Source organism: Phymastichus coffea, unplaced genomic scaffold, assembly GCF_024137745.1.
Source record: "Phymastichus coffea isolate CEN01 unplaced genomic scaffold, Cenicafe_Pcof_1.1 PCOF00003, whole genome shotgun sequence".
In the NCBI taxonomy this organism is placed as follows: Eukaryota; Metazoa; Arthropoda; class Insecta; order Hymenoptera; family Eulophidae; genus Phymastichus; species Phymastichus coffea.
In genome coordinates, this window is record NW_026706814.1 from 13,307,513 (window position 1) to 13,421,750 (window position 114,238).

At 32.5% G+C, this 114,238-nt stretch overlaps 8 protein-coding genes across 19 annotated transcripts; 4 read left to right on the plus strand and 4 right to left on the minus strand.

Moving 5' to 3' along the window:
- Window positions 1–2,190: 2,190 nt before the first annotated feature.
- Window positions 2,191–16,647, plus strand: LOC131664479 (solute carrier family 26 member 10-like). 3 transcript variants are annotated; one of them, XR_009301938.1, is made up of 18 exons: window positions 2,191–2,296; window positions 2,739–2,852; window positions 3,431–3,592; window positions 3,714–3,824; window positions 3,913–4,106; window positions 4,309–4,473; window positions 6,108–6,212; window positions 6,300–6,433; window positions 6,516–6,678; window positions 6,758–6,934; window positions 7,059–7,331; window positions 7,409–7,585; window positions 7,939–8,025; window positions 8,815–8,941; window positions 10,359–10,539; window positions 12,413–12,578; window positions 15,124–15,183; window positions 15,258–15,336. XR_009301938.1 is itself a non-coding variant. In XM_058935617.1 (18 exons), exons 1-18 carry the CDS (start codon window positions 2,257–2,259, stop codon window positions 15,444–15,446), a joined length of 2,508 nt encoding a protein of 835 aa, XP_058791600.1. In that variant the 5' UTR covers window positions 2,191–2,256; the 3' UTR covers window positions 15,447–16,647. The 3 variants fall into 3 exon arrangements, 2 of the variants coding, with proteins under 2 accessions (XP_058791600.1, XP_058791606.1); XM_058935617.1 differs by lacking the exon at window positions 12,413–12,578 and adding an exon at window positions 14,797–14,926 and having other exon boundaries at window positions 10,359–10,458; window positions 15,258–16,647; XM_058935623.1 differs by lacking the exons at window positions 15,124–15,183; window positions 15,258–15,336 and having other exon boundaries at window positions 12,413–13,726.
- A 3,569-nt stretch (window positions 16,648–20,216) lies between these two features.
- LOC131665465 (uncharacterized histidine-rich protein DDB_G0274557-like) lies at window positions 20,217–22,014 on the plus strand. Its single transcript, XM_058937355.1, has 3 exons — window positions 20,217–20,277; window positions 20,974–21,035; window positions 21,751–22,014. Exons 1-3 carry the CDS (start codon window positions 20,257–20,259, stop codon window positions 21,983–21,985), a joined length of 318 nt encoding a protein of 105 aa, XP_058793338.1. The 5' UTR covers window positions 20,217–20,256; the 3' UTR covers window positions 21,986–22,014.
- A 701-nt stretch (window positions 22,015–22,715) lies between these two features.
- LOC131665459 (potassium/sodium hyperpolarization-activated cyclic nucleotide-gated channel 1-like) lies at window positions 22,716–24,957 on the minus strand. Of its 2 annotated transcripts, XM_058937340.1 has the most exons (8): window positions 24,725–24,957; window positions 24,449–24,670; window positions 24,202–24,388; window positions 24,001–24,135; window positions 23,718–23,910; window positions 23,462–23,653; window positions 23,164–23,387; window positions 22,716–23,018 (listed from the first exon to the last, which is right to left on the minus strand). In XM_058937340.1, exons 1-8 carry the CDS (start codon window positions 24,955–24,957, stop codon window positions 22,734–22,736), a joined length of 1,671 nt encoding a protein of 556 aa, XP_058793323.1. In that variant the 3' UTR covers window positions 22,716–22,733. The 2 variants fall into 2 exon arrangements, 1 of the variants encoding a protein (XP_058793323.1); XR_009302031.1 differs by lacking the exons at window positions 23,164–23,387; window positions 23,462–23,653; window positions 23,718–23,910; ... (1 more) ...; window positions 24,202–24,388; window positions 24,449–24,670 and having other exon boundaries at window positions 22,879–23,018; window positions 24,725–24,834.
- Window positions 24,802–29,329, plus strand: LOC131663873 (E3 ubiquitin-protein ligase COP1-like). Of its 4 annotated transcripts, XM_058934612.1 has the most exons (3): window positions 24,882–24,942; window positions 25,453–25,531; window positions 25,823–29,329. In XM_058934612.1, exon 3 carries the CDS (start codon window positions 25,859–25,861, stop codon window positions 27,866–27,868), a length of 2,010 nt encoding a protein of 669 aa, XP_058790595.1. In that variant the 5' UTR covers window positions 24,882–24,942; window positions 25,453–25,531; window positions 25,823–25,858; the 3' UTR covers window positions 27,869–29,329. The 4 variants fall into 4 exon arrangements, with proteins under 4 accessions (XP_058790604.1, XP_058790595.1, XP_058790586.1 ...); XM_058934621.1 differs by lacking the exon at window positions 25,453–25,531 and having other exon boundaries at window positions 24,802–24,942; XM_058934603.1 differs by lacking the exon at window positions 24,882–24,942 and having other exon boundaries at window positions 25,004–25,531.
- A 5,608-nt stretch (window positions 29,330–34,937) lies between these two features.
- LOC131664530 (loricrin-like) lies at window positions 34,938–49,991 on the minus strand. 3 transcript variants are annotated; one of them, XM_058935732.1, is made up of 5 exons: window positions 49,907–49,991; window positions 40,909–40,970; window positions 37,408–37,559; window positions 36,227–36,824; window positions 34,938–35,831 (listed from the first exon to the last, which is right to left on the minus strand). In XM_058935732.1, exons 3-5 carry the CDS (start codon window positions 37,519–37,521, stop codon window positions 35,347–35,349), a joined length of 1,197 nt encoding a protein of 398 aa, XP_058791715.1. In that variant the 5' UTR covers window positions 37,522–37,559; window positions 40,909–40,970; window positions 49,907–49,991; the 3' UTR covers window positions 34,938–35,346. The 3 variants fall into 3 exon arrangements, with proteins under 3 accessions (XP_058791715.1, XP_058791707.1, XP_058791701.1); XM_058935724.1 differs by lacking the exon at window positions 49,907–49,991 and adding an exon at window positions 41,301–41,402 and having other exon boundaries at window positions 36,227–36,821; XM_058935718.1 differs by lacking the exon at window positions 49,907–49,991 and adding an exon at window positions 41,301–41,402.
- Window positions 49,992–51,864: 1,873 nt separating this feature from the next.
- On the minus strand, window positions 51,865–60,538 carry LOC131666037 (uncharacterized). The gene is made up of 4 exons (XM_058938373.1): window positions 60,498–60,538; window positions 54,130–54,465; window positions 52,554–53,077; window positions 51,865–52,085 (listed from the first exon to the last, which is right to left on the minus strand). Exons 1-4 carry the CDS (start codon window positions 60,536–60,538, stop codon window positions 51,865–51,867), a joined length of 1,122 nt encoding a protein of 373 aa, XP_058794356.1.
- A 2,995-nt stretch (window positions 60,539–63,533) lies between these two features.
- LOC131665259 (histidine-rich glycoprotein-like) lies at window positions 63,534–69,145 on the plus strand. Of its 2 annotated transcripts, XM_058937045.1 has the most exons (4): window positions 63,534–63,582; window positions 63,741–63,799; window positions 63,867–64,015; window positions 69,050–69,145. In XM_058937045.1, exons 1-4 carry the CDS (start codon window positions 63,565–63,567, stop codon window positions 69,130–69,132), a joined length of 309 nt encoding a protein of 102 aa, XP_058793028.1. In that variant the 5' UTR covers window positions 63,534–63,564; the 3' UTR covers window positions 69,133–69,145. The 2 variants fall into 2 exon arrangements, with proteins under 2 accessions (XP_058793028.1, XP_058793019.1); XM_058937036.1 differs by lacking the exon at window positions 69,050–69,145 and having other exon boundaries at window positions 63,867–64,391.
- Window positions 69,146–76,782: 7,637 nt separating this feature from the next.
- Window positions 76,783–81,930, minus strand: LOC131664908 (uncharacterized). Of its 3 annotated transcripts, XM_058936387.1 has the most exons (6): window positions 81,734–81,930; window positions 81,596–81,642; window positions 81,095–81,147; window positions 79,878–80,378; window positions 78,571–78,817; window positions 76,783–78,118 (listed from the first exon to the last, which is right to left on the minus strand). In XM_058936387.1, exons 2-6 carry the CDS (start codon window positions 81,617–81,619, stop codon window positions 77,135–77,137), a joined length of 1,809 nt encoding a protein of 602 aa, XP_058792370.1. In that variant the 5' UTR covers window positions 81,620–81,642; window positions 81,734–81,930; the 3' UTR covers window positions 76,783–77,134. The 3 variants fall into 3 exon arrangements, with proteins under 3 accessions (XP_058792370.1, XP_058792363.1, XP_058792352.1); XM_058936380.1 differs by having other exon boundaries at window positions 78,598–78,817; window positions 81,596–81,930; XM_058936369.1 differs by having other exon boundaries at window positions 81,596–81,930.
- Window positions 81,931–114,238: the final 32,308 nt, after the last annotated feature.

Sequence of the window (114,238 nt, forward strand, 5' to 3'; positions counted from 1 at the left end):
GTTTTAAAAAATCAATTAATAACATGAAACACGTATAACGTATTTCGATATTTTCTTATTTGATTTTCTAGGTCTAATTTTTATTTCTAAAAAATTGAGTTCAATCTACCATTTTTTAAACTATTATGATAGTAATTGGAAAATTGTTTACGTTATATTATTATTGTTAGGGTTTTTTATAAAGTACATATTAGTATTATTTTAATTTATAATACGTTAGTTTGTTCGGCAAAATTTTAACTTGGGCATACATTACAAATATATGTATATATGCTCATTGTGCGCTAATCAACTTTTAAGTAATACTAACTTACGAAAAAATTTATAATTTGTTTGCAGTAATAATATTTAAATTTAACTGAAAATTGAATGTCTCTAGTTTCATTAAAATAACAATTACAGGCTGACTTCATACAACGAATTCTATGTATTAAAAAACGTGCTAAAAATATGAATAAATTTCCTAATATAAACAATAATTAATACTTATGCAATTTTATTACATACGTTTAACATTTCTAAAGAAACTTTTCTATGAAAATTATCAACTGAAGGATTACAACTTTATACAATGTAATTCCACGTTTTCAGTTTTTCAATAGATTTAAATAGACGTACAATAGATAGATAAAGTGTTCCATCTTCGTTCTTACGTAGTAGGTAAAAATAATATATTTATATTTTAGATTATAAAGTTAGACATTGATTAACTTTCAAGATTATTAATTAAAAACTTGCATCTTGATAATAGTTTTCATATTCGATATTAAAATTATTAAAATTGAATAATTATTTAAAACCAAATACGTTTAGATAAATAAATAACATTATGTTATAAACTGAAGTACGCCGTCATGTCTTAGGCGGCATCAATGCCTAAAATTTTATTTTTAATATTTTTGATTTGATCTGCCTGCTAAATTAAAATAAATTAAAGGAATGAAGGATTGGAAAAAAATTAAGGAACATGCAATAATCAAACAAAAATAATCAAACAATAATCAAATGATAAAGAAATGCTACACTACCTCACCAGTACCAGAAAGTAAATTCTTGTCTCGTGTAAGGTTTACGCCCGAGTGAAACGATGGTTGGAAGCATACGAGTAAAGCGCCAATTTCGACAAGCGTGCGGCAAAGTCGTGGTTTCTGCACGACGCATCGAAAAATATTTTGCCCGAAAAATAACTTTAATTATAATAAAAAATCTAAAGGGAGTCGTGCAATACGTTTGTTTTACATCTGTTGCATGCCGGAGGCTCAAGCGGTACTGGTACGGTCACACGAATGACAAGCAACAAGTCGCATCCAGCAAGTGCTGCCAACGCATGTCACCGCTCAACCGTCATACACTCATACATACGCATATGCATACAAAGTGTTACGACGGAACGCATTGTTCTCCTTTACGATTTATCTCATTTAAAATTATCGAATTACATTAATCTTAGAACTTATAAATTAAGTATCTCTCGTGATAACAAACAGCACATAATCATGAGTCTCACTTTTCCCAAAGGATAATTACCATTTATCAACACAAATCACTTAGGAAGCACAAAAGACGATGTTAAATAATAATCATTCAATTGTATAGCAATAATTCGAATAGTAATACTGTATAATCGTAGTATAATAGTAATAATGTCGGCAAAAACAATGCTCAATTATACCGGATCTAGTGCCAGTGCAGAGTACGAAATGTATTTCCTCAATGACAATCATTGTGTGCAGACAATAATTAATGATTTTAGCTTGTTGCGCCACGGTACGGTCACGAGATTTACGCGCTTCGTCTATTTAGAACTAATAATGACATACACACACAAACAGCGTTAAGTGTACCGGCTGAGTATCTCAAAGAGTCACGTGAGAATAAGCGATGCAATCGGCACGAGCAATAAATATAAATAACGAGTAGCTAAGTAAAAGGCCGTCGGCACTCTTGAGTGTGCATTGACGTGTGCATCTTATCGAATTAGTTTTTCGCGACTTAAATAAAACCCCGCTATCGTACACACAATGAGACAAGCTGGTGCTTATATAATTGACACACACACATATATATATATATATATATATATATATATATATATATATATATATATAATATATCAAGGCGTCAAACCACGTATAGCAAAGCAGCAGACATTTCTAATGTCCGATTGAGTATTGTTGACTCAGTCATTACCGATTATCGTGAGTGCGCGCTGCTGCTGCTGCTCTGCGTCGCGCATTTCTTTTTTCGTTACCCCTGATGGGAGAGACGAGCGTCGCTGTCGCAAGCATGGCAACAGGTGCTACTCTAAACTTCAGTATTTTTTTATTTTTCTTTCCTTGCTTTGTGCCTGTGGTAGTTTCGCGTGCTTTTGTAAGTGTTCACGCGGTCGACATTAAAAATAAGTGGTCTTTAAAAGCATTCTAGTGATCGCTACAAGTGCGCAAATAAATTCGGTTCCACCGTCATAATGAAAGCAGAGAAACAAATCTTCAATTCATTAATGTCAATACAGATGTATTGATGAATATTAGTTGAAAGATAGTGATATGATAAACAAATCATTTAAACGCTTTCATTTCTTAGAAATATAAAAATTTGTCAGCTCCATTTCTATGTTGCTATCAGAACGCTGCATGAGTTATGGGTCTCATTTTACAAAACTTTCCATCATTTGCACTAATCATCGTGTGATTCAGAAACATTTCTATAAGCTTTTTCAATGAAATTCATTAATGTAGAGGAAGCGTGTGACGAAACGTCGGCTATCATGCCAGAATTTGTGGTGAGACGACCAGTATACCAGCAAGATGATTTACATCGATTGAGTCAGTATTCGAACCCACAAAAACCACGTGAGTGTTTGTCGTGATAACACGTGCTTGTATTCATATAGAAATTTACGATAAGTCTATCTAAGCCCACAAGTCATGCGATGATCGTCAGCGACTGATGATATTGTCTGGTTTATTCAACCTTTTCTGATTTCAACTTTTAAAAACTGGCAATGATATCGGTCAATTGAATTAAAATTGATTTTCAATAATTTTCGAGATTAAACACTGTTTTCCAACCAATTACGGTTTCACGATCTGTAATAGAATTTGTTACATTAAAAGTAACTTTAAAAAATAAGCAATTACTTTTTCGTCGTTGTTATTGCTATGATGCTTAAAATAGCATATTTGGCAACGAGCTATTATTGACTTTATAAATAACGTACGAACGAGCTGCTAGTAGTTATACACATTTAGTAATTTGCAAAGTGTTTTTTGACCAATAATTAATTTTTTTTTCATAAAAAATTGAAAAAATCCATCAATTCGACTTCCATTGTAAGTTTTAATAAAAGTCAAATTAAAAGCGATCATCCTTGGCTGACTTTTATAAGACTCATAATAACAGCAAATATTTGGTTTTATCGGAACGGTAGTTAGTAAGACTATTTCAAACACAATAAAAAAGATAAAGCCGGAGTCGTGTATGAAAAGTATAATTCCTATACTGAACTGGCTACCGCGATATCGTTGGAAAAATGATATCTTCGGAGATATTGTGGCTGGGATTACAGTTGCAGTTATGCACATACCTCAAGGTGAAAGATGTATATTCATTTCAAAATGTCATAAAAATTATTTGTAGTATACCTTTGTTCTATCTTTAATCAATCATGGTGACATCTTAGAAAAATATTTTATGGATGTTTATGATTTTAGGTATGGCATACGCCATACTAGGAAATGTCAAACCTATTGTTGGAATTTATATGGCTATTTTCCCCGTGCTTATTTATTTAATATTTGGTACATCGAGGCATAATTCTATGGGTTAGTACGTTGTATAATATTTAGCAACCAATAATTGGGAATATAGAATTAAAATCACTGTTCATTTTTTTTAACTCTAATTTCAAAGGAACCTTTGCTGTTATTTGTATGATGACTGGAAAAATTGTCTTAGCACATACTTCACCCACAATAGAAGGAGTAAGTAATTCAACGATTTCTCCTTCCACCCCTAGCGTTCATGTAGATCCTAATATACCACAACCGCACTTTACACCGGAGGAAGTTGCCACAGCGGTCGCTTTTATGGTTGCTATAATGCAAGTATGTATAAGTGTTACGTTAATTTAAATATTATATATTTTTATATCAAGTTCAAATCGATGATATTTTAAAATAAAACATGTATGATTTTAGCTTCTTAAAATTACAATTGAAAAATCCTTTTATAGCAAGTTTTTAGTGAATTATAAGTCTTTATATTTATAAAAGTACCAAATAAACAATTATTTTCTCATGTCGTCAGCTAGCTATGTATTTTCTTCGACTGGGTATCATATCATCACTATTGTCAGAGACTTTAGTCAGTGGATTTACAACTGCAGCAGCAGTTCATGTACTTACTTCTCAAATCAAAGATTTGTTTGGCTTAAAACTAGCTAAGCGGAAAGGAATCTTTAAAGTTTTGTTGGTAAGTTTATATTACTTTTATGCGTTTTGAACTTCATCACCTTCTTGTTTATTACTTTTTCCTTATGTAAAATATTTTATAAAATGTAGATTATTCGATCCTAAACAACGTTTGCCTCACTTATCTTATAAAAAATATATAAAAACGTAAAACAAGATAAATAATTATTTATTAATTATAGCTCTTATCATTGTGAAGTATGGAAATGAACTCCATAATATTTTTTAAGATCTAGAATTGTCTTTATAAATTTCAATAATATCAACATCAACCTCAGAGAAACTGAAATAGAAATAAAAAATGACTTCTATAATATTAAATCCAGATAAAACAGTCAATTTTAGGTATAATTTTTGATAATGAATTGACAATCAAAATGCAGATCAATAAAGTGATAAGCAAATGTAACTGAACTCTCAATATTGTCAAATACTTTCGAAGAATCTGGTCAGGTGTAAACACACTAACTAAATTAAACTTATCATTTTCTACAAAAGTTATGTTTAAGTAATCATAAATTACTGTTGCTATATTTACTTCTCCGTAAGACAAGAACTAGTCACACAACTTGAGCAAATACAAAGTACAGAAATAAGATTAGCATATGAATATAAGAAATTTACTCATATCCGTATACTTTTAGCCGAATTAAAGCTTCCAATTATTAAAATAAAAGCGTCCGTTTTCTGTTGGATGTACATCTAGAAAAAAATTACTAAAAATGAAAGTTTTTTAATACGTCAAAAATTCTATTTCTATTATTGATGAATGCCATATGAATGTAAAAAAATTAAAAAAAACTTTCCGAAACCTGCATAAACATACTTAAAATAATTCTCCTTCTTTCTACGAGTCAAATGCTTATTTTATTTACTCCCACACCTGTAAAAAGTTCACTACAAGTATAACATTTATTAAAAGTGCTAGGCTTGAAATTAAAAGAGCAAGTAATTCAAAAGAAAATTTTTTGAAATTTTTTAATGATAAGAAAGGTAACAATCTTATTCTTTGTATATTCGTATCAAAATACTTTTGTCTTATGCTTACGTTATGCTTTGTAATTAAAGGACTGATTCACTTTACTGACTAGTCGCTACGATTGTCTTATTCTTGACTTGAAAGACAATGATACTTACAGACTTATTAAACAATGAATTACGGTACTTATTAAATAATATACAATAAATATTATTCTGGCACTCTAACATCATAAGAAATCTTAAATCCTTTAATGACGATAAGCAATTTTCTTGTTCGATGTTTTATATTATTTGCAATCATCTAATTGATCTTTATGCCAACGTCATAAAAATCTTTTCAAATATTGTTGATAGCGTAGTAAATAAGAGTTTATTTTTTACCATTAAAGAACACTAATAACCTTTTAGTTAAAAAAACGTATGAAAAAATTGAAAATATAAGAATGTTAAATAAAATTGTTATTATCAATTGCTTTGGCAAACTCAATTTAACGATTTTTCCATGTACATCTTCAGTAAATTTGGTTGTTAAAAATAAGTCGATTGAATGCATGCTGAAGGAGAAATACGTTTAACACATCGTTGATAATTTTTGTAATAATTTGGACATTGACTAAAGATATATTGAATGCATTCAATTGTTCTTCTTTTTAGACTTACTACGACATATTCAAGAATATAGACAGTGTAAATACGACTGCTATGGTAATTTCAGCGATAACAGTAATTCTGATCTTATTCAATAATGAAATCTTAAAGGTATTTATTATTTTAGACAAACTAGTTTTTTTTCAAAGTAATCAAAAAGATAAATAATGAATCTATACGTAACATATTTAATTTCAGCCACGATTGGCTAAGCGCTGCGCGTTTCCTGTTCCGATAGAAATGATTGTAGTCGTTCTAGGTACACTCGTGTCAATGTATGCACATCTAGAGACTGGTTACAATGTCAGCACTGTAGGACACATCGATGTCGGGTATGATTATTTTATTTGATTTTATGTATCTAACAGCGCGTATGTATTGAATGATAGTAACGCAAAACATTTTTTCTCGCAGGTTTCCCGAGCCAAAACTTCCTCCCATGGAGTTAATGCCAAATATTATTCTAGATAGTTTTGTGATAACAATGGTCACGTACACGATTTCTATGTCTATGGCATTTATATTCGCGCAGAAATTAAACTACAAAGTTGATCCCAACCAAGAACTGTTTGCACAGGTAGGTGCGACTTACTCACAAATAATTAACGCTGGATGGAATGACGCGGAAGATATAACCAGCAGTTTTCTCAAAACAGGGCCTCGGAAATCTGACCGGTTCGTTCTTTTCGTGCATGCCATTTTGCGCTTCGCTTTCCAGATCGTTGATCCAGCAAACTGTGGGCGGCCGAACGCAACTGGCCAGTCTCATTTCCAGCGGGCTTTTGCTTCTCGTTCTTTTATACATTGGCCCATTTTTCGAGCCTCTTCCGAGAGTAAGTCAATTTTTCTTCAATTTCATCCGCTTGATAATCTTTGTAAAACATCTAAGGTTTATGTATTTTCCGCGTTGATGCACTTTACATCATTTTTAAAATGGGTTGGTGAACTTTTTTTCAGTGCGTGCTTGCTAGTATTATAATCGTTGCGTTGAAGGGGATGTTGATGCAAGTGAAAGACTTTATTCGATTTCTAAGACTGTCAAACGTCGACGCGATGATTTGGATGACGAGCTTCCTGACTGTCACCATTTTCGACATCGAATACGGACTGTTGATCGGAGCCCTCTTGTGCTTGGCAAATTTGCTGACCCTCTCGATGCGCCCTTACGTATGCAGATTGGCTCTTGTACCCGGCACTGAACTGTATTTAGATACTAAACGATTCAAAGGAGTACGTTTTTACCAAGTCTGTTAGTGTTTCACATTTGATTTGTACTACTTAACAGATTTGACTGTGCGTTCTTGTAGACAGTAGAAATACCAAGTCTCAAAATCATCCACTATTGCGGTGGGTTAAACTTCGCATCGAGGCATAGTTTCAAAAAGGATGTGATTAAACTTGTCAATATTGACTTGAAGAAAGAATTGATGGAACGGAAATGTAATGTCCATATTAAAGATTATTCGGTCCAAGGAATGACGAAGGTAGGTGTTGGGTTTTCTCGTTATTTTGTCACGGTAATTGGTTGGCATACGTGTTGCTTGTTCGATCAATTGGAACGATTCAGAATAGAAAGCAAGAAAAGACGTACAACTGCTTTCGAATCATTACACATACTTGATTTATGACAATATTTCATGCATCAATATTTTATGTTGAGTTTTTCAGGAAAAACAAATGTCAAATGAGCATGTATATTCATCAGCACATCAATAATCACTGTATTTGACATATTCAAAAATTCTTGTTACTCAAACTTTACGTCAAGCGCGAAACTTGATAAATTATATTATCAAGCTTTAGAAACTTCTTAAATGGTTTGACGCTCTACTTTCAGGAAGGATATGAAAATGCAGCTTTCGAAAAAGACAGCATGCAAGTTCCTGCTTCTGATAGTATTAATCAGTCGATAAGAGAACAAAAAGTAAACTATATACAGTTCTTAAATTTTTATAATAAACCGTGAGCCCCAAATCCAAGTACATAAATTTACATTTTTTATATTTCAAGTTTAATTATATTTTGTAATTGAAACTGCATCATTGTAAACGTTTGAAATTACTTGGATTTGCGGTAATCATCTCTTAAAAATTTAAGATTTAAATCATTTATAAACTGAAATTATTTTTGTTGTTTAAGACAAATATTATCTACCAAATAAATAGCTTCGGTAGATAATGTGGTTATCCTTTATGCAAGAGTAGATAAAATGATATAATTTTAATCTGGCTAATATGGTTTTGGGAAGGGTGCTTTAGTGCTTCATTTTTTATTTGAATACATAAATGTATTATGCAGCTGTATTTGACTCAAATTATGTTTGCTTTCGGTTGACTGGCAAATGGATTATTTGTTGTAAACAAACTGGTTTTGGTTCTATAAACCACATTATTTAATAAGTACTTATTATATTCCGTAAATTTTTTTTATGTCATGTTCAAACGGAAGTTAATCATAAAATTAATACGAGCATTTAGTTTAATACTGTATGTTAATTTGATTTGACATACCTATTTTACATTATAAAGCATTAATTATCGTACTTATACAAATTTATAATATTTAAAAAACCTAATATGCAATTATTAATTTAATGTGTTATAACGTCTAACATAATCATATATTGATCTATTGAAAATTATATTATATTACAATAATTCTCATTGTTGAAATATTAATACTAACTATATAATTTTATTTACTTGGTTTTTAGTTGAAAGTAATAATTTTGGACTTTTCTGCTTTGGTGCATATCGATGCAGCTGGAGTGGCCACTGTTCGATGTATCGTCGATGACTTTGCGAAAATCGATGTCACGGTCTACATAACTGGATGTTCTGGTGAGAAGAAATTTATACTTGCGATTAATGGAATTAGTATAAGTAAATTATAAGTGACCTATATTATATATCATAAATAATTCATAATCTTAATTGTTATTTTACAAAAAAAAACGTCAAATATCTTATATAAAAATGCTCCTAGAGTGAAAGTTTGAAGCAAAAAAATATTAGCGGAAACGTAACAATTGCGTTGAACACGGAAAAAATGAAATTACAATATTAGCGGTAAACAGTGTAACAAATAATTGAATTCGATTGCGTAAAGTGTTATGTTTGGAGTCTCTCCAAACATAATTTCTATTAATTGTTAAAGTATTTAAAATATGAAATTAATCCTCAAAGACAATTATTTTATAATAATCAGTAGGAGAAAGCGTGGATGTGTATTTGATTGTCCACTCCCTAACTAACTTCGTCCTATCGACTACCTATTCTTTTACCTCCTAACTTTCCTATATTACCACTCAGGCAACTATGTACACATTTTCGTAACACTAATTAATCGAAAGTAGCGGGAATACGGTTGCTCGCAAAGTCGCGTATAACATCGAGAATAGTGCAACAGTCCGAATACTCTAATACTCCCATGTGCGCGTTTGTTTGTTATGTGGATAAATTTCAGTTAGTCGGACGCGTAACTCGCGATGGAATTTTATTAGATTCGCAGGAATGAGTTTTTACTCCTCTAACTTCGTAGAAGCCTGACGCTTATTTTTTTTTTAGTGCTAGATATCAAACGTCGAGAAGCTTGTATATAGTATAGTAACATTTTACTTATAATCTGGGTGTTCTCGCTCCAAAGCCCGGAAGAGTTTCGTTGCGTTTCAATTTCGAAACCCACGTTGACACGATAATGCTACGAAGTTGAACCGGTTTCTTTTTCATTCAATAAGAAAAATGTGATTGTCCGTTCTTTCCTTTCTCTCTCTCTCTCTCTCTCTCTCTCTCTCTCCCTCTCTCTCTCTCTCTCTCTCTTTCACTCTCTCACTCTTTCTCACTCTCCCTCTCTCAGAAGCTCGAGCTGAATATAAGATTACACAATCGCAACTGTTTCGACGAGGGTTCCATTCAATTAATCTGGCATGCTCGACACTACTTTTCGAAAGTCCCAATTAAACTTTATTTACGGCATAATTGTCGTTGAGTATTTTATTTCATAGCACGAGATCGTAATAAGCACATAATTTTCACGTATATGTAATAGCATTAAGTCAAACAGATCCGTGAAGGAGGTTTCCGTTATATATATTAGGGGCGTAAAAGCGAATGAAATAATTTATTGTTGGAAACGCAATTTTTTTTTCAAACAGAACGCTGATCACAGAATCAAAGATATTCGCTGCAATGTCAATTGCAATAGACGATCAAAATAACCGAATGCGATGTATATAACACGAGCGATTTGACGTTTTAGGCCCGGTGTACGAGACAATGCGAAAGTGTAACGCAGCCGAGAGCAAAGAGGGCTACTTCACCATGTTCCCGACGGTGAATGACGCCGTGAATTTTGCCCGGCATAAGAACCGCATTCCGCCTCTTCCCGTTTGGACGGCCACACAATCTCTACAGCCCAACGAGAATTGCATTAGCCGCTTGTAAATATCTCCGTTAGCCTCGATGAATCAGCTCTATGTCGCCCTACCGCTACAGCTGCTGCTTCGCTTTTAAAGGGCTGTATACTCTGCTTTGCAGTCACTTATATCATTATAATGCCCAAATGACTGTATGTAAATATGATTCTCTATAGGATATATTTCTATATATATATAACACATATACATCGTACTGCACGAAATATGCTTGGCTAGTTATGCTCTAGCGCTCATTCAATTCATTACTTTATATAGACAGAAATTTTATTTAATTATTCTTTTTTAAACTTCGTACGTGCTTTTTTTGAATCCAATGATATTTTAAAGAAAACATGAAATAGAAGAAAAAACGATTGTATTCAGAAGCTCCATCTACACCCGCTCTGTGAGCACTATATTATATTATACTACATATATACTTATATACGCAATATATAGTTATTTATCAATTTGTATATTAATTAGATTTTAGAATAGTTTTCTAAATGACAATGCAAGCTCAATTAGAATATGATATGATAGAGCTTTGTCTATAAATTAAGTTGGTTATCAATAACATTGACGATGACTATTATGAATGACATCTATTAATAAACGATCTGAATAATTTGCATAAAAAATTGATGCATAATATAAGGTACTGTTTTAATTCAAATACTAAGTGATATTTAAAGATTATTAGGATGAAAAATACTGATATACTTTGTTACTTTTATGAATAAGTTTATTATTTAAACTAATGATAATAAAATATTAAATTAAAGTAGCAACGTGAATATTTAATTATACGTAATGATAGTTATTTGTATGATTTCAAAGTGTGTCAGAAGCTTTATTGTCACAATAAACCTTGACTATATCATATTCGATACAATAAACGAAATAAATTTTCTTTATTCACTTTCTCTATGATAATTTTGAATGCGAAAGGCAAACAAACTATCAAAGCACTGCAGAGTCTCGACGGATGAGAATTATTTCTATACAATAAAATATCAAAATTTGAGGATTCCTATTAATGGTTCGAATGATTTTCCATCAGAAATACTAAATTTTAATCTTTGGTACTTTATCTAATTGCCGAATCAACCTACAAACAACGCGAGTACATAAAGCAACCCAAATGCATGTCGCGACGAGCTCGTTGGCACGGAATCTTCCACTTTATAATCATGTAACGTTTCCCATATGCAATCTCATTGAAATTACTCAGTCGCTCCGTCCAGTGGCGTGTCTATGATCTATAAGCCACGACTAGTGATGCAACAAGCTATACAGGAAGTATGTCTGCGATACGAAAATGCGACTTCCCCGATAAAAGTGAACCGCTTGCTCTTTTCACTGTAGGAGCAATTCCGCACATTAAAAAGGAACCGAGAAAAATCACTGTTCTTATATGTACTGATTACGTACCATATATATATATATGCCTGTCTCGTTGAATACACACCGTCGTGAAGATGTGATGCTATCGTTTGTGCAATTTCACTTTTACTACAATTGGATAGCATTCGAATCTGATACTCCTATTTTTTTTTGCGATAGCAAATCATTAATCTGTGTCACCGACATACATATATTGCATGACTTTTCATCGAGTGCTTCAATTTATATCATGAGCTCTAAAGATTTTGAATAATATAAAACACATACAAAAACAGTGTGTCAAAATAAAATATGAATTTTGCATGATAATTCTAGCGCAGGGTTTAGCCTGTAATATTGCGAGCATTTATTTTACTAAATAACTAAAACAATGTAGATGTAAACGAAATGTAAATCATACATGTAATAATGGCTATACTACAAATAAAAATATTACAACGAACAACGAAGAGAAATAACGTGAAGCTGTAAAAAATAAATCTCTGTTTAGCTCTATAGATAACGGTGTCACGAGCTCAAGGCCCAGTCGAACTAAGACAAGGAATAAGGAAAGCGATGCTGAACAGAATTTAAAAAATACACTTAATGCGGAATACGGAACTTTTTCTAAACAACGACATCGCGAATGAATGTGAAAGGATTTCCTTTTGAAAATCGTAAGGCTTTTATTTTACGATTCATTTTTTATGATACAATTTTTATAGTTGAATTTGATCACCATAATTTTTATCTAATTGCCGAATTCATCGTGTTGAATCCCAGATAACATCGACGATCGCAGTTACGTAGTAGCAATTGTATTGTTTTCTAGAACTTTGATACTAAATGGCTTACGACCAGGAATCGTCCTGAATACGTACCGGTATGAGTGATAATGTCCAGTAAAGTAGTAAAAATATCATTGCCGGCACGTTCCGCTGTAATGGCCTAGAAGGTTGCCGGTACGTTGCCGCATTTGAACTTCGAAAATGTGCCAGATACGTAGCTGGAACGATCTAATTACATATTAAAATGTAGTTAATAAATAAACTTTTTTTTCTCAATAAACCCGCGTATACAGACAATTGTTAACGTTTAACTTCTTCGTATTTCTTTCTGTAATACATAGATTAATCATACATCTTATAATACAAGATATTTTTATTATTTGAGTGGATAATGTCGTTTTTTCCGATGCGTACCCGGGGCGATTCCCAACCGTATTCCCTTTGGTACTAAAGTTCCAGAAAACAAGTTGCCGATACCTAGTTGTTACGGTAGATATTATCTGAGGTACGACAATGAAACGTTATTTTTATATAAACAATAAAAAAATAATAATTTTGTATAGTTTTTTAAATTAATTTATACATACACATTTTTTATTTTAACTTGTTTGTTTGACATTTGTATTAGTTTGTTGTAATAGAAAATTCGCTTATCTACTAATCATTAAAATTTATAAATTTCAGAATTTTAATAAAATTTAAAATTTTTTAAATGTAGAGATCGACTTATTTCAATAGATATCCCTTCTGATAATTCTAGACCTTTGTAATCTTACAAATTAAAGTTTATTATCATTTGATACCTACATGGAAACGATTATGATACATTTAAAAGTAGGGTAAAGTATCACTAATAATCGACCATTTATTTTACCTTATATAAATAAGAAGTAAGACCACGAATCATAAAACTAAAATTATTCTATGAATTCTTAGTACCCAAGCTTTCGAGAGACATATGATATAAAAAGAAAATATAAATCGATATGGATTATTGTAATAAAAGCAGTGTAAATCAATTCCAACTTGATTGTGTAGTGCAATAGTTTCAGGAAATAAAAATGTTGAAAATGATTCATTTTTATATTTTTATTTGCCATCATGATCGTAGGGAACGAAGACTAATGCGTACGGGTAGTGTTCCACATAAACAGAGTTATTGAAGTTACAATAACAATAATAATCTTCTAACAACAACATTTCGAAGTTAAGATGGTTATAAGTAATTGAAAACAGAAATTCACTTTTGTTGGAGGATCATTTTTTAATTTTTTTAAAAGCTGCTAGCTGCAACAAATATAAGCCAGGATTGATTCAAAGTTTTATTAAAATAATCTATCGATGCAGAAAAGTCTAGCCATGTTTGCATTAGTTTGTATATCGATGGGAGTGTACAGAGTGCCCTCAATTAATAAAATATCTAATTTTCATTAATATTATAAAAATATCCGATTTAAAACTTTATTATAAATTTTGACTTTCATAAAAAATTATGTTTTAGTTTAAATTATACTTGGTCGATTAGTAGTGTAAACTCCAGTCGACTATAGCAATATATATATATATATATTTTTCAAACATTAATTAATTTTTCCTATGCCGTATAGACGAATTAAAAATAAATAAATGTTATCTATAAGATAAAATATATTATTATGAGTTTCTATATTCCTTTTTTTAAATGAATTATGACATACTTTACATTTGTTTAAATAGGAAATGAATTTTATGAAACCGACTACATAAATCCTTTACCCTATAGCAATAGATATAGTAACAATTATCATTTAATTTTCCATGATCGGTTATCTAAAGAATCTCAAAATCGAATATATCTATATATTTATTTATTTTTAAATAAAAATAGTATCTGTTATCACTATATTTTTAATAATCTTCTATTATCATCAATAATTAAACAAAATAGCCTTGGTAATAATAGTTGCAGAAGCACAAAAATTTAAGCAAGTACGCCGCGTGCTTATAACCCAATCATAGCACGGCCAGCACACACAGTGTTGTTCTATGAATGTATGTACATACATTGTGCATATATACAACATACAATTCATTAATACAAACATTATACACATACATCAATTGGTAGTAATCGTACTATCGCAGTATTCACAGTGCCCAACCGACGCAGTCCACGTCTTAAGATTTTACAATCTAGCAAAGAAATACTAATAATGGGATCAATAATAGAATATTTCGAGAACATTCCTTTACATATGGTTTGTAAAAAGTATACATTTTTTATGCGATTGTGATTAAATATTTTTGAGTTTAAACGTTCACAATTTTTTAAGGTTATGTCTTATCATATGTCAACAAACTTTGATGAAAATTTGTTTTAAATTATATGATACAATGCACAAGTGTTTCAAAATATTCTCTTATAGATGAACTAATTACAATTATTTATTTATAGGATTATAATGGTCAAGCCAGAGCAGAAAGGCTATCAAGAATTATCATCACACTGTTTGGAGTAAGTACAAAACAAACATATTTTTTGTTTGCACGGCACACAGGTAAACTTATTAATTTCTTTAATTTACATAGGTTGTTGGATTTGTTTGGGGCTACATAATTCAACAATTTTCACAAACTATGTACATTCTTGGTGCTGGTTTTGTATTGGCAGCTATCATCACTGTTCCTCCATGGCCCATGTACAGACGTAATCCATTGGACTGGCAGAAACCACAGACAGAAGCGAATCAAAATACTAAAACCAAAAAAAAGAAATAATTTAACATCAATCTTGAACTATTTCAATAAAGAGAATGTGTATTATAAGGGTGGAGTGTTTACGCGAGTGTGGAGTTGTCGTACAGTTTTCCAATTGAATGATATTTCCAGAGAGAAACTTGCATTTATCTTTTATATATTCAATAGAGAGAAAAAATTTGACAAATATTGTTATTAGCAGTATAATTTGTTATTGTCACTATTAAGTACATCTATTGTTAGTAAAGTTTCATTAATGCACAAATTAATTTTGTATTTTTCATCAAAAGATAAAATGCATAAAGAATGATCGATGTTCGATAGCAAATAAACGTACATTTAAATTTTCCAATTCAGTAGATATTTCATACAATAAAACAAAATTTTACATTATTACTAGTAACTTGGTTTTAAATTGATGACATAGTAGTGTTTATGGAAAGGTAAAACGACATTAGATACAATTGTAATGAATGTGAATTATCAGTAATCAGATTGTTTTTATTAACTGTTTAGCAATTATTGGACATAGTACAACAGCATTTACATGCTCGCTTTCTTTCATTGCGCACGTTGTTCATTTTAATTATTTTCTTACAGAAAGTATGTGGATCCGTCTCGCAAACATTGTATATGGCTGTACTTTCACAGCGCCTTTCCCCACGTATGTAATTTTTTTCCTCCTTTCAATCTCGGAAGGTCATTGCGCAATGCGAACGTATGTCTCGTTGAAGACGCTCTTCTTATTTTTTTCCGCATGTAATCGTGAATACATAACAGGTTTATGAGGATTAAATAATGTTTCGGGTACCCAAACATCCGAAATTTGAACTGACTTCGTTCCTTGGAAGAAATTACAATATATTATAATGATTTCTTTTAAAGACACTTTTTACTTTTATGTAACTAAAGAATATTTGGGGTAGAAAATTGTAATTATGGCCAATAAAAATTGTGATTGAACAAATCGATCGAATGCGTATTTTTCAATTTTGTTTTTATTAACAATCTATTGTTATAAATATTCAAAATCTAGCTATAAAAGGGATTAATAGTTCACTGCAACATGTAGCACTGTTTTACCACATTGCCTGCCGTAAATTGTTAATTATATTCACATATTTGGAAAACTGATTTAAATGAATTTTAAATTTACTCTTTTGTATAATTAAGAGCCGAACGAATTGAAAATTAAAGTAAATTAGTTAAAAATAAAAAATACATCGAAGTCTTTATATGGTTTTGACTTAATATTTGAAAATATTTGCACAGGAACATACGTTAGAAAATCGATTATATTAAACAGATTCGACAGTAAAGCTATATATAATTAAAATTTCATAAGCCTCTTCTAACAAAATCATTTAAATGACAGCAATATATGTCATATAATAGACATTCAAGAATGAATTTGTAAAACTAGCAGGTATATTGGAAGCGAGCTTTAGCATTCTTTCTTTAATAGACCATGCTCTTTTTTAATTGAAAGGGGGCGTCGCGTAACCGGTTAACTTTCTGACACAATAATAAAACGGGAATTGTCGGTTACACCTCGCAGTGACAAAGTTGATGAGGTCCATAATTATCTAGGTCAAGTTACCAAATTTTGACGTTGTTCCGTACATGACCCAGCGGTAAATAATTCGAATGTAAAGAAAGTTTTTGTATACGTATATAGGATAGGAAGCGAGGATACGAATGCACGCTCGGTTTCCTCTTTGCAAAACACACGCCCGCGCGTTACGAAACACTTTCTCCCTTTATGATCGATTTACATTTGCGGCGCGGCAAGGATCGGCCGTTAGCCTTATCCTCCGTCTCTGTTTTTGTCTATAAAGGATCGATAACGTGCGGCAAAGCAAGCGCGAGACTATGCAAGTGCAGCGCAATGTAAACGATATTCCGCAGCCAAGTCCATGGCCGCGATTGGCTTACGTAGGAGAGTAGCGCTTTGCGACAACCTGTAACCGACTATTTTAGCGTCGCCGCGGCGCTGTTTTGCCTTTGCCACGTGGAAATTCATTCCCCAACCTGTTATTTTCCGATCGAGCGAAGCGTATCCTACTCCATTTGATATCCTTTCACAGTCAGTTAGTGTGCGGCTAATGTTAAATTCAATTCGATATGAAATTTACTTCCTATAATACTCACAGCTAAAAGCAAATTGATGTAAGACTCGATCTGTCATTTCATTTAATAAGCATATACTTTACATTTGTCGGAATAAATTCCGTTAGAATAGCTGTTTTTATTTACTTATTAATGATGGTTGCTACTCAGAGTCGAAATCAAGCACAATGATTATTCATCAAAAATTATAAACGACTACGACAAACAAATCGAAAATGACATTAAAGACATTTCGCAAAAGTTAATTTTATAATATGATATAATTAGAGCTACGTTGTGAAACTTCGCAATTATAAAATTTTTATAATTTAGGGTAGTTTGCACCACTATCGCAGGTTTTTGGCCACAGATAATGAAAGTTGCCTCATATTATGCAATAATTATATGTGAAACTTATAATGACGCGAAATATAAAAATACAGTACGCGTGCATCCGCTCGAGTGATATTCTGTTGTAATGTAGGATTTTCCACGCAGCTAGTTAAAGTATATCACGTACGCTACTTCGATTTTGACATATGGCATAATTTGGCTATTCAGAGAGAAATCTCTTAACTATAAAACAGTAATTATATACACTGCAAATATTTTAAATAGCAAAGTTAGAGTTAGCTTCTCTTTACGTATACCCATGTCTATCACGGCAAGTACCTTCCGGTATGCTTTTACATTGCAGACTAGAAGGATTTGCTCGAAGCAGCACTTAATTAATCTCTGACTAAACGAAACGACTTTTTGATCTAGCAATTATAAGGATTTTCCGAAAAAGGAAGGCAATTTCACGCTTACGAAATGCCTAATTAATTCCAATGAAAGAAAAAAAACAAATGCATTATTATGCTCTAGTTTTCACCGTGCGGACGCGCGGATCGTTTTGGTATATTTTATATCGTTCAAATAAGTAGTCTTGAGTTCCGGTGAAACGATAATCTCGTGGCGGAAGATATCGCAGCAGCGGCAGTGTCGCGAGCGAGGCAGTGAAATTTTGTAACGTGAGAGAGAGAGAGAGAGAGAAAGAGAGAATTGAAACCGCACGTAACGCAGCTGCAAAAATATAGTCCATGTTGCCGAACTATGTTTTCTAAAAAACGCTCGTTTTGAATATAGATATCTTTGCGAAATAAAATAACATTTCCACTTAATGTAGCTTCTTATCATTTGAGTCTGTTTTCAACTCTACAACTTTGCGATCGCTCTAACACATTTCAGTAGTTCGTTTTTATCACGTCGATCGCGGGAAATTTCACTTCCTTGTGCTAAACTGCCGATCATATTAATTCACTTTGAGTTTCAACATCTGAATTATACGTGTGGCGCTCAGATAATAAAAACCGTTACATTTCTCGTTGCTTATCCTTTCCGAATATAGAGCTATAAGAATAAAAGGATGCTTCGTAAATGTGCACAGTAAATTACAGTTTTTCAATCATTTTTTCATTTTTCTTGTTGTATTATGCAAAGATAACAGTGTAGAAACTTTTACAAAGTAACTAAAACTAATATTACAAATAAAATTCAAATAGGTTTACGAATGAGGATGTTAAAGTTTATGTTCGAATAAATGAATGCTATAAATGCAACATTTTGTATTAATGTATGTAAATTTGTAAACATTTTAAACAAAGCAAGTGCTTGTCAGTATATACAAATAAGTGACAATAAGAAATTTCATTCAATATTATTTCCTTATACAGATTTCATGTGAATATAGATGTTATATAACATTGATTGTAATAGTTGACGAGTTAATAAGCAAAATACGTAAATACACCTATCTGCGAAAAAATACATTTACACGAGAAAAGTTGGAATCGGTAAGAGAGTAAAAGAAAGAAAGAGAGAAAGAGAAAGAGAGAATTGGAAATGTTAATACGAGTTCTCAACGAATATAACAGAATAAAGCTGGCAAAACCTGTACCTGACATTATACATTTTAAAATGCTTATAGAGCATCTATTTAATAAGAACAAATTTATATCAGTCCCACGTATAATTGGGTTAAAGACGACTGTAAAAAACCGCTAATGAGTAGAAGACGACCGCATAAATATGTCTATTACTACTAATTAATTGAGCCATGAAAGCTATTTTGTACGGGGTACACGAGATTAACGAACCGTAAATATGACAAACATCTGGAAGCAAAAGACTGGACAGCGTCTGCATGAAGCTAAGAGCGCTTTTACTTTGAAGCTTCTAGTGAATTCGCTGTCCGGAAATTATGGACACTCTCGAGTCACACCTGACTGTGTTTATTCGAGCAAATTTAAATTCACCGCTACGCTGTCTAACGTCAGTTCCATCGTTGCAATACTATTTCACACAAATTACAATTATTGCAACTACGTTATTTTCAACCAAAAGACTTGTGATAAAAGTGCTTGCGATACTTTCAAATAATTTATAGTACGACTACCGGCCCAGCACTAATAGTTTTACGTAAGTAACAGCCCCTCTCCGCGTAAGAGAGAAGCAGAGACAAAATGCGTTTCCCCACTTTCGTCCGTAAGAGAGACAGGCACACTGGGCCCCATGCTGCAACGAGTCCCTCGGCGTGCGCCGCCGCCCCCTGTACGCGTAATACCCCACACTCTGTTCGCTGCGCCTTTATAAAGCTTAAAGCTCCAGTCAGCGTCAAGTCAGAATCGCCTCGGCATTTGCTAGTAACGTTTGTAACGCAACCAAGCGCTTTTTCGTTAACATGTACTCTTACACCCTAGCTGTGAGTACTACTTTCTATTTCACTTTTTTTTCAATTTTTTATTTTGTGCTTGATAAAGTGAAAGTGCAGTGAACTTTTCTTCAATTTTTGCAATCGAGCATGGCTGATCGTATAACGTGTTTCTATGAAAGTTTAATACGGATTCGTGATGATTGAAATCAATTTTCATTTAAGAAAAAAAAACAGCATTTTTTTATATTTTCGTTTGAAACATCTCGCACAATCTGCACGAATATCTGTCACGCTTAAAGAGAAATTAAACCAAAAAGTTGATAACTACATTTCTATTTCTAGTGCGGCCGACGGTACATTATTTACATGCGTTTTTCTTCAGTAGACATAATACATTTTATTTTGGAGTAAATTCTTCAAGTTCGCGCTTTCCGTATCATAAGAATAACAAGAATAATTTTTTACAATGGCTGCTGAATTAAAAAACCCAATTTTTTTAATGAGTCCTAAAATCATTCATTTCAGATAGTTTTATTATTATGAGGAATAAAAAAAGGTATCAAAAAGTGACTCTCTTAAATAATAATAAATATGCATACCTACTGATCTAGCGTACCTCAACAGCGTTCAAAATGAATGTTGTTCTTGAAACAACAATAATAATAAGCATATAAATAAATTTGACAATAAAAAACTATTATCAGTATACGATGTAAATTAAGTTAATCATACGTTTGGTTGTAGCTTCTTGTATTTGGAATTTTGACAGCAGTGATGGCCGCACCAACACCAGGCGGACATCATCAGTGAGTTATTTGTATTTTTAATACAATAGCAATATGAGTTCGATATTCAAACAAATGGGATGATCAATATTTATATTATAATATTTCAATAATGATTTTTTTTTTATTTTTAAATATTCATTTCAACGTTTATTGAACAATTATGCCAAAACATTCACATTAGAATTATAAATAAGGGATGGCTAAAGTAAACTTCATGAACTAACATTTATGTGAAATCTTAACGTTTTAAAAAAATTAATTTTTTATTTTCGAAGGTTACAAAAAAAAACTCTAAATATATCAATGTACAAATTCAAATAGGTACTATTTTTTATGACTATGCATATTATTTATTTAATGCTTTCTTTTTCATTTAAAAAACCTTGTCTAATTCTAATTAGAAATTCAAGTTTTTTTCTTTCCGTATTTTTTCAAGTAAGCAGAGCATTAACATTTACGTAATATATTACTAAACGAAGCTGACAAACGGGAATCTTTAACTTCTTTGCATGCACTCAGAAACCGTGTAAACTAGTTTCATAAAAGAAAGTAACAATTCACAATTCTGAAATACGTTCTGTATTACTTTATGTAAACGGCGAAAAAATTACATAACTTTCTTGTTAACTTTCATTGAATCCTCGTGAAATCCTCATAAAAATGAGTTAAAATATATCACATACCACCGGCAAATTGTTCTAGATTTTATAACTGGAAATGATTGATCTTTCAGTGAGCATCACGTCTTCCACGTGCCCTACCACGTGCACACGGTGCATCACACTCACGTTAAGAAGGTAGAGGTGCCAGTACACCACATAGAAAAAGTTGAAGTACCAGTGCACCACTACGAGAAGGTTCACGTGCCCGTCCCATACCCAGTCCACGTCCCTGTTCATGTTCCCGTTCATCATGAGAAACATCATCACGAACATCGTCACGAAGAAGAGTGGTTCGCATGGAATTAATAATGAGACTGAGAATACCTTACTTTGTTGGTATGTGTTGTAAAAAGAAAAAAAAACTTAGTTTACAATACTGTTGTCAAATAATTATTTTAATTACAGAGTTTGCTTAATTACTATCGTTTGAACCCTCAGAAAGATGTTTAAATTCATAGATTTCTTTTTTTGATATATTGTCACAGACAAATGCAACGCACAAGCCAAATTTAGTACATAATAAATGACCGTCATATTTTACGAGTATAAAAAAATAAGCTAAAAGAGTGATCAAAATACGTAGATTCTGAAAACATCAGTGAAACTGCGCAATGTATATCATTTTGTACATATGATCTTTTATATACTTTTAGGCGAAGTTTACGTTTTATATTTTAATAAAAACTTTTTTATTTACACTGGCTTTTCAACTTATTTTCATATCCTTTTGATTTCTTAAATAATTCGTTTTATCTGTAATAACTTTTTTTTGCATAATTTTTTTTTCGAATAACATTTATTGAATAGAAAAAAAATTTGTTGCTTTAATGAATATTTCATTTAATTGTTGGAATTATAATTGTAATATGTAAAGTAGATAAACATGACCCTCGAACAAAACAGGCACATCAAGAAACTATCCATACAATATAATACAATTTCATGCCAGTCGGTTATCAAAACATCCAAACATGACTAATAAGCATAACAATTAATTTAAGTTAGGAATAATTCATATATTATTTTGAGCATTCTATTAGACATGACTACTTCCCTAATTTTTTTTAATTTGCGGAAGAGCAATGGTAGCTCTTCTGGCAAGCATATTGAAACGCTTGTGTTGTTCTTCAATCATTACGGTACGCTGCATTCTCTCGGTGGCAATTTGCTCGATTTTCGCGTATAAATCGCTATAAACTGTAATAAACTTGCGAAAGTCTTTCCGGTCGAGACGATAAACTTCACAAACTTCAACAGCAACTATGCTGGCTACTCGACGCTGATCCTGCACCAGTAGCGCCACTTCACCAAAGTGTGCACCGTCTTCCAAATGACATACCTATATACATTTAAAAAAAAATCATTGTATGGATCTTATATTGAAATATTCAATTACAAAATATCGAAGAAAATTCGAAGAAAATTCAACATCGATAAGTGAAATCGAATACAAAAAGTGGAATATCTACGAGTTTTGAATTTACTTCTTTTCCAGTAGGTGTGAGAACCACAACTGTTCCACTAGATAGGAAAAACATACAATCTCCTTGAGTTCCCGCTCTTATAATCATGTCTCTTTCTAAATACAACTCTGGCTTCAAATTAGTAACGATTTGGGTTAAAACGTTTTTCGGCAGCTCTTGGAAAATTTCGACGTTCTCGACGAGACGCCGACAAGCGTGTAAAGTAACTTCTTCTTTCAACGCATCTTGGTTTCAATTTTCATGCCTCGTTACAATGAGTGTAGCAAACGAAAGCGTAATATAATAATTTCGTACGAACCTGATAAATTGATCAAAATTTTTTTCTCGCGAAAATAACTATTTCGGAAGCGATAGTGGTAATAAGCCCAAAGTCTTTGCTTCATGTACGCAGGAAGCTGCTTTTGCCGAGCGTAAGCTGATAGCTGATTGACAATTTGCTCGTACTTGGACTCGGAAGATTTCCTGTCGGCTACAATCTGCATCAACATTACTACCAAAAGAAACGCATCACAGTAATGTTGAATTGAATCACAACTCAACACAATTCATCTTACTTGTGATATAACTTTCGAACAATCTTCCAAGAATCATTAAGATTGTGCAAATTGTAATGTGGCCCTCGCTTCGCGGTTCTATTCCGCCATAGCCACTTGCTGTGAAATTTTCAAGCACGATAAAAAGAGCTTGCCGGTATCTTTGAGCAATTCCTTTAATTTCGTCTGTAGCCAACCAACTATCTTCGCTTTGCTAAGTGGGGTGTAGTTGAAAATATCAGTACACAATATTTCGTTAGAGTGTAGCTTTTTTATCGTTCACAAATTTAGGAACATCACCCACATCAACGCTTTCGTGCTGAGCGTACATCATGATTAAAGGAGTAACGTTGCAAAAACATGCAAACCAGTGAACTATGTACACGTATAACAACAACGTTAAGAGCATTTGACAAGAAACATTCTCGTTACCTACATGCTGCAGAAGCAATAGAAATTTATTACGTTCAATAAAGTGACTACCAGTAAAAAATTTGCCAATTACCAAAAATATTTGTCGAAGATAAGATTTAAATGTAAAATAGCGAGTTAGTTTCAGCAGTGGTAAAAGATTGATGAGTGTAGCTATAAGAGAATTTTCAGGTCCTGGAACTTTTCGCCACGATAATGTTAGGCGATCGTAAGGTAGAGACGAAAGTACATCTATTACCATGAAGGTCTTCAAATATCTCCTAAGAAGGTGGTGCTCATTATTGTGGAAATGTTTGTAAATATTTGTATGAAATAATTACTTTAATATTGCTCCTTGATCTAAACTAATACGGTCTTTGCTCTTATTATAAAAACCAGTGACACAGTTGAGTATAATATCAATCCAGCATAAGAAGTATATAAATAAATTCAAATTATCCAAATCGATTGTTTTGTAATCCAATACAACGAAGCAGATTTGAAAAGGTATTGTTAAGAATGCAATGAAATATACAATTGTCATTATCAATTCCCAGTAGAGTCTGTAAATTGAATAAAATTAATATCTAGGCAATGTTTCTAAAACTTGCGCATACCTGATTTTGCTAAATGGGTGAATGGTCCACCAATGTTTTACTGATGCATGCCGTGTCTTTTCCTTATTTACAGCAGCTAGACTGACGAGGTATTGCCGGCATTTCGGATGGGTTTGGTTTATAGTAATCCAGGGTCGAATTAAGTCATACAAACAACAAAAACACTTCGGCTGTGACTCAAACACTTCAAAGGCAGAAGTCTTAGTCAACTCGCAACGGTGAGTAATTGGCATATTTTTCAACAGTTAAATTACTCCATAATATCATAAAAGTCTTTGTAAAAGTTGTATTGGTAAACTATACGTAAATTAACAAGAGCTATATTCACGCTAATTGACAAATCATAAAAAAAAAGAAAAAATGTAGACGTACTATAAATGATGCACATACGTCACCATTATTATAAAATATACGTTATGACATGAAACTGATAAGAGCAAATGCATTTTTTGATAAAAATAGTAGATTGTATTTTACTTTTACATTTTAATTTAGTCATCAAATGGTCAAAAATAAAAATCATAGGAATAGGATGATGGGCGTGTGTGTAATGATCAAGGCACTTCAATGACGTCAATCATAACCTATAACTATGTCTATCTGATTAGCTGTTGTTGTGAACGCGTGGTATGAATGTGTACTTGTCTGTCTTATTATTATCGTATATCATTTATAATACGTATTATGTACTTATAAGTGGATTTAATTCTATCATTAACAATACTCAGCTTCGACCAATACAAATACTACATGTATATTCATGAAAATGCTATGAGAAATCCACGGCCGACATTCAATGTTTCAAATGTAAGCAGGAATCTGTAATTAAAACATTAGCCATTATTATAATATTTAATTGAAGTATTTTAGTTTGAGTTAATTTTTTAGAAGTCGCTGCTTATGTTCACATCAATGTTATAGTTTAAGTGTTTCAATATCAATAGTATCAGATGATGGTGTAATAAGATATCAGGTTACTTTGTACAATTTAAGATGAAATTTTCTTTAAATTAATAATAATGAGCTAATAGAAAAATTACAAAAATTAGTAAGATATATTAAGAATAAAAAACTTATGCTCTACTCGTTGATTTTCAGTATCTTAAATCTTGAATATCAAATCAATTTTCAACAATGTCAACGGATGGTGGTGAGGCAGGTACAAGTACAGGATTGCAACATCAGCGAGTTAGCAAGACAGGACCACAAATAATAACATTCATGCAAGGAATAAATAGTACAATGGAAGACAAAAATAGCGATTATTTGTGCCCTATTTGCTTCGAAACTATTGAAGAAGCACATGTAACAAGGTGTGGACACACATTTTGCTACAGATGTATAACTAGATCATTAGAAACAGTTGGGCGCTGTCCAAAATGCAATATTAATTTAACCCAGCAAGATATTTTTCCCAACTTTTTATTAAATGAACTAATTGCAAAGTACAAAACTCGTGCCAAAAATATAGCCACATTAGATCATAGCTTTGCATCAGATGGTAAAGGCAAAGGATTTCTTTCAACTGATACTTCCATTGACATTTCTGAAAACTTACGAAGTTTTCTGTCATCAGAAAATCCAAATCTCAGCTTATCTGATATTGATTCTCTCTTGGAATTACTTTCTCAGAGAAAACAATTACTTGAGGCAGAAACTTGTGCTGCACAAAATAAACTTCTGTATGAGTTTTTAAGACACCTTTTAACACAAAAAGAAGAACAAAACAATCAATTGCAAAAAGAAGTTGTTGTGATAAAAAGGGATATCCAAGAAGTAGAGAACATTTTAAAAGATTTACAAAAAAAGTGTCCAAAAGTTGAAGATCTTAACAAGTCATCTGATTGTGACTCAGATAATATGCAAGCTATAAGAAAAGAAATGATAAATTTAATCAATGTTATTGGTTCGAGTACAATGAAATCCAGTGAGGAGACAGATCCAGTAAGAATGTCTAATTCTCCTACTAATCAAAACAAGTACAACACAACTAATTTTGCTTTGCCAGTACGACGTCGAAGGATGCATGCACATTTTGAAGATTTTGTTGAGTGTTATTTTAATTCAAGAGCCAAAGAATTACATTTTGGTGGAACTACTTCTGAGTCAGACAGTTCTGGTTTAGACATTTTTCGTGAAGATCTTGTCAAATTTTCACGCTACAATTCGTTAAAACCACTAGCTACATTGAATTATTCTTCTGATATTTTTAATCCCTCTAATATAGTTTCTAGTATTGAATTTGACAAAGATAATGAATTTTTTGCGATTGCAGGTGTTACAAAAAGAATAAAAGTGTTTGACTATAACACTGTCATTCAAGGCATTGTTGATCTTCATTATCCATGTGTTGAAATGACTTCAAGTTCTAAAATATCATGTGTTTCTTGGAATTCTTATCATAAGGGTATTTTGGCTTCATCAGACTATGAAGGTACAGTAACCATTTGGGATGCAATTACAGGACAACGAACAAAAGTATTTCATGAACATGAAAAGAGATGTTGGTCTATTGATTTCAATAATGTTGACACAAGGCTAATAGCTTCTGGTTCTGATGATGCTAGAGTTAAATTATGGTCACTTAACGTGGACCACTCAGTAGCCTCACTTGAAGCTAAAGCTAATGTTTGTTGTGTTAAATTTAATCCTCGCAGCTCGTGTCATTTAGCATTTGGATCAGCTGATCATTGTGTACACTATTATGACTTAAGAAGCATGAAAGAAGCTCTTTGCATATTTAAGGGTCACAAAAAGGCTGTGTCATATGTAAAGTTTGTTAATGAACAAGAAATAGTATCAGCTAGTACTGATTCTCAGCTAAAAATGTGGAATATTAATAATCCTTACTGCTTACGTTCTTTTGTTGGTCATATTAATGAAAAGAATTTTGTAGGCTTAGCTACAGATGGTGATTATGTAGCTTGTGGCTCAGAAAATAATTCATTATATGTTTATTACAAAGGTCTGACAAAGCAATTATTTTCATACAAATTTGATGCTGCTAGAAGTATTTTAGATACACAAGAGAGGCGTGATGAGGAGTTGAATGAATTTGTTTCGGCTGTATGTTGGAGACAGAATTCAAATGTTGTTGTTGCTGCTAATTCGCAGGGTATAATTAAAATACTTGAACTTGCATGAGAGCAAAAAACTATAGAACTAACGAAAATACTTTATGCAATATAAGATATAGAAAAATTATTTTTATAACAATATTAATCGATACAACACTATTACGTTACACAGACTGATTGACTATGTAGTCGTATAAAATCTACTTTAGAATTTTTTGTCTTTGCATTAGATCTTTTAATATTCTCTAAATAATCATATAAACTTGTAAATTTCACAGTTTTTTATTTGATTTTTAGACAAAATAAGTACAAATTACTTTATTGCTTCTTTTCACTTTATGGAGATTAAATAAAAGATCTCTTTTTTAACAGGTGAAATTTATATATTTAAAATTTAGTAATTTCAAGCGCAAAAAGACTTAACAAATGATTTCATTTTTGAAAAAAATTATTTTTAGATAAAATGATACAATTGTAGCATAGGAAAAGTTAAATTTTATCTAAAACTATCAGATAGACTATTCTATATACTCTATTCAAATATGCAGCTTATACAACTTCGGCCTATTAAATATTATGCCACAAAAATGTCATTCTCTTTAGATACAGATAAAAAAATGAAAAGCTGAGACAGCTTTTCCTTTCAGTGATAAACTATAAATACCAAAGTTGTGATGTGCAGGTTCACTATGAAATGGGAAAAGTTCATAACTACATTGTACAAACATGTGAAAAATTATTCTTTTAAATTAATATTAATTAAGTCACTATCACATATATTAATAGTAAATATTACAAATTCACCATAAATCCGTTTAATTAAACTAGGTCAATATACAATTAAAAAGCTATACTATTGAATCAAAAATATTTCAAGTACAATCACATATGTAGGAAAACAAAGAAAAAGAACTTTCTCATTGCGATAATTGTTTTACTATGTGCACTTTTAATTTGTTACAATGATTTTCAAACATTTTTTCTGTAAAATAATGCGTTATCTGTGTTGTAGTGACAATTCTATGCTAAACCTAAATTTTGTATGTTATACTTTTAAAATAATAGGAAGTAAAAATTCCTGTATTACAATATTGTCCTATTAATATAAAAATAACTAATGTAATCATAATATCTTAGCTAGAAGTTAATGATTGTTGAATTTTACTGTCATGTAGATTGTGATTGTCAATCTCAACTTTAAACTGTTAAAATAATATAGAAATCAAATGTAGATGTTGATAAAAATTATATGCACATCTTATAAGATGCGAAAATTACAATAATTAAAACGTTATATTAACGTTTGTCTATAATTTTACAAGGTGAAATAGGCTTCAAATTTTTATTACTTTTTGTAATTCGAGTAAAAAAAAGCTTTCTTCAAATTACAAAATAATAAGAAGCAAACAATGTTTTAAACGTATTTTTATCATATTATTAACGATATATTACTTTCAAGTATTTTTATATTGAGAATCAAGTTTTAATATTGACTTTTAAAAACAACTAAATCGTATTTATAGTATTAAAAAAATGTTCATGTTAGAATGTATGCTGGGAGGACAGATCAATAAAAATCGAAACTAAAATTTGTAGTTATTATTTTCTGTACATGTATTTTAGGCAACTTATCGATTAACTCAGTTATCTCTTCAGTTTTTAAATTTCGATATATTAATTTTAAAATTTAAGAATTTAGGTGAAATTTATACGCATTAATAAAAAAAATATCAATAACAACGTAGTTTTAAACGTTTATGAACAATAAAAATAAAAGATATTTAAAATTTTCATTTGTATGAAAACAACTTCAGGTTTGGTCCTCTATTTACAACACAATATTATTGGAGTAGTAAAATTGACATTTATTTTTTCCTCTAAAAGATCACACAAGTGACAGACCATCATATTAAGAATGTTGATACTTTCTTTTCATAACCCTTATACTTCTCTTAAGAAAGGTAAAATTAATAAATAATGAGGCCTTAAAAAAATATATCATATACCTAAGAATTTTTAACATAAATATAAAAGGCGAGATACTGTATAAAATACGAATTAATGATGAAATTAAATGAATATCAATTAAATTTTTCACAGTAGAATTTAAATTAGTACATAAATTATAATTTTATACAGTTTGTCTAATTATTAAATATTTCATAATAACACTCATAACTTCAACTTAACAAGGCAGCAATATTTATGCATCTAATTGAATAGATAAGAATTAAATAAAAATATTACAAAATAGTAGTTAAATAAATTACTTATAAATCTTGATTTGATTCCTTTTTGTCTTTATATACCCCTATCTGTAATAAAATAAATGAAATTAAAAATAAGAATCACAAACTTAATAAATGAATGAAACAAAATTAAAAAGTATATATAATGTAGAGCTTTCAATATCTCATTAAGGGTTCATTTTTATTTCAATTTTTATTCATGGCATAGTAAATTTTTAATATAAAATTTTTAAATCAAACTGCATTGATTACAGGGATTATAACTCAAATATCTTATTATCTCTTATTGTTAAAGTTAAACTAAAGAGTCAATCAACTATATTACCTTCCGTTTGTTTAGATGAATTTAATTTAATACATAGTCTTTTTAATGACTGCATATTGATTATTAATCAATTTGATACTTAGTTGGTTAATGTGTTCAATTAGTCTTAAATTATAAACAAAGAGACATTTGACATCAAAACTATAGTTGACAGAAATTCATAAAAACATTTTTGTTGATTACATCCCCTAAAACCCATTCCTACACAGCTTCTGATATATTTCGCATTCAAATAAAAGAAAAATTTTTATACTTTATTTTGTTAATAGTCAAAAAATATTGATTGAGTTATGTTTCCTCCTAAGACATAAGTTACAAGATTTCATTAATTTTCATTTCATTAATCTTTATTTTAAAGCCTATAATAAACTGGTGTAATAATAATAAAAACTCAATATCAGTTGTTTTTATTAATTTCTTATTTACAATATTAGCAACGGTGTTACAATAAACAAGAAATATTTTTTATTATTTTAATATAATACATATACAGTAATAATTAATAAATAAAATTTTAAAGAACAAATTGTGTGCAATAATAAAATACTTTTAATACTTTTATATTTTTCAGTATGATTTATATTACAGTTTAGTTTATCTTTTTAATAAAATTTGTGTTATGCGTAATTTAATTCATTCATAAATATTAGTTATTTTACAGCTTTCTGGACATAAACAAATGAAGTATGACATTTTATAGAGAAAATAGTAATATTTAGAAAAAGTAAGCTTTAGATCGAGATTCATAAATTTTTTTAAATTAAGGAAAAACTTTTATTTATAATTGTAAGAAAAATTTGAAACCAACATTACTAAATTGCTTTTTTCATTAGTGCAAAAAGACATAAGATTAGTTTCACTTCTTTGGATTCAGACGCCACTTTCTATAAAAATAAATTTTATCCATTAACTATTTTATTGTAATAGTTACATTAAGAGATAAATTATATGTGTTAAAAGTTGATTAAGGAATCAAAGTATTTTCAATGTTGTTTTGCCCTTTTTTCAACCAGTGCAATAATTAGTATCAAGATTTGTTATAATTTAGGTATCACCAAGCATCTTGGATTAACTTATGATTTCCATGTTTCTCTTTCACTGGAACAGGAACATAAACTTTCTTTACTATGGTACGGGTGTGAATGTGATGGGGTACGTGAATACGGACACGTGTGCTGAAACGATGTGAAAAACATATTAAAACATATTTATCATATCAATTTTCACGTAACGTATGTTACGAATTAAAAATCGCTAATTTAACCTGATATTTCATTACTTACTATTCTTTCTCACCAGGAGTCGGAGCTCCATTTATTATTGATATAATGCAAACAATCACAACCTGTAATTTTTTTAGTTTTATCAATATTTTTCATTGACTCTGAGAGTGAATTTGTTCTTACATTAATTATACTAGCGATGTATAGCGCGCCTTGCGTACTCATCTTTTTTATCTTTTTCATCATTTTTTTATACATTCATTTTTATGCATGACTAGATCAGAAGTTTTATTAGCGAAATTGAAAATTCAATATGCATTGGATATGATATGATGTGAGATATAGCTGACGATATTATTTATTGGTAAATAAATAAACAGTTACGTCGACACTCACGATTTTTAAATGTTATCAATGAAGGTTTAAGTTTTTATCTTACCAAGTTTTGTGTTGACAAATTATCGTTCAAAAGTTTAAAAAACACGAAAAAATTGTATTATAAGTTCTAAAAACAGTAGTTTTCTATAATTATATCCTTCACGATGTAAACATACTTTAGTGTAGAACGTTCAAGGTTGTATAATTAGTTCTTTTCAAAAAAATTTTCTAATATTTTATGTAACTTAATAAAGCTAAAATTAATTTACAATATTTTATCGTAATAATCGTTTTATCGTAATAATAGATTCATAGCTTTTATTACCTACTTTGTTTATTTAAAATTAAATTTTTGCATAGATTAAAGTTCAATCAATATATATATATATATATATGCCTCTGTCAAGGTATTAGTAGGTCATTATTTTGAAGTTAGTTGATTAAATCAATAATTCATATTAAATTTATGCCAACTATACTGATACACTTTTCGAACACGTAATCATCTACGAAAATTTGCAGTAATCTTTCATAAGCTTATACAACGTATATACTATCACAACGGATCACGTGACTATCTTTCAGCTATTCAGATCACGAATAAACTGGTTTTACTTTGTCAGATTCTCTTCTTTATAAGAAGAAGACACAGATATGCACTAAAGATAAAATATAGTTGTGTATGTAAAGATATATCATTGCAGATCCAGTAATGTGATTTTAAAAGCTGAGGTAAATCCAAATATTACAATATTCAAAAACATTATTAGACTTTTTCATCAATATTGTAAAACTTTGACTTTTTTCGTGAAAGACAGAAACTTGACAAACAGCAAAATGTGACTATAAAAAGAAGATAAATAATAATACATTTTATTGTTTATTGCTTATGCTTTTTTATAAAAGACATGGTTTTTTAAGACATCGCAGCAGTGTTATCTCTTTGCACAAGTACAGAATAAAATCTAATAGTTTTCACAAGTATACTAGAAATGACTGATGGTGGTATATTTCGAATTTATAAGTTGAACTTGAAATATTAAAAAAATAATAAATCTTTTATAAAATACTCACTAAGGCAATACTCAAGCGCATGGTGAATGGTATGTCGAGCAGTAAGCCACTGAAGTAAACCAAGTTTTGAAGTTGCTACTGTCAATGCAGTAGCCGCCGTAGCGAACAAGATACTAAAAACACAGCAGCTTCGGCGCGGGTTTATAAACGTAAATATAATCAGCGAGCGGTCTAGCGTATCGCTAATTCTAGAGTGCTTATGGCATTTTCTCCGGAGAACCCCCCGTTAATGCTTCACTCTTGCTGTCCTTCTCGCTCTTTCTTCGCTACAATTAGAATCCGCATATCCGCGTACACGCCGATGCTTCTGTGGGCATCTAGCGGTTTCGAGAGACTGCACGCGATATCGATAATTTCTATTAAAGTGTCATAAAGTCTGAGGTACCGCAATCGTAAAGTTCTAAGAAAACCATCATTTCGACAAACTGTCTTGCTAACTCACTGAAGATGTAGTCACTAAATCACGCAACAGAGCGTAAACTTTCATTCAGAAACGTATATCCACGTATTTCCTACATGCTAAAATACCAAATGTCCGGAAATATCTGTTTGTGTTGTTTGTTAATTATATGTTTTGATCAGGTTTTATTGTGCAGGATTCGCATATCTGCAAAATACTATTTCATCTTATTATTCATGATTTTATACTAACATATTTTTTTAAGCTAGCGTTTTTATTTGATCTAGAGATGTTTTATTTGAAATAACAACAAAAATTAAGCGTGAGTTGCGCTTCATTACAATATTCAGTAGTATGTCTCCAGCTAACTGGCTATTGACTTAGTTAACTGTTATAGTGGTTGTATACAATGCCATTCAAAATTATAAATTAATTAAGATTCAAAATTAGAAGATTATGTCAATACCAACGCTTTTTTTAATTAAATGGAAACAGTTTTTCTGCTTTTTGGAAGATTTAAGTAAAAAAACTTAATGGTTGTTTTAATCAGTAAGTAAAAAATGTTGTTTTTGTTTTTTTTTTACAATTTTAATCACATTTTTGTAGATGATGGAAGCAAGATATTTTAAGCTTTAAAAAGTTATTGCGGAAGTCGAATTGAGAAGTTTATCGATCCTGATTCTTAATTCATTCCGCATGAAAAAGAGAGATCAGTTATAGGCTACTGTTCATAAATGATAAACTATGCAACAAAAGTAAATTAATGTGTGCATAAGTAAACCATTCATAAAAGTAGAAAAATAAAGTCGTCGTACATAATCACGCGGCAATCGGCAATAAACCGTCTGAAGGTAATAAAGTGTTCAAATCGTAAAGGTCGTACGCACCTTTTGGTATTATATGGCAATCAGCAGTATGAAGTGAAATCTACAGTTTTATTTGCTGTGCACGAATCATCCCTTTCACTTTCGACGCCATCATACTTTCCATTTCGCGAGGGGCTCATTACAAAGCAAGTTCGCGTACTTGCTTTTTTCTATTTCTCTCACTCTAAAAAACTCGTCTTCTTCATCCATCACTTCTAAGGTCATTTATCCTAGCAATTTTCTTTTCACGCGCGCGAAATGACTATATATGTACTTGAAAGAGCCACTTCAAAAGCATTTCCTCGTTGCATCCAACGAGGGATACATTACACTGAGATTTCTCTTCTCGAATTCCCTGCGAGATTTTCGGACTTTCTCGTTACGGCATTGAAATTATTGCTCTGAGCGCTAGTATGTGTAATAAAGTCTTTTTTTTTTGCCTTAATGGAGAGCACGAAAGACTTACATAAGACACACATCTTGTCGGGCAATTATCAAGAGCAACGGGTAGGAAACAAGAGTTTGCGAGGAAATAAGGATCGACATCGCTGAGTACAAAAAGATAAAGACGTGATTACAAAAACACGTAAAAAATTACTTTATTGACGCAAAACGCCTGATAACATGACATATTTACACAATAACAATGTAATCGCTATAATACAAGATTGCACATTCGGCAAAATATAAAAAAAAAACATGTACAAAGACGTAGAATAAAACGGACGGTAACAAAGATAATGAGCATTGGATGAGTGAACATTTGGCATCTATAAATAACAGGAATCATCTTCAGCGTGCGTAACTATGATGGGCGAAAGTTCAATTATAGAACTCTCTCACTGTCTCTCTTTCTTTTTCTTTCGTGTAAGTCGAGCGCTCGCCGTAAACATACGTAGCTTGGTTAGAGGAAATTATTTCTTATAGTGATAGCCGTCGAATCCACCTGCTGAGCTGCTGCCACTGCCGCTGCCACTGCCGAATGACGATGAGGAACTGTAGCCACTCGAATGTGAGTCATGACCTCCGCCTATTGAACCGCCGAAACTTGGTGTACCATAGCTGCTCGAGATAGCACTGTGAGCACCTCCGCTTCCGGAACTTGGGACTCCGTAGCTGCTTGAAGGAGCACTGTGGCCACCGCCAAAGCTTGGAGCACCGTAACTACTTGACGGAGAACTGTGACCACCGCTGCTGCCGAAACTTGGGACTCCGTAGCTGCTTGAAGGAGCACTGTGGCCACCGCCAAAGCTTGGCGCACCATAGCTATTCGAAGGGGGGCCGTAACTACTGGATATACTGCCGCCGTGGCTTCCACCGAAGCTACTTCCGTGGCTACTACCACCAAAACTGCCACCGTGACTATTACCACCAAAACTGCCACCGTGGCTTCCACCAAAACTTGGGGTGCCGTAACTGCTGGACAATCCTCCTGAGAAGCTACTACTCGAGGCAGAGCTGGAGCTGTAACTGCCAAGGCCCCCACCATGACCACCCGTCCATCCACCATGCCCGCTGAAAAAATCATGTCGTCAATTTATGCTGATTTCATTTTGATAGATTTGATTGTCTCATTGTCTTTTTTTGTTTGAAAACAATAGTTGATTCTATATTCGACTTGATTTCATTAGATTTATATGTTCGCGTAAATCTTCAGATCAACTGAACTGATTTGATTAGAATCTCCTTTATTCAAAAGGACATTTTTTTAAATTGATTTTATCTCATTTGAAAATTTGTTCGATTTATTGTGCAACAAATATAACAAAAACTATTAAGATAACGCCCATCTAAGTAAAATTCAAGTATATAGATCTCAGTTTATGTTGAATAATCAGTACTTTTCAACATTCATGCCAGTATTGGCTTAATTATTAGTTAGTTAAAAAAATCTAAATTCTTCAACGTACCCGCTACCAAACGAAGACGAGCTACTAGATCCGCTACTAAAACTTGGAGTGCCATAGCTACTCGAAGGAGCACTGTGGCCGCCGCCAAAGCTTGGAGCGCCATAGCTACTCGAAGGAGCACTGTGGCCGCCGCCAAAACTTGGAGCACCGTAGCTACTTGAAGGAGCACTATGGCCACCGCCAAAGCTTGGGGCACCGTAGCTACTTGAAGGAGCACTATGGCCACCGCCAAAGCTTGGGGCACCGTAGCTACTTGAAGGAGCACTATGGCCACCGCCAAAGCTTGGGGCACCGTAGCTACTTGAAGATGGACCATAACTACTAGATATTCCACCTCCGTGGCTTCCACCAAAACTACTTCCGTGGCTGCTTCCTCCGAAATTACTTCCGTGGCTGCTTCCGCCAAAACTGCCTCCGTGGCTTCCACCAAAACTTGGGGTACCGTAACTACTGGATATTCCTCCTCCATGACTTCCGCCAAAACTACTTCCGCTGGAGCCATGGTGGTCGTCATAACTACCACTAAAACTCGAGGAGCTAGCGAAACCAACGGCGCTACTTCCACCGCTGCTGTATACTCCAATGTCGTCATGACCTTCTGAAATGGTCATTAGATTAGTTTTGAATGTAAAATTATGTTTTTATAATATTTTTAATTCAGAATTTTTTACTGTTTTTTAGGTAATTATTAATTAATTTTAAAAAAGGATTTTACAATCCATTTTCTTTTTTTCAAATATCTCAAAACTTAAAAGAATGTTATTAAATCCTTTTTGACATAACAAGTATGTTAAACTCTATTTTGGTTAATTTCTTTTACATGGGTTTCTCATTAATATATAATTTCCGCAACTACATAGATAATTCAATAATTTTACATTTGTGATGCTTTCTATGAAAGTAATTGTGCAAGTTAATTAATAATCAACTTCTTTAGCAATATTTTTAATCGTCATTCAACAATTGGCTAATATATATGTCAATGTGAAATACTTAATGGCTAGTCATAAGTGTTATTAAAGAATTTTCTCCCATCCGATCAGATAATGTTGATAGATCTGATTGTCTGAATTTAAATTGTCTCTGAGTGCAATAGAGACAGTACATTCATACTATTCTGACTAATGTGACCGTGCGTTATAAATCTCTGAAGTTATCGTAAAACTCTTTTTTATACTAACCGTCATAACCTCCGCCGAAATCCTGTCCGCCTCCATGACTACCTGTGAAACTGTCTCCGCTAGAATAGCCTCCACCGCTAGAGTATCCGCCACCTCCACCGTGGTGGTCATCATGGTGATGTTCTTCAGGAAGGTGAATTTTTATGTGTACACTGTGTATTAACAATAATTGTTATGTTTTGATCATATTACCAAATATTAAGCGTACTACAATAGAAGTTGTGAAAGTTCTTTTTATATTTAGTTTTATTTTTAATAGAAGCTATGAAAGTTCTTTTCCAGATAGTCGAAATGATACTGGTCGGAATCACCTTAAAACTCTTCTAGAATTGTCAAATAAATTAAATCATTATTGCATTTAACTTCCTAATACAAAAGATTCGAGAAAGTTAATCCATGCTATTTTCTACTTTTACTGGTGCTCGTCACATTCTCACACCAAGTCTATTTCAGTGCAGAATTTGCTCTGAGACAATGAGCTAGATTCAGCGAGACCTTTAAACTCGGACTGTAGTTGCACAGCTATACGATTTCTCTTGTTTTAAATTAATAAAGCCCAAACAATAATTCTAATTGCATTTATTTCATACACACAACCTTATCTTTAAAGATCAGACAATGACAAGAAACAACCCGTCAGACATGAACAATTAAGAATTAGTAGGTTTTGCTTTATCTACAAATCACTAAATTAATTTCATATAAATTAATTTTCATTAATATTTTAAATTCAACTTAAAGGTAGCTTTCTGTTTTTCTGTTATTTTTATTATATTATATAGAGAATAGAATTTACATCTTTTTTCTCATAAGAACCAAGAAAATTTTACTTATTTCAAAATTGTATTGGAAAAATTATCTAGAAGATTAATTGAACCTACAATTGATAAAATATACTAAGTTATTATACTATTATATAATGCTAAACCTTGCATACTCAGGAATAATGGTTACGGTCCCAGTCTTATATTAGTATGAGTAATAAATTTAACATCGTGTTTTTTTTCTTGCCTTGTTGAAAACACCCGTGAACATTCATCACACAACGGGTTTAATATTCTGATAGTTCGTTTCCGTTTCCCGCATACTTCTTAATAATAATGTACAAAAGATAAAAATATATGTACTCCTATTGATAATAATAATAATAATTATTATTACTATATTAATGATCCACTCGATCCTATTACACGGTGCGGAAATTTGGGCCGACTCTCTTGAAACCAAGAAATACTGGAAATGGTTACTGAATGTTCAGAGACAGGAGGTACTGCGGATTGCGTGCGCGTATCCAATGATCTCGTAAGAGACTGTCTTGGTTATCGCGCGTGTAATCCCCGTAGACCTTCTAGCCAAAGAGCGTAAAAGGATCTATAAGAAACGCATGGACATGGGACGATCAGACGCTGCAGAAATTGAAAGGGAAGAAACTGACGGAATAGGAAGAACGCTGGACAAAAGACTCCACTGGAAAATGATAGGCTCGACGACTTATAGACGCCCTAAGGCCTTGGCTGAAGAGGGCGTTTGGAGAGGCGAATTAATACCTCACTTAGTTTCTTTTCGGTCATGGATACTTCAGGAGCTATTTGATGAAAACGAACAAATTAATTGAAGAAGGTATAACAATGACGACTAAACATGTTCTTCGGGTGCCCACGCTGAACTATGGACAGACTATAGGTAGAAGCATGACCGGATGCATGCAGTATTGCGCCTGATTCTATTGAGACAATGATGCAAAGCAAGACTAACTAGGACACAGTGGCAGGCTTTGTCAAGGCTGTTTTCAGGGGTAAGAAAGAAGAAGGATGTTTGAATGATTGAGTAAACGTGTGAATGAATACAGAAGAGCGGATGGTAGGACGGATGATCAGACAACACGTACAACATGGATGTACCCTTCAACGGAGAAGTAATGCTAATGCGGTGCCACGTTGATGAAGAGGACAAAAGTGGAAGTTATAAATCCGAGATTCTGTAGTCGAAATTTCGATTTTGGAATTACGGCGTCGAGGGTTTAGTCGGCAAGTCTGAATCACGATGTTTCAGTGGCAGACCGCAATTTAAGCTGACGCTGAAAGAAGTCCAATACAACGTCCAATGAGGATTTGCCATTTGTTACCACCATAAAAAAATAATAATATTTTATTCTATTCACTTTCTCTTCCGACCAAAATTTATGACAACAATATTAATTTCAGTATCACAGGTGATTATAAAATTATTGATATATGTACTGATAATTTCAAAACATAATCTTTTACTCGTTTATTCTCAAACGATTTATTAACTGGATATTTCCATGCTAATTATTATCCATATCAACTATCCGTAAATTGAGTTTACAACTAAAATATAAGTATCACATTCCTAGATATATAATGTAAATTTTTCAGTATACAAACATTCAAAATTTCGCGCTCTTTTTTAGTCAACCAATTACAACGCTTGATGTCGGCGATTTATAATTTTTTTAAGATTTTTAATAAAATGTTTTTTCAACTCCAAGGGAACTTGACCATATTAATTATGCTCCAAACCATATTAATTATGATAACAATCCATTCAAGACGTAAATTACAAATAGTGATAATTAATTATGTTGTAAAACTTATAATTTTTAATTTTGTCACCTATAAAATGATTCTTGCGTACCTCAAATTCAAACACGGCTGTAAAATTTTAAGTATATATTCTATAGACGATACACAAAAATACTGCTTTTTCTGGTTTTTGTATTCTAATTCTGTATGAAAATATAAAAAACAGATTTTAAGTGAGAAATATAACAAACAAAATGATTTACGATAAATTGGAAAAAAGAGTTTCTAGTATACTTCTTCGAGAATATTTACAACAAATTTCTACACTGCATCTTCACAAGAGTTGCAGGAGAAAGAATATTATCTTCCGTTTTCACATATTATAATTTTATGGACGGCTCCAGCGAAAAAATATAGTAATAGAATCGTAAAATATTAAATGAAAATCATGTATGATTGAGTGCATCGGAAATACAATTTACTAAATAATATAGCTGCTCAATCAATCCTACGCGCACTATTAAAAATCCGTATTATCGTGCCTATTACTTTCTGAGTCTCCCGTAATTCAATCATAGAACTTGATTAGGGATACAAAACTTTCGTTTTTCTCTAGAAAAGTTCGACGGTGAAATGGTTATGAGTGGTGTTCTGAAAAGTACCGTCAATTTTATGGTTACTCATACTTAATTCTCTTTTTTCAAATAAGCTTCCAAATCATTAGTATGTTTCTAAGGAATTATGCATTACCGATGAAAGTTTGACGGAAAGCTTGAATAATAGTAATACTAGATTGTCGGATATCGTGTCCTTCATGTGGAAAAAATATTGTACCGAAAATGAAATAACATGCTAGCCGAATATTTATTCTACGTAGATCCAATAGTATAATCAATGAAATTTTTAATTTGAATTGCTAAAATGAAATTGATAATTAAAAAATTTATATACTCACTGTTCTTTGCCAAAAGTAGCAAACGCTGTCGTGAAGAGCGCGAAGCAGATTGCGAAAGTAATCTGTAAGAAAGAGAAAATATTAATAAGCTATAGTGATCGAAAATACCGTGATCACTTGATTTTTGTTTAATGGTAATATTTCATCGTTTTTCGGATACTGTTATTTTGAAGAAAATTCTATGGTTGGATTTCGAGCTTTTTATAAAAAGCGATCTTACACTTTCATTTTATTCCATTTCAAAACTGACTTGAAATTTTATTTATAAACGTTTAGAACAAACAAATCACTCGTAAGCTAGTATATCGCGGCGTACAATTGGAAAAAAATAATGAGAAAAATCACAATCGAGCCAAACAATCGAAGAAAAAAGCAAATTAGTGTCTCCTTACAGCGAGTCGAGCTGCCATGGCTTCTCGCTCGTTACTGCCGGTCTAACAAAAAATGAACTTGAAAGTCGTATCGTTGGGATGTTCTGAGTTCGAAGCTTTAGCGCACACTGTCATATAGATGCTTGGGACCAGTCGGCTTTATAAGCGACGGCAGCGGTAGAGTTGAACGAGAGCGAGAGTACTGTTGACGCGGTGTATACCGAGGTAAGCGCATAAGTGGAGGGGAGTTGAATCCCGACCATGACCCAGAGATTTCGCAGTTGAGTCGCGCGGGAGAAACAACCACCCACCACTATCTCGCCAGACAGACAGAGAGACAGACAGACGGACGGACGACGACGCACACTCACGACTTCTTACACTCTTTTGATATTCTCGTCTGACTTGATTTCGGCTTGATATCACGTGCTGACAGTTTAATCATGAAACGGCTCAATTGACAATTGTGCGGACATTTACGCGTCTGTTAATGCTTTAGCAAATGAAATTTTATGTGGAAACAATTTGTCGGAGTTTATAGACTGTTTTTATTGATAAATTTTGTAACATTCAATGCATTTATAAAACTTAATTTGATCTTTACTAAAAATAATCTTAACAGTTACGGACACTAAAATAACAAGCATTTGGTACAAATCTGTAATTTTAATATTTGCTATTTTTCTATTACTTAATCGTCAGGGTAGGATAAAAATAATTTTCCCACATATTCTATTTTTTGACTATGATCTGTTATTCATGATCTGTTTCAAACTTATAATGCTTATAATAATAACTATATTCTTCTTGATATGAAAGTTTTTTTTTATTCTTGACGAACTGACATAGTTTCAGCGAAATCCATAGTAATTTTTGTTGTAAAGAGTTACATTTGCAATCATTTTTACTAGCTGTGGGTAATGTGATGCTAATAATTCGCAAATACATAACTAACTTTTCCACACACATCTAAATTTACTAGTGTTGATGCACAAATGTCAGCAAACTGACTAAACTTATAATGAATTTTTTTAATAACGGCAAGAAATGAAATTATCGCTTATTGAAACGGATTATCCCGACATAAAGTCATAAAGTACGGAAGTAATCAAGCCTCGTGAACGTCATCGTTGGGCAGTACAACAAAGACGTATTTTCATATTAACGTGCAATTTATAACAATTAGCAAGCTAAATTTGACTATAATTAGAAGGCTTACGAATTTGATGTCTATCCAAGCGTAAACTCGGTTGCTGATAGTGTCAATCAGCCAGTTGAAAGTCGCCTAATACACCAATTTCTCCAGCAATCAAAATTAAACAAATCGGAAAAGCGCATATTAATTTCCTATAGCCTGGGTATTTGCGCGCATCCGGCCTTTCGTCTCACTCTATAGCCTTCACCTTTGATAGGAGACAGGCGCATAGTGAAATTGACGAGATATGGGCGGAGGGAATATCCTCGAGGTGACAGGCATTCGTGTTGGCTGTTGTTGCCATCACGGGTCTCTCCCGAGCCTCTTATAGACACTCTTATTTTTTTACCAGAAATAAAACGTCTTTTTAAATTGATCCTCTCATTTTTTTGCACGCGTTTGTAGTTTAACGTGACTAAAAGGGAAACGGATTGGATAATATCGCTAACGACTAGATGAAATCTTGACTCTGCCTACGAGAAAGTTTTTCGCACGTACGGCTGTAAGTATGCAATTTATATTTACATATCTAGATTATTCGTCCAAGCTGACGAAATTGTTAATTCGAAACTTAGGAAAAAAGTTCATTCGCTTTATTCTTTCTAATTTAGGTTGAAAAGTCAATCTCGTTACTGTAATATAAAAAATGATTGACGAGTCGTTTGTTAAAAAAATGGCATTCGTTATTTTTAAAAGCATAGTTCTGAAAGAATATTTTAAAATTACCGATAAGATTTTATCTAATTAATGATTGTAAAAATAATGACTTTCAGATCTTGTGGAATAAAAGTATTAATGCGGATGGATGTGAATTTTTCGGTGTGATACTTAGCATTACAAATAAATACTTGTTCCGGTATCATCGCATCCGCAGGCAGGGAAGTTTCCCATTCGCACTAGACGTTCTTGTTATACTCGTATGGTGCTTTAATGATACATTTAAAAAGCGCACATAATAAGCAACTGTTCATCATCCTCCACAGAAGGAACACATCCATGTGAAAATTATGCTTTACTCTAGGAAGAACAAAGTTAACGGATAAGCAAAGCATTTTTAGTGGCATTCATCTCAACATTGTTCGAACTAAGCTTAAAACACGTTCAAATATAACAATCAATTTCGCTAATAGTCGTATTTTATTTGTAAGCTCGGTCACCGGTTTTCTCAAATACCTAAGGTAACCATTATTTTCATTAAGAAAAAAATGTTAATAACAATGGCTCATCAATTCGAAAAGCTTGTAATTTCGAAATTAGGAAGAACAAAAACAATAACAGTTTAACCAGAAAAAACGGAAAAAGAAGGCTCGCCGTCCGCCAAGATAAGGAAAATGTAAGGAAAATGTTGTTGAGAAGAGCTGTAAGGCAAACGTTTGTTCCCAAGCGAGCAGGCGCGACAATCGAGCTTTGTTCTTGGGCGCGAGAAAGCGAAAGTATATATGTAATAACATGCGCAAAGAGAAAAAAAGCGTGCGAGCGTAATAAATCAGCGACTAATTTTCACTAGTCAATTAAGCTATTCGTCTCCCGCGTTTATGTATTTCGCTACAGTCATTCCTTCCATTTCGCGCTTATTGTTTAGTTGGAATTTCTATATATATGTATCAAGGCAATTATAAATCTTAAGTCGGTGCACTTTGCGAGATCGCGCACGTTTCCCAATAGTGTGTAGCTTTACTCGTCAAATGCCTTTTCATGATTGCAAATTAACGACTGCGTGCTTCTGACTTGCGTATTTTTTAACTTTCGGTTTCGATTTCTATTCTCACGTTTGGAGATACATATTTCTATTGTGGATTTAGTGTGTTTTCTGGAAGCATTTTGAACTTTAATTTTTTTAAATGTTAGAAAATGAAAAATAAATTGGACGGTGCGTTGTACAAGTCTTGATAAAGTAATATTTTTTTCGATTAATTTACTGAGCGGCATTCGACTTAAACAAACTTAAACTTAACTAAACGTATTTGTATATACTTGATCATATACTTATTTTCAATAGAAATTGAAAAAAGTTACATTAACAAAGAGCTGAAGCAGAACAAATAAATTATAAGATTTTTACATAACCGTTATTATTATGTTGTCTGTGTACGTAATAGTATTATACTGATTTCAATACAATAATCGAATCGTTGTGTTAATGAATCGATATTATCGTATGAATAGTCGCATCTAGAATACGTAAGAGAAAAGATAAAGTAGAAAGTAAGGTCACATATATAAAAAAAACTAAACAATTTTTGAGAATTCGTGCTTTTGCCCTTTCACTCTCATATGCTTCTTTCAGCTCTCGAATTCAGCAGTTAACATCAACGTCGATGTTATTATAAGCATATGTATATATATATATATTTCGTATTTATACATGTGGTTAAGACAGTCTGCAGTTTCATACATTCGATTACAGGCTATATTGGATGGAATATTTTTTAGCTCGCGCTTTCTTCTCTGTACTTCATCGGTGAAAACATCAAAAGTCGGACGAGTTTCTTTCGAATTAATGATTTTCATCGTGTATGTTGTCTATACAGTATCTCACTTTTTACAGCACAGCCAATGACAGACTTATGAAACTCGAGTAAATTTTTCCATTAAAGCGTATCTTCGACGATTCTACAGAGAAAAGCCAAAGATTTGAATTTTTATAAGTCGAAATTTTTAATAGTGACATTTGAAAGATCTCCGTTTAAAGATATAAAGCGTACGGACACTCGACCGCATAATCGTACCTGCTTCATATTGTAAAATTTGATTAAACGAAAATTCGTATAGAGAACTAATCGACTCCGTAACTAAGCGAACGAATTACAAATTCTAGTATACATGTTTGTACGTGACCGAAATTCGAACTTAGTTTCTATTTCCTGATTACGTCAACTGCTACGATTACTCACTGTGTAACTATGATTAAAAGTATCTAAGTACATAAAATGTATAATTAAAAAAATTAAAATAAAAAAAAAAACAATTTAATTAGGATTCTAAAGTTGCATTACAATTTTAAAGTGCCATGAACAAATATTATCAAAATGAAAAGGCATAGAACTTTTTCTCAATCGCACGTTATTTTGAAATCTTTTGCAGTAGCAAGTAATAATAATAATAATGATAATAATAATAATAATAATAATAATAATAATGATGATGATGATGATGATAATGCACGAAAAAACATTATGGGAAAAAAGGACTGATTTCGCGAGAAAGTAGGTATTTGCGCTCTCTGATTAAAGAATACCGTTTTTTAAGATCCACTTAAAACTGCCAAATTAAATACTTTTACTTTCTTTCGTGAAAGGAACACCATTCAAAGTAAAAGAAACGTACGAGCACAAGTATCGGCTGTTCACTTCTGCAGTTCATCAATAAAAGTTTGTTGAGTTACGAAATATTCAAGCTCAACACTGATCTGTACTTTTACTTTCCATATATAGCAGCAAGAACTCGGGTTCGAATTTCTTTTTCTTTGCTCTTGTTTACTCTATTATGATGCTATTATCTCGCGTTCACGTGAAAATGTAGGGCACGACAGGGAGTATAATTTGTTGTCATTACGCGATTATCTCTGGCACATCAATGAAAGCAGCTTTTTCAGTTCAACTAGCCAAGAAATAACATAGCGAGGGTACAATGTGGTTTATTTTGATGCGGCAATGTTTTTTTATTACACAATAAACCCAAATTCTTACATACCCGATTTAGAGAATAAACATATTTCTTCCGTTGAAAGTATACATTCATCCATCGATTGATAAAATCTAACCATAGTGAAAATTTGTTTTGCGGCAGCAAAAATAGAAAATCTTGACATCTCTCGCTCATCTATCTACAAATATTGTAAGTACACGCGAACGTTCTTTGTAGATGCTGTCCACGATAATACGTGAGTCCATTACAGATTTAACACAAGATATCTCGATCGATCAATGCCCACACTACATATATTGCAATATATAGCCGCTGAAATTGGGATTTCCATACAATTAGGCGAATTATAAAAGAGTAAAAAGAGAAATCCGCAATGCAAATTTGCTGGCTCGGCGTATCAGCGTGTATTTATGCGATGCACGCTTTAACAACGACACAAAAAGAGACAAAAGAACCGACTTTAATTAGTAATTTAGAAGCAAATGTCTTTTTATGCGTCGCTCAATTCTAGGAAATTACAGAAGTCGAAAAGTCAGAAGTGACGTAATGCTAAACAATTGAATTTGCAGTTATTGCGTGCGCTGACGGCAGCCAACTCGATCGCGCAATTTTCGGGAGAAACCTTAGGAACTCGCCGATCAGTCTCTACGAAGTTGTCTCGCGCGCTGCTTCTCCTTCAACATCAGCATTCCAGAGAGCCAACGATCGCCGTACATCAAAGCGCGCTGCTTACGCGCCAGCGTAAGCTAAGCGCGTGCGCGAGTCAGGCGAGTTGCTTGTGAAACTTGCCGATTTGACTCTGCCTCGAGGCTGCGAATTTCTCCGCGCTGGCGATGCGAGCAAACAGATTAACGCGGACACACGCGCATCACGATAGCAGCGCCGGCTGCCAAGACAAGCGAGCACAGCGGGCGCATCGTACTTCAAGGAGCTTTCTTTCCACTTGCGACATCCTTTCCCTTTCACGACCATCGCTGGCCATCGACCTCGCACGCGCACACCAGACTATATCGATCTTATCTGCGCGCATCGATCGCTATCGGATGCAGTTCGACTAATTGGCATAATATACACCTCCGCTTCCAGGGCCAGTAATTCTCTTGCGTCAAAGATTGCAAAATCGGAAATACTTTCGTTCGTTGAGATGTAAGACTGAGGACTCTATTAAATGACTTTTTAAGCGGTACTTTTTTTCCTTCGTCTTTTACGTCTCGTATATTCAGTGCTTCCCAAATCAATTTGATCACTTATGTAATGTGCTCAATTACACGCTGAAGCTTTCACTGAAGCTTTATGTTGCCGCTGGTAATCATATATTATTGTCTTCTCACGGTAGAAAAAGTGGTCAAAGTGCACAAGAGACTAACATTTTTTTTAACCTATCGCGTTTCGTGATTAACAAAAAATACGCTTATCTGAAATTGATCGCTCAAAAATTTTTATCGGTCTTGTGATCGTAGAAACCGATCTCGATAAAGTTGCAAAAATTAAGAAAGATATACGAAGGTTCTTTGCATGTCTTTTGTATAGGACGTGTTACCAAACACTTTCGCGTGTGGTAACAACGTTCAGAATGTGTACAAAAAAATTTTTAAAATGACTTACATTCACATCCATGACAATAATAATATTTTTAAGTCTGTTTAAAAAACAAAAAACTTGCCTATTTTATACGGGAACTGGTTTCCCGCGTGAATTTTGTTTCAAGAACAAGTTCAACTATCAAGTTTTCACCTTGAAATTACTCCTATAGCTCAGTAGCAATTGCAGCGTGTACGCCGAGCAGCTGCGACTATACATAGCTCTAATCATCGGAGTGACATCGTTATACTGCATAGCGTGTTAATTTCCGGACTATGACGAAGGCGTTTAACGCGAAAAATGCGATGAGGACGAGGTATTAGAAATCGCCTTTCGTTTGAAAAGCAACGCCGCGATGGCCATTGTGATCTGTACGCCGATGTACGTTAAAAGGCTTTCAACGTCGACATCCATTCGACGTATGTGAGTACGTTACGGCACTTCCTTGTTGATTACCGACTTAAGATCAATGTTAAACACTTGAAACGTCAGTTTGCTAAAGAAGAGAAAAAAATTGACAGTGTTATTAACGTGTGTATTTTTACTTTGATTATATTATATTGGATGGTTATATAAAGCTTGTTCATGTTACAACTATTTTCTTATAAGATATTGATTTTCTTCTTGTATTACAGAACCTTATAGGTGTTCTTGAAAAGTGAGAGTTAGTGTATTTCAAAGTTGATCGTCAAAATTCGGAAAAATCACGTAAAAAAGTGGAATCAACCAGAGTTCATTCCGGTCAACTTTCCCATTTTCTGTTTCTCGTGAAACTCATAATGTTTTCTTTAAAATATAATTTATGAGACTACTACATGCTTCTCATGGCGCATTGATACCTAGTGTATCCCTGCAGCGTTTAAAACCTGACGATTATGATTTCACAAAATTTTATTTAATTTGCACAAGTTATTATATTTTTACGTAAAAATAAATCCGAGAAAAGATTTTGTGAGAACTTTCTTAACGTCTGCGATTAAAATTATTGGAATCACATAAAAGTCACGCATGCAAATAAATAAGTGAAAGTGAACTCGATGGATTTTATAAATTCTATTTAGATATTGAAAAAATGCGTGTATTTTTATGATAATGGAAATCTTTGAATTATAAAAAATAAATTTGTTTTGCATCAACTAATTGGTCTTGATATTGTATTCTTCGAAAATGTTCATATATATATATATATATATATATACGTATATAAAAATTTTCTTCAACAGTACAAGAAGAAATATCAACAATAAACCGCACATGAATTCATATAATTAATCCTCAAAACAAAAACAAAAAAGGATAGCGCACACCAATATTTCTCCCATATACTGAATGCAAATTGGTCAGTGTGAAAGCACATCTATGGTTACGTCAGGTACACGAGGTTTATAGCTCTCATTTGATGGATGATGCCTTCGGGAAATGTCTTGATTGCGTGTGTATGTATACGAATTGCCGCTTAAGCACACTATTCTCAGAGTAATAGCATTTATTCGATACAAATGATTAGTAATTGCACACGGAACTCCTAGTGAGTACACATCCACAAATCGACGTGGGAGACTAAAACAGATTACCAAACGGACTTTCGATTCTACGCGAATTTTTCGCCGTACGATAAATCAACTCTCTCTTTCCAGAAACCATGCTATCCATACAAGTACCTTTTTTCGATTTTACCAGATAATTCTTTTTGTCAGCATTCATTGCCGTGAAAAATACATTACCGTCATTTGGGATTTTCGAAAAAAATAGTTTACAAGGGTTGCCTGACCGTCTCGTAATTATAAGAAAATAAAATCAACTTAAGCTTGGAAAGTGCCTGGATAAAGATTCTACGCGTCGCCCACGCTAAAATAATAAAATCAACATAGATCAACTACATATCGCAAAATTCAAGTAAATACTTTTTATCGTAGCTCGAAGTCTTTGTTTCCGGGCGGTCCTCCGTGTAATACTCCTCTGGGCGAAAGTATCCGCAGTACGGCGAGTGAAAGTAAAAGCGTACGCACGCAAGAGAACAACCGGGTGACCGTAACATTCGCAATTTTGCAATGCGTGCCCGCGGGAACTCGCCTTCCTTGCAAAAATGTACTACACACTAGGGGCTATTGATCTCTCTCGGTCTTTTTTTCTCCCAATGGCTAGCGACTAATTGCTTGCAATGGAATAACTCGACGATTGTTTACGTTATTGTCATACTTACCTGTTTTCTTTTCTTGTATAAGGGAGAACGGATGTGCGTTTGTCACCTGCTCGTCAATCACGCATTTCCACAATGTGGGTGCTCAACGGTCATTGTAGAAAACCACACTGCACCGCTACACCGCATGTACCTTCACTCTTCGGTTCGTCATTGCGTACCGGAAAATGTCTTTTCAAAATCATGATTACGTTCACCATCGTCGAAAGGAATGACTCAGCTATTTTTTTGCAACCGTAATTTTACTTTTTTACTTTATTCAAGTTACATACGCATGATTCCAATTGACGGGATTCATTGTTCTACGTTGTTCTAATCCATATACCTTAGTTTTATTTCATCACACAACAAGATATAATATTATATTATTGCCAAAAAATGTATTTGATATTCTCTTAATAATATCTGATGGTTCTTACGTCTTAAGACTTAAAACTTTGATGAGTCTGACATATCTTGTTACTGTGGGATGATGAAGCGTTCATTTTCTAAATTTGCAAGTAATATCCCATTAGTTTAATGTCATCCATTCAGTTACTAAAAAATAACAATTAAGTATCTGAACGAATTACTAAACGTAACTTTATCGAAATAACCCAAGAGCAAAGATACGTTTCATTAACATTAATATGTTAAACGATGAACGAGAACCATTTAATCAATTAATTAATTCTTGAATTATGTATCAAGTACCATTACGAAAATTTTATTTATTAATGAAAATTGTATAATATTCATTCTTTTACTACTTACAAAGCATCATAATTCATAAATGCTTTTTTCCTCAGATTTTATAAATATCAAAATTGTTCGACAGAGATTCCGCATCGCGACCTATCTTATTCGATCTATTTTACAATTTTTACAAAATATCCGTTGTGCAGCGGAACTTGATTATTTTCGGAATTGTAACATCTTGCCAGACGTGAAAGTGAATGCGTTCATAAGCACTTTCATCCTTGAGGCTGCGTCACCGCCAACGATACTCCGGACACAACTTTCGATCATCGCACTTTTATTAGCTTGTTTTATGAAAATCAATGATCTGTGATACACGCAAGCACGAGAAATACACTAGACAGAAGGCATGGCAAGAGGTTTATACTACACCTAATAGCTACTATACCTGTGAAAATGTATGAAAGTGTAAATTTTGTTTTAGTATCGAAAGAAATTTGCCATTGAGTTATAAATTGATCTATGAAACAAAAGTTATCAGATGTATAGTAACATGGTAATTGTGGAGTATTTTCGGTTGCGAAAACAAATGATTAGATATTTCTAGACGTATCAAACGTTTTATGACTAAAATTTTCTCTAACATATATTTTTCTATATAGATTTTATATATATCCAACATTAAGTACGTACATTCAATACGTTTATTTATCTAAATGTATGTCCTCTGTAGAATTTCTCTTTACCTGACGGACATGGGAATAAATTATCATTAATCAAATGAAATTTTAAATTTTGCAAAATTTCCAATCTAAGTTTTTGCGTTATGATTATTTTACGTAATACGTATACCTAAGGTAAAAAAGAAATATTTTTAGTGAAACTTGAATGTTTCACCACTAATTTAAATAAATTATAAATAAAACTTGTTTACATAGTATGTATTACTAAACCAATTAGTAACTTGAACAATAATTATAAACTAATCGCACTTTAAAAATACACCATCCCTCACTTTAAAACCCTATAATATTTTTTGGTTGACTTTTGTTTGTTTTTACTGCACATATATATTCGCTCAAACTTAAGAACTTACTGTTATATACAGTAATATTTTGTGCGAGCAGCATCAAGTTGTCTGAGATGTCACACGTAACTTTCACTCTGGACGACATTGTAAAAATTATTTTAAAAATAAATAAGAATCAGTCAAACGTGATTATGCGTCATTCAAATGTTGACTCGAGAGTGATTAAATAAATATACGTTCATAATATTCGAAATCAATTGGAAACATAGAGATTTTTTGTGAGAGCAGTAGTTGCTATCGATGGATACTGCTGCAGCGGTGATGCGGCGATAGATCTATAATCGAAAGGTGGTTCGTCAATATCTTCTTTCACCTCATACCCCTTTCTACTGGTTGTGTTTATTGTACCCAAAATATCTGAACTTCTTGACACTTCCGCAACTCCCGATGATGACATAGGTTCGAATGATGATGCTGAAATCGAAAATATTCCAAATTATTACAATAAATATACGCGTCGAAACAGAATTTCATCATACATAATTGTTAACGTTCATAATTTGAAAACATACTTGCAGGAACATTATATATTAAGAAAATTACTCTTTTTACACTGACAACTCTGTAATTTTTACGGGTGAATTTTCTCCGTGTATCATCTTAAGAAATTTTAATAAAACTGTTTCTCACTTCTAAAAATATTTTAGTAAACAAAAAATATTTTGGTATATTTTGATCAATTTTTTATTTTTTATTCATTTATTAACGCCGTAAACTTCAAACCATAATAATCTGTGATTAAATAGTAAACTTTAAATTATGAACAGAAACAGTGATGTTTTATTCTCTGTTTTGTATTTTTTATTAAATTCGAAATTAATTTACTCATAAGTATTTAAGATTGATTTTGAATCATTTGTTGAAGTAAAATTAAATTCTTACCAGGGTAAAGAGAACTGGAACTGCTATAGGCACCAGGAAAAGCTGAAAGTTTTGGCCAGCTCTTAGTAAATTCAGAGATTTTCTTCTCATAATCATCCAACATAATGGTATCACGAATGACAAATTGGCCGGTGGTAGCACCGATGGTCGATGCAGATGGAACCTTCCCTATCGCGTTGCTGCCATCCTTCACTAAGTCGCCAGTGTGTGTCGCTTCTTGTTGATTGTTTGGTGGCGCTTTCACCACGATAGGACTCACTTTCGAAAGAAAAGGTGAGACATCAGACTGTGCATTTTTCACCGGGTCCAGTGGGTTGCCAATAAACGGGCGTTGCTGATGTTCGGTGAAGATTGATTGAGGACGTTCGATTGGTTGCAGTTTTGCAGGCAAATTTTTGTTGACGATGTAGGGATCGTTTGATATTGGTCGTAACGGATAAAAATTTGGTGGACCTGTTCCAGCGTAGATAGGTACCGCTTGGGGTCGCGGTCTATTCGCTTCTGCCGGGTAACGTTCAGGGTATCTGATAACAATCAATTTTTTTAGAATAATCAATAAGATTTTACCACATATATGTGCCATATATCAGTTATTTGGAGAAATTATTGTCATAACTAAATTCCAAGATATTATTTTTTTTTTTTATATTAATATTTTTCAATAGTAATGATTTCATTTTCGTATGAATTATTGATTTATAATATTTGCAATTTACCAGCATAATTGGATATATCTTGAGAAGTCTAAATATATTAATTATAAAATAATTATTGCAGAGAACCAATAACAAGTGCACGGTTGCTGATTTGTTTGCAACTTTGGGGAATCCATTTACACATAGAAATACATAAGAGTAAAAACAATTTTTCCATATTTATAGACTATTTTGTTAAATCTTGCAAGATTTTCAACAATCGTGTAATAGAAATAGCGGATAATCTAAGTAATGTTGAGTTTTAGTAATATTACACATAAAAGTTCTAATTCCATTTGATAAATTACGAATGCATTGAAAATTATTTGCAAATCTTTCATATTCGTATAAACTTTTAAAACTAAATATCACGATAAAACGATGTTGTTCTATTCAGCCAGTTATAATGGCTAACGCATTTTTGAAATTAAATTACTAATTGAATCACTATGACATACTTTATTTGTTATTAATCAAAGATACAATAAATTTCGAATATGTTAATGACTAATCTAATTTAAATAAATATAGTTTGTTTGAAATGAGGTTGGTTGACTCTCTAATGTTGTTAAGATAAAGAATATTTTATAAATAAACTTTCCAAATTAAATGCTTTAATTTGCAAATATTTTGGAGAAAATATAATATAATTTAGAAATGATATACAGTTATTTTTCTGTTAAAAATATAAAAAATCATAAAATATGAATGGGATTTTCATCCCTGATAATCAAAGCTTGAAATGTATTAATTATTATAAATAATTAGATCTCAAAAAAATGCACTGAAAATTCTTAGGATAAGTTATGTTTGGGATAAGCTATTATTTGAAGTCTTTTTAAGGGACTTTCTAAGTAAAATTATTGTTCTTTATATCTCACCTGTTTTGATTATTCAGTGGTACAAACCCTCCTTTATATTTCGAGTACGGTGGATAAAGCTTTGCAGAATATGGGTATGGATAGATAACTGGGCTTTTTCCATATGTAAGAGAGGCGTAGTTAGCGCCATTGTGGCTTGGCGCAATATCATTGAAACCGTGAGACTTTTGGTTACTCGTTGGTAAAGTTGCCCCAGCTTTGATTGGACCATAATGATTTAAAGGTGGTATGCTACGTTGCGGATAAGACGCTGACGCTGCCAGTTGGATAGTCCGTGATGGAACAGCTGGACTTCTTCTAATTTGCTTACTCGGTACAACCACTATGTATTTTTCCCTATAATTTACAATATTTTATACTCGAATGATAGCTATATTGATAGTTTTATTGCTTTTATAAAAACTTTATTTTATGCCATAGAAATAAATTGCTCGATCGATCTATTAACATCAGTATAACATACTTTGCTATGCTATTTCAGAGAAATTGCGTTTACTATCCTAATTTGACTCACCATTCTCATAAAACGAAAGCTAGAAAAAAATTTAGAAATAATTTAAGGTTTATTAGTCACACTGCTAATTTCAAATTAAACTTTCAATATAATTCGATACAATTTGTTCAAAAAATACTGCATAAAGTCGCGTGTTCTATTCATATTTGAGTTTTTCTCCTTTCAAGTTGGTTAAATATATTTAATAGCCTAATAAAGTGGCAACCGTATAACATACTATTGAAGTCGAGAAAACTCGCTTGGTACGTCCATTAAGTACTGATCGATCTATTAACATCAGTATAACATACTTTTCCTATGCTATTTTCCAGAAATTGAGTTCACTATCCTATTTATAGTAAATAATAATAAATTTATAGTAAATCATAATAAATTGCTCGATCGATCTATTAACATCAGTGTAACATACTTTGCTATGCTATTTCAGAGAAATTGCGTTTACTATCCTAATTTGACTCACCATTTTCATAAAACGAAAGCTCGAAAAACATTTAGAAATAATTTAAGGTTTATGCTAATTTCAAATTAAACTTTCAATATAATTCGATACAATTTGTTCAAAAAATACTGCATAAAGTCGCGTGTTCTATTCATATTTGAGTTTTTCTCCTTTCAAGTTGTTTAAATATATTTGCACGAGAAGTTTTTATTTATTATTTCATTAAAATTTGACAATAAATTACAACATACATTGATGAGCATCGCGATAGCCTAATAAAGTGGCAAGCGTATAACATACTACTGAAGTTGAGAAAACTCGCTTGGTACGTCCATTAAATTCTGATCGATCTATTAATATCGGTGTAACATGCTTTTCCTATGCTATTTCCCAGAAATTGAGTTCACTATCCTAATTTGACTCACCATTTTCATAAAACGAAAGCTAGAAAAACATTTAGAAATAATTTAAGGTTTATGCTAATTTCAAATTAAACTTTCAATATAATTCGATTCAATTTGTTCAAAAATTACTGCATAAAGTCGCATGTTCTATTCATATTTCAGTTTTTCTCCTTTCAAGTTGATTAAATATATTTGTACGAAAAGTTTTTACTTTTTATTATATTAAAATTTAAAAAAAATTAGAACATACATTGACAAGCATCGCGATAGCCTAATAAAGCAGCAAACGTATAAAATACTATTAAAGTCGAGAAAAGTCGCTTGGTATGTTCATTAAATACTGATTAGTGAATCCTCTAAACTCCTTGAAAACAATATTTTCTATATAATACTTTCATCAACTTTCATCAATTTTGATGATGATAGTTCTATTGCTTTCATTAATTTGTATTGCCACTCAGAACTATATATATACTCTTGAAATCACACCTCAATTTCTTGAAAACAGAAAGTGGTAAACGGTTTCTAAAATTGCTATACAGAACTCATTGTGAATTCAAGCGCCACATATGTAGTGAAAAGATCAGTTAAAATGTACAATTTTGTATGCTCTGATCGTAAAATAAAAACTTTTTTTTTAGGAATGAGGAGGTCACCGCTCTAATAAAGCACATTATAATTTTTATTGTTTTTCACCTTTCACTACTTTTATTCTAGAATTCATTATAAAAATCATATGTACCGTGTCAGTAAAAGTAATTCCAATGGAAATATGAACAAAGAAATTGTTAAAAACTTTCGAAACTTTGGCTTTTGTGATTTTTTCCTAATTAACTTAGTACGGTCGGCTTGGGCCATTCTAAATTATTTGTATTAGCACTATTCTTCGTGCAATTAAAACATAGTAATAATCCTATTGTTTATTAACAAATTAATTTATAGCTCTGTCCTTATTTGTATGTATACTTACGCATTCACTAAAAGTAGATTGTACGAGACAAAGAGAGTTGTAATAGTAATCTGCAAACAAGAAAATGACGAAATGCACTGTTTTGCTTTTGAAAGTATAGATATTAAAAAAATATTAACGATATATTTTATCAATCGTTGTTTTAAAATAATTGCACGTAAATGAATCATAATGACATGATAATAAATATAATTTATACACAAAAATAACAGTAGTATAATATTATATTATTTTTCAGATAATTTTTTAATTTAGATAAAGATTAATTTTTCATAGAAAGTAAATTTATTATCAACTTAAAAAAGTTATTTCAGTATTTTTAAATAGAAAATTTGGTTATGAATTACGAGAAATCGATAGACATTAATTATGTGACATTTATTACATATTTCCAATAATATTGTGGCTTTATCCAATATGCGTAACTTATAAATAATATAAAATTATTCATATTACGTAAAATATTTCAAATAATTCGGTGTAATATAAATTTTAGTAAAACTGAAAAAAAAAGTTATTTTTGAATATCAGTTGATAGTTATATTGATGCTCGAGTAATTAATTTTCATTGTTTCAAATTAAATATTTCAAATTATTTGATTAGTCATTATTGTCCTGGAGGATGTCTAATAAAATAAATAAAAAAGTGAAAGGAAATTCAATTTTCACGTGAATGTACTATTTAAAGTGAATTATAATTCAGGTATTGTAAGAGAAATTAATTTTTATGTATGTTCCATTTTTAGAATATGCACTTTTAAAAGAGCTTTAACAATTAAATTGGAATAAATTTATATAAATACGTGTAAATTTTATATAAACAATTTAAGTGTAATAAATTTATATGAATACGTCTTTTACTCACGTATAAAATAATCAATAACATTGAAGTTTCAATGGAAAAGGGCACATTTAGGAAGATGTAAAGTAGTAATAATAAATTGAATTAATGAAGATCGTCCATGAGTTCGAAAGAAAAACTGAACGAGACGTTTATTGAACATCAGTTGAAATATTGATTAATAAGCGGCGCTAGAGCACAAATCGAAGTGATCAATGATTAGGGAGAAATATGAGCAATCATCGCCGCAAGCACTAGATAGTCGTGAATTAGCGAGAGCGCAAGTACACTATAGAATTTGAAAACGGATGTAGATGTTTTCACTCACGAGCAGATTCATCCTGTTACGCCAGTAAATGGCCGGGTTTTCTCGATACAAACAGGCAGAGCACGCCGTTCGAAGCGCGTCCGACTAGGGAATATCACCTATCGAAACTGTCACACGTGCGCGCGTATATGTACGCGCCGCTTGCAGAGAGCTGTAGACTATTCAGCGCAAGAAATGCCAACACATTGCGCGAGTCGCCGACGGAGTGTTAGCTCTTTTATACAAAGGTGGGGTAAGTATAGCAAGCCTAGGTGAAGCGGACCCATAGAAAACGTAAATGCGAGCTGACGGAAAAGAAAATTGCTCAGAGTGAGAGAATCTCTAGACCCCACTCCGCACGCACACACCTGTTTGGTCTCTGCGCGCCCGACTAATCCTGACAATAGAGATTTTTTTCTATCCTTGGAGAAGAGGCTACCACAGTCCGTTCAAATGGCATGCGTGACCCAGTAGCGCCAGGCTGGAAGCCAGCTTTGCCAATTAATTGCCACTTTCTTTTCCTCGTCCTCTCCTCCAGCATGCACGCTGCCTACAAATTGCGATATCGAGAGCCTCTCTGCTCCTGCGAAGATTGAACATTCGCGGCTTGTTCCACATTAGTGAGAGCGTCTTGCCGTTGCTGTGGCTGCTGCTGCTGCAGGTTCTTCTCTTTCTCTTTCCGTCTCGCGTATAGATGGATATGCGATTTGTGTTTTTCATTAGGTCGCTTCTACTACTGCTGCAGCTGTTGCTATCTAGGTGTGCCAACTTTTTTGCCGACAGGTGAAACCATACGACATCGCGCCTTAATGCTTCTACTAATGAAAATATCTACGCGAATTTCAAGTTCATTATGTGAGATTGACCTATGCACGTGTCTTATTTCGGATTGTGTGCATTGAAATTAAACAAAAATTGCGAATATTGCAAAAATTGCTTAAATATGGATTATGAATTATTGAAAGTGGATCTTTACATTTTTCAGATAAATAACTACAAAAATGATATTTATTTAATCCAAATTTCAATACTAACAAGCATCTTTAATGACTGAAATAATTTCATAAATATTAATATAATATTTTTTATTTGCACTCTATAATACTCAAATGTAGATCTTTGCTCTCAAAATTGTCGTTTTACAAAGAGTCAGTGGGAGTACGTAACACTTTTAGAAATAAGATTGTTTTCTTTTATGAATACTCAAACTGGTTGGTGTGAAATCATATGGGTCAACAAATTTCTTCCCACGCGGCTTCATAAAGTATGTTATTAATTTTTACAAGAGAATAGATAAAGTTTAAAGGTAATTTAAATTTTTGTTTAATTTAATTTATTTATATTAAAATGTAAAGTATTAATAATTGTACATTATTTTACAGATATACTTACAGCGCTTTGTTCATCCATTAAACATTTCAAAGATTTAGTTTTATTGGGTGTAATTTTCATGTATTTTTAAAATTGACTATATGAAAATAATGTCAATGAAATGATTAAAAAATGTACTTCACTTCAACTTCTTTTGATCAAATGAAATCATATAAACGAATCATCAATCATAATAATCATTAATATATTGTTATTACATAATCATAACAAATTATTAGGTTTAAATTCATATCAGAATTGGTTTATACTCTAAAATATAGCATCTGGTATTGGTTTGTTTCTCTCCAGAGTGAAGATTTCACTTATTCTAGAAACACTTACCTGGAAATATATAGGCGTTTAACGTGTTTGAGATCGTTAACTCGCTACGATTTAAGCTTAGCGTTATGCTCCACAAAATGCACTCTTATTGCTGATTTCTCGATCTGGAATATAGTCATGGCGTGACTGCCAATACTCGATTGAGAAATATTTAGATTTTAAAAATTCGAACTTATAAATACTTAACCTTCGTAGTTGTACGGAAACAAGGTTGATGCCCTTTAACAAACATCTTTCAAATTATTGATGTTAAAATAATACTGTGAAATTAGCTATGAGTTTTTTCATAAAATTAATACAAAAGTGTAGCATTCAGTTCGATGAAAGTCACATTAACGTGATTAGAAAATATATATACTATAGTAACACTTATTTTCATGAAGAATTATTTTTTACCATCAACTAAAGCAATTGTTTGTTATTCCAAGTTTATTTCTTATTAATGTAATATCATTTAAATATTTTTATACTTTATACTCTACTGTAATATAAAAATTATACACAATGCGATAATTGTGTATCCTATAATACATTAATTTAGTTTATTTTTATTTGTTAGGCAAATAAATAATATAAATAGTATATAAATAGTAGTATGCAGTTTAATAAATTGAAAGTACATGAGTTTTTCATGTATAAAAAGTTATTTCGTTCAAATTCTAAATTGCTAAATTTCCAAGCATTATTGTACCTTGTAATGAATATATTATCATTGAATAATAATCGAAGTATGAAAAATGCTGTAGAGTAATCAAATAATAAATATGTAGTAATTTGCCTTAATTTGATTTATTTTGGTGTCTTAGCGTCGACCGAAGTATTAAATAATTCAGGGAAGTTTTTCTCGTTAAAACTGTTTCTGATATACTTACCATTTTAATTTGTTCGTTTTTAGCAATTCTATTTTTCATGTTAAAAAATATTATATTACTAAAATATATAATGTCATATTAATTTTAGTATTAAACAATGTGTGATTGGTTTACATTTCTTATATTAATTTCTGAATATTCTTATATATATTATTAAATGTAAATAATAGTAACAAAAGAACAGTTACTAATGTTTGAAACAAAATAAACGAGTATTCACGAAATATTCACAAATCTTTGGCGAATTTCTCACTAATTTCGTAAGTGCTTTTTTAATAATAATTGGAAACATCTACTTAGTACATTACCTGACTAGGACGGCAAAGTAGAATCTTCTCTCGTGCGGCATTTACGTCCGAGTAAACCGAGGGTAGAAAGTTACGAAACGAGAATTTCTAAATTTGAAATTTTGAAAATATAAAAAATTCTGAACGATATTCATTTACTTATAATTCTTAAAGTAAATATTATTCATAATGTTCAACAAATTAAGAGTGCGATAAAAAAATATTGAATATTTGCTCTAAAATTCTTTAGAAATTCTTGTACATGCTGTAAACTTGTGTAAATATAGCATATATGGAGTTAAAATACCGAGTTCTCAAGGAATATTCTTGCGCGCGTAATAACATCAAATAATTATGTGTATGTGCATGCGTATGACGTTTTGTCGTAATGCGCAACAGCATAATTTTAATGACACACACAAAATCGAAATCATGGCTATGGAAAGAGAGAGTATTTAAAAGAAGCAATGAACGTCGGGGCAAACGCTCGACGAGGAAAGCCTCGTGGTAATATTGAGATAAGCGAGTAGGAGTTTTACTCCCTGCAAACCTATTCATATTAAGATGCACACATCCACAGATGTATACTATTTCGCGGCTTATAAAGTTTTATTGGTAACAACGTCGGATTTTGTAGTTTTGAAAAATACTAGCAGCTACTGTGTTACGGTAAATTGTCAGTACAGTAGAGCACTATCTTCTATAAAACGATATGAGTAGATCTTTGTTTTCGTATTTTGTTTGTAAAGTATAAAACTTAATTTATGAATACTTGTCTTAAATCACATTCGAAAAAAAAAAAAAAAATTTTCATTAGTATATTCTAAACGCCTGACATATGAATTCTTATATATTTTTATTTGCTAAATCCGAATAATCTGTTCCCCAGTTGTTTGATGGCCTTATTATAATTTAGATTTTTATGTTTATGATAGTGGGAACTGATTTGTACATCATTTCACCGATAGAAAATGATCTTCCTTTCTCCAAGTTGGCGCACACACATACATTTCTTGCACGCAATCTCAACTGTAACTGGCGCACACCCTAAGCGCATACAAGACGAAAAAATGACTTTCTTTGGTGTTCTTGCGATGAAAATGGCGTACTTAAAAGTTCTGCAGTACTTGAAATCGTTCATTCGTAGTTTATGAACTGTAAATGTACAGAGATAAAAAAACGGTAGAAAAAAATATGGTTAGAAAAATATTAGAGTTCTCATAATGTTTATCAGGATGTTACAGTGAAAATGTTCATAGTATCATTATTTCTGCCTAACATGCCATAGCGTCTCACGTTGACGGCAGCTGTCATCGTAATTTTTTTGGGATTTTTCTATCTACCGCGTATCTGTACATTAATGATGTACCGATAAGATGAAATTCGTGACTTATATATTACAATATTTTTAGAATTAAGTATGATTTATTTGTTGGTGAAAATGTATTATATCATAAACTAAAATTACTTTGTTTACCAAGAGGCTTGCCACTCACTCAATGAAAAATTATATACATGCCTTAAAATTATATACATAAAAATTATATACATGGCTGCGTAAAAACTTGTCGTTTTTACGCAGCCGCTCCAAGGCAAAAGAAATGTTTCAATTGAGATTCTACGAGTGTTTTATGACCCGCAAACCCATACAAATTATTTCGGACCAGCCTATTACTGGAATGAGTATGCAGTCTAGTTCTCAATTGACAAGTGCAATTTCGAAGAAAAAAAGTCTGCACGAGCGCCTTTCTCCAACTCACAAAAGAATTATAATTTTTACGAATGCCAAAATATTGCTGACGTGCTTTCCTTTGTGCAGCTGCAATCGAGTCACTCAATTAAGTTTACTTTCCATTGCCGCTAATTGAGTAACGAGGTTCCTTTGGCTTTCCTATGCCGCTGCACTACGCGCGGTTAATCATCTGTGAAGCCAAACAATGCTAACCCAACCCACGTTCACGCTGTTCGTGATCTTGATCTTGAACGGCAGACTTGCCTTATCCTTCTCCGCTATTGATAAGTCTCAATGCACAATTGAATGAAAAGGTTCCTTGTTCAGTTGCTTTTCCAAACGAATGTTTCTTTTTTTTTGTAAATTGTTAGTCTTTTTATACTTTTACTTATGGAAGCAAATGGTTTTTTTAATCTCTATGGCGTATCATTAATCTACTATGAATTAGCATTAAAATTTTTCGCGAACTAAAATATTATTATTTACGATTGATAATAGCATATTTTAAATTGAAAAATCAAATATCTATTCAAATACATTTTTTAATTTAATTTCTTATTTGAAGGTGGTGGATGATCTATCAAACTGTTAATCAATTATTTACTTCTCACTTTATTTGGAAACCAATTACTTGACCGACTTGTAATAAATAGTCCATTATTCACACTTCCTGATTCATAATATTGACGTAGAACGTTATCGAAGAAAGTTTTAGAAAGCTCTAGTACATTAACATAGTTTAAAATAGTAGTATAAAGTTTAATAATATGCAATAATGTTTTAAAATGAGAAAAATACGAAAAGAGAACTTTAGGTTAGATAAACTACACTTTTTCAACATCAAACTAGTATCTTCATTTTTAAAAAAGCTAGTTTAAAAAATGGTTATGAATGGTTCCATTATCTGCGAGTTCAATAAACACAGCATTGTCCAGGTAAGTTTAATGCAAGAATAGAAAGGAAAAGTTCATGATCGAGTGATGTATGTGACAATATATCTGCAAGTAAAATGATATCTGAAAAAATTATAATACATAAAACTAAGAGTGGAACCTGAGTCAAAAAAAGGAAAAATTTACGGACGCGTCGTGAATGGTTAGCTTTTTCCCGTCACGCTTCCTTTCACAATCCAGTAATCAACCATACAACTGTGGAGTACACAGTGTTCACATACACACTCACTCATACTGGACACACTGCACGCCTACTACTTGTTATAACCCAAGCGTCCGCATATTAGGTATATAAGTGTAGCATTGGTCGCGCACTACGAACAGATCGTGACCGAGACTCAAGCAGTGTACACAGTGTAGTCAATTGTTCTATTCAAATACGTCTTCATTCGTTGCGTGTGAGATGATGTCGGAATTCTCGGTAAGAGCTTCTTTTGTATTTTATTATGCGCTTTTATATTTCTTACTGCATTTCATATTTACGATAATTTTACAAATTTAGTTTTTATCGCAATTAATAAAAATGTATACCTAATTAAGCATCAATTATGCGATTGTAATTGATCTTTTAATCTTAAGCTCATCATCCTCGTAGCCATATCAGTTTTATACAGCGTTTTTGCAGATGATGATGGACAGTAAGTATTACAAAGTAAACAAATTAGCATACGAAGAAAAAAATTTTCATAACTTATATGTCTTTAGTCATCACCATGTGATAATCCATGTGCCGTACAAAATTCATACCGTCCACCACATTAAGCATATTCACCATCAAAAAAAAGGTGCCGACGAAAAGTACGAAGTGCTCGGTTATACGATTGGAAAACCTATCGACTTAAGTCATCAATTGGGTGAGCAGCACTATGAATCACATTTGCCGCCTCCACCCCTACCACCACCAATACCGATACATCACCATCACCACGAATCCACGTCATATCACCACCATCCGGAAGAAACACATCATCACGAGTTCAGTGGTGGGAACGAACTTGGATATGGCCACGAATGGTCACCAAGCTTTGGACGTGAATTTAATGGGGGAGGTCCACTTTACGATAATCATGCAAATTTTGGTGGAGGCAACGAGTTCGCTGGTTTTAATGGATACGACTAGTTTATGTACGGAAAAAACATTCAATTATTCTTTGTTGATTTTTCGGATGTTTGTTGCTTGTTTCATTTATGTGAAAATTTGTTTATCATGTGCTGAATGTTACAATAAATTATTTTATCTATCAATAAAATTTTAACTAGCTTAATTTAATTCTAAAAACAAAGAATAAAGGTATACTCTATCAGAAACTTTGCCTTCGACAAACGCGATGTTTCACGTTACATTTATATATTGCGAAGCTATAATTTTCTAAAATACTGAAAGGATAATTTACGTAGTTCAAATCTTTTCGACGAAATGCCAGTGTAGAATGACTAGTGCGGAAAGGATCATCAAACAAGTTTCTCTATCGTTTTAAACTATTTCATTTTGGAAAAATCGACCAATTTTTCGTCACAAGTGAAATTCTTTGTGAAAGTTGATATCTACATCTACAGATTAGATGATATTTTGCTTTGTTTTATCGCTATTTCAAACACTTTCGCGAACGCTCAATTCGTTGACTCTCGCCGCCGCTTCATGGCTACATCAATTTTTGTATACTAGTCGTGTGCTGCAATTATTATTCATCATTGTACATCGTAATAACTACTTGAAGAATAAGACAATAATGCTATCAATAATGCTATATTTTTTGTTTAGTAGTAGTTTATTTCTTGAACTACACCTGTAACGTACATTATTCTTAACAAAAAATGAATCAAGTATAAAAATTATAAAGTCTCATTATTGAGAACTTATCATATGTTTGATTATGATATATATACAATTACACATAATATTCGTACTTCTAAAAACATTAACACTTTAAAGTTTAAAAACATTCAGTCGGTTACTAACAAAATTTGTTATACTTTTCTATTTCAAATTATTAATAGAAGATCTTTCTCGAATTCATATATTTATCTAAGTATCATCTTAGCAATAAAAAATCTTTTATCTATTCTCTTTTTTTTCGCTGATCTTTGCTCGGCATTCAACTCTTTATCATATTTTCCAAGATAGCTGTGTTTTTTATACTTATTATAACTGTCATCCTCACGACCGTTTTTGTTAAATTCTGAATGTTTTTTTTCCTTGTCGTAAAAGTCCGCAAGATCTTTATGGATTACGTGTCCGGTTTCACTATTCATTCCACGGCGATAACCATGCTCATAATATACGTTTTCCACATCATTTGGTTTGTCTTCCTCGATGTCTTCATGGATGGCATATTCTGAAACAGGAGGGACTCGTGGGTCCATGAGTTCTTCTGGGTCAATGGGCGGTGCAAAGTATCCAACAGGATTTCCTTGTGTTGGAGGTTCGTCAGTTAAAAGATTTTCTGGGAGTTCGTCAGAGTACGGAGGACCATAGGACTGATATCTGTCCTCTCTAATAGGCATGTAATCGTCGTAGGGCGCTGTCACGGTCTTTTGTTTGTCGTGGTGATATCCACCTGCTTGACTTTCTTCTACGCCGTTATTGTAGTTGTATGATTTGTACGACGTCCAGTCTTCAACGTGGTGCTCCTCTTTCTCGTGCTCAATGGGTTTCATTTCGTGTACATGAATATATACCGTTTTTGTATGAAAGTGATGCTTTACTATTTCTGGTACGTAAACTTTGAAGTGTACGCTAAAATGTTTTAAACGACATTAAATGAAAGTACGAAGCTTTACATCAGTCTCCGTGTTATACTTTTGATTTTCATATTTTCTATGAAGAATCAAGTTTTATTCATGAAAAATTTACCTTTTTTCATCTCCATCTCCACCAAACGATTCAACAATTAATGTTACGAAAGCTATCACAGTTATTTTCTGAAAATTATATTACAATTCAATAACGAACTTTTGATGACACAATTATAATCACTCAATGTATCAAACCGAACTAAAATTCTTTTTTGTTTTCAGTTCAATATATAAATTATAACAAATAAAATAAAGCATAGAAGACACTTTTCTTTTGCAAAATTATTATTCTTATTAAAAATTAATATTATTTGATTCATGACTTCCGCTTGTATTCAAATTATATTGCGAAATACATGAACAAAATTGGTATTACCATTGCGTATTATAATTACTCCAATATCATAGACAGCATATACTATTGTTAGTACACGCGACGACTTTTGCAGTAGATCTGTGGTGATAGTTAATGCCGTCGCGTCTTTTATCGACGATCGCACGAATGATTTTCGCCACTGTCACGGTTAATTGCTTTGCTCAACTTCGTCGAGCCTACGATGATAGGTACATAAGAAATGTAGCAAAAAGTTTGCAGAACGGTTGGTCACGGAAATTATATTCGACGTTCGAGAAAATCATTGACAAGCATTAAAGAAACAAATTGTCGGTCAATTTCACAGACAATTTGTTCTAGTAGTACATTTTATTATTTGAGAAAATAAAAAAAATTATCAGTCGGTCAAGGCCTGAAGAAAGTGAAATCAATGCTAGTGAAAGACAGAATTTTCCTAGAAAGCGAAATTGATATGAAACCATAGTTAGTACTAAAAGAATTAATTTTTCATCGCAAAAGTAGAATGGTCAATAAGAATCTACTTTCCCAAATCTGTTAGTACGTTATTTTTTTATACGATGTGTGGAAAATTCAGCTTTTAATCTCACATTCTAGGCTGAACGGTGTATGAAAGATGCATTTTCCATACGAAGTGTCCAAAAGTAACAGCGACTCCTCAGCAAATGTAAGAAACCACGTAATTAAAACAATAAGATGTTAAAGTTCTCAAAAGTGATGAAATTATCAAGAAAATCGAGATTATATTATTAAAGTAATATTTATTAATTAAAATATGAAAAACCTAGATGCATTAGTAAGGATATTCAGCTTAAATTTTGTCAAGAAGCAGTATACAAGGAAATAATTAGCAAAGTAATTAAACTATAATTATTTTCTGTGCTATACCTACTAAGCTACTAACAATTAATTTAACAGTGGTATAATGATGAAGATAATTGCTTATATTGTACATCTTTGACTGATTCTAATCATTATTAAGTATGCCTAAAGTTTTGTGTATAACTAAGTATGTAGTTATGAAGTACGTAATGATCACATAATTAGATTTGTACTAAATTTCATGTTTATATGATTCGCATCATATTTCACATGTAGATCATTGGCTCGTTATTCTTTGCATAATAGTATCGATTTATTTCATCCTAAAATGACACTCTGAACAAATTTGCCCAAGGTACATGTAATGGGTAACGTAGTTGTAGGTATGATATCGAAATAATTTATTAAACATTTTGAAATTCAGTATATTGAAGTTATAAAATCAGATACAAATCGAAAAGCATGCATGTGCACTATGCAGAAGTTTTCAATGAATTTTAAATGCTTTTGTTACCAAGTATCTCAATCTGGAGTCAAATTTCACTCAAACACCTTTCCGTTTTAATGACTTCCAGTCATGTCACAAACTTGCTAATAAACAAGCGTTGACAAATAGAACATTTCGATCCTAGCATGAGCAAATGATTTCAATCTTGTAATGATGTTTGCACCAAAGCAAAGCGAGGAAGAAACATCCACACAAGGGTTTTCCCTTCCCAATTGCAGTTATGACTGCTCTAATTTTTATTCAACGCGTCGTGGGGAAATTATGACTTCTCCGCGCTTGGCGAAAATTGTACACTCAGTTTTATACGTAGTTAACGTTCAGCAGAGGTTTTCATTATGTGCCTTTCCACCCGCGCTTCACTTGGGCATAAACCTCACACAAGACAAGAATCTACTTTCTCGCACTAGTTAGTTAATGTACTATTTCAATTGTACAAAGACCATTTGTCGAGGAAAAATAAAAAGACATGTACTTGTAAATAAATTTAGAAGGGGTGGTGCAAGAGTTACTGCTCATATCTTTAGCGTATAGCCATGTTAGCACACTTAGAAATTATTTAACAACTGAGACAATTAGCCTTTTAAATTTAAAATTTTTTTCAGGATATTTCGTAGTGAATACGTTCTTTAATTAAAATAGATGTTGATTGTAAACAATTTTTTGTTCATACTGAAAAATATTATTATAATTATAGAACTTGTTTCAAGCGTATTATTCGCATTTAAGAGATACTTTTACGTATTAGAATATGTTATAAACACTTATTATAGTATAATAAAATTATACAATGACATTTTTATAAAATTACTGTGATTTTGGTTGTTCTGATTCCACCTTAAACTTCAAGTCCAGTCATGATGTATGTGAACATTTTCTTACCATATTTGAAGCTGTGTTCGATCGTTAAAAGCAATACGGAAAAAATCAACTTTTAATGTTTCATTAACAGATTCGTTAACCTCTCAAGAAAACCTTATCATAAGTTGCTTTCTTTCCGTATTGTCTCCACTGATAGAACAGTTTCAACTAACAATAAGATACAACTATGGCCGTTAATAACAGCAATCACGAAATTTTCCGACCACATTCAATTAATAATTAATTTACTTCTATAGTTGAAATTTTAGTAATTTAATTAAATTTTAATAATTAAAATTTGTCAACACAAGTTTCATATTCGTGGAAGCCATTTTATTATTTCATTTTTATGTCGATAATTAGTTATTATGTTCTCAGATATTACATTGAATGTATATATAATAAATGAAGCCCAAAAATCATTCATTTAGATAATAACACATGAAATTTATTCATATTACAAAGTTGATTGTAATTTGTACACAAACAAACATTTACAAGTGTATGTATCAGTATATAAATAATTAATAATACATAATTTGTACATTTCAGGATCACGGATCATTGAAACTCTACGTCCACGAAATGGCAGTTCTATATTTTGCTGCTGTTTTTTTTTACCTATTCTCTATTGATGATTCTTCTTAGTAATAGCCACCATAACCATAATATTCATCGTCGTCTAATAGCGGTTCATGATTAAAATGTGCATGATCTTTTTTATGGTCGCCATGATGTTGATGTTTGATAATTTTGTAGATAGTGTGAGTGTGCTTATGACTTTTTATGTGATAAGGTACAAGAATAATCACTTTTTTTGATCTGAAATAATCAAGATTTTTGTGCAAGAAATTAGCGAGTAGAATAGTTTACAAACAATTATTAATAATTTGTTAGTATTATTACAAGCAATTATTTTAAGGATCATAAAATGTAACAATAATGATGCGATTGATTTTTTAATGTAATGAAACAGTCTAAAAAGAACGGCTGATTAATTTCTGAAAAATGGTATTTCATCAAAAATGTTGATTTCTGTAGTTAACATAAGTATTTACCCTGCATACACTTGGTTTTCGATGAGAGTTATGATCATAAACAAAGTAAACGCGCACTAGAATAAAAATATCATGTTTAAATATTTTATCAAAATCACAATATGTCTGGAAACAAAATCTTATTTATAGCTTACCAGAACTTTATAGTTCATCTCGGCGAAACGAAGTGGATCGACTTTCTACTGAGCGCAGCAACAATAAGAGTGATAAAACTGAGCCTTGTGGATCGGCTGTAGCTGGCTTTTATAGCTAGAGTTTGCGGAGCAGGAGAAGAAAATCAAACTCCTCACCTTTCTTATAGCTCTGAACATTATACTTTTATATTTCTATCGATCACTTCGAAAAGAAATTTTACCCCAAAACTTCTTAAAAAATATTGTTAAAAATACAAATATGTGAAAATCATCGTGTTATACGGTGACCTAAATAATTATTCATTTATAACTGATGTGGCACTCGATAAATTCGCTAACAAAATGAATTAGTCATATAATCATTTATATTCTCTGCATGGTTATACATTTTATTTATAAATTTGTGTTTGACTTATACAGGTCAAATTAAATCAATAATATGACCAACCAATATCATTATTATTTATTTAACCGAGATGTTTGTTCTATAATTTAATCAAATTGTACAAAAATTTCAATATTGTGAAAAGTGTTGGTATTTACTGAAAAAAAGGTATGAATAATAACAAAAATATTTTGAAACTCAAAATAATGAAAGCAAATTTGTTTTCTTTAAATAATATTGAAAAATAAAACATAAATATAAATACTTATACAGACGAGTTATAAAAATGGAACGACTGGAAAAAATATATTTTAATTTAATTCATATAGAAATAAAGTACCAACAACAAGTCTACCAACAATCCTCCAATAGAACAATTAAAAGTGAAAATCCGTAATGTGAGTGAAATGGAAAGCCATTGAATAAGATGCACTAGAATATACATCTTTCAGTACTGTACTTTCTATATTTTTGTTGTATATTTACTTTATATAAAAAAATCCAACAACTAGTTAAACCGATTATCCAAGCTATTAACTGGAAATAGATTATTTTAAATTCACCTTTTAAACAGTGACTTGCAAACTTTTCCTGAAAAATTACTGTACCAAATCTTTTCAACTAGAATACTTGTTTGAAATCAACTTTGATTGATAGATTACCTACTATTCTCGAGTTGTAAACTGTACCTATAACTTTGTATTAGCGGTGATTTATGCAAATGCAAGTAATTTAACATATAACGTAGTATAAATTTCAGTCTATATAGTATGGTTTAGTTTAAATATTATCTTATGCTTTAAAAGAAAAGGTCTCAATTTTTCTCAGTATTTATAGTTACATTCCGCTGTTATCTCTTTATCCAATCGAAATTTGTTGTTAATTGATGACTGTTAAGTCACGAAGTCAAATGTCGCAAAATCATTTTTAATCAGATTAAAATTTGCCTTTTGTGCCGTGAAATCATATGATTAAGCACTTACCTGTAGTTGAAGTACTATAATAATCATCGAATTTTCCGAAATGATCAAATATGTAGTTCTCTCGATAGGTTGATTACCTATCCTGAAAATAAATGAAGGGTCTCTTGGACTTCAACAAAATGTCCTTTTCTGTCTGTGATATAAGCTAGCGGGAGTATGCGTCTCATTTGTTGAAAGCAGCGACGTAAAGAAGTCAGTGAAAGAGGTCAGATTTCAATGAATTCTGAAGAAGCACATATATAATTACGTATAATACATTTTATAATAGCAGAAGATTAATTATCTTATATCACAGGTTTAGCTGGGTAATAAGTTTAACGATTTGAATATTATTAGTAGAAAAAACTAATGGCTGATTGATGATAAATTTGTTGATAAATAATCAAAACCATTAGCATTTTGGACTATTGGAAGGCCCCCGCGTAAAAATATAAACTATTTTATATTTTTATAAAATATATCGCGGAAATTCGGCAAAAAGTATTCGGATGTATTTAGAATATATTGGCAATTGCTATTGGAATACAATTGCCAACATTTGTCTTGAATACGATTAGCAATATTTTGTCAATAGTTGTAAAACGAACTAGGTTAGTAACGACTATTGGCAATATATTAGCAATAGCTACAATGAAAATTATTCGTGAAAATAATAAAAAGAACAGGACTCAACAATACCGAAAACATGATAAGTGAGACTCTCAGCCAAGAATAAACGGAGCCTCTCAACACGTGCTCTCAAAAAGTTAATGTTGAGAAACCCAGCCCTGAGGAACCTACAGTGATGCGCAATACCTGTGCTACTAACCTGTCTGAATCATGTCGATCCAGGACCTCTCTCAGCAACTTTCTCAGTAGGCCTCACCCCCGCCTCTACCAACTTTTCCCCTTTTCGTTTCTCACCACCCCTCGCTGCCCGTCCTCGTGGCCCATCTGTCGATTTTAACGCCAACCTAATAGCCTGGAGGTCCGTCGCCGATTCAAATGTATGCACCCTCTCACCGATTTTTCAACGGACCAATAAACGACCACCACTGAACCATACGTACCTGAAGCCCAGCTCCTTAGCAATAGGCACAGGTTTTAAAACGTTTTGAATTTAGCTAGGGGTAGCAGTTGATTCAAGAAGATTTTTCTCTGTGGCACAATAGCAGATAGCTTCAGGCCAAGAAGGTCTCTGTTCAAATCTCCAGTTGTCAAATGAGTACCCGGTATATTGCGTTTTGCGTTCATCACCTTGCGGAGTAGGTCTCCGCTCCCAATCCTCACAATACATGAAAGCAAGGCCGGTCCCGTTCCTCGCGCCCCCACTCGAGGTCGACGGCGCGGCCATGAGATCCTCACCTCTCCCACATCTCCCTCATCTAAGAAAAGGATTACCTTAAGAGCTGCGTAAGCTAATCGAGGACTGATCTTGGATCACGTCTTCCAGCGACGAAATCGATCGTCACTGACCCCATCCCTCCTAGTCTCAGGCAATAGGGAAACCGCGGAGGGGTCCGTTGGATCAGGATTCCGCCGCATCAGAGTCTTCGCATCCTCGTCTGCCTCTCGATGGTATCACACTTCTGGAACAACAATTCCAATGTGTTTAACGCTAGGCAGCTCCGGCTTTTCCAAGAAAGTGCTAGTTGACACTTTTGTGTTGATTGATATCAATACATACTTCTGTTGTCGTAGCATTTTGCTGTGTCAATAGAGAGTGTCGACTCGACTCGTGCTCAAGCGCCTGAGCAACGACAATCCTCTCAACAGAGCATCGTATTTCAGGTTGCGCCTACACACCGGCAGACCGAGTAGCAGAGAAGCATTGAGAGCACTCAAGCACCTATTTGTTGCCGCACAGGAGACGTTATTGTGCAGCTTGCTCACCTGGCTTTTTCTTGTAATTGTAATTTACATAGCACTCGCAGCATTTTCCACAGACTTTCTTGTTGTTTTGCTCTGGGTGATGCCGGCCAACGATGATGGTCTCTGAGTATCAGTCGGGTAGTTGTTGCATCTTTTCTATTCCCAGATCATTTCAAGTGCCGTGATTTCTAGCACACCGTGCAAAGTTTCAGGATTCTAGTTGAGCCCTTGCAGAAAATGCACCTTAAGTCGCCTATGTTGCATTGGACAATCCAAATTTGCCGTACTTTTGGTCCTGCAGCGCCACAATAACAATGAATCTGGGCAGTTACAAGGCTATTAACCTCTGCCATCAAAAGCAGTACTTTACCGTACTTTTCTCTCCCAACCTTTTAGCTAGCACTATATAAAACGGACTCCTTGGCTCTTTAAAAAAGAAGCCTGGCAAGTGATACTTCTAACACTTGAAGCCTGCAGGAGATCGGATCATTTGCAAGAATAAAATCTTATGCAAAAATGTTGAGTGCGTAGTTCTTGCCGTTGGATGCGGAGCAGATTCAGACACGTCCATTTGTAACTTACCAAAGTGAAAGAGAGGAGGAGAGAAGGGAGGAGAGATCTGAAAGGAAAATAGAATTCCTGTAAAGAAAAAAAGCTCTCTATCGGTATCGGCATATTCAATGGCTGGACTCGCTGGGTTGGACTTGACTAGTTGGCGCTAGAATTTGACACGAAATTTATACAGTTTATTATCTACCTACTTATCTATGCGGCTATTCTCGAATTACTGTCTTGCCATTTGCGTCAGCTGCTGGATAAGCCTTTCTTATCTAATCCAGGACTGATTCCCGGACTGGCGCTATGGAAATGTGAAATAGCCATCGACTTATTCTAGCCCTACTTATGTAAGGCCTTTGTCCTCTCCGTCTTCTGCAGGCCGTGTTGTCGAATACCTGGGGTAGTCGAAAAGAAAAGAATTTTACGCCCGTTTCCTCTGTTTACGCGATGCCACCCTCCCATTTCACTCATCCGCCTTACTTACCGGTATTTGACCTGATCATTATTTCTATTAAGCCGTCCATTCCTCAGATTCTGTCTTCCCTTAGGAAAACCATGTAGACTGGGTAGTCTACGCGATGGTTTACCTACGCGGTTATTCATCATCTCAATCGATTCCGCTCATTGCCCCGAAATGCCTCTCCAACGCTTAAATGATGACTGTGTAATTTGGGTAGTCTGCGCCATAGCCATCGTACGAACTAAACAAAACTCTACCTTACAAAAAATAGGAGGGATTTACAAATTGGGAAGTCTGCAAATCGATTGGTTAGCAATATTATTGTGGGACTTGTGTTTGTGGCCTCCTTGGGGGTTATAAGCAGCGATTCCGTCCGGATTTCCGGATAAATACTCTAACGGTCCTTGTCCCCCAGTATCAGCCACATAAATAGCGCTTATTCCACTAGATGTTCTCTCACTATCCAAGTTCTTCAGCGGTTGTCGCGTCCTTCTGGAGTGGTTTGTTAACGAAGTCACAGCTTCTCCGGATTTTTAACGTTGTTTTCCTTCCTTTTTTAACGGGGTTTCCTTCCTGCGCTCACACGTGCGTGCGCGCGTGTGTGTTTGTGTTTGTGCATGTATGTCTTCGTCTCTCCCCTACCAGACCAGATATAGACTGGGTAGCCTTCTTCGCGGTTCACCTTTCCACCTACCCTATGTTTCACCCTCGATTATTAAACGAGTTCCATGTTTCCCGCAGTTTATTACGGATTTCTGTATCTGATTTTTAAAGTTTCCCTTCTCCAGGTTTTTAAGCAGGATTCCTTCCTGCGTAGATTTCTGGCTCAGGAGCGTGAAAACTTTTCTTGCTCCATTCAAGAAAGAGGCAATATTTTCATTTAACGGATATAGCGGTACCCCTCCAGTAATGCTAGCATAAAATTAGAAGAGATAACGATAGAAAATAAATAAATCTGATAACGAAGTGACGAGTAGACCGTTGGTAAATTCTTTGTAACCTAATGGACCTAAACCACCGTCAAGTCAGTCTGTGAGCTTGAAAAAATTAGTTAGAGCGAAGTTCCATCAGTTAACAACGTCGGGAAAGCAAGATTTAATTATCGCAAATGCGATATACAGGGAAAACCTTATGGACATACTCGCCCCGGCAGTAGATAAGCTCTAATGGTTTCGCCATCGTGGCTAACTCAACACAAGGCCCTAGTCAGCGACTATTTTATTCAACGTCTCAAAATTTTGACCAGCAAAACTTTTGAGCATTTTATCGTTTGCGACTTTTATAATATTGCAAAATTCTGATTGAATTTATTAACAAACGGTCCAAATGAAATATTTGAGACAAACAAATACATTCCTAATAAAATAATTTATATGCTCCCAGTTTTTTGTAAGGATTAGTTTTCTAGGAGCTTAGTTTTCTGAGATTTTAAAATATGATACATCAATCACTTACAATTAGCCTCTTTCTACATAAAAGCCATCGGACATTAGACAGGATGTTGAACGAATAATAAATTAAAAAATCAAATTGATTGTTTCTTATTAACAATTGAAAGATTTGTGCGTCGTCTGAAAAGACCATTTGTAACATTTATTTTTATTTTACGAATTAATGTTAAATAATTAATTAATTTTTACATCTTCGTGCACGTCTGACTTTCGGTGTTCGATGTCCGATAGCTTTTATGTAGAAAGTCTCTTATTCATTGCAAATTTTAAGAAGATTGTAAATAAATGAATATTAGCATAAAATATCTAAAAATCCCGCGAGTAATAAAGTCACAACGATTAACAATACACAGACAGTCGACATAAAAAATAACTTTGATGTCTTCCCAAAATTGGTAATAAAAAGTACGTATATGAAGCTTTTCACTCATTATCACGCTAGTGCATTTGCAGGGTGTGTACAGTAACTTATTGTATATATTACAATGACAATATATTAGATAATTTCATACGGTATATATAGAATATATTGTAGGACCAAATATTATAATTATAAGAAGACACAACTATAAATGTCATAAGATTACTTCAGTACGAATTTGTGAAGGTATTTATTTAAATTAAAGCATTATTATATTAAATCTACATTCATAATAGGTATTTACCAAATTATAATGACGCAACAACACCTGTAAAGTAATAAGTAATATCCAGATCGAAAAATGCAAAAAACACTATATTAAGGAATAGGAAAAAATGTTGACAATTGTTAAGCGCATCTTGATAGATCACATGATAAATTCAGATTCAAAGGTTGAAAAAAAAGCTTTGTCCGTTATTTCATTTTTGGAAAATTTTTTTTTCATATATTATGTGTATAGCTGAAATCTAAATTTTCTACTTTTTTATGAACGATATTTCTAGTTGTAATAATCGATTTCAAAAAAATTAACTAGTGCTTTTTGAAGTAAAAGATTCAAGCTTTTCGATGCCGTTTCCAAGTTTGCAATAGAATAATAATTCGCGTTGAGAGAACAGTTCAAAAACTACGAAAAATAGTGTTTTTTTTGCATTTGAAGTTAGGGTTTTTCAAAAAAAAACTAAGATGAGCCATTTCGAACACGGACTCGAATTTAACATACCAAACTTCTTTAGTTACACTATGTCTGATCTCTGGTTACAGACTTGAAATTTTGTAGGCCTGTGTAATTTTCGTTGTATGTAATCATACAACGAAAAATGATTTTTCACATTCTTCATTGAAAATTTACTTTAATGTTAAAGGTAAATTAATAGATAATCCGCATATTTTATGTAATGTGTATTTTAGTATTAGAAAATAATAAATTTAATTTTATAGTAAACCTTGAAAGTAAAAAAAAAAAGAAATACGAAATTCGGAAGATCATATATATTAACCTTATCGTCTTTAAATAAAATACAAGAATCTTATACAAACTGTATTATGTTGCATAAAGGATCCAGTCCTTAAACTAATTAAAAAAATAGTTTACAGATTTCAAAAGTCAATATGAAAATGTTTCGTTTGTACAATAAAAGCATTAAACTAAACTAATTAAAAGTTATTATACGTTTAAGATCTCATACAAGTAAAATAAAATATGAATTCTTCAGACACATGTTACTTATAATTTAGTTATATTAATTAATAACAATGAACGTGTACTTCAGTTTTTACTCTCTCGCATTCTCATCAGTTTCACCAACGGTAAATTAATTATTATTAATTTGACGAATTATCTGTCTTGGTTGCTCCTGTTTTCTTCCTTGCTGTCAAGTTCCTTCAAGAAATTTGTGCTAACTACTTTGTATCGCCACTGACTGAAAGAGCTCATCATTTTCTCGACTGCTTCTTCCATATTAGCCTTGATTTTGCCTGTTTTACATGTTGTCGAGGCAGACGGCGCGACAGTAGTGGTAGTAGTGGTAGTTGTTGTTGTAATTGTTGACTCTTTGGTTTGTTTTTCGTCGTCGGTCATAATATCTATTCTTCGTTCGGCTTCCACAGACTTAATAAGTGACTTCTCACTTTCAACAAGGTTCGCAGTAATATTCTTCCACTGTTGACTTGCTGTCATTGTCATGATATTATGCATGACGTTATCACTTGTTTTGCCTGTCAAACCATCAGTTGTATTATTTACTATAGATGCATTAATAACCTCTAAAGCTTCTTTAATTTTCAAGATTGAAGGCTTGTGTATGTAAACAGGTGATCTTGGCGTTTCGTTAACCTTGTTAAAATGAGGCAAATAGTTTCTAGGCTGCCTAGGCGAAACCTCACGGGTTACGAAATTTAAATCAAGATTCTTAACTTCGGGAAGGGCAGGTTCTCGTATATAAACTGATGACCTTTGCGTTTCATTAACCATGTCAGAGTGCGAGAATTGGTTTATCGGAAGCCTAGACGAGGTATCACTGGTTCTAGAAACACGAGATGGAGCATTGTTGATCCGATTCACCTGTCGACGATTGGCAATTGGAATTTGAGTCAGTTTAGCGTGTAGGTTATCTGTCGCCATGCGAACGTTATCGCTAGGGACTTTCGTATTGTTCTGGTAGCCATATTTGCGTTGCCACGCGTATTTTTGCTCTTGTTTGATAGCTGTCGACGTTCTATTTGGTGTAGGAAACATCACGGGACTTTGTGACTCTATGTTTCGACCGTAGTGTTGGCCTCTGTCCTCGATGATAAAAGTCTGGCTGTCCAACCTTTGATTCTATATTCATCAGAAATAAAACAATTTATTACACAGAAAAAATTATTTATAAGGTATGGTTTCACGATTAAATTGAGATGATATTGATCGTAAACAATTTGATAACCTTCATAAAAAAGAAGAGTTATTTATGTAACTGAATTCGACTGTAATAAAAATAAAATAAAATTTCTAGGGATAATCGATCGTTTAATACTTTATTGATTTATCAATCTTTTCCTACGAGATATAAAAATGAAAGCTAAACTAAGTAGACTAAAATTATTTTTCTCAAGGTAATGAAAAGAGAATCATTGAAGCGTTAAATTGATAAAAGGATTAATAAAACTTTGTAATTAAATAGGAATATTTTTCATTTTATTTAGATTTCATTTGTTAATTCAGGCTGACTCTACTCGTGATTATCAAATCATACTTTCATTTCATACTTTTATCTGTAAATTCTCCCTTACCCAAGCAATACTAGGTCGAGGACTTACAGCTGGTTTTGCAGTTGTTGAAAATTGTCTAAAATGAAATTTGTCATTAGTTACTTCTGTTGGGATACCAATGAGCGAATACTGTGAATTTTTCTCTTTGATTTCTTTGTCGTCTGAAGTGTGAGTCTGAAGCTTCCAAGGATGTCCTTCGACCAACTTGTACGGGAATGGCGCAGTTTGGAATTCAATTTCCGGTGACTTGATTGGATTTGTATAGAAACTTTAAATATAAAAAAGCAATTGCTATAAAAATAATAATCATGGATACGTTTTTCAATAATTCTGTTAGACTATATACCTAAATTAAAAATCAGTAGTTAATCTTTATAATTGCCAACTAAATAATTACTCCCGTCCAAGTCAGTAATTAAAATTAATAAATGATGCAATTATTGTAACGTACATATGGACATAAACATATAATATATAGTAACTGCCCTAATATTTCTTAAGATAAGTAATATTGATGTTCGAAATGGTACTTTGCCTGCGTAATGAATATCACCCAAACTAAGAAACTTCATATTTAAAATGAGTGATTTAAAAATTGTTCAAAATAAGAAATATGTTACTCAAATCACGTAAGTTTCTCGATTAAGTTAACTCAAAAAAAAGTATTGAGTAAAAAATAATGAATTAAAAAAAAATTATTTTTACAGTGTATTTAATATGATTAAAGGAATGCAAATGATTCAACGACCATGTTTACATTTGCCATTACAGTGGTTACATATTATATTATTCATTATAACTAGCACATTAATCCTGAATTTCTCAATCATTCGCAACAATGTAATGTATCAAAAGTACTGCAAATGACGGAAAAGTGAGAATAAATATTTGCAGATATGATGTTCGGTTAATCAATCAAAGCGCGGTGTAGTTATGGCAAAAGTATTTATTTTGTGACACTGCCCCTCTATCATTACGGTACACGAATAACTAGTATATAATTTCTACGTTTAATGAAGAACAAAACTGAAACACAGCTATATAAAATGCTTATAATTGTTGATTGACCAAAGGATGTTTAATTTTTGATGATTGGATATCTTAAAAAATCTTATCCAACATATTTTACTGATGGATAAACTGGATTTATGTGTAAACATTGAATTAAAATTTAAAAAAGTACTATTATAAATTTATACATAGAGAAGTATCTCACTTGAACAATTAGCAAATAAAATAATTAAAGGTACAAGACAAAATGAATATGTCTTACTAATCTTACTAATATCGTACAATTTATTCTCATCATTAAACTCGTTTATAATTACCTTCCAGCATGTTGACTCGGATTTTGATTATTTTCATGAGTTACCAACGCAGAAGATGCAGGAAAGTAAGATGGCGTTTTTCGATTGATTACGTGGATCACAACGTGATTCGTATCATCGTCTAATGGCTCATTTTGTCTAATATATAAATTACGACTTAGACCCGGAAAATCGATCGGTCCAATTAAAGGACCTGGTTCTGGAGGTGGATCATCATCAAAAAAATCTGGCATCCAATCCATCCAACTAGAACGTGAAGAATGTTTATGCATCGGCTCCAAAATCATAGAATCCTCCACTGGCATCGTAGTTTTTTGCTCTCGATGAATGTATTGTGACACAGATATTGCGGGAGATGCTATATTATCCGATATGATCATATTGTTTGATGGAGTGAAGACTGGACTATTCTCACTGACTCGACGTAAAGACCACGGGACGTTTCTCAATTGTGACGGGCTGCGGTAGGCGGCCGTCGAAGCATGTGGTTTACCATTCACTCTGTCAGCAATGTGTGGAAAAATCTTATTACTTTCACATTTATGATTAATAAAATTTTAAATAAGAAATTAGAATGCTGAAAAGAAAGATCATTTCAGTTTTTTAAAAAGTTCATAATAGTGAACAATACGAGACAAGATGAATTAGGATTAAATAAATAAATCCACCAAAAAATAACATTCAATACTTTCGATAAGTCGAGAGAAAGTCCAATTAGACTAATTGTAACATAAATCACGTATAGATTTATCTACAAAAAATAATAATGATCACGAAGTAAACACTTCATAAATAAAGCACTTGACTCATAAGATGAATATAGGGTAATTTTACCACGTAAATGATTTACAGAATTCTTCTAATAAAACAGCAATATTTGAAGGTCTCTACAAAAATTTGTCATTAATTTTAGAATAATTCTATATGAGAATAATAAAAACTATTCACGAAAACTATTATGACGTGTACTTATTTAAATAACTAAGCTACTGGATGAACGTATGTTTACATTTATTTTAGTATTTTGTAGTGTTTACAAATAAATGCCAATAATCGATTAGCATTTAATAGAAATAATAACAATAATTGCTTATTGTTCAGTTGTATCATGGTATTTAATTTTGAAATATTTCGTTCTTTCAGAGTGAAGACAATAATTCAAAATCTGCTAAGTGTTGATAATGAAACAAAAAACAGTGCTAAGGATAGTACAGTACCTTTGAGAATCACTATTTTCCGCAATGGCAATGGAAAGGAGAAACGCTCCAACCTGCGAGAAAAGATCCGAATAAATATATTCTATTTGCAATAAAACTATATATATTCATGTCCCAGTTTTGCTGCCAAGTTGCGTCTTGAAACCCGGATCTGATATTAATACCAAGTGAAAGATTGATATTCCAGTTTGGCGTCAACGTTAATCATCTCTTTTGCAAGCCTATTTTTTACGATAAATGATTAAACGAACTTTCCAATTTTACCGGTTACGGTTTTTTTAAAAAAGGGATTATAATTATTCATAACAGATCAAGTTGATTAGACAAAATACTGAATAATTCGTCCCTAATGCCAATCTAGTTACCGTAACAGTCCTTTATAATCAGGCAAATCATAATAACTTCATGTATAATATCACTCAATCGAACAAGCATGGTTATGAATGAAGAATGTCTGTATCGACAATGAACCGTAAATCATTCACCTCACATAACACTCACCATAATGAGGCACAAGATCCTCATTTTCGCCGCGGAAAAAGAATCCACTAAACGCACACCAGAAAAAATAAATAAAATGAATGATAGAAGCAAATCAAGTAAAAAATAAAAAAGTTCACTCCTAAAACGATGGTTTACAGGTGAGATAAGAACACGAATCAACTGGCTCATGAGCCTGTGATACAGTGTCTTTTAAAGTGCGGCCCCCGTCGATTTAATTTTACTCCCATCGGCATGCTGAATAAAACAGTAAACTGGAACATGATACTTGCACACTCCTGCGTATACAGCCGTCAGTAATCCGACCACTTGCACTCTTGAAAATCCCACTACCTGTATTTACTACCTCCTCCACGAGAGACGGCAGACTAAAGCATAGTGCGCTTCGATTCAACTAGTCAAGTACTCTGGTCCCTCGACAAAAATGCCAAGCCAATGAACTAGCTTTTACACTCTCGCAATTAGAGCTGCTAAGATCTCTCATTTTTATTTTACCTTCTATTTCCGCTCTTATCGCACATGTAGTTTTAGTTTTATTCTCTTTCACTTTTCCTCTTTTTCGGCTTATATTCGTAGAATTAAAAAGTTACTTTCTATGTCATTCGCCAAGACACAAGCGAGGACATAGAGGAAATTCGGCAGGCAAACGCCCAATTCGTGTTAGATCATGAAAAACACTGTAAAGTTTTTTTATATGAAATTTATAATAATTTCTTTTATATGAAACTTAAGTAAAAGCGAAACTGGTGCATATATGCAGCTATTCGGATAAAAAAATTATAGTTTATTTTAGTCTTTTTTATTTTAACCTTTCTTTTGATATAGGTTGTCAACTGAACTCTCGTCAAAAAGAAAAACCGATTAAATTAATAATTCAACTAAAGTTAGTTATAAACAAAAGCTAAAAGAATAGATTTCAATTGATATGTAACATACACCAACTTATTTATTTAATATTTCTATCAATGTTTATTGAAAAAAGGACGTGGCATTGAAACACTCTTCTATAATTTGTTTCATCTTTCTGTTTAAAATAGTTTTTGATTTCTCACCCTTCGACTCAATTTTAGTAAATTTTGTTTCATGAGAAAGGGACATTGTAATTAACCAATAGAAATGCAAAAATTTCAAATTTACATTTTTGCGTAACCTTTGATATCTCGACTATAACTCTGTAGATCAAAGATAAACAGCTAAAAGAAGGCGATAAAAAAGAAACGTGGCAATGAAGATAAAATAAGATTAAAATTCTTTGATACTTACATTATTTCTGCAATTGTTTAACCGGAAAAGAAAATTGAACGCAAATTCAATTCAAGCGCGGTCATGTGCTATTGAATGATATCTTATTTAAATATTTCATGAGAAAGTACGGCCTCGTTAATTAATGCGTGCAAGTAACGAGTATTATTTGTTATGGGACTGGAAAACGCTACACGTCAAATAGCATGGCCAATTTCGATTTACTAATAATGAGAGGAAAATGATGCAGAATGAAAATAAACATATGGATCATTTTTCTACTTTAAATTGCTACTCGTACTTTGAAGCTTTCCAAAGTAAACTTGACACTTCTTCGCGTAGCTTTGTATTTCGAGTCCTGACTTTCTAAATGAATGTCAAATTAAAAAGTCGGAAGGACTGAGTAATCGAGGTATCATTAATCATAATTAGCAGCTGCTAAAATTGTAAACAAATATATCCAACAATTTTTGCTCTATAAACCTTTATAAAATCAGTGCATATAATATAACGTATATTGTGAAAATTACTGAACAGATAATGATGTCAATGTTAGCATATATGTGAATAAATCGTGTAAATTGTGTTATTGAAATGCAAGGTCAATGTCTCCGTGATAAAAACTACTATAACTATATATAACTGCAAGTTGCGGATCAATTAAGCTAAATGATAATGTATACGAGCAACATGAGAGTAATTGAAACGGTTCGATTCGTCGAAAAAAAAACAAGTTCGACGTGTGCGAAACGATAGGTCACTAAAGAGAGAATCAAGTATTAGCTCGCATGCACGCTATACAGGTTTTAGTATATCTCATCATCGTCGCTACTGCTTTCCAATTTCAGCTTCTCACTCGATTATTTTTTTTTTTCATCTCCAAAATGATTTCACCTTAGTATTCCAGTGCAGTGAGCAATATCAACATATTATAAATATTATTGATGAAATTTCAACGCTCTTAAATCTCGAATAGCTACAGATATTTCTATCGTTCGATATCACATTACAAGTACTCGAAAAGGAGAGCAAAAATCAGCGTTTTATCGCATTTACATGGCCTTTAAACGTTTAAAGCCGACTTACTTAGATAATTTACTGTTATAGTTTCGCCTCGGCATTAATAATTCTTGTAATTCAGTGAGATTATTTACTTTCACGGATCGCTTGTAATTTTCTTTCAATGCTTCTGAGCACTGCAATAAATGCTGCTTAATCCTCCATCATACTGGAAATATCAGCTTTATGCGACTTATACTGTAGAAAAGAAAATAATTTGTTTCTTATACTATGTATGTTTAACAAATACTTGTCTAATGTCACTAATAATCATTGGAGAAAAGTAATTACGCAGAGAATTGCGACGGTCATAAAAATACGGAAACAATTGTAGCGTGCTTTCTACCCAAAACTAGAAAACTACGTTATAGTACTTATCGTCAAAACCGGTACGATTGGCGGAAGAAAATGCTCTGAAAAATAGAAAGAAAACCAGACCAACCAAAAATAATATCATGTGAAACTAGTAGTAGTAGTATGTGTTTATGTGACAATCCTAAAAAAACTCGTGGCCATTCCAAATGAGAGCAAAAGCAAGGCACGTGAACTATGTGTCACTGCACGTGCGAAAGCTGCGACTTCCGAGGCGCGTAGAGATCAATGCACGTAGGCTCATTATTCCACCAAGTCGCAAGGCCGTTCTACGTAGACATCTTTTGCACGACTGTAAAAGCGCATTTCTTAATTGGTTGGTAAACACGCTAACAGAGAAAACGCTGCTTTTGCCTGACCACTTTATAATTCTGTTATCGGCTGATTTACGAGCTGCTCTATATGATTAAAAGAGATATATTATATAGTCGATTCATCCGTTGTAGCTTTGTAACTAATAATGTATGTGATGTAGTTGTGATGTTTGGTGCTTAATGCTTCTTTTTTTAATTGACTACCCGAATTCGTTACGTAGTTTCTTTTTCAGTGAGTCATATGCTATGTCGAAACCTTTTGTGCAATAAAGAGCTCTTGATTGATATAAGACATTGTTTGTTCTATTGATTAGTACGGTTATATGTATCTATCTTCGAGCATACACATGGCGATAATCATACAATTTTTCAGCGGAAATGTGCGGAAATCATTTGAGATATATCCTCTTATTTGTCACAATAGCTATTTAATGCTTAAGCCTTACTACGATAAAAAATATGAACGTAATTGCAAATTGAATGACATTATTTGTTCGCTTGATTTCCTGCGATGAAGCTGTGGCATTGTAAAATCTATGCATTTTGTATTCATTAATAAACTGAAGAGAATTTCAGATGAAAGTTTTCTATACTCAACTTTGTAACAATAGTATTATTTTTTAATCTTCTTTTATTTGTACGTGAAGTAATAATAAAATACAATTTTAATAGTTTATCTAAGATTATATAGAATTATTTTACGTGCGCAAAATACTTATTCAAATTTATATAATCATATATTGTTGAAAATGAAATCCACAAATTTGCGTTTGCTTACGAACAACAATATCACCCCATTTTTCTATCCGCTTTATTAAAATTTCCTCTTCTTTTGAAAAATGGTGCATAAGTACACCAAATCCTGTGGCAGTGGAACAAGCTTTTACGCAACATCTTTTTTTATCCATCTTTTGACATTTTCTTGTTAATCTTTTTTATAAATAAAAATAATGTAGGTATTTCGGAGCTGACTAAGATGATATCGGTTATGTTTTCCTATGAATTTTATATATTTATATCTTTTGTTTTCGTGTTACTTACAGAGATTCTGAATTCATCCACCACACATGCCACTTTTGCATTTACTTGCGAATAATTATCAATTAAAAAAAAATTACGTTGCAGAGATTTCAACCCGCAAAATCTATAGGCTGAGACCTTATCACCTGGACCAACATCATACATTTGTATCTATAATGTTCGAAGTAGCTGAAAAAATTATAGGCTCAGAGGCTTGCCATATTAATTTCGGAGTAAGCTATTGGCCTAAAAGTCATGGATTTTCCAATTTACAGAGTACAGAGTACTTGGATTGTGTAATTTTTTATTATTTTATTATAGGTTCAATGTTCGCAGGGTCTTCTAAAATGACCGAATTGAAATCGATTTCAGAAATCATTTGAAATATTTATTTATCATTTTTGAATCGAACTCTTGACCTGACAGAAATTTATTCTGATTAGTGAGTACTCGAATCAAGGCATGAAATTTTTCGAAATCAGTTTGAAATCAGAAATCATTGGTACCCTCTAGTATAGAGTGAATAACCCGTTGTAGCAAAGATTCTTTGTTAGATATAGGTGCGAATAATATGTCTTCTGAAGAAAGCATTCATTCGGAATAGGTTTACTAGAAAACAGTATCGGAACGAAGGTGACAATCTTTATTGGACAATGATTTTGGTATTTCACAGAAAAAAAAAAGACTCAACAAGGTATTCTCTCAAGGACTAATATTCTCGTAATTATGTAATATCTATTACCAAAATTAATTTTGATGTAATGAAATCGAAGAAAAATAATTAAAAGTTGTAAATATTTATCATTTATGTTGTTAATAATCTTTTTAGCACACAGTAGCAGATATTCGACTGAGAGACAACGATGTAATAATTCAGAAAAAAATTCAGAAAAGAAAAAAAAACAAATAAAAACTCTAAAACTCGTTCTAAACATATAAGAAGCGATCAAGAAATTTTTTACAATGTCATCAGAAGGTTCAAGTACAGGTTCGAATGCTGATTAAGCAATGTTTGAAAGATCTGAGGAGAGGGATGAAAATGCTGACGATTAATTGAATTTATCGTAGAAAAGATTTCAGACAAAAATATTCAACGATAGTGATATCCGCGACGAAAGTTGCTTGAATACTACTAATGACAATTTTGATGAAGTTACCTCAAAATTATTTGGCAACGGTCTGATGACTCGAAAAGTAATGCTGAGGAAAATAAGGTTGATATTCCCGAACTGACGAAGAAAAAAAAATGAAAAATTTCAAAAACGAAAGTATGTATTAAATATTTAAAACATGAATAATAATATTTATTAGTTAAAAAACTAACGATAGACGCTACTACAAAGCAATTCTCCTGATATGTTGCAAAGCAATAGAGCATTGATGCAGCGTCATGAAGGAGCAAGTGATTTACGAGGAGGAAACGATTATTATCCTGATGGAAATAAGATGACGAATCTATCGCAGGTCAGTCAGATTATGAAAAGTATAAAAATATACATGATTTTTTCCATATCATGAAAGAAAATATAAATTTATAATATTATAATTTCACAGGAAATTAAAAAGATGAAGTTGATATGGAATAAATCGATTCCTTATTTCTTCAGATATAAAAAATAAAACCGACGTATCAAAGTTTGTCAAGGAATAAAAGCAGAACATTTTATTCACACGGAACAATATTTAAGAAATACTTGAGGAAAATGAATTCTATGCAACAAAATTAACAGATCAAGAATTGAAAGTATTCAAAAGTTTGTATTCGTAATATTTCATATAAATTTAATTGTCATTAATTTATGGAATTACTACAACAAACTCACTGTTTATAGGTTGTTTGAAATTTTAGGTAATCATCCACCGTAGAAATTTACTACAAAACACAATTGTGAGAGAAATATTGAGCTAAATCTCTAATTTTTTATCAGACACATCGCTGATAAAATAAAGAAATGAAAAAGTCCGTATGACAAACGTGAAACATAAACTACTGACTAAAAATATTGTATAATTTTATCAAATTGTATGATTTCTAGCTTCAAAATTCCAATCTGTTATTCATTAATTACAAATAAGTATCAGCAAATTAATGTTTACAAAATTATATGTTGTTCATCGTTTTCAATTATAAAATCTAGTACCTTTCATTTTTTTCACATTCATGATAATAAAATCGATTTTTAAAAGGTTAACCCTTGGTAAATAATTAACCAATAAAATAACCAAGTTCATTAAATATCAACAAATCGTCACTAATGTTTGTGGCCTCCTGAGAATCTGTTTATTATGAAAAACAAAGATTATAATACACGACAATACAATTATTAATGTTATGAAAACAACCTCGCAAATAATTATAATAAACTTTTACGTTAAACTTACTTCATCAACTCGTTAGTTCAGAAAATTCATTGCATAAAAAATTCACGTGTAAGAAACAGCAACATATTGTGTTCCCTTTCGTCCATCATGCTTATACGCTTGAATATTATAATGTATAAGACTGACTTCAAGCGAAAAGTTATATTTAAGTTAAATATGATATGAAACTAGAGCGAGTTACTGAAAACAAATAGGATAATCTGAATTATATCAACCGAAAGCATATCTTCTATTGTATTGATTAATAGCAGCTAAAATCCCATTATATGCAAACTGAGAAGTTTAGTGTCTTCTTGTTTATTAATAGTATGTTTAAATGACTTTATAAATAATATTTAAAAAATACATCTTTTATTAAAATTATGTTTTTTATCAATAATTTTTACATTATCGAAATCAAAACTGTGATTAGGATTTAAAAAAAATAGGAATAGGCATCAATGACACTTCATCCGATCGGTTAATATTTTAAATTTTTTCTATTAATTGAATAATACTATATTCAAGCAAGAGACGAGCGGGCGAAGCACGCTTGACGACACTAGTTTTAATTTAACACGATAAAATAAAAATTTAAGAAGAACGCGTATCGGCAACATTTTTAATCGGTTTATTGAAAATCGACTAAATAGAAAGTAGTAGTCAACTTTTATAAGTAACTACCAGCTCTATCGATTGAACGAAGGATACGAATAAAATTAATAAAACATTTGCAAATGAAAGTCTCTAGGTCATGATCGAAAAATAGAAGCAAAAATGAGAGATCAGATCGAAGATAGATAGTTGCATGATTACAACGTACAGTAAAATTTTAGTTAAATATACATTTATTCAATTTACACCAATAACGATTGTAAAAAATAGATTTAGGAGTATATTTATAGATTTAAAAATTACTTTTTGATAAATATGTCAGAGTAAGAATTGAAATTAAATAACTGTTCTACTAAATGTTGAAATCGCGTGCATGCACTAATAAATGACCATATCAATCATAATTAAATCGGCGCTTTCCATCGAACCGATAGCCATAAGCGGCGCTATTTGGAGCATTTATCAATGCAGGATTTTTATATTTATGAAATGAACCATGAAGATGTGGAGGGCGTGCTGCGCTATCCTCTTCTCCTTTCAAATAAAACGCTTCAAAGTGGCCCTCTGGTAAAAGAATATCTTTCAGCGTCTTGTCATTTGGATCATAAGTCAATATTTGACCCACCAAACATATTACGATGACTATCTGCAATCGGCAAATTTATTTTTTATATAATTTCTCAATAGGAACGACGCAACTAGTATCGGGAATCATTGTTAAAAGTTGATGGTTCATTCGGTTATTGAAAGATTAGGCATGACTACTCCATGAATAACGCTGTCAAAACAAGAATAAAAAAATGAAGATTACAAGTTGGAAATTGACTTTACCTTCAGCGACATATTTTTTCGACAAGCTATCAAGTAGCGAGAAAGCTGGTCAATGAAACGCCTCGCAAGATTAAATCCACACGACACCTGGATAATTCTGCAAAGAAGACGGGAAGTTGAAACGACTCTCGTACAACAGTTGAGGTACCGAGTGATTCATCTGTCAGTAATCTCTCAAAATGTACGAATAGATTTCTTACCGGAATCTGCAGTCGGAAGAAATGGAAAAAGTAGCCCCTTTTCGCGCGCGAAAAAGAAAAAAAGTCAACTTCAAGCGCACTGTTCGTTTATAAGTGAAGCAAATCAAAGAAAAGAGGATATGTATAACGTGTGCCTTGTGTGCCAACGAATGCGAGCGTGAGCAAAGCTAAACGCTCGGCAGGTGAAAGCGCGCATGTCTGCTTTTTTATAATTGAGCATAGAGCGCTGGCGGCCTTGCGAAAGCGACGACGTATGGCTTACGAGAGAACGGAAGGGATCGCGCAGCAGCCACACCGCCAAATCGTCACGGCTGTCACTTTTTCGTCGTCTTGTTCTCGCGATTGATATGCGCACAAGGAAAAGTGGCACTGCATTCACGAGATAATTGTTTGCGAGAAAATTTCACGATAGTTATTGCCCATACCTGGACTTGAATTATTCTTACATGAGCGAGTAAAAGTTAAGTTAGCTACGCATTGAATTGGAAACTTATCGAAAGCCAATAAACATTTCTGAGTTCTTAATCGATGCATTTCATAGTTATTTTTTTCATTACTGAGTCTAACTGAGAGCCAAAGTTTAGAGACAGTTGTAAATGACTTATCACTTGCTAAGATCTTATAAAAGAATTACGCTTGCTTTCATTCAAAATTCAGTCTGATCGCACAATGTTTACTTTAAAATATAATCTTTCGCATCGTATGCCTATTCTTCCTAATTTTGTAATCTGACATTTGACTAACTACCAATTTCATAGCTCGACTTTAAATTTTGATAATTCAAATTACATTTGTCTTTTTATTTTTATATTTTCGTAACGAAATCAATTTATAAAAAAATTCTATTATGAGAAATATTCTTCGATCAGTGCAAATTTCAAAATTTCCGGTTAAAATATAATTTTGTAGGAAAATTTTACATCAAAGAAAACCGATTCCTTCTTTACCAGTCTTTAACTCTTGTAGAAATATATATATTTGCATAATATCTAGTTGCCTGTACGTTCAAATACTTTCTAAATTACCGACTGAAGTTAGTTTTTTTACAGCAGAATCAGACATTATCAAGAATAATTAATGCTGTTGAATAATATAAAATAATTAATTTCAAATTTAGTTGTGGAAAAGGTAACTACTGTACCTGATAGATAATTATTAAAATAAAAGTATTGAACAATGATCTAGAAAGAGGAATGTGAACAATTTTTTGTTATTTTTATATACAATTTAAAACTAATCATTATGAAAATTTATAAATGCAAAATTGCAATAGAACTATTTGGTAATGACAAAAGCATTAGTAGAAAAATATTAGGAAAGGTATACAATATAATATTTAAATGAGTAGGCATTCGCGGCTATAGTTTCTACTTTTGATATGATATATAGCTTGAAAATAAGGTTCAATAATACAAGTATTGACCGAAGTTTATTTATCATGGCAAACAAATGAATATAACCGAAAATAAACTAGTTAAATTGTTTTATTAGATATAAGGATCACGTAATTCTTAATGAAGCTCACTTTATGAGGAATTATAATGGTGAAATAACACTATCTGCTAGTTGACAGTCAACAACATAGTATAATAAAATGGATGAATCTTCCTTTATTTATATAGATATAATTTACATATTTTGTCGAAGTCGTTAGAGAGATGGATGGTCATTTTACTGGCTCATTGTTCAGAAGGAAAATTCATTGCCATGATACACTACGATATCTATAAGATGACAGTCATATAATCACCGGACATTGATTCTTACTACCCATTTGAATTTTTACACGAGCTGGCAATGTAAGAAATTCAAATGAGTGGACAGAATCAATATCCAGTGACATACAATATCCTTGAAGCTCACCTTCAAGGTCACTTCAAGACCAGCTTAATTTTTTAAAATAGGAATCCCTATTTTTAACATCATATTCGAAAGAGCAGAGAATTATACGTTTGAAAATAAAATTTATGGTTAAAATGTTTTCTATTGAGTCAAATGAAAGTCAAAAGGATGTTGGCAGGAAAACCTGTAGAATCCTTGCATGATTGGTAATAAAAAAAGTTATCAATGTCTTTAGTTATTTTTAACGAGGAATTGAATGGTGGCCTTCACATTGTCTATAAAGGTGATTTTTAAGCTTATTTTAAGATCACATTTATGACATTGATTAGGTTTAAATTTGCAATATTGATGTTAAAATGAAAATAAAAATCATTCCACGTCGAAAATCTTAACACGATAATACTTTTTTGCGCAATGTAAAGGTTACATACAAAATTTGCAAAAATGAATTTGTTAAAATAAAATGAATAATTGGTAAAAATTTGCAACATGTCGGCTTTCACAAACAAAAAAACTTCTTCCACTAAACTGACGAAATGTTTCTTTAATAAATTGTTTGTTTCATTCAAATTATACAATGTCATGTTATGTATGACTTTTATAAGTATCATTTAAGTACTAGTTAAGTACCATATACTCAACTAAAAACTATTGTTGAACAAAAAAAATTTTTTTTTAATTCTAAAATAAATGTGTCAATTAATATATTCTTAATGTCAATTAATGAAATTTTGGCTAGACGAATACATTGTATGCTTTTATCAACTAAACATTGCTTATCTTACTTTTGGTTTAGCTCAAATCCTCTTCCTGTAGCCTAAAAAATGGTACAAGCTTTGCGATTGAAATTTAAAGCAATTTTCCGATTAAATAAAAATCTAATATTTGTTTATTTTTTAGTACATGAAATAAAAGTATATTTTTAAAAGTTTTTTTATGTATTTTATTTGTGATAAGCCAGTATAAATAACACTTTCACATAGCAAATGATAAAGTTTAACAAAATCATCATATATTTTGATTTTTATTTGTTCTTTGTAAGATAGTTATTGTATTCTTCAATTTTTAATAAATTTTCATAACAAAATTATACCTTTACTCGTAAATTTCATTAATATTAAATTCATTTATCAAAATGGATTGTTTGTCAGAAAGAGACGCATATCACTAACAATGATGAGGAATTAGGGTGATCGAACGAGGTCGGTTTTGGAGAATCCACATGAAACACTACGTTCTGCAGCTTTACTACACGAGATTGATCATAAATCTGTACATAAAATTTTAAAAGTTATCAATTTCATCTCAACAAAATTAAACTCGTGCAAGAGTTAAATTATGATGATCCTGATCGTCGTCATGAGTTTCGTGAGACGACAATAGAAATAATATCACAAAATCCAAGATTTCTAGTAAACACTGTATTTTCGGACGAAGCATCATTAAATAGTAATGTAATCAAACGCAACTGCAGATATTGGTGTGATATCAATCCCCACTAGATGAGAGAAAGCCTAATTATACTATCCTCAAAAGTTAAACATTTGGTCAGGAATTGTAGGTAACACAATTAATGGTACTTTTTTTATTGAAGGTAATTTAAATATACAAAATTATGAACAACTGTTGCAAAACCAAATTGTCCCAGCAATACAAGCTGTAAAAAGAAATAATTTTGGAAACACGTGGTCTCCACGTGGTCTCAGCAAGATGGCGCCCCACCACATGGAATTAACGTTAGATGCCTAGACGAGACGTTTCACAAAAGATGGAAAGATAGAAGAAGCACGATAAAATGGCCACAAAAATCTTCTGGTACCTTCCTATTATTTTCTATGGGGTTACTTAAAAGATCGTATTTATAAAACGGCGAATCCTCAAAATCTAGGTAAATTAGCCCATTAAGGATCAAATACCCTACATTTTCACTAACATTTCATTCAGTTTTTTTCTTATAATATTTGTATTTAAAAGAGTTGAAAAACACATATTCGACGTAAAATTTCACGGTCTTTCAAAATATAATATCAAAATTATTGTACAGTTAATGCTTGAAAAATTCGCCGGTCAGAATCATCAGAATTGTCACTAATTGGAAGAACGGTTATACGAGAATTGTTATCTTCTTCAACGTATAAATTTTGTCTCACTTAAGATAATTTTCTTTTTTTTTCTGCATTTGATATGTTTTTTATGAAATAATGCTCAAAAATTATATTAAGCAAAAAAATGAATTCCCTTCTGAGAGAAACTGTTGTATGAGGCGAAAAATCAGACCATTCCAAGTGAATTATTTTACTGTCGGAAAAATTAAAATAAAAAACTTAAACTATAATAAAGCTTACTTACAATTTCAAGCTTCAATAGATAGATTTCTATACGCTCTTAGTGAGGAGTACACAATGGCAACTATACTTCAAATAATTTTCAAATAATCCTATCAACGTCCTTTTGACTTTTATTTGACTCACTATAGGTTATTTTAATCTTATATTTTTATTTTAAACGTATAATTTTCGGCTCTTTCGAATGTGATGTCAAAAATAGGTACTTCCATTTTTTTAAATTAAGATGATCTTGAAATGACCTTAAAGGTGAGGTTCAACGTCAAAACTAAAGTCACCATTGATTTCCTCGATGATAATTAGTATAGTCCTAATTTTCATAATTTTTTATTAACACTTGTCCTCAATTTCCAGGGGTTTTCACAGTAGTATACATTTTATCTTCATTTCATCTACAAAGTTTACCTAGACCTTCAATTATAATACATATCTAAATGTAAAATTTCCGGCTCTTTTGAATGTCGATATCAACAATTTTTTTAAATTAAATTGATCTTGAAGGTAACTTACAAAAACTTTAAGGAAACCAAGGTTTGTTGTCATTAGGGTAAAAATGCTTCAAGATAAAGATGTTCAAACAAAATCATTTACTTTATTTTTACTGATTAACTGAGAAATAATAAAAGCATTGGATATCTTTTAATAAGTTGTGTTTTATTAAAAACTATAACACAGATGCGTACAAAGGTTTGAATCAGACTAGACTTATAGATTTAGTTAAAACAAAATTAAAGCTTGTTTAGCAACGTAAACATAAGATACGTTCTTGAATAAGTGAACCGCGTTCTAGAATAAATGGAATGTAAAACAAATGTACTATTTTATCCTTATAACAAAAGAAACCTTTACTCGCGCTTATATTTGAAATAATGCTTTTGTGATTTAGATTTTTAAACAAAATCGGACATTGGCATTGGTTCACTGATGAACTGACCACTCTTTGCAGCTGTTCTAGCTCTAAGGTTAACTTTGTCATTACCAATTATTTCCACATGGGCAGGGATTTATACAATCTTAATTTTAACATTTTTGCCTTTAATCTTCGCTAATTTACACCTAAAATTAACTATCAATACAGAATTATATTTATATGGGCTTAAGGGTTTAAACGCATTTTCAGAGTCACAAAAAAATCATATATTTACTAATACCTATGGATATGATTTTATCAACAATAAATAATAAAGCATTACATTTTGTTGTGAAGCTAAAAGGTGAATCTAAGATCTTACATTCAAAACAGAAATCAAAAGACAAACTCCAGGAGACGAATCCTACATACGTTTTATCGCATTCTGTAATTTTTAAACCGTTAGTAAAAATATGGATTGTGTCTCAAGTTTCTAAAAATAAAGTTATGAATTTATTAGATCCTTTCTGTTAGCAATTTTTTCCAGCATCTAGAATAATATCAGGAATATATAACAGGCTTCTAAAATTATTGAGATGTTTAACATTTTTATCTAATTTTAATAATATTCTTATCTATATGTTTAGCAAAGTTATTACAAACATTACAGGGTCACATTTTTCTGGAGTAATTTCGAGGCCTCTACTCATAAGAAAATCGGAGAGTACACTCTGATTCTAATGACTTTAATTGATCTATAACTAATTCTCTCGTTATTAAATATGATAATATAATCTGTGAATTCTCATGAAAAAACAAAGTTACTTAAGAGCTTATGAATTTTCCTTGAGTAAATTTTATGTAACAAAGGATGCGTGCGCTACTATTGCAAAAGCTTTCCACGCAGTGGCAAAGTATCAACTATTTTATGGATACCTACAGTGAAAGAAGAAATTGCATACAACAGTATCTGATGTTATCAATCTAGTTTTAATCTCCGCGAGTGTTAAGAAAATTGTGACTACCACACAAACTTGCAATTCTGGTTTCTTGGATAAGAATGTAATATGTAAGAATGTAATATTTTAATTTACTATTAAAGTTTTCAAAAGAAGATGTTGACGTGACGTAAAGCGCTCCAAATTTTCGTACTTAATTAGGAAAATGCTCAAAAAGGTATACATTACAGCTCATGTATTGCACATTATACAAAAATTGAAATCGAAATACCCATTCGTTTCCAACTTCTTGTGCTTCGTTGAGCATGTCATCGCTGATATGTTTGATGAATTCATCAGAGTTAGAGAGTGGACAAACAAAACATGATGTTCAAAATAATCTTTATCCATTATATCTTCGAAGATGTTGGCGTCGAACGCTGTTGGCCCTTTAACGCGTTGCACATGAACACCAGTTTCAAGGGCTTCTCTTACGTACTCTTCAGTTTGTTGTGTCGTTCTCTCTAATTCTTCTAAATTTCGAGCAAATGGATATAATTGCACATTATGAATTCTCACTGACTGTATTTCATAATTTTGTCATCCGTATTGCACTGTTGCGCTGCATATTTAAAAAAATGGCTTTCGCTTGTAAATCACAAGTACCGCCTAGGATTAACCCGCGAATGAAAACTTAATCTGGCTTATTATAGACTTGGAAATATTTACCTCTATAAAGCTCAACCAGTTCAGCTTCAAACGCAGGCATGAATAAATTAGGTAATGGCTTTTTATTTCCAAACCATAATCCCTGCATGAGAGTGGAGTTTTCCTTTTTTGCTCGTGCATCAGAAGGAAGTTCGTATACTTGAATATAAAATGGCCATAGGCTAAATTTTGAAGAATTGAAAATTCTTATACCGTCCGCGTTCCACATGAATGTTAAGTTATTTATCTTATTTGCGTATTCTAAAGGTAGTTCTTTATATAACGAACCGTCATAAATGTCTTCGTAATTTTCGTCATGTTCTTTAACGGACGTGAATCGATAATTTAAATTTTCTGCAAAATCTGGACGCTTTAAAATGAGGCTAGTTGTGATTCTATAGGAATTCTCATAAATTTTTGCGTTTTCACCACAGTTTCCGAATAAGTTATCTTCTGTTCGCAATCAACACGTTAAACAATAAAAATGTTTGATCGATGGACACGAAATGTGTGTAAAAACTATTTTAACTTTTGTAATAAGTATGGTCCAATTACCATTCAATACCGTTACGCGTTTCGAATTCACTTAAATTTTAAGCTTGAAAATTGATTAATTTGCATCATACATTCTATAAAAGAGTACACAAGTTATGATGAGTAAAATTCCTCATTATCCTTGAAATGTACTTGTTTGAAAAAAATACCGAGTAGTATTAGAAAATTTGCAAATTGAATGTAGTTATATGTTAAATATCAAGTATCTTTATTTTATTTTATAAATTGTATCGACCTTTGTTCAGGATAAGTTTCCCACGACGGTTCGTGTATATCTAAACAATAATGTCAAAAAAACTACGTACTACGAATAGCTATGAATATGGGATACATATGATATCTGTCTACTACAAGTGTGCCATACAAATCACTATATAACCGGTAAAGGTGATAAGATCACTAGATTGGCGAAATAATTGGTTAACACGATTCATAATTTTTTGTATGGTTCGCTTAGTATCGGGAAATCATTTTTCGTGAAGTTTACAGAAAAACGAACACCCGGATAAAGACTACATTGAATCATTTTGATTGAAATCATTTTCTGCCTTTGAATTAATTTTAAAACAAACATTTTATCTCGATTAATGTATAAGATTTTCATCCAATTCCACAATTGTTACACCCAACTCTACGTGTAAATTATCTGATATATCCATTGAATTTTTCGAAAGCACCCCTTAAATAGTACGCTAACACAAAATAATGGTCCGAAACTATATGTAAAATAATGATTTCCATTTTTGTATCACAATTTAGATACAATATTATTTCAAAATAATCATTGAAAAATAATATTATAAAATTTGTGGTTAAACGAAAATTTTCGATAGGTAACTTAAATATAAGGAGAATTTAATTGCAATTTTATACCGACAAATTTTATCGTTTACTGAAAAAATATGCTGATTATTACATTATAATTTGATAATCAAACGAACTTACCTGTATGTGAAGTTCGATTCTAATTATATTACATCTAGTTCTTGATATTACTATGTAGTTCGGCTCTCAGCCGCGAGATGTCACAACTCTTCAGCACAACGTAAAAAATTGCTTTGGGCATGTATGTGCGCCCGTCAGACTTGTGAATCTGACGCCCAAAAAAATTTTTTAATCATATTTTTGAATTTTCATGAGCTGAAACGTTTTCTCCCTTTTTCCGGATTATCTCTCCGCTTAAAATTTTATTTCCGGATTTTCCGTTTTTAAGAAAATTGCGAAACAAAATCGGGTGTTCGTACAGCGCGAAAAATGCATTAAACATTCTTCTCCTGTTTAAAAAGAAATAATATCGATAGCGGATGATAGCTCCTTATTCCCGGATTACGAAACAATTTTCCTTTTGTCGATATTCTATCCAAAATTGAGGAAAATGTAAAAATTAGTAATATGCGGCAGTTAGTCGATAAAACAGGTCAAACGTTTGCTAATCACCAGATATCCCTATATGAGTTCTACATTGCGTAATTATAATAATAAGTAATTCAAATTCTACTCAATTAACCATTCACATTTTATGTACATATACATAAATAATTTTTTCTAAGGTTTTCTATAAGTTTGTCAACATGCCAATTTTATAATTAATATTTTAACTATATAAAATAACATAATTGTGAACAAAGTAATAAAAAAATTGAATTGACTAGTTAAAATTGAAAAAAACAATCATTGATCAAAAACTTATAGCTTAGTTTTATATTTGTTGAATTATTTAATAACGAACTTAATTTTACTTCCATTCTTCTTAACAATATAAAGTAATAATCCATTGTAGCATATTATAAAAATACTTCAATATATTGAAGTACTTATTGAAGTATAGAAAATACTTCAGGTTAAGAATGAATCTATCCGTACCATCTTTTTTAGGTATTAAAAAGAAGGGAGAGAGAAATTGATCATGGCTTGCCTCGCATGCCTCAATAGCCCCTTTGGACAGGAGTACGTCAATAGCTGCAGTGTATCTAGTGGGGTCTTTTTCGTGTATATTAACCCATTAACGTCCAAAATGTCAAAATTTCTTGCACGTTTTCAAAGTGATTTTTTCCTATGTAATTGGCGTTGAAAAAATTCTTGAACCACATATTCTGATGTAAAATTGCATGCTCTTTCAGAATCCGTTGCCAGAATCATGATAAAACTCACAGGAAAAGATATATGCTCGATTGAAACATAAAAAACACATAAATTTTCGAAAAAAAAAATTTTTAGGATTTTTTTTCGAAGTGTTACGGTGAAGATATCACCTTGCGACCGTGATCAAAGGTGATCATGGGATTTGAAGTTTAACAGGAAATTTTTTTGTTTACCTTGAACCATCGCTACTTTACAAAATGGCGGAAAAAACGAATTTTTTTTTTTTCAATCTTCATCAACTTTTTTCTCAAAATCTATGGTCTTTAGAAAAAAATTCATAAAAACAAAAATGCCTTAGAATCGCTCGAGGAACTCTCAAATTTTTTCAGAATTTTTTGAGACAATTTTTGATTTTCCGGGAAACTTGGGAAATGGAATTTTCAAAAATGTCTCAAAAAATTCTGAAAAAATTTGAGAATGTTCCTCGAGCGATTCTAAGGCATTTTTGTTTTTATGAATTTTTTTCTAAAGACCATAGATTTTGAGAAAAAAGTTGATGAAGATTGAAAAAAAAAAAATTCGTTTTTTCCGCCATTTTGTAAAGAAGCGATGGTTCAAGGTAAACAAAAAAATTCCCTGTTAAACTTCAAATCCCATGATCACCTTTGATCACGGTCGCAAGGTGATATCTTCACCGTAACACTTCGAAAAAAAATCCTAAAAATTTTTTTTTTCGAAAATTTAGGTGTTTTTTATATTTCAATCGAGCATATCTCTTTTCCTGTGAGTTTTATCATGATTCTGGCAACGGATTCTGAAAGAGCATGCAATTTTACATTAGAATATGTGGTTCAAGAATTTTTTCAACGCCAATTACATAGGAAAAAATCATTTTGAAAACGTGCAAGAAATTTTGACATTTTGGACGTTAATGGGTTAATAGAAGGAGGTGTAAATTGTACCAGTTTACTTTTAAATGGGATTTCATAGCCTTTGATAATCCTTAAAATATGTTCATCAGCAGTAAATTCTTTCCATCTTCGTAGATGATTGCTTGAGATTTACGGTAATGTCTTCGGAAAACTTGGACAAGGCCTTGGTTTCCTTAACCCTTTCTGATAGGTTACTGTTGTAAAGAAATACACCAATATCTGATTTCTTCATTATCTCTGCCATAGGTGTGCTTAAATCAGGAATGTAAACATCACCTCTTCTCATCATCGATATTGAATGATGTGTCAATAACGTTAGTTTTGCAGCATCGTTAAGCAATTAGACAATATCAAGCTTGTCACAATCCTCGTGCATCATAGACGTCAAAGCTGAACCAATGGCCATAAGCGAAGAACCAACAGTCTTTTGTAATTCAAAAAGTCTTTCATCCATCTTAACAAGCCTTGTAGGGACTGAGGATTTAATTTCTGGTTTCAACTTCTTGACGTCCAGGTCAGGAATGATCTCATACGCTTGGAAAAGTTCATCCTTGGTAACTTTCTTAAGACCATTGTTAATGATCTTCTTCCAGGCAGCAATCAGCTGCTCATCGATGGATTTATGTTTAACAGCATCGGTAATAGCTTCGATGCCCAAAATCTCCAGTACATCTTGGTCCTTCTCTACTGTAACGGTCCTGTCTGATTTGTCTCCGATTTTCCTCTGCAAAACGGCAACCCGTCATACTCGAGACAATTAGAGAAAATCGGTAATTGAGCGTAGGCGCTTTTCACACGTATATGCAAATGTGTTAGGGTAACTCTGCGAAAACATTACCATATAAGGAGCGTGACGTCACGACCGTGGGAAAATTTATTGTTTACAACAGAAAATCGTTAATTATAAGCTTTTTTAAACGAACAAAAGTATTTCTTAGTTAAATTTGAGGTGCTGATCCTGAATTTCATGTTAATTTAACTCTCAAATCGATATTTGTTAGTCAAATCTAATTTACAAGTTAACATTGTTAGTTATTTTGCAATAAACAACGATATTGTTATTTCAAGTACGCGATTACAATCTCGACATATTAAAACAGAAAAGCAAGAATTTGACACTTTGATAACCCATTATTAACTGAGTCATCAATAAATAAACAATTTATAATTTTTTTAAACAATTAAAATGACACGGTTAGATAGAAAATCGATCATAAGTATCTGTAAAATTGATGATTGTGATTGTTACTAATTTGCTGATTTTTAAACCGCTAAAAAAGAAAATTGCAAATCTGTTTTTTAATTATCATTCAAAATTGGAGAGCAACATTAATCATCTTTTATATGGATAATAATCTTCTAACCACAAGCGATTTTTCCTTGTAAAAATTTTCCATAATTTTATTGTAAAAATGGCGTAAATTGATTATTAAATTGTATAGCTTATAACTTTAAGACGCAATTTTTCCTAGAGATGCAATTTATACTAAAAAATTCATCTTTTCCAGATTAATTTTTTAAATCGTATAATTGTAGATTCGTTCGAGCCATTTTGCGATAAAACGAGTATAAAATTTGCGTCAAGAACAAAAATAGCGTTGTAGGGGCTACCAAGCGTAGAAAGGAACCCATTTCGCATGTATAAATTCGCTCGTCGCTGCGGCAAAAGGACTCACTTTCCTACCTTGCTTAGCAGCGCGAGCACTGTCATTGAAATAAAGCCTCAGCTATTTCCTGAGACGAATTTCTTTTCAGTGGTTAGTCTGTTAAACTCCTTCCTTAACGATCTCTAAGAGCTCAACTCATGTGACTATTTCTCTCATGAGAAAAAAGCAGCCTTAGAGATCTTCCCTTCCGAAATACACTTGCTGTTAAGAGATCGGATTGAGCAGTAATTGCGGCGCTGTCGGGCCTTTCCCCGATAGATGCAATTGCTCTCAATCGCATCTCGAAAACAACTCATCGAGTTGGAAAGCCTCGTGGTTTTCCACTCGAAAGATTTTTTTTTTTTTGATCATTTAGATTGCGCGCGTGTCAAATTCTTGCTTTTTTCGGAAACGTCATTGCGAATTCACTGTAAAGAGTCCGAACTTTTATTAACGTGAGAAATACTCAAACGTTACATTTGGCGCCCGAACAGGGACTCTTAAGAGTTTGTAAATAGTTTTCGAGCGAAAGATCTTTTATTTATCGCGTGCGTATTCGAATCTTTATTATGACGAATAGCCGAAAATTGAAGTCAGCGAAACGCAAAAATGCTGCGTTGCGAAAAGAAGTTCAGGAATTGCGAGAACGAATTAATATATTGGAATCGCGATTCGAGACGGTGTGCCATGTAACGGCGACGAATATTCGTACCTTACACGAGGACCTGTTGTTTGTACACAATATGTGTACATTCATGGTCGATTCGCTGCCCGTTCCAGCAGCCTAATGACTAGTGCTTGATATAAACATGCTTTACTTCTTACTCTATTATTCGAATGTATTCATGTAGTTAGAAAATACAGCATAGTCTTTCATCGGTTTGTTGTTTATTAAATTTGAGTAATTAAAGCACGATCTCTTATGTTTTGACTCCCTCATTATTTCTTTGATCAAGGCGACGTTTTAAGCTAATTTCCCAAAATGTCGGGAAATAAACGACGCTCTATTTTCACGTCAACTGAAATCACTTCAGAAGCGATCCTAAACGAGTTAAATAATGACGTTCTGGATGATGATTTGAACGATCATGATAAGAAAACTCGAGAATGGGAAAAAGCGGTTGTTGGGGAGTTAAAACAACTAGATTGTGAACAAACGAAACTATTTCATGATTTTGCTACTATGTCTGAAACTATCAGCAAACTTTGCAACAAAGTCGAAAGACTAACAAGCAAAGTAAATGAACAAGAGACATTGATCTCTACCTTAAAATCAAATTTAAATGACTCAAATGAAATTATCGAACAATTGAGAGAACGTTGCGATGAAAACTTAAATGATATTATCCGCGCTAAGGATAATATTATTGACGAAATGAAAGAGAATATTTCAGAGCTTAGAGTAGAAGTAGAGAAATCAATAGTAAATGAAAACAGTAAACATACGGTTAACGAGACGATAGTAGAGACTTTCAAACAGCCCACGTTGACGTGCCCAAAGTTTGATGACAGCTACAAATATCGTCCCATTAAATATCTAAATGATTTCAAAAGATATTTACAAGCAAGCAATTGTAACACGGCTCAGTTGCTCTGTTTAATTTCCCAATCAATAGCCGGTGTGAATTCTGCTTGGTATGATCTAGTACAACGGGAAATCAATAGTTTTAATGATTTTGAACGTTTGTTTAGAGAAAAATTTTGGAATGCAGAAATCCGTAGAAACATTATGCGGGAAATTGAATTTGGAAAGTATTACCCTAGTGGTAAGATATCTAGGTATAATTATGCAATTCGCAAAATAAATTTAGCTTATGATATTAATGAGAGCTTAGAGGAGGAGGAACTCATCGATAAATTCTCACGTCATTTTGATAAGGACGTGCGCTTACTAATGCAAGCTAAAAGCGTACGCAAAGTTTCTGAATTTATTAGAATCCTCTCTTCATTTGATAACGACGATTATATGAGCAATCGTAACTCATCCAAAGAGAATGCTAACGAACACCAAGTCAATAGCATTTCAATCAATTCCTCGGTTCAAAAATCTCAAAGTAAACGGCGAGAGCGCAAGCCCAAAGCTTCCCTTGAGGAGATCAGTGAAGACTCAGTAAAGATAGAAAACACTGCATCCTCGGGAAACAAGTAAGCGTTGCTTCTCGCAACTCGGATAAGAAAAACAAATCTCAGCGAGTAGCAACGATAAAAATTTACGATTCGAGTAAAGATTCGAAAGATAGATCCATATGCACTATATTTGATGATCCACGGGATGAGATTAAGGATGAGCTAGAAAACAATGATAATAACAATTATATCAGGAAAAGGCCTGAAATTAAAGTTATTATAGAAGGCATTTCGGTTAACGCGTTGATTGATTCGGGTAGCGAGATTTCAGCTATCTCCGATGAATTTTATAATCGAAATGCATCCATTTTCAATCTAAAACCGACCTTGCCTATTAGTGGACATGTAATTAAAGTGGCCACTGGACAAAAAACAGTTAAGCTGAAAAAGCAAAGTTATTTAAATGTTAAATTAGGTGACCTTTACGTGGATCTAACCGTTCTCATTATTCCACATTTAGTAAAGGATTGCATCATAGGCTATGATACTATGAGAAGTATAAGGATGAAAATGGATACTGAGCAGGAGAGTGTAACTTTTGAAATAAATAATGTAGTGGGTTGTTTGAGATATAGTGAGACGTCTTTAGATGAAAAAACATATCAGAGTCTGTCGATTTGGCATGAGTATGACCAGAATTTTAGCGAAGAAGCATCCTTATTCGGAAATCTGACCCAAAACCACATAGACGTAGGAGCCGCAAAAGACGACGATACGAATCTGACGTGGACGGAGATTAACGAAAAAATTAGCGTATGCTCAAGCTTAACTGATAGTCAGAAAAACGAATTAGCAGCATTAGTATATGAATTCAAAGACGTATTCCGCAAAAAACCCGGACTATTGAAAATTTACACTCATAGGTTAGTACTCCAGGATGAAAAACCCTACTTTTCGAAACAGTATCCGGTGCCTTTGAAACATCGCGAAAACGTGAGAATTGCGATCAAAGAAATGTTGAGAGATGGTATCATACGTAGGTCAAAAAGTAATTTTATTAATCCAGTTGTCATCAGCGTGAAGAAAGATGGATCCGTTCGATTCTGTCTCGACGCTAGACAACTGAACAAAAAACTGATTAAAGATTATGAAACTCCATTACGAATTGAAGACATTTTTCAGCAATGTTTTGTAATTAATTATATGTCTAGCTTTGATTTAACGAGTAGCTTTTGGCAAATCCCATTGGACGAAAAGAGTAAGAAGTATACGGCCTTTATAATCGAAGGAAATACATACGAATTTAACGTCGTACCTTTTGGAACGTGTACTAGCACTGCCGCTCTGGTAAGGGCTTTGAATCTATCCATTGGCGGTTTAAAACAATTTGTAATACCGTTTGTAGACGACATTCTTTGTATCTCAAAAACATTCACAGAACATATGTATCACCTTGTTACACCCGTTATTCACTTGTTGCCGTAGGGACAATTATACTTTGAAATTTTCGAAATCGAAGCTAGTACAAAACGAGATGGAATTTTTAGGTCATGTTATTACACCCTCGGGCATCAAGCCCCAAAGGGAGAAATTACAGCTTTTAAAAGATTTTAAAGCTCCTAAAAATCTTAAAAGCTTGCAAAGCTCTCTCGGTTTTGTCAATTTTTATACTAAATTCGCTAAAAATTATGCGGCCGTCTGTAGACCTCTAATGGACTTGTTACGGAAGAGCAGTGGTTACCAATGGTTACCTGAGCACCAAGTGGCTTTTGAGAAAATTAAAGAATTATTCATTGAAAATATCACTTTGATATATCCAGATCCTGAAAAACCATATATCCTAACCACTGATGCCAGTTACCATACTGTAGCTGCAGCCCTTTCGCAACTGAATCAGGAAGGCGAAGAAGAAGTCATAACTTTCATTTCGCGAACATTAAAGGGAGCTGAGCTGAATTATTTTACTACCGAAAAGGAGCTCTTAGCTATCGCATGGTCTTGTTCAAAATTAGATACATATTTAAGAGGCGCAAAGAAAATTGTCGTTCGTACTGATCACGAAGCTCTTAAATTCTTGTCTACTTGTAAGTTCACTAACTCGCGATTGATGCGTTGGTGCCTATTCCTACAAGACTACAACTTGACGTGCGAGTATTTGCCGGGAAGTCAGAATAAAGCAGCAGATTTTTTATCCAGATATATACTGAACGATAGCGACGATGAAGAAGGCGTGGACGCTTTCATAAATAGGATCAAGAAACGAGGAAGTTTTCACAACCGATTCGTGGTCCAGCAGAATTTAGTGTTCAAAAGGGACAAAAGTAAAACCAAACTTGTGCTCCCAGAACACATGATTAATGATTTAATAACTGAACTTCACGAGATGTACGGGCATGTAGGGTGTCGGAAAATCTTCAAGATGCTAGAAGAAGACTTCTACATCCCAAAAGTACGGAAAAAAGTTAGCAGCATAATTAAACGCTGTGACCTGTGCCAACGTACCAAGTACTACAATCAGAAAATAGATACAGTGATGCAACCAATTCTAGTGAACGAACCTAGAGAACTATTGTCGATTGATTTTTATGGTCCCCTGCCTACTTCAATTGGAGGAGTCAAGTATATTTTGACTACCATTGATGTTTTTAGTAAATACGTCGTAATGTATCCTATGAGACATGCTACTACCCATAAAACCATCAAAAAGATTTTTGAAGACTATGTGCCAAAATATGGGAAACCAAAATCAATCATTAGCGACCATGGTACTCAATTCACATCAAAAAATTGGAAAGAAAAACTGGTATCTACAAACATAAATCTGATTTTCTCCAGTATACGCCATCCGCAACATAACTCAGTAGAGCGTATACATAGAGAGTTGGGACGCTTCTTAAGAGCATATGCCCATGAAAATCCAAAAGGCTGGGCCTCGTTAGTCCCAAAAATACAGGATATAATGAATTCTGTTTACCATGATACAACCGAATATACACCTATGGAAATCCACCTAGGAAGGAAACCAGATCGCTTTTGGCATCGCTGGTTTTCCCCAAATAATTCAACAGTACGAGGTGTGTTCAAAAAATAACGAGAATTTTCGTTTTATAAAAAAAATATTTATTTATTCATCTACATTAATGTTGTCGCCTTCAAAGTAGTCCCCTTCGGATACAATACACTTATGCCAACGCTTTTTCCAATCCTCGAAACACTTTTGAAACTCGATCTTTGTAATAGCTTTTAGCTCTTTCAGCGATTCGCTTTTAATGTCATCTATGCTTGTAAAACGACGGCCTTTTAATGTTCTCTTTATTTTTGGAAATAGAAAAAAGTCACATGGAGCCATATCTGGCGAATATGGAGGCTGAGGCATCGTTACAGTTTCGTTTTTGGCCAAAAATTCACGAACAAGCAATGAAGTGTGAGCAGGCGCATTATCGTGGTGCAAAAGCCATGAATTGTTTTGCCACAAATCCGGGCGTTTTTTTCGGATTGCTTCACGCAAACGACGTTGGATTGTAGGTAGTACTGCTTATTGATTGTTTGACCTTGTGGCAAGAATTCATAATGCACTATGCCATTAAAATCGAAGAACACAGTGAGCATAACCTTCACATTCGACCGCACTTGTCGAGCCTTTTTCGGTCTTGGCGATCCAGAATGCCTCCACTGGGACGATTGAGCCTTAGTTTCGACATCATATCCGTAAACCCATGTTTCGTCACCTGTTATAACACGTTTTAGTAGTTCTGCATCGTTATTGACTTCATTTAGCGACTCCTGAGCAACTTCCATTCGCCGCTGTTTTTGTTCGAAATTCAACAATTTTGGAACGAATTTTGCTGCCACACGTTTCATACCCAAAACATTCGAAAAAATTTGATGGCATGAGCCAACTGATATGCCAACATCATCAGCGACTTCTCTGATTGTGATTCGGCGATCGTTCATAACCATTTCTTTCACTTTTTTCACGTTTTCATCGGTTGTTGATGTGCTTGGGCGTCCGGGTTGTTCGTCATCTTCAACGTTTTCGTGGCCATCTTGGAAACGCTTATACCACTCATAAATCCTTGCTTTACTCATAGCAGACTCACTATATGCCTTTGTTAACATTTGACAAACTTTACTACACTTTATTTCATTTTTTACGCAAAATTTAATACAAATTCTTTGATCCATTTTTTTTCACAAACGAAAATCGCCGAGCTCGAAAAACACGTCTAACGTTAGCGGCTGACACTTAAAAAGTAAGCAATGAATATTGCTGAAAATTTTATCGTACTTCAGGGGCATGTGTACCAACATAATAAAAAAAAATTTTATACAAGCGGACTCTCCAAACCCGCGAAATTTAAAAATTCTCGTTACTTTTTGAACACACCTCGTATCTAACAGAATCATTAATATCCGCGAAAAAGTTCATGAAAAGCTAAGCAAAAGAGCTCTAGAACACAACATGAATTCCGAACACAAACCATACAAAATAAACGACATTGTGTTACTAAAAAGTCACAATGCTACAGATAAATCCGAAGAACGCTTCAAAAAATTTATAAGACTGTACGAGGGACCATACATCGTACAATCAATCATAGGTATGGATACATACGTACTCCGTCACAAGAATGGAAAAATTCGGGGAAAATTTCACACCTCGCTATTAAAGCCGTATCACTATTAGTCGCTAGAGGTCGATTAAATATATGCAAATAGATTCTCCGAACTCATGCCTATATACCAGCCTTCGCCGAGAAGATTTCTGAATAATTTTTGGCTATGGCCCTCTGCAATAAAAATCAGAGCACCCAGACCGACCTCTCGGATTTGAGGGACTTTATCCCTCATCCGCAGGGTTGGCCCTTTATACCTTCTTCCAACCTAGTACCTTGGCTGGAGTGCAAGAGAACGCAAACTCCAGCCAGGTTCCCCCAGGTGGATTCGCCTATGGTGAGACCACCAAAGCAAAGGGTGAAGGATGCCCCCATCCCTTTTCTGCCCTCCAGCGTCCTCCGACCTGCCAACACCGAGCCTGATGTGGAAGAGAAGAAACCTTCCAAACAACAGCTCCGCAGAATAAGGAAGCGAATCGTTAAACTAGGGGCAAGGATAGCGGAAAAGGAGGAGGAAATCAAGCGGCTACGGGAGGAAACAACTACCAGCGCAAAAAATAAAAATAAATTGTAAATAAAAAAAAAAAAAAAAAAAAAAAAAAAACACACCATTAATTACATTAGAATGGTTCGTTCGATTCGCCATTCTAATGGGGGGGCTATGTAACGGTCCTGTCTGATTTGTCTCCGATTTTCCTCTGCAAAACGGCAACCCGTCATACTCGAGACAATTAGAGAAAATCGGTAATTGAGCGTAGGCGCTTTTCACACGTATATGCAAATGTGTTAGGGTAACTCTGCGAAAACATTACCATATAAGGAGCGTGACGTCACGACCGTGGGAAAATTTATTGTTTACAACAGAAAATCGTTAATTATAAGCTTTTTTAAACGAACAAAAGTATTTCTTAGTTAAATTTGAGGTGCTGATCCTGAATTTCATGTTAATTTAACTCTCAAATCGATATTTGTTAGTCAAATCTAATTTACAAGTTAACATTGTTAGTTATTTTGCAATAAACAACGATATTGTTATTTCAAGTACGCGATTACAATCTCGACATATTAAAACAGAAAAGCAAGAATTTGACACTTTGATAACCCATTATTAACTGAGTCATCAATAAATAAACAATTTATAATTTTTTTAAACAATTAAAATGACACGGTTAGATAGAAAATCGATCATAAGTATCTGTAAAATTGATGATTGTGATTGTTACTAATTTGCTGATTTTTAAACCGCTAAAAAAGAAAATTGCAAATCTGTTTTTTAATTATCATTCAAAATTGGAGAGCAACATTAATCATCTTTTATATGGATAATAATCTTCTAACCACAAGCGATTTTTCCTTGTAAAAATTTTCCATAATTTTATTGTAAAAATGGCGTAAATTGATTATTAAATTGTATAGCTTATAACTTTAAGACGCAATTTTTCCTAGAGATGCAATTTATACTAAAAAATTCATCTTTTCCAGATTAATTTTTTAAATCGTATAATTGTAGATTCGTTCGAGCCATTTTGCGATAAAACGAGTATAAAATTTGCGTCAAGAACAAAAATAGCGTTGTAGGGGCTACCAAGCGTAGAAAGGAACCCATTTCGCATGTATAAATTCGCTCGTCGCTGCGGCAAAAGGACTCACTTTCCTACCTTGCTTAGCAGCGCGAGCACTGTTATTGAAATAAAGCCTCAGCTATTTCCTGAGACGAATTTCTTTTCAGTGGTTAGTCTGTTAAACTCCTTCCTTAACGATCTCTAAGAGCTCAACTCATGTGACTATTTCTCTCATGAGAAAAAAGCAGCCTTAGAGATCTTCCCTTCCGAAATACACTTGCTGTTAAGAGATCGGATTGAGCAGTAATTGCGGCGCTGTCGGGCCTTTCCCCGATAGATGCAATTGCTCTCAATCGCATCTCGAAAACAACTCATCGAGTTGGAAAGCCTCGTGGTTTTCCACTCGAAAGATTTTTTTTTTTTTTGATCATTTAGATTGCGCGCGTGTCAAATTCTTGCTTTTTTCGGAAACGTCATTGCGAATTCACTGTAAAGAGTCCGAACTTTTATTAACGCGAGAAATACTCAAACGTTACAATCAACTCCTTATCAACCCCGTCTTCAGCTTATGGATCCTTGCCGTCTTGAAGAAAAACAAAGAAATTATTATAGATGGCGGCACCCATAATTATATATAATGTTTATTGTTTAATGTATTAAACATAAACGTCAATTAAAATGCGTAGTCGCAAAATAGCGATGCACCTCACACAATGTGAGGTTATGTTAGCGATATACGTCGCTTCAGACATTTGTATATACGTCGTTTTAGACGTTGTTGTATATACGTCGTTTTAGACGTTGTTGTATATACGTCGCTTAAGACGTGTGTATATATACGTCGGTTTAGACGTGTGTGTATATATATCAGATGTAGGACTTGCTCAGGTAACGAAAAATGTATAAAACGGGCGTCGCTTAAGACGCGTAAATCGCCACACAGACGTAGGTTAGCAAAAAAAGACTGATCAGGTTGCAATACTAGGGGAGGCGTCGCTTAAGACGCGCATATCGCCAAACAGGTGTAGATTAGCAACATTTTTCCATAAATAAAATGTTAAAACGTAATGTATGGACATGACATCGACCAAGGTGCGCAACCCTGCACCACAGCAAACAACATCAATGCCTAATGTCGTCTCCAATATGGCGTCCTTTGACCTGTAACACAGAAAACAATATTGCGGGGGAAGATGGGGGAGGGGTAAAAAGGAGGAGAGAAACAAAGGCGCGAGATTTTTCTATTTGTGAAGTTTACGCATACACACAAATCTTGTATCCTCATTCTTATCTGCAATAATCCCATCCTTCGGTAGCGAGCCGACAGATAAGGCAGGTCGGATTTCCGACGAGGACGATTCACCATCCGAGGTATGTGGACTGCGATCGAACAATGGCGGAAGTGTTTCCAATTGGGATTTCAATCTCTTGAATTCCTCTTGAAATTCAAACCATTTCTCATAATCGCCCGGTCCAATCTTCCTCTTGGGCATTTTCTTTTTTTATTTATAGGCGAAAATTTGAGTAAAAAACGAAAAAAATTTTGTGCCGATCACGGAGAGAAGTTGACATCTGCGCACAAAGAAACGATATGAAGCTTAGATGGTAGTCCGGCTGTGCAGGAGGGGGAACGGACGGGCGCACTGTACATGCCCAAAGCAATTTTTTACGTTGTGCTGAAGAGTTGTGACATCTCGCGGCTGAGAGCTGAACTACATAGTAATATCGTGAACTAGATGTAATATAATCAGTGTTATGATCCACTGAAATAAACAGACATAATCTTCATATTAAGCAAACTGTCACTTTTTCCAAGACACGTTAACAAGATCTTCAGCTTCTCTGATTGCCTCTTGATTCAAATTAATGTCCGTATGCGTATATTACTTCGCTCCATTGATCTACGCTCGGAGAGATGAATGAGTAATATTGTGTTTAATCAACAAACACTGTTTTGTATGGTTACTTCAATCAAAACAACCATTGCTGAGAATGAAAAATGTGAGGTGAAGTTAGAATATTAGATTATAATTACAAAAAAAAAAGATGAGATATTGTTGTCTTTTTCCTTTCATTTCCTAAGGCTATGTTGCCGTTACCGATTGAGTAAAAGAAGTTTTTCCAGCTTTATTCTTAAAAACAAATAAATAAATCAACTTGAAACTTTTTCAGAATATCTATTGAACGCAAACAAAGGGTCGAAAACAAAGGGCCACACAAATTACAAGCAGAGTTTTAATTTTTTTTTCTCGATGTTCAGGACAATTTTATGAAAAAGCGGCTCTTTACGACCCTTTGTTTACGTATAATGGATATTCTAAAGAAATTTTAAGTTGATTTATTTATTTGTTTATAAAAATCAAGATGGAAAAACTTCTTTTACTCAATCGGTAACGGCAACAGAGCGTTAAAAAAGAGAATCTTGGAAAGTAAAATCTGTAATCATTTTGATTGGTTAGTTGAAAATGAAGATTTAGATATTTGATTGACCTTATATACAATTTGACATAATTTGAGAAATTTTCGAAATAACATCGAAGTAACGTATATTATTAGACTAGATTAGATCGTAATTTTGATATGAATTTATTCAATTGATTATTTTCTTTTTATGATTAATATAAAAATTATTTCCTGTTTTTTGTAAAAAAAAAGAATCTTGAAAAGTGAAGTCTGCAAACGTTTTGATTGGTCAATAAATATATCCACATAGATTTCAATTTTATAGAAAAAAATGTGGCTGCAACCATATGATTGTCCTGGCTAATGCAACAGCTAAAAATAAATTTACAAAGTGAATATGTGATATAATAAATAAATAAAATATATGAAGCATGTATTTGATAAAAATAATATTTCACTTAGTTAGGCTAGAATGTATACTGCAGTAACAGATTTTCGTAGCGTCTATCTTTTATTCTATACTCCAAATTTGACATTCAGATTTATAGAAATTTTTTGTTTGTCTCACTGAAAAATGTACAGCATGAACATTTCACTTTTTATTTTATGATAAATTTAAAAATTACATTTTCACATATCAAACGTAATATAATATTTTATTACTTGCAATTTGAACACATATTTGCTTAATAATATGTTAATATACTAATTCAATTTACACAACTTTTTATATGAAATAACTGCGGTATTAAGGTTATTTTCAAATGTAAAATATATTTCTTTTTAATTTACAAAATTTAATTATAATTTTGTAAAACAGCAAAAATATTCGGTTGGGATAGTAACCTACTTAATTTTATTTGGTTTCAATGAATACCTATGTGGTGATTGTATGTCAATTTCTGGTTGTATAAGTGAAATCTGAAAACCTTTTATTAATCTATTTAAATATGATATGTGTGTGAATGAAATAATAACTAAAAACTGTATATTATAATGAAAATCTTAACATATAAATAACATCTTGCTATTTACTTTCCTGGAGATTGTTTTTGTTACTTGGTATATAGTCATCTAATTTGTCATCTCAAAATAATTTGCAACAAATTTGCCATTTCTAGATGTCACTACTTTCAATAAAGTTTTATAAACATTTCAGGAAAAACCATATATGGAATTAAGAAATGCATAAATATATCTTGCTGATGGATTTTCATATTAATCTGTATCGATTCTTGTAATCGTAGCATGTTTAATAAGTTACTAGATTAATATTATCAAAACTAAACTCTGAAACAAATAATTTATGACAAAGTAAACTTGACTTGATTTCTTAAGCATGAGATAAAAACATCAATAAAAATATACGTATCTGACAGCTGGAACTGAAAAATACTATTCGATACTGCTAATTTTTTTTCTTGGTTTTTACTATTAATTATTTAAAATAACAATAATTTTTTTCATATTTATACACAAATTACACCAGATGAATTGGTATCTGATGGCCTTAAGCCTATTTATTTATACAATTAATTAATATTTTAGAATATTTTTTTATAATAAAAATGTTTTCAGTCATATTAAATCTTGTCAAAACCAAAATCACTCCAGATATTTAAAAATAAAAAATCACACACTAGAAATTCGTATGATTTTTCATCTTCTGATTTTATTTTTTTATTTTTTACATATAAACAACGTGACAGTGTAATACTTATAGCCATAAAACAAAGCAGACGAATTTGAGATAAGTTCATCTTTTTATCTAACTATCTGAAATCTAGATAACGGATAAAAAAGGAAAAGAAAAAAGTATATCTGACCATATTCAGAGTTTATAAAAAAAACATAAAAAAATATTGTAAAATAAAGATTAAGCAATCTAGGTCATGTAAACTTACTTAAGTATGATAAAAAATAACGTTAGAAAAATAATTTTTTTATGAATTTAATTTATATAATGATGTAACTGATATTGTAATAAATTTTTTAACTCGAAGCTGTTGTGTATAGTCGTAAATTGCGTTTTTGTCATTCATGCCCTAGGTCGCTGCCACGACCCTTGATGTCGTAAAACCGC

Bases quoted from the DNA above. Each gene is read 5' to 3' on its own strand.
- LOC131664530 (XM_058935718.1), bottom strand. The intron at 37,560-40,908 runs GTGAGTATATAA...GTTAATACACAG, and splicing joins GCTACTTTTGGCAAAGAACA to TGTACACATAAAAATTCACC. The intron at 36,825-37,407 runs GTTAGTATAAAA...TGACCATTTCAG, and splicing joins TTTCGGCGGAGGTTATGACG to AAGGTCATGACGACATTGGA.
- LOC131665259 (XM_058937036.1), top strand. The intron at 63,800-63,866 runs GTAAGTATTACA...ATATGTCTTTAG, and splicing joins TTTGCAGATGATGATGGACA to TCATCACCATGTGATAATCC.
- LOC131664908 (XM_058936369.1), bottom strand. From the start codon at position 81,766: ATGAGCCAGTTGATTCGTGTTCTTATCTCACCTGTAAACCATCGTTTT. The intron at 80,379-81,094 runs GTACTGTACTAT...CATTGCTGACAG, and splicing joins GAAAATAGTGATTCTCAAAG to AGTGAATGGTAAACCACATG. The intron at 78,119-78,570 runs GTAAGGGAGAAT...TGATGAATATAG, and splicing joins CTCGACCTAGTATTGCTTGG to AATCAAAGGTTGGACAGCCA.
- LOC131664479 (XM_058935617.1), top strand. From the start codon at position 2,257: ATGGGAGAGACGAGCGTCGCTGTCGCAAGCATGGCAACAG. The intron at 3,593-3,713 runs GTGAAAGATGTA...TTATGATTTTAG, and splicing joins AGTTATGCACATACCTCAAG to GTATGGCATACGCCATACTA. The intron at 6,213-6,299 runs GTATTTATTATT...ATTTAATTTCAG, and splicing joins TCAATAATGAAATCTTAAAG to CCACGATTGGCTAAGCGCTG.
- LOC131663873 (XM_058934621.1), top strand. From the start codon at position 25,859: ATGTCAACGGATGGTGGTGAGGCAGGTACAAGTACAGGATTGCAACAT.
- LOC131665465 (XM_058937355.1), top strand. From the start codon at position 20,257: ATGTACTCTTACACCCTAGCT. The intron at 20,278-20,973 runs GTGAGTACTACT...GTTTGGTTGTAG, and splicing joins TGTACTCTTACACCCTAGCT to CTTCTTGTATTTGGAATTTT. The intron at 21,036-21,750 runs GTGAGTTATTTG...TTGATCTTTCAG, and splicing joins ACACCAGGCGGACATCATCA to TGAGCATCACGTCTTCCACG.
- LOC131666037 (XM_058938373.1), bottom strand. From the start codon at position 60,538: ATGCCGCACGAGAGAAGATTCTACTTTGCCGTCCTAGTCAG. The intron at 53,078-54,129 runs GTGAGATATAAA...GATTGTTATCAG, and splicing joins CCACTGAATAATCAAAACAG to ATACCCTGAACGTTACCCGG. The intron at 52,086-52,553 runs GTAAGAATTTAA...TTTCGATTTCAG, and splicing joins TTCCAGTTCTCTTTACCCTG to CATCATCATTCGAACCTATG.
- LOC131665459 (XM_058937340.1), bottom strand. From the start codon at position 24,957: ATGCCAATTACTCACCGTTGCGAGTTGACTAAGACTTCTGCCTTTGAA. The intron at 24,671-24,724 runs GTATGCGCAAGT...TTCAATTTACAG, and splicing joins CACCCATTTAGCAAAATCAG to ACTCTACTGGGAATTGATAA. The intron at 23,388-23,461 runs GTTCGTACGAAA...ATTGAAACCAAG, and splicing joins AATTTTGATCAATTTATCAG to ATGCGTTGAAAGAAGAAGTT.